At 42.3% G+C, this 117,803-nt stretch overlaps 1 protein-coding gene across 1 annotated transcript; it reads left to right on the top strand.

Moving 5' to 3' along the window:
• Nucleotides 1-8,813: 8,813 nt before the first annotated feature.
• CPS1 (carbamoyl-phosphate synthase 1) lies at nt 8,814-108,816 on the top strand. Its single transcript, XM_056350543.1, has 38 exons — nt 8,814-9,052; nt 17,454-17,563; nt 21,928-22,072; nt 23,176-23,265; nt 23,974-24,030; nt 26,462-26,554; nt 30,751-30,840; nt 31,907-32,035; nt 32,623-32,729; nt 33,124-33,265; nt 35,747-35,824; nt 37,345-37,443; nt 38,136-38,231; nt 41,787-41,976; nt 42,543-42,700; nt 43,472-43,600; nt 47,050-47,194; nt 47,574-47,784; nt 48,872-49,070; nt 51,250-51,426; nt 56,101-56,219; nt 66,523-66,664; nt 68,530-68,595; nt 69,165-69,228; nt 72,709-72,890; nt 80,992-81,186; nt 81,732-81,799; nt 83,989-84,064; nt 87,391-87,468; nt 88,515-88,622; nt 89,843-89,932; nt 91,357-91,527; nt 94,176-94,250; nt 97,248-97,346; nt 102,712-102,771; nt 103,754-103,866; nt 105,145-105,274; nt 106,547-108,816. Exons 1-38 carry the CDS (start codon nt 8,930-8,932, stop codon nt 106,643-106,645), a joined length of 4,503 nt encoding a protein of 1,500 aa, XP_056206518.1. The 5' UTR covers nt 8,814-8,929; the 3' UTR covers nt 106,646-108,816.
• Nucleotides 108,817-117,803: the final 8,987 nt, after the last annotated feature.

Here is a 117,803-nt window from a genome sequence, read left to right as displayed (position 1 = left end):
ATGTTGAATATATTGTTAATTAAGTATTTCTAGCTCAGGACAAGCTTGGTTGAATAAGGCTGGGAGATGATACTTTACCTAAATAGTTAAGGTACTGGCCCATAAGCTAATCATCAGGACTTGTCATGTGTTTCACCATTTCAGAGAGCTGCTTTTTTCCTCAAAATAAGCCCGTCTTTAGGCCTGACCCGGTAACATGCTGGCAACAATGACCCTGTTTTATTTGGGGTTTTGTGTAGACCAGAGAACAGGTGGCTGTCCTATCAGTGGCAGTTACCAGGAATCATATTTCAGAGTACCTAGCTGCGAGTACCTGTTGTTCTAGGAAATGCATATGCCTATAACGTGCTCTTCTGATCTGGTGCTTTTCTCTTCTGACAGATGCTTTCTCTCTCTACTCAGTTTCTTACTTCCCTTCTGGGTCTCTCTAGTCATAGATCTGAGATCACAGGCCACAGGGTGGTGTGTGATGGGTCTGGCCAAGATCATCTGTCAATGTCCACCAAGAAGGTTGGACCAAATGATCTGTCCACGGTGAAAATGTCCATGAAAACAATTTAGACATACAAGTTTTGTTTTTAATGTGGTTATATTTAAAAAGGACTATCAAGTCAAAGAAAAAATGACAAAACTGTCCAGCGAACACAGTATGTGCCTGTATGAATGCACATACACAGTTTTATAGTCATAAATTAGCAGCTCAGGGACAGTTTATGTTGTAACCTTCATTCTAGATAAAAGCCTATTTATTTACAGTCTGATCGAGGGCAAGTCAATTTTGTTTTCCTTTGCTACAACAAACACACTGGGGTAAGATAACCTATCAAATATTCACCCATGACAGGACTGCCACAGAAGGAAGCAAGCATAACATGAATCTTGAGCAAATGTAGTTAATCTTCCATTGTAAGGTCATGTTATTTTTAAACTGTGTAGAGGATGCGTAGCACAGGGGAGACAATGCTTGTGTAGCCCTTTTGATTTGTTTTTATTTTTGTAAAGCCAGTTTGGCCTTTTTAGTGATCCAGGGGAACAAGCCAGTGGAATGTATGAGCCTCTGGAATCACAAGGGAAAAGGGATGAATCCTAATCCTGGCCCCCATTTGTAAAAATGTCTTTTTATAAAATGTCAGGGGATGAGAAATCTTGCTGCTTCCAAGCATTTTCCAGTAAATAAAAGTTCAGCTCTGGACTGAAGTCAGACGTTGCAGACTCCTATCGCATAGCTCTAAGACTCCTGGGGCCAGTCTCCCTTGGTTGCATCAACATGAAAATAAGAGTTGTGTCTGAGGTGTGGTGCTCAGTCGTGGCACTGGGAGTAAACTGCACTTTGTATAGTCATTATTGCCCCTCAGGCAACACTCTTCTGGCGGCTCTCAGTTTTAGCTAACTAAGGGTTTTCTGAAATTGGCCTTTTGGAATAATGTCAGTGTCTTTCAGATACTGCAAGGGTTTTCTCTATTTCTTCCAAGTCAGCTGATCTAAGAGAGCTGCTAATCCCAGTGGCAATGGAATTTGACCCATTTTCAGGACATTGATTCTTTTTCTCTTGTTGAAGATAAGAGCCTTATCTTTGTCAAGTTTGGGTGAAGCTTGGGCTCTGTATCCCAGACAGCAGATGAGTGTACCCTGGGCTGCTCAAGCCTTAAAAAAAAGTTTAATCTCCTTGAAAATGGGTTTTCTCTAACCTGGGAATAAATACATAACAGTCTTGTCAAGCATTCTAGAAACTTTACTGGTCAAAAGGCAGTCTTGATACACAAAATTTGGAAAAGAAGGGAGGCACGAAGGTCGGCAATTCAGAATTAACAAGAAATTGGCCTCTCTCTCTCTCTCTCTCTTTCTCTTTCTCTCTCTCTCTCTTTCTTTTAAAGCTGTCTTTCACATAGCCTTGGTTTGAAATTTTCAATTATTTTGTTACAGTATTTTTTCCTTCTACAAAATGAAATGCATTTATTAGCTTTTAAAACTATCATATAAGATGCTAACTGAAACTGTCACAGGGTCCGTTGATTGAGTGTTAACACTTCTGTATCCTGAATCCCTTTGGTATTTGCTACCACTGCTGGATACCTTGATCGTTTCGAGACACATTTCCTCCGTTTTATAAAACTGTGCATTGGGCATGAGGGTCTGTTTCTACAGCTAAGCATTTACCTTGCAGAACTAAATTGCTATTAGCTGTCAGCTAGACTGAACTAATATTTTTGAAGAAAAGTGAAACTGCATCTTGGTTTGAATCTGATGCTTTTTGACATTTCAATTAAAATATCAAAATGAAAGTCTTAATTTATTTTTTTTAACTGAAATTTTCTTTTTGGTTTGTGTTTTGAAAACAAAAAACCAGAAGGAAAAATATTAATTTAAAAGAGGAAAAATATGTTTATCTTAAAAAAAAAAGAAGAAAAAACAGTTCTGCAGTAGTTCAGATAACTACTTGTAGTATTTTATAAAATCAAGTTTTTAACAACTCTGTTTAAAACATTTCTTTATACTTTTTTGTTTGCTTGGACTTCCAAACAAAAAGTGACATTCAATGAATTAGAAAGAAGTTTCAGGTTATAGTTACTGTGTTTTCCATCCAAAAGTATGAATGTATCCATGTTTTCTTCAGACTGGGCCTTTGTCAGCCAAAGACCCATGAGGACAGCAGGCTGACTTTTGCACTGTATCCCAAGCCCTCACCAGCCTGAGGTTTGTGCATCTTATTCACAGCATATTGTTTTCTGTTAATTTACATTGGCTCAGATCTGTGAGTTCTCCTTCACTCAGACATGCATGTTTTCTGTGAGCAAGGACTGCATGTTTGGGACTTGGGAATACAAGTTCATTGTGCTGTTAAAAACAGATTTTGTACTGGTTTTCATATTTATTGTTCCCTTCTGAAGGAAATAGTTCAGGTTTGGTAGGATTCTTGCCATTTCTAGTGCAAGGTGCTAGTTAGCAGAGGTGGCAGTCAGAATCTGTCCTTGTAGAAAAAAGAATGAAGTAGAAAACTGTATGAAAACAAAGGGAAGAGGTATAAAGACAAGAATTAATTCTGCTTTTCAGGCTGACTTCTACAGTCCAATTACAGCTATCAATAAAACCTTTATAGCTTTGTCTTTGGAAGCAGATAAAACTGCCCTTGTATTCTCTCCATATTTAACTGAGTCTTTAGCTAGTAGATACAGGGAATGAAAAAAATAAATTAATGTGAAGTTATAAAAAGGCCAAAAAAAATTAAGCGTCTGATCATGTAACTAATCTGATATGAACTTGCCACCATTATGACGGATGTGAATTTTTTCCAGATGTTCCCCCTAACAATTTTTACTCAACCATGTTATTCAGTAGGTGTTTGTTGTTTGGGGTTTTTTTTTTCAAGAGGAAGACTGTTCTCAGTGACACTTGGAACTGGAAAGAGATTTTCTGAAACTCTACAAAGTAAAATGGTCAGCATAAAGAAACAATGGAGTGCAGAGTATGCTACCCTGATACAGTTTTAATCTGGTATGTAAAACTGTGCATTTAAAATTTTATGATTGAATGCCACCATGCTTACAAATGTGCATGACTTCAGGGAATAGTTCCTGGTGAAGGCAGCAGGCCTATTTGTAAAGTAAGACATCGACTGCCCTGTCAGGCTGATGTGTTACTAGTTGACAAACCAGGAGGATCACAGAGATTTTTGAGGGAATTACAGAAGTGTCTGCCACTACCACACAGGCAAATTTAAAAAAAATAAAAATAAAAGATGCCACAATTGATTTCTTCATTCTTACTTCTTGTTGTGTTCCTGTAAGTAAGTAGTAGTGGGGGAAACAACTTCTGTAGACAGGGAGGATGACTTCTTTCCTATGAAGCACACTCAAGTTCTCAAAGGAAAGCAGCTTTCAGAACCCATGGAGTGTGGTGGGCAAGAGAGTCACATCAAGGAGATGTCACTCATGCAGAGAAACTGTGGATGGAAGCAGAAAGCAAAAAGCCAGGTCTTGGCGTAGAAAGGACTAGGGATGGAGAGGGCTGGGCAGTTTGCATCTCAGCTTGATGGGCACTTGAGCTGGATGGAAAACAAGCTGCAAGCAAGAGCACACCTATAAGGACACGGGGCAGCTAGGAGCCATCCATTTTTTGTTCCTGTTCTTCTTGCATTGTCACTTGGAATTGTTTCCATCTAAAAAAATAAATCATCTGAGTTTATTTTCAATCATTCCTGTTACAATCATGTGAGTTGGTAAGGGTGACTCAAAATGCAGCACCCGAATCTGAAGATCTGCTATGAACCTCTCCATTAAAATTTAAAATACCCTTTTCCCCAGACCTCCTCTAAAATAGAACAAACTACGTGGAAAAAACCCACTTTCTGGCTGTGGCTTAAGTAACAGAATTCAGGAAAGCCAAGGGGTAAGGCATGCACTTGATTCTTATTCCTTTCAGTTTCTCTCCATATACTCAGGTGAAGATCAGCCTTAGTTTTGCAGTTCTTGGCTTGTTGCTCTTTGCATCACAATTACTGCATTTTCTAAACATTGTGGGTTTTGCTTGAAATGCTTCATTTGATCTGAGATTGGCTCAAAGCAGCAGATCTGAAAGCGTAACTGAGCTTGCTTTCTCTCCTACAGCAATCCAAGAGGATCAGGTGACAGGGGATGCCTGGATGTTGTTAGTTCATTTGCGTGTGAACAAGATACTTCAGTTTATTCAGTTTTTCCCCCCCCGCCCCCGCAACATACAGCAAAAAAAGTAAGTTATGGCCTCTGAGGTAATGGGGCTTGATAGGGTTGTTAGCGGAATGCTGTGAACAAAAATTGTTACTTAGATCAAACTTAATGCTGTATCCACTGTGGTGATCTTGCTTGATAACTAACACCCAATTAGAAAATGTATGGCAAATCTTAATATTTTTCAGGTGCTTTCAAAATTCTTCCCAAGTTTCTTGGGAAGCAAGTGGAACTTGCCTTGAAAATGGAAAACAGGGTTTCCAAACCACTTTGAAGGCTTTCATGCTAGCTGTAGGGTTGGAGGAGAGTATTCGTCTCGTTCCTTGTGGCAGCAGAAAATTTCAGTATTGCTGGCACCTTCAACTATTCTGCTTTTCCACTCTATTTTTGAAATGTGTTTTAGCTGAGGCAAGGCAAGGTGGTCAGAAATCAGAGACAACCTGACAGATGGCAGGAGAGATTTCCAAAAGCATTTGAAGAACACTTGGGGAGAAAAAAACCCTCCTCTCTCATCTCATCTACAAGCAAAGTCCAATCCATTCACATGGGCTGCTTGTTATACTGATTCCAGTCCAGGGGAGGCTTCACTGGAGCTTCACTGAGCTGGAGGCAGTTACTTGGGACTTGCATTGACATGAATCTGGGCTGACACACCCACAAGTTGGCCCTGATCTTTTGTCTTTCAAGTAAGAATGGAAATATCTTGCAATTTTACAATGAACTTGAAAATGAAAAGTTCTACATAGCTTGGCTGCTTATAGCAGAGGTTCCCAGCTGTGATGAACGGCTTTGGGAGCTTTCATTTTGGGGTGCCAGTCCTGGGGCGCATAAGCAGAGCCTCAAGTGCTTTGAGCACTTCTCTTCTGAAAATCAAGCAGTTTGGTTTAAGCCTCTGAAAATGTAGGCACTTAGCTTACTTTCATTATCTTGGCCCTGGGGATTTACAAAGCCACAGACCACTGATTTTGTTTGATTTTTACGGTACAGTGGGACTGTGTGATGAATTTAATTTCTGGTCCCTTCACTTGTAAACAGTAAGAAAAAGCTGCTAATTTTAATGAGCACTTTGCTCTCCTTGTCCTACTCCCTATCTGTGTACGGTAGAGCATAGATGAATGTGAAACAAAAGGCAGCTTGTCTTTCTCTGAACAGCTATGCCAAGTCCAAGACCATGTTAAGGAAGCCCATGTTGTGAGTACTTCCCCCTTTCCCCCTCCAACATTTGAACTGTTCTTGTCTGAGTGAGTATTCCACCCTCATCGTTTTACATTACTGATTTCCCTGATATGTGTCCTTCCTCCAAGCTGCTGCCCAAACTTTCTTTCCTGAAGGGACAATATGATTGCAAGTCATGTACTGGCAGGCAAGTTTTAAGCTCAGGTAGTGTGGCTGCATCTCCAAAAAGACATTGGTTTCTGCTCTCCTTTTTCCAGTCTTCTATGGTTGATTTCTTTTTCCATATTGTTTCCCTGTTTCTCAGTGATTCTACCTCTTCTGGTCTTTATGTTAAGCTAAGTGCAAACTTAAGATATGTCCAAACCACAGAAGGCTTGTTTGTATGTTGACAGATTTTTCTGAACTGAGGCTTCTCTCAGGAATACCTGATATATTTTCTGGCCTTACAGTCAACAGTCCATCACCTCTTTTTAGCACATTGGTAGTGGGACAAACAGCTTGGATGTTTTTTACTGGTTTTGGCAGAGGGGAGTTCCTCTGTCATGGTGGAGGCTTTAAAAAGGAAGGTCGTTCTTACGCTGGAGGGATAACCTTCCTAATCTCAGGACGTCTGAGGTGAGCTTAATCAGTTTTGATAATATATGGTTGAAAAAAAGGGAAGACAGCAGGGTCGCATCTATAGCAGTGGTCAGAGGAGCATCCTTGCTGTGGAGGTGAGGAAGGAAGGTAGTTTTTTGCCTGTTGTTCCCCCATAGCATTTCATCCTTACTATACAGCTGCGACGTTAGATCTGTGTGTGTACCGCACATCCCTGACAAACTGAATCCAGTTCATGATGTGGTTATGCAGTTGTTTTTACCTGGGAAAAGATGCTGCTCTGCCAAAAGACATGGCCTTTTCCCGCTCGCTCATCCCCTGTGTTCATGAATGGCCTCCTGGTGAAAGAAAATTAGCTGGATCCATCTGCCTTATTGTGCAGCCACATTGAAACTTAGTGGGAGAAGGGGGTATTTAGGAATTAGCAGTTACGGTGCTGAAACTGCAAGCATGGATTGGTTCTGGTTCAGACACCTGTATAGCCAAAGTAACTTCCTGATGTTGGTAGAGAGTGAAATGGGGTGTCGAACTTGCCCTTCAGTATAGCTATAACAAAAGGTAGTGCTTGTAACCTTCCAAATGCAATATATGACATTTGTGGCAGTGTAAAGCTAACATAATATGAAATGCAACTTTGGAAGAAAGCTGGCTTCTGAATTGCATGTGTGAGTGCCCATGTATTTGTATATTAAGGTGACCTTTATAGTACAAGGTATAGTCTCTGCAATCCATTCACTTATAGGCATGCCTTTGCTTTCTGTATGTCTCCTTTTCTGTGTGTATCTCCAACCTGGATCATTACAGGCTAGAGCCAAGCAAATAGAGGAAAAGTTAACAAAAACATTTCTCAGCTCCCTGTATTTTTTTTGTCTGTTTGTTTGCAAAAAGTGAAATCTCTGTCTCTCAAGCTCCTATGAATCAGAATGATCATCAGGTATCTTCTTGTAGGAAAAATGGTTATGTCTTTCCTAAACCAAGTTACCAGGGAACACTGTTGGCTTCTCCTAGCTCTGCAAAGCTTGTGTTAAAGCAGTGAGCTCCTCTATACCTAGTCTGTCTTCCACCCTGTTTCTGTCTGCCTCTTTCTATCATCTGGATTCAGGCGCATTTCCCATGTGTTTCTCTTCCAAGTCTTCAATAAGCTTTCCACATCACAGAAGGTACCCAAACCCATTGCCCTCTCATCTCTGTCTTTTATTATGTGCATGGCGGTTCGACCTGGAGCTGTAAGAGCCATGCAGGAAATATTTTTATGTGATACTGACATCAATTTAGACTAATCTCAAACCACTGTACACAAAAAAGTCTTGATTATTGCTGTCAGTGATTATAAAAGGTCATCTAAATTCTTTGCAACAATATGTTGCCAGCTGCAAAAAAAGTTTGTATACCTTTTTTTTTTTCTTCTTTCTTTCTTGCTCTGAGCTAACTGAAGCTTTGATCCACTTGGGTTTGAAAAGATGCCTCACCATTTTAGCTCTTGAAGAATAATAAAGTGCATGTTTCTCCCACAGCTTTTGTCTTCATTAGGCATTTTCATGCCTGGCTAATGAGGAACATGATTCTGTTTGAGGACTATATGTAGGGTTATAGGAAATAAGTGATAGTCACAGAGGTGTGTAGTCAGGCGATAACATATGGAGCATTTCACCTTATTTCAGCTGCTGTCGATTGAAATTTTATCAAAAGATGTTTTTATTTTGCAGCCGTTTATTTTTGCTGGTGATATCCTTTTCATTTATTTGGGGAGGGGGAGCACTTTGGGACGTGTTCTAGGGCTTCTGGTGACTGTGTACTCTCCAAACACAGAATAAAAAGACTACAGCTTTCCACAGAAACTTGTCTTCCTGCTTACTTCTTCTAGTACAAGTATACAAGCTTGTAGCAGTCACAGGCTGTCTCACTAGCTGATGTGTGGACCCCAGATCACACATTGGAGAGCACTCAAAAGCATACTATGAAGAGACTTTTAATTTGCCTAGACCACGTGCCATTAGGAGAACAAGTGGTACTGTTCCTTGTCTCTTACTGAAATGTGAAGTGTTTGTTTCGGAGTGTGAGGACTACCTTCATTGCTGTGGGTGGGATTTCTCTGACAGGGTTTGCTGTCTTTCAGCAGGCAGAGCTAGTGTCTGGCCTGTGGTGCAACCCCTACAACAGTGCTCAGAGACCAACCTGAAGAAAAGTGTTGCAAGGGTGTCTAAGCAAGCACCCCTCTGAGGAGGGGCAGGAGGAGGTGGGGCTGCACCAGAGAGTTTTAGTGGCAGAATAAATGGGAAGGTGTAGGGCAGTGCTGTACAGTTAGTCCAGCACACCTGCTGTGTCTCTGTTCTCTTTCCCTGTGATCTGCAAGAGTATATTGTCTGCACCAAATTTCAAAGAAATACATACAAGCAGATTTTTGTTTTGTCTTGTTTTCTTTAAACTTCAGTGACTCAGCAGCAGCTTTCAAGATGACAAGAATTTTGACAGCTTGCAAAGTGCTGAAGACTTTGAAAGGCAGATTGGAGTTTTGCAATGCGTCTGCTGAAGATTGGAGTTTCTCAAGGACTGGTACCAGGTTGTTGAGCATCAAGGTAACAGTAACTGAGCTGTGGTGGTTTAACAGATATGTTTGGCATGCTGAGAGATAGCTTGCTGCCGATAACAGGGCTTACCTAGACAAATAAGATTGAACCAAAGATTTGTCTGAACTCTAAGCAAGGGGGTTGCTTGGCTAAATAGTTTTATTAGCTAAGCAAACACACTTTTTGTGTAGTCTGGAATGGAAATTATAGGATAAATTGCGCCAAAAAGTGGATGTTCGGGGTTTCAGTTAATTATTATATGGTATTTTCTTTAGAAACACCCCACTGTTCTATAGGGCTGATAGCTAACAGAGCAGATCTTTCAGTCCGTATGAGCATGAATCAGCTAGATATTTTAAAAAATGCATCACATGAAGCATGTGATTAATCCTACTGGATCCACAAAGGATCCATTTTCAATATGTTGGAAACCGTGATGACTCTGAGAGTAATTGGAGAGATAGACAACCCTTTGTGAATGCATCAGTGTACCAGCTCTTGATTTACTGGGGCTGGAACCCCTTAGCTCATTTCCCCAACTTTTGTCTGTTGTTACAAGAGCTGCATTTGACCAGCTTTGCTAGTGTAACTCATGTAGGTGTGGCAGAGTACAGTGGTGTAAATGGGACTTTCTGGGTGAATTCTGTAGCCCTGGCAGTGTTTTGTCACTATGCGCTTTGCATTGAAAAGGTGCTCTTGCATGTGTATCCTCTTGAATCAACGCTGTAATTGGCAACCAGAGGAGTGATGTTTCAACAGGTGGTGGGGAAGAGCTCTTAGACTTGGACACCCAGTGGATGCCACCTTACCTGGCAGGTTGGAGTAGAGTGCTGATCAGTATTATTTCTGTCCATGGAGGACTAGGATTTCTTTTACCTGTCCCACAGCTACTGATTTTTTCAGGAGTTCTCTCAGCTCCTGGCAACAGACCCATTAGTTTTTAAACAAAAATTGGCTGCAAAGAAAAACTGCATAAGAGTCATCCCTATTTTCATCCTTTCCTTCAGCATATGAGTTCTCAGTTCAGCATTATCTCACCTGCACTGAAAAGCAGAACCTGTGTTGTGACTAGTGTTCTTGCTAATGGACCTGTCTTCTCCTTCCTGAGAGTGCCCAGCAGGCATGAACCATTACTGTGTTCACGGTCTTAAAACACAGCACAGTAATCTTCCTCCCAGCAGATTGATCCTGACTGTGTAATCAGATCTGGTTTAGAAGGAAGTTATTCATCCTTGTGTTGACAACAGGAGTCCTACTTGTGAATTAGAAAGCCATTATGGTTACCACTTTCTGCAGCTGCACCATTTGAAGAGGAAGCAGGGGTCTGAACTGAGGAGCAAGTTCCTTGGTTGTTCCTCAGACTGGTGAAGCTATGTTGGTTTGGCACTGACTGCACGTGAAAACTATGTCAGAGCCCTCAAGTGGGGCCATGCTGTCTCACATCTTCCAGGGTGGGTGCCAGTTTTTACTGTTCCATTTTGAAATCTTGGGACTGGGCTAGAAAGTGTCTCTTGGTGTGACAAAACAAACTGTGACACAGTTTGAACAATCTTTTCTCTTTGGGATTTGTGCTTCAAGTTGAAATGGGATAGGAGAAAATGGAGATGATTTTACTGCCAGTATTGCTGGAGGAGTGGAACCTGTGAATGCACTAAGAGGTGCTGTTGACAAGTGTCACAGTGTCTAGGGGACAGGATTCATACTTGGCTACTTGGTTTATGGCTGGGGATGGCCTGTAGCATCAGTAAGCTGTTGCTATGTATTGTAGAACAGGAGTCTATGAAGGTACATTCAAGTTCACCAGGGTTTTAGAAACTGTCAAGCTGACTGAGCAGGACTGCTGGAATGGCATCCTTGCTTGTCTCTATTGCCTCTGATACCTCTCTTGCTTTTTGGAGCTGGTTCAGTTATATCTGCCATGCTCTAGAGTACAGCAGTTTAAACCTTGTGATGCTCAAAGTGAGTTAAAAGATGCTTCAGTCAGCAGTGATAAGTCTGCTGCAGTAAAAGGCATCTCCCACTGGTGAAGCTTGGTAGCCATGGTTAGGATTGCTGGTTCAGCTTTTGATGAGACATCATCTTTCTTTACACATCCCCGGATAATTCTCGTAGGCACCTGCAGTAGGCTGGATCCGTTGCATTCTTATGCTGATGGATTAGCATCTGAAGTTTGGATTTGGTATCTTAAATGACAGATTGATGGTGTTAGGTACATGTTTTGTCACTCATTCAAGGACTGCACGACGACAAACTTACAAAGTCATATCTCATAAGGTTGAGGCATCCAATTAGGAAGTTTCATGTTCATGGAAGACTGCTGTCCTACTCTGATGGAGTTACAATACCAGCTGTTCTAACATCTACCTAATTCTGTGCTTGTAAAGCTAAAAAGTGATTGCTTAAAACCAACGACACCAATGCTGAAGGCAAGGAGAATGGATACCTGTTAAGAAAGCAATGCCAAGAGAAACCATTGGGAGCTATTTTAACCTCAGTCCTAACAATTGCAAAGACACCCGAGGTGGGTCAGAATGAATTTATTTCTGTTTCAAGGTGTATGACAGGATCTATTGCAGGGCAGCCAAGAACTACTGTGCACCTGAATGCTGAGTCTGGCGGAGCATTTGTACCGGCACTGTGACTGGCTGGCTCACCACAAGGTGTGGGGCTAGCCAGCCAGCCCCAGAGAAGTGTCTTTCTGACATATATTATGTGACATCTTCTGCCTTGGCATTGACAATGTTTTTTTCCTTATTAGACTTGATTATTTGAGTTTTAGCTGTCAGAGTGGATACTTGAACTCATGGAGAGTAAGAAGGCTGATATATGGTGTATTTTAAGAGCCTGTGGTCCTGAGATCTCAGGTCAGATGTTTAATGCCACCTTTGCCAGAAGCCATGTGATTCTGTTTGAATTCAGAATCTGAGATACAAAAACTTGAACCTTTCCTGGCCTGGGGCTTTTACTTTAAGAAAGTGACAGGCTTATACACCTTTTTCCATGAGACATACAGAAGCAGAAGAGACTCTCTACTACGCATATGCAAGCAGTAAAGCAGCAGGCCTGAGGGAAAATTTAAGGATAAGTGGTCCTAAAAAAGCCAGCCTATTGCATACTTCATGTCAGCGTGTGGAAGTTAACTGTAGTTCTGGGACAAGTGACCAAGTAGTGACTTATGGCTGGGTTTGGTGTTCCAGCCATCATTAGAGGTAATAGATATTTGTAAGAAGTCCAGAGAAAGAGTGAAATGCAAAGTAATTAAGTTGTGTGGGCTAATGGCAGTATAGGTAATGATCCCATTCTCCCATTATTGCAGGCTTAAATGAGCATTTAGTTGCCTTTTATTGCTTTTTCTCAGTGGGCTATTTTAGGGACCATAACAAAATACAATGAAAACATGTTTCTAACCTATGTATAAGCTAAGTAAAGTATTAGAGAGCATGAGGGAGAGGTGGCAGTTTTAGTAGAGTGCCTAATAATTCTTCTGCCAGGTCTGCTTTGTGCTCAGTTAAACTCAGCCTGTGTCGGGAAACACCATTGTAGGTGAGCAGTGAGAAGTGTGGGGACTCAGAGGTCCATATTTCCCTAGTGCATCCCTTCCATTCTGAAAGAGAGATGGAGCATCCGCGAGTGAAAGAGGGGCACGGAGACCAGATCAGAGACTCCTGTGGGGTCTCTGTAGGGGTGCTTAGCATCACTCTTTTTGAGGTAATCAAGCTTCTTTATAATTCAGGAATGGGCAGAGAGACTGCAGCTCAAAGCTCGTATCGTTTAGTGCTCATCTGAGGCCAATGTAGTTAAATGGGGATGTAAAGAGTAGTATGAGCAATAAATAGATGGCTTGTAACAGTATAGCTGGCTCAGTAAGGAGAGGATTGGGAGAGCTACAAAAACCACTAGGAGCAAGCTAAAAATATAGGTAGAAATGAGATGGAGAGAAGGAAAATTTTTGAGCACTGGCTTTAGAAACTATTTCAGATTACTGTTAAAAGGCTTTTCAAATATATTTTGAGGCAGGTGGAAAGTAACTGAGAAAATGACTGCATGAGAAGCAGAGGGATGGGTGCGGTGAAAGATCAGTCACAAGCTACTCCGCTTCTCTCCCTCTGGAGATGAAAGTGAAGGGGAGGTAAAACGGGGCCTGTTCCCTTAGAGACGAGGGGAACTTAATGAGCTTCTGCTGTAGGGGAGAGAAGGGCTGCTCATTTCCTTGGGTGCTCAGTGACTTCTACTAGGTGCCTCACCTGCCTCAGTTCCCCCATCCCCCTTTGATTTTTGTCCCAAACAAATATTTGTGGCATTGTCAACAGCCTTAAGAAGAGTTCAGGTTGTAGGAGCTGTGACTTTTCTACTATGGTACCTGTGTTGCGTTTCTGGCTTTGCTTTGTCTTTGGCTTGGATGGTAAAAGAACTAATCCAAAGCTTCTCCCTAAAGTTAGCCTGAGTGTGAATCTTTGGTGTATCCCAAGACACTGACCTGGCTTCTGATTCATTCATTATTCTTGCCCTATCTTATCTTAATTTTAGCCAGAAGCAAATGTACCAAAATAGAATTATACATATATATATTTTATATATATATATAGGGTTGGCAAAGAAAGTCTTGACTGTTAGCCACGTCCAATAGTTTTCCAGCCTGTGATGGCATAGTACTCACAAGAAGAGACATTTTTCTATCAAAGAGAAAACTCCTCTGTTGTTGCTGGTTATTTGGTCTTGACAGAATGGATGTAGCCCATTCCTTGCACCAGCTTTCTTCTGTAGAAGTCTGGTGGCTTTTGGTTTCTTCTGCACTTCTGGTATGTTGGCTGTTACTTAGCTAGCCAGATTTGTGTGCCAAGAAATGCGGCAGAGGCTGTTGTGCTGTGTGAAATCACGATGTGCCTTAGAAAAGAGATGTTTTATCATCATCTTACTGGACGGAAATGAACTGGTCTGCACTGAAATTAAGTCCCATCCGTGTCTCTGCCATACATCAGTGCCCGTCCTGGCTTCAGTATTTGGCATACTCATAGTCCTCCAGCAGCCCAGTGTTCAGAGTTCAGCTTGGCCTTGCCAAATAAACTGAGGCATTTCTTTGGAGGGAAAAAAATTGACTTCTTTGACTAATTACTCCGTGAAGCAAGTAGAAAAGAGGAAAAATTACCTGTTCACTTGCCAGTACAGGAGTTTATATCAGACCCACTGAAAAAAGCAAATTGTGCTGCAGATCTTTACTACTTTACTACTACTCCTACTACTACTACATCCTGTAGATGGGAAGGGCTGCTAAAGTAGGGAACTAGAGTGGAACTAAATTAATCTCGGTTTTTACCTTTTTTTTTTTTTTTAACTGCTACAATGCTTTGTTTACTTCATGTGTGAAGTGCTTAGTGAAGTGGGACCTAACTAGTTAACTCTTCAAGTTGCTTTGACAAAATGCACAAAATCTAGCAGTACCACAGCAGCAGCATGACTCTTTCTGATAGCTATCTCGGTCCTCAAAGCTCTTCAAGAGCCCTGCAGCCTCTCTGGAACACAAGGAACTCTGCTAAAGGTAAAGCTACTGGCATGTAGGAGGGAGAAATCAGATTGCAAATGATGTGTTTCACATTGGAGGTCTGTTTCTAAGAAGCATTTTAGCTGAGACTACAACAGATGCTTATCCAAGACTACATGGGGATGCTTCTGAGAGGAGTGGAGACAAAAGGAGCTCATGGAAGCTCTGGGGTTTTTGTTTATTTCTTGCTTATTGTTTTTTTTTGAAAGTGAAAATCTCTCCTAACTAATCCCTGATTGAGCCAACTAGCCTTCTCTATAGCCTGTAAATCACTTTTCACATTAAAAGCAAAACTGAAAGACAAGGTAGGCTGGCAGCTTAGGGATATGGCAACACCTCCGCTGGAAATGTAAGCAAGAATAATTGCTTCTAGAATGCTCAATAAACAAACCAACCACTTAATTAAGAATAATAAATCAAGTAGGGGAAGGAAACATTTTTACATCTATGCCTTGGTATAGCTGAACTTGCAGGCAGGTTATGATTGCTCAGGGACATTCTTCTGTGTTACCTGAACACTGTATAGGGGCTCTAATAGTACAACAGGGGCTTCTGTTCAACAGAAATTATTTCTGTGCTGTTCTGGTGTATAGAAGGGCAGGTGATCAGTGGTGGAGGAAGACATGCAGATTCCTGTCAGGTACTATAGTGAGGGTGAGGATCTAAAGGTCACAGTGATTACTCTGGATTTTGGCCCTCAGGAGTCAGATGGATCTTAACTTTTCTGGTCATTCCACTGTTGCGGACTTTGCTTCCTGAAGGTTTCTTCCAGGCTATGTTTGCAGTTGGGGCTGCAATTCAGGTGATTACCCCAACTGGTACCAACCAGTGGTAGGACTGTCTTGAACTGGAGTTGATATTTGGGTGGACTCAAATACATGGCCTGCTGGTGGAAGGGGATCTATCTCTTGAAACCAAAGCTGAGAGAAACCAGTTTTTACAGTCAGTCTCCCATGTCAGCAGTGTGGGCTGGGTTTTCAGCAGGCATCACAAAGGGCAGAGGTCCTGTCCAAGGCCCAGTCTGAGGCACCCAGGCGACCTCTGTGTTTTGTAATGCTTTGACTGTGTGGCAGCTATCTGTAATGAGAGGCTTAGTAAGATTAGGGAGCTGACCAAACTAATTTTTATTTGGGCTAAATTATGGTGTTTAGCCACAAAACCTGTATTTATATCTGGGGAAGGGGGGGGGGGGGGGGGGGCGGGATTTTGGTGTTGCTGACTATCCCACCCAATGGTGTAGGAAGGTTTCAGAAATGATGGCTAAACCTTTTGAGAATGACTGGATGTTTGACATTAATGAGGAAAAAATGCAAAGCTAAAAGCATCTGAGATGCACAGAATTCAATTACTTGGCAGTGCAGTTTGATTTTTAGTGTGTTTTGCAGTACATTAGTAATTGATCTGTGCAGTATTTGTAACTGCAGAGGAGCTCTAGATGAGTGTTTGCCATGATTGTTACAAAATGTTCAATGCTGGGAATAAAATTTCTCCTTGCTGTGATTGTTCATCTGATTTATGGCTAATGGAAAGTAGCTGTCTTGCTCCTTTCTACAGCAAATCGATCTTGATTCTTCTTTGAAAAAATCCCAGTAAGAAGAATTGTTCTGTAAAAAAAAAAACCCAATATGAAGTTAAATCATGGTGAGAGCTGCTGCCTGGTGGACACACTTGGCACACCTCCTGTGGCGCAGACCGTTGGGGTTCTTGCACTGGTTGTCACTCTGACTGCAGCTCTGTGCCCAGGAGGCACTAGTGTTCCAGAAGTGGAGGATTCTCAGGGCCCAAAAGGTTCATTGTTCAAACTCTTTAAAGCCCAGAAATTCATTGGCAAATCTATTTCCAGCTCTACCTACACTGTCTTCCCCTGCGTGACATTAGAGATCCTGCTGTCTAAAGGAATCTCCCAACTCATTCTGTTATTTCTGTTGTGCTTATACTCCTTTTTTTTTGATAGAAGCTGGAGTTCCCAGGTGGTTTCCCATCCAATGCCCAGATAGGCTAAGAAAGGTTTAGTTTCCAAATGAGGCAAAAGAGGGTGGGTTTAGTCTGGTGTGTTCAATAACCCAGGCCACTGAATCTCTTAATGACTTTTGTAAAAGTCACTCTCTGTGTCCCATTTTCCTCAGCTGTAAAATAGTGATGAAGCCTGTAAGGGATCCCACAGTTAGTGTGGGACACAGTTCTGCTAAACACTCTCTGAAAAAGGTGCAGTTTTATGGGAAGTTTTCCTCTAGGCTGCTTATTCCTTATCTACCTCTTCCAGGACAATTTGTGCCTACCCCTGAGGTAACTGAGACTACAAGTGTGTCTGATCCAGAAGTTCCTCTCTTCTTGAGTACTAAAGCACAATGGACTAACATTTTGAATTTTGCTGCCTGACATCAGTCCAGCTAAGCATACATTTATTTTTAGCAGCTTAGCTGTACAGTTGCAACAGAAGTTAAGCACCTATCAAAGGTCATGGCTGGATGAGAGCCAGCATAGTCAGCAGCCAGCCTTGAGCAAACATTGAGGAGAGAGGTGATCCTTTCCCTACAGAGTTATGATATTGGTTAACTGCAAGATATAATGGGTGGAAGAAATGAACCAAGTGATATAGAAGGGTGATCCCACAGTAAGAGCAGCACATGCTCTGCTTGCGGTGGGTTTTGCCAGCTGCCTTGGCCTCATTAGGAGCACAGTGTTTCCTAACTGAAGGAAGAAGAGCATCAGGAGACTAGTAAAAGGGACAGTGTCTTGGCAGCTGGGAATGGGAGAGGAGTAGGAATACTTACGACGTGAGGCATGAAAGGCAGGTGTCCCAAGTGTTACTTGTATAAACATCAAACCTTTTCCTCCTGTGTCTGAGTTTCTTCATGTGCCTTTCTCTAGGCTCAGACAGCGAACTTGGTGCTGGAAGATGGGACGAAGATGAAGGGCTATTCTTTTGGCTATCCATCCTCCACAGCAGGGGAAGTCGTGTTCAACACTGGTCTTTCTGGGTAAGGCAAAAGCAAATGAGATATAAGCACCACAACTTCTATGGGACCCTGTTAAAGTGTGAAAGCTGCTTTTTGCAAGCTTGTAGGGGCCTGATCCAAGCATGCAGTGTTCTGTATAAGAAAACACTGTGGTCCAGGGGTACACAGAGCAAGATAGTTAATGAAGAGACTTCAGGCAGTCCTCTTGTGTCATAGCATTTGTGGTGATGAGCAGCTTTAAAGGCAGATATAAGTAACCACGGTAGTGAGGTATCCATGTAGGGACCTGATCGCTTCCCAGTGAAATGCAGCCACTGCTGAGTCAGAGCAGAGGAGCTGTCTTTGTGCTCCCTTCAGTGCCCTTATAAAATATAGAGGTTTGAAACATCTGCAGCCTTCTAGGTAATGGAACTTGGTTCCAAGTGCAAAATTTTAAAATCCCAAGGTTCACCTATATGACCCATCTCTTATGACATTTGTTGGCTCTTACCACACTTAAGGATTCATTTAAACTCTGTGCCCTTTCCAGCTAAAGGGTAGGATGAGATTTGTGCCTAACCTAGCATGACTTTCTGTCCTCTTGAGTGGTGGAAGCCAGTGGCTGACATAGGATAGCAGCCAAACACTGCTGGTGCTTTTGTTGAACTGCTTGAGCAGAGGAAATCTGCCCAGAAGAATGAGGCTTTTGGTCAGGAGAGTGACGTGCCCCTGGGGAGGTGAGACAGCTCTGAGGTCATTGGTATTTGAGCTTTTCCTGCAGTCATTCATAGCTGTCTTCACCCAGCTGCCTTGAATTCCCCAAATTCTGGTCTCCTTTGGAGAAACCAGTACTCACAGGATGAGTTTTCAAATGAACTCATTGGTGAGAATGTTAAATTGCTGCAGAGGGGAATCTGTTTGCAAAGTTTTGCATTAGGAGGCGATTATTTAAGTATTTTGACAGCACTAATTACTGGCTGTGTTAATATACCTGCCAACAAGCAACTGTTTAATATAGATCAGAATGATGGAGGGCACCAGAGTTCTCTTCTCAGTGATACATTATGGGCAATAAATCTTGTCACATCACAAAAGTCAAGGAGGACCTGATGGATTAATTTTCTCTCCACATGTTACTGTGGCAGCAGAAGCTGTGTTTGCTCATTTTCTAGTGATATGGAGAGAATGCCCCTGAAAGAGATCTCTTCTGTGCTGGGGAGCATATGGGCATGGAGGGAACATTGAAAATGTAAGCTTGTATCTTCAGAGCACTCCCCAGGAACATAACCTTGATTGATTTGGAGAAGAGGAAGTTAAGAGTTTGCAGCATTGTTGCAGATCATAAAAGTGACAGATCTGCTACTAGTCCAGGGATTGTTGTCCAGTGAAAGAAACCCTGTAGCTTTGCCTAGTGCTCCTGATCACAAAGATCAAGACCTTATGTATCCATAGGAACCCAGCTACCTCTTTTGATTGATGCAGTAAGAAGCTAGGTGCCTGCATAAAGGAGGTGCCAAGATTTGGGGTCTTTTACAGACTGTCTGGGCACATGGCAGTTTGTCAGTACAGGGAGCAAGAGGCTAGTTCAGGGGTGATTTTGCTGTGGCCACTGTTAAGCCTCAGACCACTGCTTTATGTAAACTGGGTGTTTCTAGATGGTGAGCGAGGTCAGCATGGGCTCTGTACTGGGACGATTAATATGCCGTTCTGTAGAGGACTGAAGGCAGTGGGCTGATTAGCATTGATAACGTGCAGCTGTGGCCTTGCCTCAGCGGCAGTGGGTTGATTGACATGGACGATGTGCAGCTGTAGCTCGTTCCCACAAAGTGGTTAAATAGCCCTGAGGATGGTGGGAGAGGGGGTTGGATGGAGGAGGAGCAGTGTGGTCTGGCCTCTGGAGGAAGGAGATAGAGCACAGACAGCAGAAGCTGACCAATGGTAAAGCCTTCCTACTGGTTTGTTTGTACTTTGACACTGTTCTGCGCTTCATCTCCTCATCTGGACTCCCACCTGCTGACTCATGTCATAGAACTAGGAGGCAAATCAGTTTATGTGCATACAGCTTTCAGGCTTGAAGTAGCTAAAGCTGGTTGAAGTGTTGTCATATTACCCTGGAATAGAGGGCAGAGAGCACTCTTCTAGGGATGGAATGTTGCCTTTTCATTAGAAAAGCATAAGGATGAACTTTTCAGAAACATTCACTCAAAAAAATAAAAAGAAAAAAACTTGGTGTTGCAGCCATCTGTTTCGTGTAAGAAAAAAAAGGAAGATAGATTTCCAATTAAGAAAGAAGAATTACAACCCATAAAAAGTTCCCAAGTTTGAAACAACTCAGTAAATGCATTTGCCTCTGATAAGTCTGTGTGTGTTTCCCATGATATTCCAGAAAGAGAACTGATTGACAGGAATTTACTGAAATCAGGCAGGTCTTTGGGCAGGCACAGCAAGGATTAGATCTTGCAGCATCTTTGGAACTCATGTTCCCATCTGCTCCTCTGTGCTTCATAAGGCATTGTGCCTGTTTAAAGGGCATTGAGTCTCAGTGCAGAGCTGTGCCTTCATACCCCAGCCAAACCCAATGGCTCTCTGTCCTTGTTTGCTGGTTACAAATAACATGCAAAGGTTAATTACGTTAGCTTTGTCATTAACAAAGAGTCTTTTGGAAGCATAAGTAATTGACTTGGAAGGAGACAGTAACGCCAAATGTGCACGTGCCATGCACTTACTGCAATTCTGTGATCACACTGCACTTTGTGTGGTTGTTTACCTGCAGCAGGAAGGATAGATTTGAACAACAGGGGAGGCTTACCTGAAAATATTTCATGGCCGTTGTTCATTTGACATGTCATTTCTCAGAGCTGGCTGGTGTGCTGCGTTGTCTGTATCTGCTTGCAACCATTCTAGGTCTATTGAAGGATTTCCCAATGCTTGACAATTAATCTTCTGGCAGTAAGTCCAATGTTCCATAAAAATGTCCCTTGTGACTTGCTGATATCTGGTAGATGGCTGGAGTTGCCAATTATGTATTGTTTAAACAATAATGACAATAATAAATTATATTTTTTATAGGGCAGATTCATCCTGAAGTGTCTTTATGCATTTGGCTAAACATTTTTGTGGATAACTTAATCTGTTTGTAAATTACAGCTGCTTTTGGGTTGAAAGACAGCAATTGTTTAATGGATTGCTGGAACAGTATAAGGGAGAAAGTGAATGACTGTGTTAATTTGAAGCTGAAGAATAGGAGCATGGACATGTAGTACAGGTTTACCCTGTCCCCCTCTTCAGGGTTGAAAGTGAGACTGGATCTGCTGGATGCAGAGCTGATACTTTGCAAAATCCTAGGTTTGACCCTCCATTGCAGAAGAATACTCCACCACACTTTTAGATCTGTCCTTGCTGAGAAGGGTATTCAGGCTGGTGCTTGAACAAAATTGCTGTTTCTGGGGCTTCTGCCTTGGGTAAAGATATAAGGACAGGCTTTGGGGACTTGTAGCCAGGGTGGACTGCTGAATCCCAAAACACTACCTTCAACTTGCCTTCATCAGAGGTACACAAGCTAAATTCCAAGAACTTAGGAGTCTTCTCAGGTGAAATGTATGGTGTCCCGTGGGTGGGAACCTGGAGATTGCCTAGAAGAGAGGCCAGGCCTCCGCTGGAAGAAGCTGCAGAAGTGGTACCATGGCAGGGTTTGTTGACAGAGCAAGTATGAGGGAAGAACCTGGCCAGAGTAGTTGTGAGGAATCACAAGGGTGATTCATAGCTGCTTCCCTGATCCCCAGACAAAAAGGTAGGCATAGATTTGTCTACCTGCTCCCCCACAGAAAGAGCAGTTACAGCCTTTAACATCTCAAGACCTGCAAGCTCCAGACTGGGGAAGGGACCAAGTCTGGGCACACAGCTCTGTTGTCTGTTGGCTCTTCAGTTTGAGCTGTTGCCTCTGGTAGGGGCAAGTTCTCACGCTGCATGGAGGGAAGGACACAGTGATGACAAAGTAATGCCTGCATGGTGTGCCCAAAGAATGACCAAGCCCAAGCTGTTATCTGTGGGTCAAGTGATATGCCATGCACTTACTGCAGTTCTGTGGTCACTCTGCGCTTCATGTAGTTGTTTACCTTATGTGAAATCTCAAGGAATATGAGTTTGTTAATAGCTCCTGTGCTTTTCTTAAATGAAACATGAGAAGCCAAAGACTTTCCTTGTTCTCAGTGTCAAATGTTTAATCACAGATGGCAAAGTCAGGGCAGATTCACAGATGTGTTTGCTTTTATACTGAGAATGCTTTCACATGAATACCATTTCTGTCAGTCATATGGGCATTCAGACCTGTCTTGTTTTCACTGGCTGTTTTGTTTCTCTTTCAACTCCAGACTAACATACTTTGCTTCTATTGCTTCATCATCTAGATATCCTGAGGCCTTGACAGATCCCAGCTACAAAGGACAGATTCTTACACTGGCTAACCCCATAGTTGGGAATGGTGGAGTACCTGACACGGCTGCTTTGGACAAAATGGGCCTCAGGAGGTTTCTGGAGTCTGATGGGATCAAGGTAACAGGGTGATGCAGAGCTGATCAAAGGGTAGTGCTAATAGCCTGAGAATGTGTGTCTGTGTGTGTTTGTGTGTGCACAAGAGTTTAATGGTACCCTCATAGAAGTTGGAAGGAATCAATAATACTCAGCCTTTCTTTTTCTTCTGGATATTGTCCTTTGGAGGAATGGTGGCAAAAGATTATCCATCCTGCTTTCTGTACCAGGCCATGTGTTGTCTGAAAGTGGTGTATTTCCCATCAGTGATAGACATGCTGCATTTTTTTGTGAACTGCTGTCCTGGATGACTTTTTTCCCCACATTTCCTTCATTCCTTTCTGCCTCATATGGATCTGTGTTTGCCCAGGACTGGTTGCCACAGAGAGATCAAATGCCAGGAAGAATGAGAAGTTTCTATATGCTGAGACTTTTCTCTATATGCTTGTACTACCGCAAACAGGGAGGTGACAGTTATGTGGAGAGGGCCTTATGTACTAGTGCAGGAACCAGTATTTACACTGTGGTGACAGGGGATATTGGCTAGGAGCAGGGCTGTGTCTATGCAGTGGTGGCAGTACTGAAAAATGAAACAAAACCACATACTTGCAGAACCAGTGAAATATTTATCTGTCCTGAGGTGAAATGTCTTCTTTATAAGCTATCTAACTGCACTGGAAAATGGAGCTGACTTCTGAAATGAAATGTCACTTAAAAGGGAAAAGCTTTCTTAAACAAAAAATGAATCAAGACAAAACATTTTGTCTTGTCTTAAATTTCCATTTTCTTTCTAATGAGAAGTGTTTTTTTCAGTTCAATGCAATTTGCAGCTTTGGTTACCTGGAAGTCACATTATTTTATGAATTTCCTAAATAAAAAGGCCCTGGTACAATCATGACAGTGCATGGAGTCTTTACCCCTTTGCCAAGTACCTGTTTTGTGCACTGCCCCTGTGAAAACTCAGATTTGCTATCTTTTTGTTATGTAAGAGCAGCCATATCATGTCTACCTAGCCTCGTGTCTTGTCCATGCAATGGTTTGCAGCAGATGAATAGTGAAAGCTTGGAAAGTGCAGGGCAAGTACAGAGTGATCTTTCAGTGCAAAATGCCATTTCTTCTCTCTGCAGGTTTCAGGTTTGCTGGTGCTGGATTACAGCAATGAGTACAGTCACCGGCAGGCTGCTAGGAGCCTGGGAGAGTGGTTGCAAGAAGAACAGGTGAGCGATCATTATGAGAACAGACCTGTATGTATGGGACAGGAGAAAGAGCTGGTGGCTTGAGCTGGTAACCACTTTTCTCCTCGGATGTCTTCACCAGTCTGTACTGGGCTCATTCGGTGTTCCATAGTTCTCTGATTCTTTATCCATTTCTCTTTTTCAGGGTGGAATGGTATTTCCAAGATTTCCGAGGTCCAGAAGGAATGTTAATTAAATGGGAATGTTTTGTTCTCCATAGATATGATACAGATTATATTCTATTCCCTCATCAAATGTTTCTCTAGTGCTGCTCCTAGAGGTTGCCATGGTTGTAATCTCAAGAGATGTTAGCTGCCAGAACCCCACTGATTTGAAGCTGTGGGAGTGAAGGATGTGTCAGTAGATTGCCACTGACTTGTGACAGCTGGGAAGATTGGGTGCTCATAAGTAAGGCAAAATGGGGCTCAGAAATGAGACAGATATTTGCCATGTGAGCTTTTTAATTTGTGCTTTTTAGTGCAGAAGCCAGATTTCAAGAACTAAGCTATTTATGAGTACGAATAGGGAGGAGAAGTGAAGAACTAGAAGTGAGGCAACTTTGTAGTAGTGCTGCTAAAAACCAGAGCTCCTTAAAGCAGGACATGTTCTTATCACCAAAGTGATCTGGCTGCTGTCTTCCTCTGTCTGAGCGCTTGTTCTCTAACTTTTCCTTTTCTTGTGTTTTCTTAGGTGCCTGCACTTTATGGGATTGACACTAGAGCGCTGTCCAAATTAATTCGTGACAAGGTATGATCTGCTTCCCTTGATCCAGTTGCATTAATCTTGCTGTTGCTGGGCCCTTTCTCTAACAGTGCAGCAAACTTGGGGTAGCAATGCTACTGCTGGGCTGCCTTTACATCAGATGCTGCTCAGATCCCTGTGCTTTTCCAAAGGCTCTGTGTCTTCTGTACAGCTGAGGCAATGCTCTGATCCAAGGGAGTCCCCTCTCCTTGGCTCTGCTCTGGTTCCTCTTCTACATAATTGAACCAGCACAAGCTGATGTAAATGAAAGGCCTCAGTTAGCTGTGTCAGACACAACAGGTAGTAGTGTCAACTACATGTTGCCTCAGAGAGTAACAGTCAGGCAGAGCAACAACTCTGTCAGATACTGTGGATATTAGTTCACAGGCAGCACCCCCTTTGGTCAGTCGAAGTTGTCCTGCTCCTGAGAGACAAAAGAATGCCTACAATAACCTAAACTGGATTTCTAATTCAGGCTGGTTTTCTTTGGCTGAAGCCTGTTACTATTTTTAGTAGTCATTACTTTGCTCTGCTCTCCAAGAGCTGACAATTGAAGGACATGAGTAGGTTTATTTTACCAAGTGGAGGTTAATGTTAAGGTACACTTCATGCTGGCTAAATATGTGATCAAAGCCAGTCTGAATGTAAACGTGCCTTGGAGGCTATTCCTTTGTAGTGGATTATTTGAAGCTGCTCTTTTCTTTAGGTGATCAATTTGCAGTCTGCAATCCCAGCCCATGCCCCCTTTCATTCCACAGAGCAAAATATGAACGACCCAGCTTGAATAGAAGATATTTGTAGAAATGAATTCTTATGGGAAGATAGGACATTGTCCTGTTCTTATAGATAGCAGATAACTGCAGTTTAATACAGTAGAAAATGGCAAAATGTCTTCTACTTTCTGAGATGTACTGTTTAATGGATCAGCATCCCTCTTATCCAAAGTAAATATACTTTCAATGTTTATCCTGTAACTTATCAGGGTATGGTAGTAATGCCCATTATACTGGGACTCTGAGTGGTATTGGTTTATGGCTTTTAAAATAGTGCATAATGTCACCTTTTCTCCCAGTCCTCTCAGGCTGAAACAAACAGCTTAGTATTTCACTCCATGTCTGTTTATAAATCAGGGGTGAGAACAGGGCTTCACTGTGATGAATGCAGAAATGAGCAGTGACTTGTTGAATTGTACTCAAAAAGTAAATGCAGGGACCGTTTGGCTGAATAGTCTGGGGGCAAGGTAAGACACAGGGTTCCTGTTTGAGAGCGAGGGCTTTAGAGCTTTGTCATCAGCGTTTATGGGACTTACTGCATGGTGGCACTCAGCAGTTTCTGTGGTTCCCAAGAAACTGACTTCTTTAAGATGATGCTGACCTTTCCAGCTCTGCTCCGTGCAAAGCAGCCCAGAGCAGCTTTTGGTGTAAGGTGCTACTCGAGATAGGATGTCAGCCACTGTTAAGAGCAAAATTCTGTCTTTAAAACTTACCCTTAGTAGTATGCATGGCAGTGCAAGATGCTGGCTCTTTCTTACCCCAGGAAAATGGCAAGGATACTTCAGGTATGGACAACCATGGAAGTATCTCATGGAAGCATCACTAAACCCAATGAGCTATTCTGGTGTGCATGCTAGAGTTTAACATGTTTTATTATGAAAGTGTTATGCATTAAAAGTTACAACAAAACATTTTACTTCCTCTGTTTTACGTCTGTCTTTGAAAAGTTCTGTGTTGCACACTCTGTCCCCATGCTGAGAAGAGGTTAACCCTAGCTTAATCCCACTTATTCCAGGAGTGGGCCAAAGCCAAACCAGGGATTTTTTAACCAAAAACTTTAATGAGTAGAAGGTGGAGAAGGATATGCTGCTGGCAGAGCAAGAGTGTCCTAGCTTCTGCAATGTGGTAACAGCAATAAAGAGTAGAGCTTTCTGGAGGTGATTTTTTTTTTTTTTTTTTTTAACAGCTTATTCAGAAAACAGCTGTACTGACCTGCCTCCTACACAGCTTTGCCTTGCACCAGCTCTGCTGCCTTGTGGCTATCCACAGGAGGTGGCTGAAGACCTCACAGTGGGTTTCCAAAACCAAGAAGCTTCCCACTGCTTTGTGGATTACTCCCACATCTATGTAACAGTTATTCTGGGATCTGAATTCTGATCCTCTTGGAAGGCAACCCATTTTACTGTCACTAGACACCTTGCCAAAAAACTGCCTATTGACAAATTTTATTGCTGACAATGCCTCTCCCTTGAATGAAGGATTTTAAACAGATTTTTGATACCAAGGAAAGCTCATAAACTTCTGAAGATGCTAGAAATGGTTATAACTCACCAAGAAACTATCCGTAAACATCTGTTCCAGTTGCTGTGCCTGTCAGCACCTTGTCCCAGTGTTCACAGCTTCTCCTTTGCTCATGGTTTTTGTTTACTGGTGTATTTCCACAGGGCACAGTACTTGGGAAGATTGAATTTGAAGGTCAACCCATGGAGTTTACAGACCCAAATAAGCAAAACTTAATTGCAGAAGTTTCAACAAAGGTGAGAAGTTCTTCTGTAGTCCCAGGGCTGTATACTCCAGGTTGTAACTGCTCCCCGTTTGCTTTGGGGATCATCCAGTCTTTCTAAACAAACAATCTGGGGACTTTTCCATACTTTTGCAGGACTGTCCTCTCAACATCATCCTTGTAGAGTCCCCATGGCTTCTCAGGTGCAGTGCTGAAGATGTAAAATGAGCTGTGTTGAACTGAATGTGGCCTGAACAGTGCTTTGTTCAGAGGATTATGTGTTAAAAGACAGGATTGAGAAGTATTGAGAATACAGTTAGACCTATTATATGGTGGACATTTTCAAACACAAGAAGAATTAATAACAAGAATGGTTGCTTTCCTTGTATAAATTTCAGGAAAGGTCACAATAATATTTGATAATCTGTGTTCAGGCATAATTTTGTTGAGGTGATTCCAGAAGATATTTCTAAAAGAGACCAAGTTAAGAATCCCCTGAATCTAGTATTACTAGTATTAGCTGCTTTGTCTATAGACATGTACAAAACAGCAGTTAATTTTGTACTTTGTTAGCTGGGCATGCAAACTTGCTCAACCACAAGCTGAGAAAAACATTATAAATCATGAGGTTGTAGGAAACCAGACCCATACTAAGAACAGTAACTGTTCTTGTACCAACACAGGGGCTAATGTCTTAAACTGTGGACCCTATGGGGATTTAGTTGTGGGATTAAGAATGCCTTGGGTACTCAATCCCACTGGTTGAAGTGAGAACTGAGAGAATGAGTCCCTTTTACAAATTCCGTGCTTACTGTGGTGTTTGCAGCTCCAAGATCAGTGAGGCTCTGGAATAGTTCTGCAAATAGTTCTACACATAAGCTGGTGTGCTAGTGGTGTGAGTGAGAAGCAGTCCAGAACTAACTGGTCAGTGAACAGCTGGGAATTTGAAGTGCGGTCTCCATCCAGGTGTGGATTTACCTGGGATGCCATTGAAATATATAGGCTGTCTTGCAAATCTCACCTTTGGTGACCTCACCAATTCATGCCAATACCTCCACTGTATTTTGAGTCAGGGCCTTGTTGCTACACAGAAGGATGGCAATTGCTTATTGAGGTTGTGATCTATGATTGCAAGACGCAGGTGGAGCCACTTCGAGCAATAACTCAGAAATAGGTAAGGTTGCTGATGCTAAGCTCTGCAATTACTAAGACAGAATTACTGTAAAGAGGCTGAAAATAGCTTCTAAAAGGGAGATATAATAAGATTAACGGAGCTTTGGTGGTCTCATTATGTTTATAACTTCATTTTATAGGCTTAAAAAGCAACATCGCAAATAAAGCTGAAAATGAAGTAAGCTGTTCAGTGTTGGTAATTGCTGGACATGATAGTCTATCTGTTGCCAAACAGCTATTTTCATGTAAATAGAGATATAGTATGATCCGAAATCTACTTATCAATTGTACATTAGGACTGATTGATTTTTTTATTATTATTATTTTTTACCCCACATCTTTTAGATGCTAGTGGTATAGACTTCATTTGCTAACATTGCCTATACAGGGCAGGGAATATAGAAAAGTGCCAGTATTTTGCAGAAACTTTTGTTGTTTTCTTTTGATGCATGTGATGGTCAGGGTCCCCGAGCAGAGAGGTATTTCACCACTTGAAGCTAAAAGTAATTTCTAGTCGCACATACAGCCCCACGTACTCGTTTTGTTCTCAGCACTATTGCCAGCAGGAGTTTGACTCTTCCTGACTGCTGGCTCACAGCCTTTCCACATCATCCTTTCAGACCGGGACAGTTTCTTATAGGCTGTGCAGTGAACAGATAAGGGAAATCCTCTGACTTTAGAAGCAATATATTTTAACAGTTCCCTGATCCAGTTCCCAGTTTGGTTTCTGTCTAGACATACTTTCGGCCAGATGCAAGGGTCAGTGCTCTGCAGTACAGAGGAACTGGAAGTGTGAGAAGTGGGGGAGAAGGATGTGAAGACAGCAACACCTAAAATTAGTCTCTCTGCTGAAGGACAGGTTGTAACAAATCATAGCCTAATTAACTGGACAGGGAAGAGTTTTGAGAGTGAGGTAATTAAGTTACCTCAGAGCAGTTTTGCCCCACAACTCCCTCTGACCATTAGAACAGCCAAGGAGAAAATTTGAGGGAGATGTTTGCTTCATAATGTTTTACAGCTTTTTAAGGATGGATGTTATCAAAAACTGATGGGTGTCCAAAAACCTTTTTAAAAAGGAGGGTGAATTTTTCTGAAGGGACTCTGGCACATGACACTAAGTTAGCTTCTGTGAGAACTGAACGCCTTGATTTTCTTGAGATTTTTGAAATCCATCTCCCAGAAGCCAGAAGGACAGCCAGTAGAAGACCCATACAATTCCTGTGCAGTAATACAGTTCTACCATGGACTCTGGAAGTAGAATCCACTTGCGTATTGGTGACTGTGAAGATATTGTTGTATTTGATGTCAGGCACAGATTCATATCAGAAACCTTAGGTGATCTAACAAGACCCAGTTTCAATGTGATTTCCGTTCTATTAATTATCAAAAAGGGATTGTGAGGTACTTTGCCATCTGATTATGTAGCTTGAACTACAAAGTACGTTCTGATACAAAAAATCTGCATTATACAGCAGGAGTCGCTACATCAGTGGTGACACTACTGGCTCTGTGTTATGTCCTCAGAGGTGGATTATTGGTGGTTCACATGTTGCAGCTTGAAGCCTTGTAGTGAAGGGAGGTGGCTCCTTGCACCCCATCTCTTCCATCCTTGTGCCTGACATGGCAGTAAGTCACTCCCAGTGATAATCAGAGCTGTCCTCACATAGGAAGTGCTCTTGCATCCCCAAAATCTCTTCATCACAATCTTTGGAAAGATAACATTTCAAACAAGGACAGAGTTAGGCTAACACAGAGGCAGGAGTTGTAATATTCTGCTAATAAACTTAATCTGGAGTTCCCTGTAGAGAGGATATCTTTCCTTCTGGCTGGTCATAATCTGCCTATGAAAAGATTCAGTTTGTCACCCCACACCAGGCATATTGAGCATGGATTTCAGCATATTTTCATAAAGAGGACCAGCTGTGGAATATGAATGCCAGGGAAGCTGATTAAAAGGGAGTTACTTTGTTTAAAAAACAAACAACCCAAACCAAAAAAAAAAGACCTTTTTTTCCCAGTGGTGTGTTGCACAAGAGAAAAGCCACTTTGGGTCAAGTGCACCTATCAGTATCAGCTTTCAGAAGCTGAGCATAAATGAAGGTAGGAATAGTTTGATTTTAGAAGAAAGAAGGCTGCCTTATGCACTTATTGATGAATAACATCCCAGCCTGGTGCTAACTGCGGTCATGTAACAAGCAAAAAACTATCCAGCAAGCTTCAGAAAGAAGCTGTCCACAAACAGCCTTCCATCAGTGCTACAGCTGTCTGTCAGCATGTCTGCATGTTGCAGTGTCAAGGCCCATACAGCTTATGGTGGTTTGACTTTATTCTCTTCCATGCTGGTTGTGGCCAGTGGACAAGTGGGTGCACAAAGCATAATAGTCCAGATTTGGGACTGGTGACAATTTACTTTGTGGGATGGGTGAAGGAACAGCAGCTGGAAAAAAAAAAGTGTTGTCTGATATGTAAAACTGTCAGGTCCACATGAACACAGGTCATGCTCAGTGACATGCTTGGCCTGGTCTATACTGTTGTGATGCATTGGAGGTCACTCATAGGGTATCTCCAGCTGTGCTATGCTTTGGTCTTACTGTGACTGAAGGGTCAGTCATGTTAATGTGATGGATCTGTAGCTGGTGTGAAGTAGCCTTGCACCACTGGCATCAGCAGGATGACTTAACTTCAGCTGAAAATCTCTCACCGTGTATCTCATGTTTCTCTTGGACTCAATAATCTGTGAGAACTGGCTTGCTGCTTCACTGCCAGTGAGGTGAAACACAGGAAGAAAGCTTATTAGCTATGGAAACAAGTGATTTCTTAGGAATTGCTATTACTGCTGTAATCAAAAGTATATAAAAGAGCATTATAACTTCTACTTTCACAGAAAAATGAAGGAAGCGCTAATGTCTGAAGTACTTCTGGAGATTTCCATGTAAACTGATTGTTAAGTACCGGTTGCTACATGTTGGTGAAAAGTTTTTCTGCTACCCATCTTCCCTGTGTTTTGAGGACAGAATAATTTACAAGTAATTTACAGCATGGTCTGCCTTCTTATAGGAAGTCAAGGTTTATGGAAGAGGGAATCCAATTAAAGTTGTAGCTGTTGACTGTGGGTTGAAGCACAACGTTATCCGTCTGCTAGTAAAGGTAGGTCAGTGCTTTATGTCCTTCACCTCTTGTTTTGCTTTGGTAAGAGCCTCGTCTGTACTCACTAGCCTTCCTTCTGCCTGGACACATCCATTCTAGTAGCAGTTGCCCTCCTAAAATGAGGTAGAATTTTTAGGATGATTCTGTATGGATGGGGAGGTGTTTTCTGAACTTGGTACACTGTATTGAGGGGATAAGGAAGACGATCTGTGCAGCAGCAGCCTCTCAGCCATGAGAAGAATTCCTAGAAGGCAAGTTTTAAAAAGCCAAGACACAGCTTCTGTAAAGGACAATGAAGGAAGGTCAACCCAACATTGTAAAAAAAAAATAAATTGGGTGGAAAATTTTGCAGTGAGGATGGTGAATGGATGAAACAGGCCCAAAGAAATTGTGGAATGTCTGCCCTGGAAGATATTAAAAATTCAACTGATCAATGCCTTCAGCAACCTGCCCTAAAGTTGAAATTACCCCTGCTTTGAGCAGGGATTAGACCAGATGACCTCCTGAGTTATTCTTTAACATTATGATTCTGTGAAAAATTTTTCCTGTTGTTAGTGCAGTGATGTAGCAGTCCTCACTTCTTTAGCCATGCAGGAGGAATGAAGGCGGTGTCCTCTCATTCTTTAGATGTACAGGGTTTCCCTGTTTCCCTTTTTTAGTTTATGTGGATGTTTGTGCCATTTTTGATGTGCAGGACTATTTCTGGCATGTTACAGAATGAAACTGTGAAGCTCTAATTTAGCAGTTAGGATGAATGCACCGTGTAAACGTGAACATATTTTACATGTGTGCATACACACTTATTTTACATTCCATTAGTAAGTTTTGATCTCCCTAGCAAATTTCAAACTTGAACAACACTGAGGTGACTCAAAGATACTAACTCTACCAGTTTTGTGAAAATAATCTGGTCAGATAGTGGAAAGAAGCCCCATTATTTTCCTGACAAAGTGATGACTGAAATCCAAACTCAATCTCTGAGACAGAGCATATGTACAGCCTCTTGACACAAATTCATTTGTTCCCCTCCTCCCCTCATTTCTTGTTCCCTTGGTTTTTTTCCTAGCGAGGTGCAGAAGTGCATTTGGTTCCATGGGATCATGATTTCACCAGCATGGAGTATGATGGTCTCATAATTTCTGGAGGTCCAGGGGATCCTATGAAGGCCCAGGAGGTGATTCAGAATGTCAAAAAGGTACAGTGTAATAGCCGTAGGCCGATTTATTTTTGTTTATTTGCCTTTTTTTTTTTTTTTTTTTAAAGTGCTTGGAATCTAAACAGTTGGTTGTACTAACATGTTATGGAATAAATGTCATTCTGTCATTTCAGCTGCCTGGATATTCCTCATTTTAGCCCACTGGGAGCCCTCTCCAGACTAGTAGTTACAATGAAGCTGTACAGACCTTGGTGAATGATGCATAGTAAACATGATTACCATGATTGCCTTACCAGTATCTTGGAAGTACCCTGTGCTCTTTCAGGACCTCTGTGACCTTACAAAAGAACTGATTTCACAGTGCTCTGATTTGAAATAGTGTTGCACGCTAAATGGCTGTGTGCAGAGTATCATTGCTTGTTCCCCTTGAGTGGACAGAGACATCAAGTGGTGCTCTAAGCCTTGCCTGTGAAGCAAAGGAGAGGAGGAAACTTCCCTTTATAGGCTGATGCTGCCCTTGTATTCAGCTTTTTTCTACATCTGTGTGGCTGCTGTGAGTGAACTAGCATGATTTATGGTGGAATTGCTGAACACCTCAGTATCTCTTGAATACCTATTCATTTTAGGTCCTGGAGAGCAATCGGCCAGAGCCCTTGTTTGGAATTAGCATGGGGAATCTAATCACTGGAATAGCAGCTGGAGCTACTTCCTACAAGATGCAGATGGCCAACAGGTGCGGTAGCTCTTCAGCTTCCCAGGGCCCATATAGACCAGCTCAGCATTGCCGAGCAGCAGTGCTTTGCTTCTGAACTGCCTTAATGGGAGCTAGCATGTCAGTAGCATTACTTCTTCATTTCAGCCATCCTTCTTGCCTTTAATTTAAATTGTCATGTCATGCATTACTTTTTTTGAGGGTGTTTTAAAAGTATTTGATGTAATTGAACCCATTCAAACTGAAAGATAGCAGAATTTCTCCTAGGATTTATCATTTTGAGGTTGGCTGCCAGGATTGAACAGCTACTATTGAACTGCTGTGTATAGTCCCCCAGTTATCAGCTCTTCCTAATTGTGGCATTTGGACGCATCTGGCGCTTCCATCCTCTGTTCTCTGATCCTTTCTCTTTCAGAGGACAGAACCAGCCTGTCCTGAATGCAGTGAATGGACAGGCTGTCATCACTGCTCAGAACCATGGTTATGCCATTGACAGCTCTACCCTCCCAGCTGGCTGGAAACCTCTCTTTGTGAATGCCAACGATCAAACAAATGAGGTGAGCTCATGCTTTCCAGCTACCTGCATGTAGCAGCTGCTAGTGAGTGAAGACTTTCTCACTTTATTTCACCTCCTTGAAGCTTGCTATCAGATTAAAATTAGTTATCAGAACTAAACTTGATGATCTGACCATGTGCTTTACTTGAGGTCCTGCCTTACGGGCCAAAAAGGGGTGAGCCACTACCATGATTTCCATACTAGCCCAGAGTGTAGGATTGCAACAGTGACATGATTTCCCTTGAACAGCTGTCTGTCTTCTGTGATTTCCCTACCATTAGTGGTGCTCACTCAGTTACTGTTGTCTTAGGGCTTGTGCCACAGGTGTGCTACCCTGTGTCACTGTTTTGTTGTGTTGGTTCAGCGTTGCCCAGCACAGAAAAGGAATATTATTAATTTGGTATGTTACTGTAAATAGAATTCCAGGAACTAAAGTCATGAGGGAAAGAGTCAGTTGCCTCAGGAGAGCAACTTGCAGGATCTAGGGTAGAAGTCCAATGTCAAGTGATGTCCATGTAGGGGAAAAAAAAATCAATAATGCCTGACTTGTGAAGATTCACAGCTGAACAGGGAGAAGCGTAGGAAGGAAAACAATACCCCACAGCTCAGTTTTGACAAAGTCAGGCAAATATTGAGACAGATAGCAGGCTTTGTAATTGCCTATTTCAAATCTTGTCCATTAGGCCCAGTGTTGTGCAAGTCAGTAAAGTCTTGTTATTTATTAGAAAATCATTGAAAAAAAGGTATTTTCAAATGAAATTTACTCCACGGAAATATGCTTCTCTGTTGTTTTGTATAAATGCCCCACATCAAGTCTGGCAAATTGAATAGTCCTGTTCTGGCATATCCTGACTATACTTCACGGGATCAAGGAACAATACTTTCCAGCTAATGATTTTAGAATAAGTTTTCTTTGTCAGTTGCTGTTTTCTTTATCTTTGCACACATACCTAAAAAGAGACAAATATTACCAAAGAAAATATTAATGCAAAAAAATTACAGCTGTTTTGTTCAATTTTTGAAATGACTTTGTGTTAGCTGTGTTGACAAACAGAACCCTCTCATCCCCAGGCCTTTCATGTTTGCTTTAGCTAAAGATTGGAGGCAAGAGTGATGGTGCTTTTGCATAAAGTAGGTGATAATTCTGGACACGAGCCTTCTGGATCTAGAAGCATGACATTCTTCTATGTGAACTAAAGGATCATTTCTGTGAGGCTGAAAGCAGCATCAGTCTCCTAAACCTTCACAGGCAGAGAGACAAGGAGACATGTTGTTCTAGCATGGTACGCACAAACAGGAACAGGGCTGGATGGGCTCTTGTGCAGTCTATTGCATTCCTCTGTTTGAAAAAGAAAAAACAATTTCTTTTGGCTGACCTGAGCCATCACAGCTGGACAGAGCCAACACAGGTTTCCAAATACTGACGAGCCGTGGAGTGAATATTTTTAGAAGATATATGTATGTAACTAGAAGTAACATGAGCATTCAGGGAAAATGTGACAAACTGATGACATTCTTTACTGTGAGGGGAGAAACTCATGCCATAATGGATCAACTGTGGCCAGTAGCTCATCTCTCATCCCTGTCTTATCCCAGCATCCTACGCTGGGCACTGGCAGAGATGGCACTTTTGCTCTATGTTAGCTGTTGGGACTCCTTTGTCCATTCCTAAGGGAAGCAGGTTGTATCAGAACCAGTTTTTCCTGGATTCCCTCTTGATGGAGTTCTCTACCTCCATCTGGAATTGGGGGCTGTGAGCAATGACAGCTATAGGGTAGTCTTCCATTGGACCACGCTGCTTGGTGCTATTAGGCCATGCAAATGAGAAGTCTGTTTTTCCTGGCTCCAACTGAAACTACAAGCACTGTCTCCAAACTCAGTTTAGGTCCTTCATAGCTATTGTTTGTCCAGAGCAGTGGTCCCACTTCATCACAGCCCTGAAAACAATCCACCCAGGGCAGAGATTGTGTGCAAAGCCCTGTGTCAGTATTTGAAGCAAGTTATGGAAATCAAGAGCACAACCAAAATCCATTTTTCCTGTGACAGAACCAACCAGATCAGGATGGTAAAACTATTCATGCTGTAACAGCCTTGTCCAAGGTGATCTGTTCTTGCTATGCATGTTTTTCTTCTCTGCCTGGTCCCTCCTCGGGAGGGAGACTAGCATATCTGCTCTGTGAAGTGCTTACAACTTGGTAGTGTTTGCTGTTGTAGTGAAGGTGATATCTCCACTATGCTTCTCATCCATGCACAGCTCAGTGGGTTACACAAGCGCTGGAGCATTAGCAGAAGAGGAAGAGGCTCAGTGAGTCTTTGGATAAGACATTGTTTGAAGACTGGGAATGAAATGGATGTCAGTTTGGTTGCCCAAAGAAACGTGCCAGTTCTTTGGCCTTCAGTGCTTACAGGGATAAGGCGTGGCTTTCTATTCGCTTGCTTGCTTGCAAGGAGGTGTCTAAGAAAATAATTTTCATTCCTGCAGGGAATTATGCATGAGACCAGACCGATTTTCACAGCGCAGTTCTACCCAGAGGCAAATCCTGGGCCAAGGGACACAGAGGTATTGTATGAGAGCTGATCTGGGCTTGCTTTCAAGTGGCCTAGGGAGTGTAGATACGTACCAGCTACAGTGGCAAGTCTTTATGTTGAAGATGGTCCTACGTCTTGGGTTTGGAAATGTCGGGATCCTAATAGAGGGCCCAGTCATGCGTAGGCTTGTGTCTGCTTAGCTTGATCCACAGCTAATTACAATCAGCAGCAAGGTGTCTATTGACTTCTGTATGCTCTGGATCAATGATTCCATTCATATGATGTGTATGCTTTGAGTCCTGGTGGGATTATCTGTGTGTTGGCAGTTACTGAAGTGTGTAAGCCTTTGCAGGATCAGGCTCAAATCTCTTGTACCTGGGGTGATTGCAAAAGGAAAAGGATTTATTTTAACAGAAAAAATACTAGCCAGATGCTTTGTAATAAAATAATTAACTTTCTAATACATTTTAGTTCCACTTTCAAATTTTATAATTACTGTAGAGTTATGTAAATGAATTCACACTTTCTCACTCTGGTTCTCCTAAGTGAAATGAAATTTTAATCCCCCATCTGTGACTTCACACAAATTCTGTAACAACTGGTTGCGTAGTCACAGAGTATGACTAAGCAGCAACAGGGGATATGGAAGGCAGAGGAGGCATGTCTGAACATAAATAAACTATTTAGCATTTCTTGAGAGAGGAAGATGGAAGAATACGTAGAAGTGTTTATTTAATCTTAATTTGGTGATGTTGATTAAACCTGCAAGTAAATCTCTTGATATCAAGAAGTTTCATAGCAATCTGATTGACTAGTGAATCTTGGAGAACTCAAAACATCCCTCAGCTGTGTCTTTTCCATGTCTGTGTACTCCCACTGCTGGGATGGGTTTGATAACGCGGTGCCTATCTTGATAGGCTTGCAGGACCTGTCCGTACTCCTTCTGTAGGTAATTTCCAGCAGCCAGCTTCAGGGGCTGTGTGGGCAGAAGCTCTGCAAGTGTGGTGTCAGGTGGGAAGCCTGTCCCGCTGCATGTATCTGCCTGCATGCCGATGATGGTCATGCTGCCTCCCCTGCCTGGCCTGGCTGGAGAACACTTTTCTCAAAGCTGCTCTGGCATTTCCACTGGAAGGATGACGCTGATTTAACACAACTCATATTTAGATATACCTGTTCATATCCCAGCTCTGTAGCAGGCTCTATTCCGGATGGTTCCCTTGAGCTAGTTAAGTGTATGCTCTTCTGTATTTTAGTATTTAATGCATCTTTATTAATTACACTGCCAGCTATACACAAGCAGAGCATACAGACATGATCGATATGTGTTTTCTTCCTGATATGACCTCACTTTCTTGAACGCAGCTTTGTCAGATATGTCAAAATTGTTAAATAAATTTCAAACAATAATAATCTCTTCCCTGAGTCTACCTTCTGAAGGCAGCAGAGCAGAGTTGATAGCTTGAGCCCACAAATTACCTGTTTTTCCCTTCTTTGCTTGGTATTTATTTAGTTCCAATTTGGTGATTCAATACATGTGGTTATTTTTCCTAGTTCCTGTTTGATTCATTTATTTCACTGGTTAAGAAAGGGAAAGGTGCTACCATTTCCTCAGTCCTGCCCAAGGCTGGAGAGACAACTTGCAGAGTGCAGGTCAGTGTACAAGATACTAATTATTCATGCCTGTCAGTGAGGCTGGGATTGTGTTAACTCCTACTGAACCCATGGTTCAAAATGGCACAAAAAGCAACCATGGAAGTCAAAGGAGGCTTCCCTTTTACAAAAGGCCTGTCAGCTGCCTGTCTCAGTCATCAGGCATCTCTTGTGTTATTAACTCCCTTTTCTTTGAGAAAGTTTTAAGATCAGATGTTTCATGTATTTTTCTTTGTAGTTCTTCCAAGAAAGGTATTCTCATAGCAGTATATGAAGTGCCCTGGGATAATCTGACCATGAGATTTTGTGCCAGCAGCATAATGTTGATGCTCTGTTGCTTAGCAAATAACCGAAATTCCTAGTGTGAGCTGAATTTCATACAGTTTTGCTATCTTAGAAGGCAGCTGGCCTTTGCAGGCAGCCAAAGTGAACCATGGTTGTCTGTAAGCACATGATATAATTAGCACATTTGTTGTATGCCCTTTGCACGTCATGTGTTTCTCTAACCAGAGATACGTAGAAGTCCAGTAGAAACTTTCTTAGAAGTAAACCAGTGGTTTTGGAGGTGAATTTTCTTCTCTTTTTAGAACATATATTTTGTAATTTGAGACTTCAGTGATGCACAGTCTCTGTTAATTTCAACATCCACTACAATAGGACTGACTTTTTTTCCTGCTCTTTGACACTTCTAGGTCTCCAAAGTACTCATTCTAGGATCCGGAGGCCTGTCGATCGGTCAGGCAGGGGAATTTGATTACTCTGGATCCCAGGCTGTGAAAGCCATGAAGGTGAGAGGATACTCTGAAAATATTAACTTAATGTAATTTACTTTCCCTTCTCACAGATCCTCCAGTTGTGGTATCACTGGGGCAAGGAAGCTGGTGAGAACAGATGACTGTAAGGAAACTTAGCCATTTTCTGTTTATGAACTTGTTTGTTGGGTGATGTGAGTTAACCACTCAGAATTATCTTCCAGAGACATTCTTGAGGTTTCCATTGCAGTCTTCAAGCAGTTTGTTATTTGTGATGTGTGACAGGTCACTCCAGGCTTGTCAAACTGAATGGAAATGAAGGAGAGGAATGGTCAGCTACACCTAAATTGAAATTACTGAAACTTTTGTGGTATGCCAACATACTGCAAAGTAGATAAACAACAACAGCTGAATGGTTGGTTGCTGTCAAGACTGTTATGCAAAAGATTTTTGAACCTTTTATCAAGGCAGACTTTCTAAATGGTATTTATTTTAAATGAGATGAACTTTTTAAAGGTCACGTATGCCAAGTTTTGTTTCCAGAATAGATTCGTAGTCTTGAAAGGAATGAATGAAGTCCTTCCTTTGGATGAATTTTGTCTAGCAAACTTACTAGCTGGTTTCTGGTGTTCCCTTTCTGAAGATCGGAGAGCTGTATTATTCTGCAGCAAACAAAAATGCATGTGTACTTCTGTATATGCCTGAGAAATGCTTGCGTTTGAAATGGTGCTTGTGCCTGTTTCCCTGAAGCATCCTGCATAGTCCACTCACATGGTCAGTTTTGAGATTTTATTTGCTCTGGCTGTTTTATGCTGCAAAAGTGCAAAGCATGTAGAAGGGTGCTAGGAGAAAAGCTCACGCTAGAAGATGTAGAAGGGTAGCAGTATTTGTGTGATGGGGTTATTGCTGGTACCCCTAGTTCATGTCTAACCTCATGTGAAGGAGGAGAGCTCATAGAGGTCGGTCTGACAGATTCAGAGCAGATGTAGCAGCTGCCTTCAGATGAGGTGATGAGTGATTCTGAGGCTGCTCTGACGTCAGGGCCATTCTATTCCTGTGCTAACCCTGGAGTCAAGGAAGGAAAAAAATCAATTATAGTAATCCTAAATATAGTCAGGGGCTGCTTTGGGTTGATCTCATTTTTACAACACATCTTGTATTGTACATGCTTTGTTTGTATCCTGTGTTGCTATTGCTGGCTACTAGTTCAAAGTGGCTGCGTCATCAAGAGAACAAGAACAAGTTAGGAGTGGAGGATCCCAGAGTTGATGAGTGCAGACCTGAATTGGAAAGGAGGCATCTCTCTCCTTTTCTTCTTTTTTTTTTTTTTCTTCTTCCCTTCTCTTTTGTCCTTCACTCTCAGCTCTGGTTTGTGGGAGTGGTTTTTTTTTAAATGATAAATCTCCCTAGCTTGACCTCCCACAGTGCCCTGTCCATTCCTGTAGCCACCAGCCAGCTGCTCTGATCTGCAGGCTAACCAGCCATTCCAGCGGCAGTGCTTGCACCTCCTCACCTTGCCTCTGGCAGTGATTTACAGTTGCATGTGAGAGAGAAGACAGCTGGTCAGTGGCTGCCAGGGGACAGCTGTAGAGCATGGGTGGGAGAGAACAGGAGATGAGAGATTTCTTTCCCCTTAGACTTTTCTGTTGTTGTTGTTAACCAACATTCATTCTCACTTCTGGATGTTCTGATTCATTCTGCTATGTACTGCTGTTCTTCCTAGTCTCTTGGATGTCGGATCATTTTAAGAAGGTGCTGTTAATATCCAGTCCTATACAGTTAAATGGGTGCCTCTTTTAAAGAGTAAAATTCTGTGGAGCTGGGACATCCATCCCCAGTCAGTGAACTTGTATTTGCAAGAATGTTCATCGAAGGCAGGAACATCCTCTGAAAAAAAGGCTTGGTAGCATCTGTGAAGAACAGAGACTGGCTTGTGGTCACCTGAAAAACCTTCTGGATTACTTGCTGTAGGGATTCTCCCAGCTGGTCTGAGCATATTACACATACACAAAAAGAGGAATGGAGCCCTTATGGAGTATTATTAATTCACAATTTTAATTAAGTTGTAATAAAGGTCTCTGATCAGGGTGGGTGGCCATTGTGCAGAGTACTACATGCTTACAAAAAATTAAAAAGGCAGAAGATGAAGAAAAGGGTTCCAAGGGCAAACAGCAAGTGGATTAAAATCCAGCATCCTGAACAACTGGGACAGAGGATGTGATATTAGTAAAATGTGTCTCTCTCAGCACAGTGAGCATTAATTGTCTCAATTAATTATCTTCCTCATCACTGCTAGCTGGTCCTTAAGACACCTTGCCCCAGATAAGTAGGGAAGAAAGGGCTGAGATGTACACATACTCCAGCTTGTTGGAAAGCGATATACCTCTCCCTCCTCCATTCATTACAACAGAACTATAGCCATGAATTTCTGAATACATTTATTAGAGAAGAATGTTTTGGTCAGAGATCTACCCTTTTCCCTCAGCACCACCATGAAAACTACCCAGTCTGGGGTTGTTTGTCTAAATCTGAAATATTTTCCATTAGGATTTTATCTCTTCTTTCCCTTCCCTGTTTCACATATTTCTAAGGAAAGTGTTCTTCAGTGAAAAAAAATCTAACTTTTCATGGGGGTAGAAGGTCAGCAGAAATTTACAGCCAGTCTTTAAGGCAGTATTTTAAGTTACCAAAGGAAAGAGAAGAAATGTTATCCAATACCCGAACTGAGAAGTCTGAGCTCTGATCGAGAATCCCAGCGCTCCAGGTGAGCTATGTATTTGTTCCCCAAAACCAGTGGGTCAAGCAATCACAAATTTTAAACAAACACAGGAAAACCTTATGGCATTTTCATGCTTATTGTGAACAGGGGAATAATGTCAATTTCTATACTGGTCTGTTGTGAAAGGAGTGGTTAGGTCAGGTTGCTTTGAGAATTACTACCAAAGAGTTTAAGTGACTACACAAGAATTGATGGCAAGGTTCACTCTATTACTTATTACATGGAGTAAATTCACAGAGATAAATCACGTTGAAATCAAGTCAGAACAGAACTGGAAACAGTTTTTAAAGATCAAAGGTATAAAAGGGGTAAAGGAGATTCTACTGTTGAGTCATGAGGTTCAGAGTAGACCCCCTTGCTTTCTAAACTCTCGCAGAGTTTGGTGCGACTGGTTCTATTCTGAGCCTCAGACTTGGACAATAGATTAGCTCTAAAAGGCAGAGAGAGAGAAAAAGAGAAAGTTTATTCACAGATCATAAGATTTTAACAGCAAATCAATTTGGTTTAAATCACAAAATTACATGACTCCCCCGTGTAACTCCTAAATGTGTTAAATAATTTCAACTAATTTTCTGAATCAGGTGGGAATCTCCATTCCCACAGACAGACAGAGGCCCAAAAGTAGAGAACTGGCTTTAGCTCAGCCTGGTACAAGATACCAGAAATCCCTTATGGGAGTGTACGTAAGGAACCAGGCTTTTTAAATTCTGCTGTTGGTAAATTGCTGGTTGAACCTCATCTCTCTTTGCTGCTGCTGCTGTTAGCTCTTTTCCCACATATGCCTAGTTTTGATGCAGATTTTAATTTTTCAGGAGGAAAATGTGAAAACTGTCCTCATGAATCCCAATATTGCTTCAGTGCAGACCAATGAGACTGGGTTAAAGCAGGCTGATGCTGTCTACTTCCTCCCCATCACTCCACAGTTTGTCCTAGAGGTCATCAAGGCAGAACGTCCCGATGGACTAATTCTGGGCATGGGTGGCCAGACGGCTCTCAACTGTGGTAAGTACGATACAGGTGCCTTGGCACTCCTTGCAGGCAAACCTGGTTTTTACCATGTGTTCAGCAGATTTTATTTGTGCAGACGTGCAAGACCCATGTGCCTGGTACATTGCCCAGGTTACTAAGGGATATAGGCAGAGATACAGACTGTTGGGGATTAATTGCTAAGCTGTGAACATAAGATCTAATTGCAGGGTTTAATACTTAAAAGTAATTAATATATCCTGCTTTTCAGTGTAAGTCTTAGTTACCGTAGTTGGATATTCAGACCACCTTGAGGCAAAGATCAAAAGCAAAAGTTAGCTTCATTTAGCTTCCTGCAACAGGATCCAACCGCACTGCTTTGTTTTGTATTGGAGGTGATGGCCAAGCAGTAACTTTACTAATATTTCAGTTTTCATACATTTCAGGACAGAAAGTGCCAAGTTATGGTTCTGAGTCCTAATACTGCCAAAGGATAATAAAATTAGCTGTTGATCAGGCCAGACAAGTTGTCAGATATCTTTTGAATACTTTTTTCTTCATACACCATCACCCTCAAAACTGTGGCTTTGTTTACTCTGCAGGAGTGGAACTCTTCAAGCAAGGAGTCCTGCAGGAGTATGGTGTGAAGGTCCTAGGTACATCAGTTGAATCCATCATGGCTACAGAGGATAGAAAACTTTTTTCCGATAAACTGACTGAGCTAAATGAAAAGATTGCTCCTAGCTTTGCAGTGGAATCGGTAAATCAGATAATTTTGAAGATGTGATTACTTTTACTGTTGCCCATTTGAGTTACTAAAAAAAATATATCTAGTTTTCTTGAGTAAAAGCTGAATACAACTGTGGATATTGTAGTTTGTACGCTTTCATCAGTGCTCCACAGTGATTGATGCTGTTTCCCCATGATTTAAAATGAGTGAAAATGCAATTAAGCACTTGGAAGGCCTAAACTAATTTACCCACTGACAAAAAAGGTAAATTAGGTTGGGGTGACTTCTGTGCTGCAGCACAAAAATATGACCTGTCAGTGGCTATTTTTTTTTTTTGTTTTAAATCATTTAGACCTTAAGATTTCAGGTCCTTAAAATCAGCAATACTGAAATCCTTCTTGAGGACAGGGGTGTGAAAACAAATAATTGGTTTAGTGGGAAGGCCTGTTTGAGTCTGGAGGAAACCAAAGAGGTCTTAAACTAGGATGTCTGTTGGAGGGGTTATTTCATGCTAAAATCAGTCAAGACAGGCCAGGTAAGGACATTGTCCGTGGGAAGTTAGCAAGGAAGTCCACACATAACTAAGGACAGAAGTCACCTCCTTGAGTCCACGTTCCAGTGTTCTGCTGTTTGGAACAACAAGGCAATGTTACAAAACCAACTTTTATTCTTTTCCTTTTATCTTCAGACAGCTTACTGTCTTACTGATGGGATTTCCAGTTAACTGTGTAACCAGAGTTGAAGACTTTGTTCATCTTAATTGTTATCATATCTCTGAAATGTATTCCGCTCTCCTTTAAGATTGAAGATGCTCTGAAGGCAGCTGAAAAGATTAGCTATCCAGTCATGATCCGTTCTGCTTATGCCCTTGGTGGTCTGGGGTCAGGCATATGTCCTGATAAGGAGACTTTGCTGGACCTTGGTACAAAGGTACGTCTGCAAAATAGCAAGCTCTGGGAATAGAGCTGAACATCTAATTTTCTTGGATATTCTTCTAATAGTCACAGACACTGGAACTGTACATACCCTACCTTTCATCTTATCTGTAAAATGTTACCCTGATTCCTTCTAATGCCCTCTTTTTATAATTCCTACTGACTTGGATAATGAAAATGGTTAGATGACAGTTCTATTAAATTCATGAGGAACAAGTCATATTCTGAGCAAGTGGTTCAGCAATTTTGGTCTGAAAAGAAACATAGTGGGCTATATTCACCTACTTTTAGGAGTAAATGACACATGAAAGATGTCAAGGAGGTTGAAATATTTTAAGTGCTGACTGATAATGTAGTATAAGGGACAAAAAGCAAAAGAGCTGGGAAGCTTGGGCCTCTGCTGTTTTTCTGTTTAAAGACAGTGGTTTTGCTAGGTCAAACTCATGTAGAGATTTAATTGGATGACACTTCATAATTCGACATCCATCAGCTGTCTCTGGCTATGAAGGGGCAGCTCTTTTTCTGTAGGAAATCTGGGATTTTTTTTTATAAATTTGCATTGAAAAGTAAACAGGTAATTGGGGAAAACAAAGCAAAAGTTTTTTCCTTGGCAAAAATGCAGAATTTTAGGAAATAAATCTCTATCAGTTGGCCTCTAAAATTCTTGATTCTGTCTTTTCCTGATCCTCTTAATCTTTCCCGTACCTCTAGAAAGAAACACTACTGATGCCGATAAGCGCTGTATGTGAAAATGGCATTTTTGTATTCCTCCACACTGCTGTCATGTAAATAGACTTTGGGTGTAGTGTGCTTAGTGCGGAACAAACGTCTGCTCAGGCAGTGCCAGCTGCAGGGAGGCTCAGTGGACAGGACTGACAGACGCAGGACGAGGCAGTGGGTGAAGTAACCCCATCTTACAGATGGATGGCTGAGGTTGGAAACACTTCACTTGCCTAAGCTCATGCATGGTCTGTGTATAGAGAAAACAGAAATTCACCCAGAAACCCTGGTAGTGCAGCTGTATGAAAGGTTTATAGGAAAACATTATTCAGTAGGAAAATCTGGCTTTCATCAGCATTTCTTGGTGTTTTTTTAAAAAAGTGGTTTTGAATATCTCAGTTTTCCTCTGAAATCAGTAAAACAGCTGCTTTTTATAAATATCATCTGTAACATTAGGAGTGGGACAGTTCATATTTTTAGTAAATTTTTCATGTTTCTGAAACTTTTATTTTTTTAATACCAAAAGTCTGATTCTGTTTTACTTTCCAAGTATAAATGTTTTCATTTTCTCAAAAATTACACTAGAAGAGCTTCAGCTTTCTGAATGAATATAGTAAAATAGAACAGACTGTTTCAGTTGGAAGGGACCTACAATGATCATCCAGTCCAACTGCCTAACCACTTTAGGGCCGACCAAAACATAAAGCTCAGTCTTAAGTGCATTGTCCAAATATCTCTTAAACACTGACAGGCATGGGGCATCGACCATGTCTCTAGGAAGCCTGTTCCAGCGTTTGACCACCCTCCTGAAAATGAAATGCTTCCTAATGTCCAGTCTAAACCTCCCCTGGTGCAGCTTTGAACCATTCCCATGCATCCTATCACTGGATACCGGGGAGAAGAGATCAGCACCTCCCTCTCTGCTTTCCCTCCTCAGGAAGCTGTAGAGAGCAATGAGGTCGCCCTTCAGCCTCCTCTTCTCCAAATGAGACAAGCCCAAAGTCCTTAGCCACTCCTCACAGAATGTTCCTTCCAGCCCTTTCACCAGCTTTGTAGCCCTCCTCTGGACGCATTTAAGGACCTTCGCACTCTTCTCAAATTGAGGGTCCCAGCACTGAGCACAGTACTAAAGGTGAGGCTGCACCAACGCTGAATACAGCAGGATAATCACCTCTATTGACCGGCTGGTTATGCTCTCGTGGATCCTGGCTGCATCCAACAGGATTTGCCCTCGTGGCTGCCAGGGCACCCTGCTGACTCATGCTGAGGGTGCTGTCAACCAGCACCCCGGATCCCTTTTCACAGGGCTGCTTTCCAGGCACTACTCTCCTAGCTCTTATACTTGTGCCTGGCACTATTCCATCCTTGGTGCAGGATCCAGTATTTTGACTTGTTAAATTTCATCCCATTAATTGTAGCCCAATGGTCCAATCCGTCTATATCCCACTGCAAGGTCTCCTGTCCCACGAGAGTCAACAGTGTTTCCCAGTTTGATATCAATGTTGCAAAATTTACAGTGAAACCCAGTTTGGGTCTTGTTGAATTAGCTCAGCTTTGGACACTCATTTCCACAGCCCAGCAGAAACTCCATTCTTTTCAGTGACAAAGATGATCACAGTAATTCTGTGAACTGGATTTTCAGACACTGGACTCTGAATTGTATGTAATTCAGATAAGTGAACACCTACGGAGGTTTCATAGCACAGCTAGTTCAAGTCATCTGGCCTTGGGTTCACGTCTCTTGGGTCTGCTCATTTTGAGTAAGAGAAGGCGATACAGGAGCAATGTAGGTTGTTTTACAAGTGTGGTTAGGTGTTCCTACTACATCACCACAAATTCAATGCCTCAGTGCCTGCTTAGGCCAGGTGTGAAGTATCACTCATCAAACTATATATATCTCTCTATATATTTACTATTTTTTGTGAGCGTGTGCAAGTCTGGCAACAGAGCTAAGGGCGCTATTTGAATAACAGCTTGAGCTAACTACAGAGAGAACCAGGCTGAAGACTGATTCATGGGCAGCATTAAAACAAGAAGCTTTGCTAAAGGATGCATTGATAATGTGCCCATTACTTTCTAGGATTTTAAGCTGGAATTGATGAATGTTTTTTTTATCTGCTAATATTAAGGCCATTTATTTAGTTAGATTATGCTCATTTACCAACAAACTATATTTCTCATTTTTGTCTCTTGCACTGAGGAATGCTTTCAAGATTAGTTTAAGAATAAATCATGAATCTTGCTTCAGGTTGGTGTGGCATTGATAAGCAGTGTTATTAGTACTATTAATTATGTAGTGTTTGCTGGCACCCCCACTCCCCTTCACTTAGTCATGTAGCTTTCTGCAGAGTTCTCATACATGCACAAACAAAAGCTGCCCACATACACAACCAAAAGCATGTGTCTGTTGCATGATTGAAGTTGTAGATGCTTTTATATTTCTATTTGTTATTTATATGTCATTGCAAGCTCACATGCCTTGCCTTTTTTTCCTGTCAGATCACATAAATATTTTCTGTGCCTTTCAAATGAAGCTAATGCAAATTTTTTTTTGAAAAAAGAGAAATATAAAGTGCTTGTCATCAGTGCTATGAAATTTGCTTCATCTTTCAATTTTCGTGTTGGTCTGGGATGTCTGGAGATAAGCCACAGAAGTCTTAAATATGGGCCATGTTGTAATAAAGTTTTCTTTTTTACTATTCATTTTCCCTAACGTATTCCCAGGCATTTGCAATGACTAACCAAATCCTGGTGGAAAAGTCAGTTGTTGGCTGGAAGGAGATAGAGTATGAAGTTGTGAGAGATGCTGCTGATAACTGTATTGCTGTCTGCAATATGGAAAACATTGATGCTATGGGAGTCCACACAGGTAGGCTTGGGCACAGGGTAGCTCACTGGAAATGGCTTGTTAACTTTTTTTATGCAGTGCCCTTCTCCCTGCTGTTATTGACATAGTTTTGCTCTAGAAATACTCCTTAGGTCTTGGATACAGCCAGCTAGGGTGTGAAACAGGTATTGTTACACTAAACCTACCCCTATGATCCCGTTTTCTGTAAGATTGCCTGGCCTTTCCAACTCTCAGCTTCTAGCTATCTGTTTTTTTCATCAACTGTGCACCCACAGGTTTGAATCTCTGTGGTAACTTCATTACTAGCAATGGGTTAGCAAGGAAAGTGACCTATGTGGCTAGAATTTACTGCCACTGAGCTGCTTCTCATTTTCCTTCTCTGCTACCTTGTGACAAACAGGAGATTCTGTTGTGGTGGCTCCAAGCCAGACACTCACTAATGAGGAGTTTCAGATGCTGAGGGATCGTGCGATCAAAGTTGTCCGACATTTGGGCATCGTGGGAGAGTGCAATATCCAGTTTGCTCTGCATCCAACTTCCCTGGAGTACTATGTCATTGAAGTTAATGCCAGACTCTCGAGGAGTTCAGCCTTGGCCTCCAAGGCGACAGGGTAAGAGTATTTAAAAAACTCAAAATACTAAAGAACAAACAAATGAATAAACAAAAACGGAGGGGAGAAGAACAGAAAGAGAATTACCAACAGGGACTTGGATCAGGGTATTATTTAAATACGTAAGTGACAGCTGCAAGGAAAAAGAGTTCTTGCACCTGCTTTCCATGCAGTTAAGACAAGGAAGCACAAGCTTAATTTGCAGCAAGGAAGGCTGAAATTGGCTGTTAGGGAGAACTCTGGAGCGATCAGGTCAGTAGAGGTGCAGGTTTCTGCACGGGATGCTTCTAAGAACAGTTCTTGTCAGCATCAGCTAGGATTGACCCTTGGAGAGTCTGTTCTGCTGGGAGACAGAGGAATAGGTTAGTGAGCCCTCCAGGTCCATTCCAGCCTGCTGATGCTGTTACTACAAATGAAAAATCCCCCAGGAGGTGTGTGTGTGGGAGCCTAATAGCTGTCCTTACAAAGCATATCCACTGTATCCGTATGTTGGCTGCAAATCATCTCTGGGACCCAGAGGACACAGTTATTAATGAGCTGTCTGTCAGATTGATGCAAATAGTATTGCTAGCTGCCTTTGTTTTGTTGGCTAATCATAAACTAATCAAGATAAGGATGGTCAGAGCAGGCTGTTTAAAAATTGGCTTCTTAATTGCACTTTGCAGATGCTGTTGAGAGGCACAAATTAATCTCTAGCTTGCAGTTCTCAACAGCTCTTGTGGTTGTTGCAGTGCCATAGCAGACTGGAGATAAGCCATGATGTTGGACAGTGGGCGTTTGATTGTTTTCTTTTTGGATGACAGACCTGCAACAAAACGTATCTGTTTGTGATCTCACTGTGGGTGTGAGGCATACTTACAATGGCGGCTTTGCAGATCATAAAGCAAGCCTCAGATCTAGGTAGGTAGCTCTACAACGTGTAAGAGTAGGAAGCTGGATGGGTCCTGCTGTGCTTGAGCATGGTAACATTCTGTTGTGTTGAGGAGGGGAAAAATCACCTCACATCTGTTTAATTTGATCCACTCCTGGAATTTGTAAAAGCGAAGTACTTCCCACTCTACTCTTCTCCGCGTCTCCTCTATGGCAGGTATCCATTAGCATTCATTGCTGCCAAAATTGCCCTGGGGATCCCCTTGCCAGAAATCAAGAACGTGGTGACAGGAAAAACCTCTGCCTGCTTTGAGCCCAGCCTGGATTACATTGTTACCAAAATACCCCGCTGGGATTTGGACCGTTTTCAGCATACATCCAGCCGGATTGGAAGCTCCATGAAGAGTGTGGGAGAGGTGAGTGCAAGACTCTCCCCTTCCCTTCCACCACTTGGGAAAGTAATTTCTCTTTCTTGGAAGCCCTCAAAGTATCTATCTGAAGGGACCTAATGGCTTTTGAAGATATTTATTCATCTCGAATAATCTTTATCCAGTACTATAATTAATTGAAAAGAGTTAGGACTGTGCAATCTTGGATATCACAGTCTGGATCCATAAATAGCTTGACTGCTAAGTGAAAAGACCACTTTGGATCACCTGAGGCTGATTTCATTCTTAAAACTCACTATAGGATTCTCGGTTCTTTTTTGTTTAGGGTTCTGTAGTGGAGTTAATTAGAGTATAACTTCAAAAGTTGTAGTCTGTTTTCAATAGATTTTTCAGGGATGCCAATGAGCCACAGATCTCAGTTGTTCCCATATTTATTTGTCCTCTCTCTTAAAACCACCTGCCAAATCTCAGCCTACTTCTGCTCTTGAAATCCAAAGACAGCCTGTAATCTCGGTATGAAGTTTTGACTTCTCTTAGTGATTAAGTCTCTTATATCTGCAACATGACATGTGACTCTTAAACCCTGATTTTAAGGTGTCTGGGACAATAACAGCATTTTCAGACCATGTTTTAAGAGGAGATAAATGAAGCAAAATGCGTAAATTACCCACTTAATTTGTTAATTACATATCAACTACCAAAGCAAAATAATTAATTGTGTATATTTTCAGCCTTTTTTTCCTAATGCTTTTCAAGTAGCTGTTTTATTAAATTATTTTGACACATGAGGCCTTCCTAACATCAATTCTACCTTGCTCAGACAACAAACCTTCATCACAGCCAGAAGGATTAATTAGAACTTGATTTTCCAATAGCAGATTTGGCTTTTAATGGCAATGAGTTTTCTGGGTTGTGGTTTTTTTCAGTGAGTTGGTGCTTACTCATATTAACCCTCCCTGCTTAGGGGTTTTTAGACTGTTCTGTAGAGCTGGGGCTCATAAATACAGTTGCCTTGTGCACCATCAGCTGTAAACACTTCCTGGCCACACACATTTGCAGGAGGGAGTATTGAGTCCTTCCAGTGGTCATATATTACAAAAGTAGAACTGCATGAACCTTTTTAAGGCAGGATGTTGGGTAAAGGGAGGGGGGAGATATAGGAAAGGTCAGTGCTCCAATTGTGCAGGTCTGTAACTGCGGGGGGGGGGTGAACTGAAACAGGGATGGAGAGGGTTAAGAGATGCAGTTTGCAGCTGGTGGATGTACTCTGGGAAAAGGTTAGTCTCCAGAACCTGTGAGTAGGAGAGGGTGTCTTTGAAGCAAAAAGCTTCTTCCATCACTGTGTCTCTATTAGTATGGCACAGTTGCCTCACTAGGCCTGAACTTCAAGCCAGATTGCAGCACCTACTGCATTTTTATTAATTGAACTGCCTGGCCTGTTTTTTCCTGATCTCTGTTGTGCTGGGCAGTGCACCTGGAGCTGTGAGAAAAAACAATGTTATTTTTTTCTTTTGACATTTTTCAACATTGTGTTTGAGAAGATTTTTATTCTGTTAGGGTTTTCACTGCACTGGGAAATAAAAATGTAGAAATTTGAGAAACAGTTCTGTTCCCTCGCAGATTTCCACAGAGAAAGGCTTGTTTTCCTATTAGATGATATGTCAGGATTGAACGAGGGAAACCCCAGTGCTGCTACGCCAAGGAGTAGTAATCCTTTAAGAGAGGCCTCACAGGGGACAGTCACTGTTAAATGTAATTTAAAGGAAGAAGAGCAGATTTCTTCTGAACCTTAAAATTCCCACTGTGAATTTCTATCTCTAACAAGTTGTTGAACAGAAATATCCTTCTATATTACTACATCCATACTGCTGCATAATGCTTCCCTCTACTGAAGTGCTTCCAAGCAGTTTACAGAGGAGACCAGCAGCTTCCTATATTCTACAGATAGGGAGATGAAAGCAGAAGGGAGTCACTTGTCTGAAACTCCCTGTTGATAATATTGGCAGTCAGGCCTGGAAGTGGGACTCCAAGGCTCAGTCAGCTGCACCTGTCTTAAAGTCAGCAGGACCATCTTAGAGAGGAGGTCCAAAGGCTGTGATCTTTCTGCATGTCTATGTTCATGGTTTAAATTTGCACTCCTCTGTTATTCAGGGGATAGCTTGGCAGCAGCTCACCATAGCTAATATGGAAGTGCTCTCTGTTACAGGTCATGGCTATTGGACGCACTTTTGAAGAGAGCTTCCAAAAGGCCTTGAGAATGTGCCATCCTTCTGTAGATGGCTTCACTTCACATCTGCCTATGAATAAAGCCTGGCCAGCTGTTGTAGATCTCCAGAAGGAACTCTCTGAACCATCCAGCACTCGTGTATATGCAATAGCCAAGGTAACAGAAGTGAGAAAGCCCTTGACCTATGTGCCTTGAATTATAGCTACCAGATTGGGTCAACTGAGGTGACAGAGGTTGAGTATTCTTCACCCCCTTGCTTCCATCTGTGAAGCGCACTGGGACCACCATGTATAGCATCTTTGCTGTTGAAGTGCAGATACTCTCTATCACATGTAATTTCCTCTGCAGAATATAATAGCTGGGTGAGTATATCACTTTAGTTTTTCTTGCTGACATCTGTATTTTCCTGCATCTTCTATATTCAGGTCATGTGTTTGCCTTTTGGTACAATCTTAGCCAATGTTCATTGCGTTCAGCAGCAGGTGCATTCCTGTGTCCTGGCACTTCTGTTTGGAGCTGAGCATTGGTGGAGACCTGGATCACTTACCTTTGCTTGTTCCTAAAATATGATTGTTTGCTAATGTTCAGCCCTGTTTTATGCTAGTGTAAATGTCAAAGTTGGCCAGTTTTGCAATTATCATTAATTTATAGGAAGGGAGGAAAGAAAAAATGAAGATCCTTTAGAGAACTGAAACAAAGGATGATAAACAATGCAAGCTGCAGTCTGTGGGAGTACTGTCTTTTAGCAATTGTTTCACTGGTACGAGCTTGAAACTAAAAACATTTTAAACTCTATGTTAAATTTAGCATATGGGAAATCCCCTGTTCTTTGAAAAAGGCTCAACTTTCCTTAGCTTTCTTGTAACGCCTCTCTTGTCACTGGGCAAACCACTTCCATCTTTCGAGGTGTCTGGGTAACAGGGGGTGTTATTCTAAGGGGAGGCAGCGTGTGAAATCATTTCTTTCTTCAGGTCCACAGGGTTTGCCTGTGTATATCGCATGGTAAATGTCGGATTAGTTACTTTAGAAGGCAGGTGCAATTTCATGTTTTGGTTTTACTGTAGCTAACTTGCCCATCTGTCCGTAGCCTCTGTGAAGAGGAGAGGACAGATGTCATTTATAGCTCATACTTAACTGTTGCTCTGTTGCTTGCTTTTTTTTTTTTGTTTTAAGATTGCAAACCTTCCTGGCAGGGAATGCCCAGTTACTATTTTTTGTGCCCCTAACTTTGTGTGGTGGAGTCTTTAAGCCCTTTGTGCTTATGTGTAGATTCATCTCATTACGTCCTCCACATGAGGTTGTGCTGTATTTGTTAAAAGGTTTTCACGTAGCTGTTTCTCTTATAAATGGCCTGAAAGAAAAGCACAAGATGCTCTATAGGTGTGTGGCTTGTCCAGCTGTTAACTCTTACTTTTCAAGCTGGGGAAATGCATGTCTTTCTAAGTGTAGAACACCCTTCAGCAGCTGTGATTGGTCTTTATTATAGCTTTTTCTTGTGACTGAGAGAAAAATGTTGTTTCTTGTCCAAGTGGCTCAGAGAGCTTTTATGAAAGGTTAATCTTAGCCCCATGTTAACACAGGGGATCTGGGGAGATGAATGTGAGTTTGTGTCCCACTGAACACTCTGGGTGTTCCCAGCTGGTGGCATTTTCACTGGGAGTAGTCGAAAAAACCAAGATCAAAGTCTTAATCCCTCCCTATAAAGAGCTGCCTCTGCCTGACACAGTGCACTAATTCTACCCATTAATAACTGATGCAAGCAATATCAGTAAGAGGTGCTTCTGGCAGCTGGGACTGCCTGCCTGGAAATCTCTTTCCAGATTGTTGACATTTTAAAGCCAACAGTTAGTCCCCATTAGCTGTCAGCTTCGTTTGGAACAGCACGGAGCTTTTGTTGTATGTCTTCTCCTCCCCTTGAAGCCCCACCAGTCAGCTCTCCAAGGCTTTTTGCTTTTTCTTTTTCCTTTGTATGTTGGATCATGAAAACAGTAACTGTTCAGGTGAAAGGGAAGGGAGTTCAGCTGCCATTCAGAGCTATTGTTGTAATGGAACTCCCTGTGGTAATGTCAAAAAAGGCACTAGGAGAGAGGCTGAAATAGATAAGACTTGTTCCTTGGCCAGAGTGGCCAAGTGCTGCAAGGATGTAACTGCCTGATCAGCAGGGCGGCTCAGGTTATATCAGATCTTTCCCAGGCCCTTTTAAGGCTGTAGACAAAGTGGCCTCAGGAGACTTAGGATTTGATCCACTCTGTATTTCATTACCAGAGCCTTAGTTTCCTAGTTGTCCATGCTACAAACTTGTTAGTTTGTACTTGTACTCCTGCCTACAGGCAGCTAAGTACTTCCTTTGGTGAGGAGCAAGGATGGGACTGAAGGAACAAGTGTGTAGCCCTAGAGACAGCATTGGTAGCAAAGCTACCCTCCACTGCTTGGCATGGAGACCAGGCTTGCTCCCTGACTCACAGTGTAAAGGCAGTCCTATAAACCCTTTGGCTTCCCAGTGTGGGGCCACAGTGTCTACTGGATGGGATGCTCTTGAAGGTGAGCAGGGCTCTGAAGTCATGCTGTCCTGGTGTGGCTCCCTCCCCCTTCTTCCACAGTTGGGTTTAGGCTGTACTCCTTCATATAGGTTTGAGTAAAGTCATTGGAGTGTAGTCCAGGGCCCCTGACCAAATCCTACAGGGATTTTCTGCCTGGAAACCTGATTTGCCTGTGTAGTGTGGTGATTTAGAAACACCAACTGTCTGCAAACTCGTTTTTCTCTCCCAGTCTCCAGATTTATGCCACAGGGTGAAGATGGTTTATTTCTTCAGCCCCTTCTATGATTAAGGAGAGGAAGGCATTTGTGTGGTGGGGTTTTTTTGTTTGTTTGTGGGGTTTTTTGGTGTGTGTTTGTTTTTTTGTGGTTTTTTTTATTATTATTATTATTTTATTTTTTATTTCCCTTGAAGATCCCTAGGACTTTTAAATAAAGTGCCCTAAGCACAGATTAAGTGTATGGGGTCATGCTACCTGTGTGTGTATGTGTGGCTCAGAGACCATTGACTGACGGTTGGAGATCCTCAAGACAAGCAAGTCTGCCCATGTTTTGTGAAATAAATGGGCAGAAGAAAGACCTGCTGGTGTCTCCCATGCAGTGTGACATCACCCTCCAAGCACTAAGGAATCAGGATGGGAGGGACACCTTACCAGTTGCTTCATATCACTATTGTACCCAGAAATGTGTGAGAAGCACAGCCTTGTTATTGCTGGTGCTCAGGAACTGCTGTGATGGCCCCAGGCTTCTTTTCACAGGAAGAGCAGTGGCTGTTGGGTGCCAAGTGCTAGCTGAAGGTTCCGTGTGTGACTGGTTACTCTAAAAGAGGAAAATGTGCATTAGAGATTTGTACTGCTGCTTGTGAGCAAGCAGGATATTCAAATCAGCAGCTTATTACCTCTCAGGACAAGAGAATAATTGTGAGAGGGAGACCCAGGCAAGCTGCCTGGAAATCCTTTAGAAAAGGTAAAAGGTGGTGTTAGTGTTTTGCAGTGCCTGACGAGAGCTGTCACCCATTCCTTGTCCTGGACCCTGTCTCAGGGTGGTGCCTTCTTGGAGCACAGCACTGAGGTGACCTGCGCATTTCTTTCAGCTGGCATAAAATCTCCACGTCCCAGTGCTGAAGCATGCAGTGACAGTAGACTGTTGTGTGCACAGCTTGATAACTTGGAGGGATAATGCTGGGGTGCAGCAAGCTAAGCTCATTCCCGATTAATGCTAGAGTCTTCTTCAGCGGCATTGCTCTGGCTTTGTTCCAGGGATGCTGCCCTGCAAGAAAACAATTAAGCATGGTAACAAATTAATGAGCCTGATTACTTCAGCTTAGCAAAGCTACTGTGCTGGTATTATCATTATGGTTGATTATAGTTGTTCTGTCAGGAGAGTTGTAACTGTACACCACTGGTGAGACCCAGGAGATATCACTGATAGAAGATACATTTTTGGGGGGTCTCTAGCTTATTCCTCTGAGATCATATTTTTGTCAAACTACCATGTCTTGTAATCCATTGTTTTGTGAATTACATTATGAATACCTCTGTGGGGTTCCTTTTTACCCCATGGTTGCAAATAGTTTGCTTAAAAAAAAATAAAAATAGACCCAGCAAGAGAATGCAGGGGAATTTGAATCATCCTGACGTTAACTTGAGATACAGCAAGAGAAGCTAAAGTTATGCTGTAGCTGCAAAGTATCACCCAGGACTGGACTTTCCCTTGCTTCAGACATCTTTTGAGGCCACATGCTTTGATTCAGCCTCGTATTTCAAGGGTAAATCAAGATTTATGCTCCAGAGGAAAGAGTTCCTTCACAGCTGAGAATCTGGACCGTCCTGTTTAATGTTTGCAGCTAGGAGGGTAGGCAGTAGGTCCGAGATTTAGGCAACCTGAGTGATAAGAGGTGCAGATGGAGGAGCTGGCACTGCAGGCTGTGTGTGCCTCCCTCTAGTAAGCAAAGGCACATACTCAGTTGCTGTCGAGACTTGTTGCCGTTAGTTTACGTTTGGCTGCTGGCTCAGTAAAAAGCAAATTACCTCTCGCTTAAACAGAAGCCAGCTTTTAGTACCAAAGCATGTACAGAAGTAGCTGGTGCCTCCCTACACTGCTTGAGGGGCACATTTTCTGTTCCTGCAGGAGACAGGATCCTGGGATAGATGAACCTTTGATTTGTCCAGCTTAGCCTACAGTACTTTTTATGTCTTTATGCTATGTAGTTGCTGCTACCTATTTGCAGACTAAATCTGTATTTGTGAAGCAGGTATTCAAGGGGCTGTTTTGTGCTGTCCTCTTTTTGACAGGCCTTGGATAACGAAGTCCCTGTGGATGTTATTCACAAACTCACAGCCATTGATAAGTGGTTCCTGTACAAGATGCGCAGCATTGTGAACATGGAGAAGATCCTGAATGAGGTGAACAGGTGAGAAAAACCCCAACAGCCCTGTCCAAGGATACAACAGTCCTCCTGGTGATCCTTCTACTGGGAACATGTGGCCCTTAGCCCAGGTGCAGTAAGTGCTGAGAAGTTTATTTTAGTGCTTGGAGTAAGCAGTGTTGTCTTAAAACCCAGGTCACTGCCTCACCCAGACAGAGGAAATTTCTGAGAACACTTTTTTTTTTTTTTTTTAAATAGTTTCTTTGAGTACTTAGGCATCTTGGCTGTTCTCAGGGGTTATGGAAGTTCTGGTTTATTTCAGAAAATCCCCACTGTATCTCCGAGGCTAAGGCTGAGAATGAAGATGGCCTGCAATGGATAACAGCAGTCTGCACTCATGTACCTAGGACAGAGACAGCCTTCAAACACAGGACTTGTCCTGACTTACTACACTTGAGGGTCAAATACACTGCATTTTTTTCTGGCCTGGCCATTTGATTTTTAAGCTTTTTTGCCTTGCTGTGGTCATGCAGTATGTGTTGCTTTTGTACTGCACTTTCAAACATCTATAATTCCGGACATATTTAAATATAAATCTTCTTCTTTCTTCAAGAAAAATGACCATATAAAACTAAGCAGAAAAGATAGCAGTAAATTAAAGTCCTGGGCTGTATTTCAGTTCCAGCCTCTTGCTGACTTGAGCTTTCCCTTCATGGTTTACGAGGTTGGGAGAACCTCCTTGCTGAGTTATTGGCAGTATGTTGGCTGGCTTTTCTGCTTTGGGTACCCGTTGTGTTAGCCACATTTCACCGCATGATGGCACTGGGAGCGCACCGTAGCCAGTACATCACTCGGATGCTAGCTAGTTCATCTGTTGTTGATTTCTGCTGCTTTGACCAGCTGCAAGGTTTTAATTGAGCAGCTCTTGCTCTCCCTTGTCCCCTAGAACAAGCTGGATCTGGAGCTAAACAAAAATAAATACGGAGGGAGACGCTGAAGAGAAGGAGTAGCTTGATTATTTACAGAAATCTATTGTTTGGCTGCACAAGTTTTTGCCCTCTAACATCTGTGTCATGTTGTATTTGTCTCAAGTGCCTTAAATATATGTATCTGTGCAGCTCCTGAGGAAGAAAAACAATATATCCAGAATCAGTTTGATTTCCTCGCTGTTGGAGTTGCATGCTCTGAAGGATGCACTTGGGACCCCAGAGGTTGGTCCCATTCTCAGCTGGTATAAATCCAGCATCAATCCACAGAGGCTAATCATGCTGAACTGTCCTGTATCACTGAGGTGCCTTTCCCTTTCTCTGAGGTCAGGTGCAGGTGATACTACTACTGGTAATGTGATCAGTAGCTGGTACCGTCCCACATAGTTTTTCATCTTTCTAATGACTAGGCAGCAGACTCTGTAGGTGGCCTGCTACAGAAAGCCCGTTTGCAGTATCCAACCCTGCATTTGTGTCATACACAACCAGTGACTGTTGTGTCCCTTGTAAGTGGATTCATGCGACTCAGATTGCTGGTGGTATAAATTAACGTGGTCTCATTCACATATCAGTGCAGATTTTCACTCCCCTATCCTTATTCAGACCTTCCCAAGGAAACTGTTTTACCTCACAACCTGCATTGGAAGGAGGGGATGGACTGTCCGGCTGTGTTATGTTGAATGCATGTTGGCGCAAACACAAAGAGCTAAGGAAAAAAAAACTTCTGACCTGAACTAAGAGACTAGTCCAGTGAGCCATGTCAGGAAACACATCTCTGTGATAGCTGAGGGAAAGCTAATTGAGTGATGCAAATGAGACTTGGCACACATGTGCTCTTCTTGCAGCCAGCTGTTTCCAGTCCCTGGCATGCCTGGTATGAGTTTTACCTGTGCTACAGGATTATTTCCAATTGAAAAGAATGAGCTGTGACGCTGTCATTGCTTTAAATGTTTCTGTTGTTGAAACGCAGCTACCAGAACCAGAAGCAGTTGCCCTGTTCCCAGGCAGTGCTGCTGGTTACAAGCTCGCTTGCTCTGTTCAGTCAAATCCAGCTCTTCCTTTCTGCCCTGGATTGGTTTGGGGGTCCTTTGCAGTGAGGTTTTGCATGCAGTTGGAGTAGCATCTCTGCCAAGAGCCTTGATTTGGGTCCTGCAGAGCTGTTGTAGAGACTGGTAACAAGGAGATGGTCTCTGCCAAGAGGAAATTTAGAGCTAGAGCAAGTGGGTATGACAGAGATGGGGAAGAGGAGGGTCAGAGGCAGGTGGAGGCTTTTGTGAGCAGTTCAGCAAGCAGCATTCACACACTGCCTTGCATCCTCACCATGTGGAGCAATTCAGAGTTGAGAAGAAGGCCTCACCAATTTACGCAGGGAATCTGTTTCCCTATGTGAAAGGTTGTATGGGATAATGTTATGGGGAAAAAAAATCTTTCTAACCTATAAGTGTTTGTCCATTCTCAGTGGTGTATAGGCAAGGAAAGGCCAGCAATTTGCAGAGACAGCAGAGACTGGGAAGGGTGCCCTCTGCCCCTTTTATGTTTGCCCCAGTGAACTTATTTCCCAAGAAAATTGGACCTGCTGCTGGTGAGACTGTATAGCTTTTGTCATGCACCAATGTTTCCATTTGACTCTGCCTCTGGGCCTTCTAAGATGGAGAAACCGTTGTTTCAGGTTAGGTGATTTGGCTGCAGGAAAGCGAATGGCCTGAGTTGAATTGGGAAAAGAAAGCCATATTGAGAGTATGTGCAAGAATATCCAGTAATATCACACATGTCAAACATGTGCCTCTCCTGTCTCTCTTGTGACCTACATATTTTTATTTTAAGTGGAAAATTACATTGTGCTTTTTTGTTGTTTTTTGACTGATTACCTTCATACTTTCTGTAATGTATTTAACTATAACCTTCCCACCATGCACACACACGCAAACAAAACACATACAGAAGGAGCAAGCACCATCCCATGCTGTCAGTCCATGAACAGGTGATGGTGTATGAAGCAGTGGCAGTGCAACAGGATGTGCTGTTATCAGGAAATTCTTTCCCTAGATTTGGCCTCACCTGTCCCATAAAAGAAAGTGGAAGAGAAGAGCCCTGGAGTGACCCCACTGGCTGTTCATCAGACTGACAGCTTGTGAAGGAGATGGAAATTTGAACAGACCATGTCTAGCGGTCTGAGGCAGACAGGAGTGAGATGTGACTTTAAAGCCACGATTACGGGACCCAGTCCAGAGTGAGTCAGATTTGCAGTAGGGTCCAGTAACACCATCATCCCCCAGAGCACAGCCAAAGCCCAGTCTCGGAAGTAAGATCTGGGATGTGTTCCACTCAAAACACTGGTGTCCTGGGTGCAAGGCAAAGCCTCTTCTGGTATTTGCTTCTATTCTTTGACTGTCTGCAATGGGGATTTGCTTGTGCATGGTCATGTTTATTTTTATCTGGTTTTGTGATCCCTGAAAACTGTGGCTATATGCAAGGAGAATGTATGATAAATACCACTAAAACAAGTAAAGAGGTAGGCAGCTGTAGTGAAATCATCACTTATGCGCAAGTGATGCGGGGACAAAAGCCTTGTTGAAAATCAGTAGGACTTGTGCTCCTAAGTCACTTAGGCATCTCTGTAGAAATTGGACCTGCAAGTGATTGTATTTGCCATTACTTGGGAGCTCATTAGGATGGGGGAAAAGGAGAGGTAATGGGGTCAAGTTCACTGCTGGGGAAAATCTGAGTAAGACCCAGGGAAGATTGGCCATCTTGCAACAGACAGAAGTGTGAGTATATTGCCCAAAAAGGAACACTTCAATATTGATAAAAGGCTGTAAAGTCAAATTCAAGTGAGAAAAGAGGAGAGTGATAAACCCCAATTTTGCAGTTGAGGAGCAAAGTGTAGAGATGGTAAACTTGCCTGAAGTCTCAAAAACAGTCTCGCAGAGCAGTGACCTGAACTCTGCTTTCTTAAACCTCAACTTTTAAAATTAACCTTAATGAAAATAGCAGATTTTCCTTTTGGTGGATACCCAACTAGCCAGCCTACTAGCAGCGGGCAATGATGGCATCAATCACATTTTGATAGCTATATACTTTGGAGCTTTGTTTTGGAGGAGAACGTGTCCTTGCTCTGTGGACATTGAGTGAAAACACCTCCTGGCATGTGGTTTGCTTGAAAGGGGTAAGAGCAGTCCTAAGTATCATTCTTGTCGTTCCTAAAGAGATATAGGTTAATAGAGGGGAAAGCAGAAAAAAGTGGGAAGGCGCAGACCCACCTCAGCCCAGCATTTGTTGCCAGGTGCTGTGCTTAGTGGCCCATGGAAGAAATTGTTTATTGGAAATTCCTTTTTGAAGCTCATGTCCTTGGGTCTGTGAATGGTGTGCTTTGAAAGCTGCTTGCTGGAAGCATGACTGGATTTTGAAACATGGTTGTGGTGGAGTAGCCCAGAAATACAGGTGCTGGAATTAAAACCCAGTTCCAGCAGGTGACCTGGGAAACAATGCAGGGAGGAAAGATCAGACAGACCATCAATAACCTGTGCTCTTTCACAGTTGCTCTTGCACACCCGCTCTTCTCAAAAGCAGTGTTTCCGCTGACTTGCGTGCTTTTCAGACAGGTCAGAGAGCATAAGTCAGATCTTGTGTGGGTATAAAGCAGAGCAGGTCTAGTGACACTAAATGAGGCTGCATTGATTTATACTGTTTGAGAAGCTGTCACCGACATATTTGTAGTACTCACTTTTGACTAACTGGGGAGGTTACTTTTGTCATCTTTGTGAACTGTGGGGCAGGGAAGACTCGGGAACAAGTTAGGAGTTCAGTGCATGAGAGGAATATGATATAAGCAGCTATTCAGCACTGCTGTTTGTGCTTTGCGTGGATCTGACATACGATGCTATTTGTCTTACAGAGCCACCAGTAATAAGCTCATGGATGCATTTTCTTTCAAAGCATCTGTACGATTGTAAAAACAATATGCATTTTTTTCCTAGATACAGAGGATACACAGACATTGCCCCTTAAAAACCATCGAGGAATCTCTGTAGCCAGTGTATGCGCTACCAGAAGCAGGGGGGTCTGTGCCATGGTATCCCAGCAAAGACAGGAAAGCTGTCTTCTAAGAAAATATGCTTTGAGGAAGCATCTATGACTCATTTTTTGTCTGTGTTTTGGTGTGAGCTGCTGCTTCAGTGTGTCACTTCATCCTAGGTGTGGGTCATTTAGATCTTAGGGCACAGCGTGGGGTTCATGTTACTTAAATCAAGATGTCCACAATGAGATTTATTAGCCCAGGGACCTGAATGTTGAAGATGCAGAGTGCTGGAATGATGGTTGTTGAGTGAACGAGATTTGTTGGTTTACAGCTCCTGTTTCCCTAAACACTCCTTTGACAGCTTTTTGTCAGTCATCACATGAGTTTCTCAGGAGTGGAAAAATGGTAACAATCTGTCTCCTTGAAAAGAGAAGCAGGGAGGGAATTTATACCCCAATCTCATTATTTTAATTGTAGCATGTTCAAAATCTTGTAAAACAATAGGAGCATCAAGGAAGCCTTGGAGTAGAGCAGGACAATGAGGAAAAGAGGAAGAATATGTCTTTGTACATAATCCAGCCTAAAATCAAGTAAGCTTTTGAAACCCTCCAGGTCTATGAGTACTGAGAAGGGATGAGCTCTCTTAGAACTGGGCATTAGGCTTATCGGTCCCAGTGCCTCTTGCTTTTGGTCCACTTTGCTTGCCATAGCGAAACTGTAGTCTGGGCTTAAATCCACCCCTTCCAGATTTAGGAGGAGCTGAGTTCAAGACTGATGGGCTGAGACTGAATGTGCTCATCTTTGCAGCTCCTATGTGCATGTCCAAGCCACATGAATAGCTACTGAGGTACACCAGAGGTGACCTACAGGGGTGAGCCTGTGGGCTTACAGGGCAGAAGTTAAATGAAGACTCAGTATCTTGTCCCAAATGCTCCCAGCCACAGCTTTGGCCCTCAGTTCACAAAATATTCCTGATCTTTTTGATCAAGACCCATTAACATGTCCCTAAGTTGTATGTGGATGGGCATAAACTTGACAACATACCTAAAATGAAGCAGAGCCTGATTTGGGAGACAAGAAAAAGAGTGCTTCTTCCCATATTGAGCTGGGACTTTCTACTGGCATGTTTATTTAGCGTTACTCCTAAACTGGTGGATCAGATGAAAGCCAGTCAAGTGGAAGAGAGGGCCGTGCTGAAGTGAGCAGGCTCTCCTGATAATTGCAATGCTGCTAGCGTTCCTCCAGTCAGTTAATAGATTTCCCCAGGTCCTCTGTGCCAGGTTAAAATTTCCTCATTAAGGGGAATTTATTCCATTTCCTTTTATCATTTATTATTGAAGAAGTGAGTGGATGGAGTTCCAAAGATGACAGGGTGGAATTTTAAACAAAAAGCAACAACAAATCAACACTGGAAGCTGAAACAGAGGCACAAGCAAGGTTTAGGAAAGGCTTGTATTGTTTATGAACTGCAAAATGTGCAGGGAACTTTAGTTTTCCAAGGAAGTGAACAGCCACTTAATGATCATGACAGTGTGCAAAAGTCTAATCATCTGGCTTTGAAGCTCTAAAACTTCTGCCATTTTGCAAAGGTGAAGGTTAAGGAAAAGGAGCATTATAGAAGTCTGGAATCATGGCCACTTCATCTTCCCTTGGTTTTGAATTGATTATAAACCAGTGAGGGAGTTTAATCTTTGGAAGACTTTTTGCTCTGTGTTTGAAAAGTAAGCAATGCTCCAGGGGAAAGCGGGAGGCAGTGATGTAGGACTGGGTCATGTGGTTGGGAATAGCCAGAACTGAGAATTTTTTTCTTCTCTTTTTAGTGCTGGATTTCTGGCGAGCTCTTGGAAGATTATTTGCACTCAAGTGTTCAAAGGGATCAGTCTGATTCTGCGTTGCTAGCTTTAGTGTCTCCAGCAAGTCTAAAGGGCTGTCTTTGAGCAAAGGCGGTGGGAATGCTGGATCTTAAAAGCCGTCACCCTTTAACCTCTTCGTGCCTCAGTTTAGCTATCTGTAAGATAAGCGTCACCCTACCATGCTGTTTGATTCTTTCTTTATATTATTTCCATGAAAGTTGAGACATGGATGCTAAAAATTACACTTAGTAGTAAATGGAAATTATTCAGGTATGAAGATCTATGTCCTGTACATGCAGCGGCAGCCTGATTTCCATACCAGTGCTGAGGATTTGAAGTCTTACTTTGCCTGCCCCTTCTTCTTGTTGTGCCTCCAAATCCCTGGAGCTGCCTCAGAGGCTTTTGGCAATTTCTTGTCTCGCGACATTTTCTGGTTTCAAGTGCTTTGAAAGCAGCACTTCTGGGTGTTTGACTGTTGCCAATTTTCTGTTACAATATTAAATAGCAAAATGGTTAGATCCCCAGGGTTGGGTTGTCAGTTCTAACTTCTCCTGCTTCATGGTGAGCTGAGTGCATTTCCTCCATGTTATGCTGCTTCCACAGCAGAGAGAAATGAGAAAACCCTTCCTATCTCAGTGCTGCTTGAATAGAAGTTCCCACCACATCTTTCTTATTAGCCACATTGAAAACTACATCTCTTATCTTTTCTTTATCATGCGTTGGGAGTAGCAGAGGAAAAATTGCACCGTTTCATTTCCCCTTTAGGTACTCAGCTTTCTCTTGCACACTGGTTGTCCAGTACAAAACTGGTTACCTTTTTGCATGGATTAGTAAGTGTCCTAACCTAATTTAAGCTGCTAGCCCAAGGCAAATGAATCATGTCTCCAAATAATCACTGCTTCTATTCTACCCACCCTGCTGGGGGGGGGCGTGGTGTTGGAAATGACAATGAATGATACTGTTATAATAAGATACAAAAAACTCTACTGAAACAAGCTGCAAATGAAGGCAATTTTCTTTCCCTGTCAGTAATCAAATGACAGCTAGCTGTGTGTGTTTCTGAGGCAGAAGGGAGGGAGAGCAAGGGAGTAAACTGCGCTGAAACAGGCTCATTTTCTTGGGGTCATCAGGTCTGCTCACTTGTACTTAAGAAATGCTGAAATCTAGGAGAGAAATCTAATGTGGCTGTGTTCTTCTTAATAGCTGGCATGGCTAGCATCTGTTTTGCCAGGGAATTGGCAGATTTTGCTTTGTTTCCTCCGGTAAAACACCCATCCATGCCTTCAGTTCTGGCATTCATGGTTTATGCAAGAGGTCCTGCTTCTGAGTTGCTATCAGCAAGCAGAAAGGGTTGAGGAGAAGCAGAGGAGTTTTGTGGTGGAGGCGTTGGTGCTTGGGAACCGCAGGGTTTAACATACTGCAGTGCTGCAAAATAGGGAAGTCTTGCTGCACCCAGAACTAAATCCAAAACCGGGGAGGCTCAACCTGCTGGATTAGGCAGAACTGTCTCCTTCTGACCCTAGCAAAGAGCAGGATCTGCTGGAGTAAGAAGGGTGATGTGGTGGAGGTTTGTGGAGATGAAGGGTGGACTCCTGCCTGGAGTCCCTGAGGGCAGAGCAGGCTGGCTGTGGGAGCCGGGCTGGGACACAGAGCACCGGACAGCAGTTGCAGTGTTTCCCTTCTGCAAATCCTCGCTAGCTGGCTGCTATGCTATTGTAGGCAGGTGGAGCACTCTGTTCTCATATTGCAGAGGAAGGAGACGGGGCATTGAGGAATACATAGAGGAAAACCCATCTACCCAGGGATCTGAACCCAAAAGTTTCTGGTCCCCACTTCTGCTCTCAGAACAGCTGGTTTGGCACTTGTGTGACTCTCACCTGTTTTACGCTAGCCTGACTTCACAGAGGGCAGCAGAGCTGCTTTGTGCCTAAGCCAGGGCGGAAAATCCAACCCAATGACTCTCTTTCATGCTTCAGCTTCCTGACACATTCCAATAAAGTGGCCTTACCCCTCTCCTCACACTCAAATAACATAATGCTATTTATTTAAAAATACCATCAAGCAAAGGACATCATTCAAAAGCTCTGATTTAGGAAAATTGCTTGTTTGTTAATCATTTCCTTTTTCCTGATTCAGAGCTTGCTTGCTCATAAAATATTGATTTATTGGGCAGGCAAGGATGCTCTTGGCAATGAAGATGAAAAGCAGAAGTGCTGATAAAAATACATAGGCCTTTATATGTTTTTGCAAAAGCTAAGCTTAGGAAAGGTAGCTTAGAAACAGAGACAGGCAGAAACTATAAGGGCTATAGGTGGAGTCAAAAGAAACTGGAACAAAGATAATGTGGGACAGAAGAAAGTAGAGGGAATAAAGGAGGAATGGAGAAGATTTAAAAAATCAAAAGCAAAATGGGCAAGAAAACTGCTGATCTTCAGAGATGGCTGGGTAAAGAAATGCATTTGAAATAAACAGCAAAAACTAGGAGTACTGAAAAGCAAAACCAGGAGAACAAGAACACAGGGAAGCATTGACAGACCCTAACTGCAAATATGAAATCAAAAACGGTGCCTTTGCTTTACCCTGTCTATCCCCGCCCCCTCATTTTCATAATGCAACAAGTAGCACAAATTATAGGGAAAAAAGTATACTTTATAATTGAGACTGTCAGAAAGAAAAAAACTACCTTGCCTATGAGCATCTAAAGGTCATGTCTGCTATGTACCTCTGAGGTCAGATGCTTTTTCAAAAGACTGGCCATTTTTGAAGGTAGACAGAGTATCCTTGTCAACAGAAAGAAGGGCTTGTCTGGGACAAATTGTGGTGTTTTGAGGCAAGTTTTTCCCCAGTTCAGCAGGGTCAGGGGACAGTTATGCCTCTGAATGTCTTGTCCCAGAGCTTCAGGAATTTCATGCCTTTGTGTGGAGTGGGGCAGCTGCAATGAGAGGCAGGAGATGTGAGTACATACATAATTATTGATCCAGCCCAGTCTGGTGAGGAATACATTTTGAAATTTAGACTGGGAGGAAGTATGTAAGGGAGAGACTGAGTTAAAGCTTGGACATGGAGGTGTCGGAATACTGAACCCAAGAAAGGAGTCACTTCAGGTCCTCTGTGGAGGCTGTAGTGGTAAACAACCATACAGTTGTTGTGGCTACAGTGACCTTATACTAGCGTGGTGGAGAATGCTGCCTGGGAATTGATGGACCTTATCATGAGTCACTCAGTCCTATCTCAAAAATGTAAGGAAAGAAAGTGTTTCACATCTTAGCATCAAGCAGTCTGCCTTTAGACTTGACTTATAGGTGTTTGTGTGGGGCATCCAGTACAATAAAGATCTTTTGTGTGTGAGGACTGCATAGCTTAGCTATGTCTTAGCTTAGTCTTCTTCCTTTTCTTGCCTTCATGTGCAGTATGGAAGACACAAGCACTGGTGTGCCTTCTGAGTATTCCTTAAAGCTTCATGCAGATGTGTTTTTTGTATTTAATCCTAGTGAAACAGTTCCAGAAGAGACACTGAGGAGAGCCAAACAGATTGGGTTCTCCGACAAACAGATTGGGAAGTGCCTGAAGCTGACTGAAGTCCAGTGCCGTCAGCTGAGACTGAGGAAGAATATCGTACCCTGGGTGAAACAGGTATGTGAGAAACCTCGTTGCTCATGGTGGGGGCTTCCGAGAGTGCAAGGAGCAGGAGACTTCCATGTCTTTGGAAACAGCTGAGGTAAACAAAGTGGAACGTCTGGCTCTGTTAACATAACTCCATGGGAGTTCTGACACTGACATTAGAGGAGAACAAATTTCACCCATGTAGCTGTTACTTCTGCACTGCAGGCTTCCATGTAATGACATGAATATCCCCAAAGCAAGACTCAGAATATTCTTGTTCCTATTCTGTGTGGCTGAGGGAGAAACACAGCTATCTGGCTTCAGGAAAAGGCAGAGAATGCTGGCCCACTGTGGTGTGTCTATGAAAAGTGTAATATGTCTTTTCTCTTGGTAGTAACTTTTTACGGGCTAATACTTTATTTGAAGTATGCTATTGTTATGGGTTCATTTGCTATTCATTGTGATAGCAGGAGCATAATGAGCTCATCTAGTATTCATGGCAGTGTCACTAGTGCTTTGCTAGGTGTTCTGCTGCTGCATTTAAGGTATGTTGGTATTAAACTGCCACCAGCTGGTTTTTTTGCCCTTAAAGGGGGGGGGGGGGGGGGGAGGGGGAAACAACCAACCCAAGCTACTGAATGTTTCTGAAAGAGCCCATCTGTATCCTCAGGCCCAATTCCAGGTGCCAAATCTCCGTCTGTTCCCCAGCTGCTGTTTTCCTTCTATGTCCTCACCTGGCCCACAGAAATGTGCCTGGTCTTGCACTGTGTTCTTTCAGCTGCATATGGCACTGCAGTGCCAGATTGATTTGTGTGCCAAGGTACCCTTAATAAGGTCATTCTACTTACGCCTGCATTTGTGGCTTCAAAGCATATGTTTCTTCTTGAGCCATGAAGTGTAAGTCACAGTATTAGCAACAGTAATGAGCAGCAGACGCTTACATAGTGCTAATGACGTAAGGTGACATTCTTCGTTATTCACAAGGATTTGGACATCCAGTGGGGATTCCCGAAAATACTTGAAGAAAGGACAGATTTTTAAATGGCATAGCATGTAAAACTTCATGTCAGAACTGCTTTAATATTGTTCCCTGGTCAGTAGAATACACAGAATGTGTAGGAAATGTTTCAGCTGTTCATTCAGGGAACTTCAGCAATTGCTGGTGACCTAGAAGGACTAGTTACCATGTATGACATGCAATAAGTAGTTGACACAAATAGTTTGTGAACGGCCTAGTAGGCAAATTATTCTTCTTGGCTCTCTGGTGACTAGTTACATAAGAAATTGTTGAAAACTACATATAGGGGGTGGTTGAAAATCACTCTTGCTTTGTATACCATTTAATTATCAAAGCATGAGTTATATTGTAACATAAATATGTAGTACTTACACTATTGGCTGCTACTTGGCATGACCTCAAAGCGGTATTCTGTGCATGTTTGTATTCAGTGTGGGAGGAAGATGGGGTCAAGAGTATAGTGTGAAGATCCCAGAGAGCGCAGCTAAAGAAGACAGGAGACCTGGCGGAATGGAGATCTGTGTAACTAATTCTGCCAAACTAATTGAAGAATGAGGGCCTCTGCAAGAAGGGATGAATGGGGAAAGTTCCTGGGCTGTAAAGGTGTTTGACCAAAGAGGTGTAGGCTAAAACTGTAACTTAGAAAGGGATGGTACACTGTCCCACTGAGTGAACTGTAAGGCCTGGGGGGAAGGCCAGGCACGTGCTGTGTTGCCAGTTCACATCACCTCCTTTTGAGGAAAGACATGATGGGAAATAATAGGACAGAAATATAGGTAGAAAAGGAAAGAGGGAAAAGAAAACCCCCCAAACACCTGCATCTAATAAAGATCTAGCACTGGCCAAGTCACAATGCCTCCTCTTCTTCCCTGTACAGATTGACACGCTGGCAGCAGAATACCCAGCAGTAACTAATTACCTATACATCACGTACAACGGGCAGGTAGGCACATTTGGAAACAACAGTCTCATTGCTGTCTGATTTGATCTCTTTCCCCTGTGCTGCATTATTTCTGGAGATCTTGCAGACGTCTCAGTCTCTAGCAATTATTTTGGATAGTGTTACATGTAATCCCCTTACAGCAGGCCTGGAACTTTTTCTTGCTGAAATACTGATCCAATGCACTTAGTGCTAATGCCCCTGTGCTGTTATGATCCTGTCCTATGTCACCTGTACTTGCACCCTCTGTGCACAGGTCAAGTGCTGGGAATGCAGAACTCATGCCTTACTCATCTCATCCTAGCATTTATTTTCACGTGAAACTTAGCAGCTCCTTAGGCTGCTTGAATAGCCAAATCAGAGATGCTGTGTCTCCTTTGGTTTGGGTGCAGCACTGCTAATTCTAGTAGAGTTGCACTTGATTTACACTGCAATAAACGAAATCAGACTTGAGCCCTGAAGGATGAGGCTGTTGGATATGGGCTGAGCACCAGAAACTGTTTATTCTGAAAAGCATGGAGTTAGGTGCTGTGGAGTGCAGATCCTAATGACTTTTCTCCCTCCCTTCTCAGGAACATGATGTAAAATTTGATGACTGTGGAGTGATGGTGTTGGGCTGTGGACCGTATCACATCGGTAAATCTTTCTTACAACTCCCCTGTTCTCCTTGCACCCTTGAGCCTTCTTTGGATATTCTTGTGGTTCATTTGTTCACCTTCTCATATGGTGACAAAACCCTCCAGAGCACAGTGCACAGGACATCAATTCCTAACACAAGATTTGCCTTTTACACTTCCTTGGAGACTTCATTTCACGCCCTGGAAAAAACAGGAGAACTTTATTACTTTTCACTTTTCACTTAGTTGTGATTTCCACAAAGTTTTAGGGAATTTTTAAAAATCTTACTTTTTGCATATTTTAAGGTCTTGAGAACCTGATACCTTGTATAGAAGTTTGTTGCTCCCACACCTATCTTATATGTTTACTGCCAGCTTATGACTGTGTTGTTATATACAATGTACTTTATACGTTTTATTGCAGTAGGTATAGGTGACTATGAAAATATTTTGGTATCTTCAGCTGCTTTTGTATAAGCAATTCTCTGTATGCTGTTTTTTCAGCTGACTCAGATGATTATGCAGTGTAAGAGTTTCCTCATGTCTATGAAGAATGGGTAGACAGACTGCTAAATCCTGTATATGATGACTTTCACTTTTTCTTTTCATGGATCCTTCCAAATAGCTTGCAATTATTCCCAAGGAAAAAAATTGCTTGTTATTCAGAAATATTTTTGCTCTGCATCTCACAAGTAGTGGTGACGGGTTTTGAAAGCTGAGGTTTAAAACTGCATCCATTTGTTGTGCTTGGATGGATAGGTCACGTGCTACACTCCTGTTGCTGTTTGTCTTTTTGAACTCAGTTTCCAGTATGAATATTAGGATGAGTGAAATCAGGAGGAACACTCCATGATTATGCTTATTTTTTGCGAATGCTTCTGCCAGTCAACATGCTTTGTAATGTGGTTACAAAAATGAACATAAAAAGGATGGCAGTGTTGTTTAATAATTTGATTGAATGTATGTGAATACATTTTACACTGTTCATCCAAAACTCCTGATTGCTTAGATTAGCCGTATAGGTTTGATATTAGTCTTACCTGTTCTGTAGCTTTGATTAGATCAAGACAACCTCTGGAAGAGGTTGCAACTAAATAGAAGCTGCTAAAAGAAACCGTTACTTGCAACTCTAAAAGATTTTTTTTCTAGGTGCAATAGACTGGTTGATAATTTTTTCTTTTGTTATCCTTGGAAGGCAAGTAACGAGTGTTCTTTTCCTCTGTGCTTTTAGAATTGTAATCATAATACAGTAGGATCAACTTGATGTTCCCTGTGGATTTACATTTACAAAACATGAACAGGTCAGAAAGGGCTAAAAGATTTAGATTTGGATAGAATTTAAACATGTGACGCTACTTTTTTAAAAAACAAGATTCTCATTTCCTTTGTGAAAACTGAGGTTTAGATTAAAAAAAGACCCCACCTTTGAATTTTATTTGAAAATATTTTGAAATATATTACAGGAAAATCTTGAATATGTTGACACTTTTGAGAAGAAATTAAATTATTTGGGGGAAGTGTGAGGTCATTTCAAAAGTCAGGCTATATTCTGTATTTAAAAAGAAAATTATCCAAAGAGAAGAGTCTCGTTTTGAAGTTTTCTTGTTATTGTGAACTAGTATGTACCGATTCACATCACAGTTCTATTTGGCAGCTGCACACTCTTGAACTTCAGAGCTTGCTTTGACGCACCTTGCATGCACACGTAAAGGCTCGCTGAGGGCCTGAGGTGTAGTGTGTGACCTGTGCTCTGTGGGGGTATTGCTCAGATATTCAAGGTGGCGGTTGTTCTTCGCTTGCTGCTAGGAGCGTATCTCCTATCCTGGCAGGGGGCTTTGTTTGTGTGAAAGTCGGCCCTGAAAGCAGTATAAATAAGCTATCCCACCAACTGTGTGGACCAACGGAATGCTCTGTGAATTTTAAGGTGTGCACATAGATTTAACGTGATTGAAACCTGAAAGTGAGTTCAAAAACATGACTGTATTAAGGTATTAATTATCTTCTGAGGAGCAGTGTCTGGTTATCTTACAAAAGCCATTACTAGTATTACTAATCATTTGCTGTCTTGCCTTTTCCCACTGTTTGGACATGGCTGTTACTGGAAGTGGCTTGAATATACTTACAAGTGGTCAGGTTGTATCTAAAGCAGCCAGATGGGGACTCCAGGTGACCACTGTGTCCCGAGGCTGAGGTTTTGTATTGTGTAAGAATATCTGAATAACAGAAGTGGAATACAAAAAGTGAACGGACATCTGGTGATTCTTCTGGGAAACATCCAGTTTAAGATTTGATTTCCCTCTCTTTTCTGTGGGGTTTTAGCTGAGGCCTAGGCATGTTTTGAGGTTCCTGTTTGACAGAAGTAGAGAAATAAATTGTGTGCCTGTCAGTGAGTAACCTGTGACAGCCATCTGTTTGTGACTAGGTGGTGGAGGCAGCAATTAAGCATAGCCTGAATTTCCAATGTATCTTGTCACACAATTATATACAAAAATAATGATATCAGTGGTTAATTATCATGTAATGACTGTGAATGCGTCATGATGAGGCCAAGGTTTTCTTGTAGACTGTAAGCATGACCATTTAATGATGGTTTTTAATCTGCATAATTCTCTGTTTATGGTACCCCACTTAGATGTTTGAGCATAAAAAATTATAGGACAGTAGCTGTTAGCGCGGGTCTGGACTCCAGCATCACCCGAAGCCTGCAGTGTTACCCAAGTCCCAAATCTTGTAGGTTGCCCAACACTGAGCATCAAGTCCTGGTGCTCACTGAGGCACCAAGTGACTTCCTCCGTGCCTCTTTCCTTTAGAGGTGGCCCCAGTGCTTACTCAGGGTTCAGGACGTTAGGATGTGCTTGCATCACAGTGCTGCCATAGTCACTGTGGCCTTTAAACTGAGGTAAAAGCATCACAGCGTGGCTCTAAAAGTGTTGTTCTACCTATTTGCCTTATCTGGAGTCAATGCACAGGAAAGTCAAACCCACAGAGCTGTAATTTTTCTGTTGTTAGGTTAGCCATACTCTGCTCTTCCGGAAAGTAAAATACCACTTCAGTCTTCTGTATTTTAAACCCATCTGTACAAATGCTTCATGTTTCCTGGAGTAAACAATGCTGTCTTATAATAATGGGCACTCAATTTGGTCACCTGTAAGCTTCTGTCTCTTAAGTTTATCTCAAAGCATGTTGGTTGGCAGGCAGTAGTAACTGGATGGGCAGCAAGAGCAGACACGAGCGTTTATGAGTGCAGGATGACAGACGTGTTACGGAGGCCTGTCACTCCTGAGCAGCTGAGCCAACTTACCTGTTGTGCTTGGAGGCTTACGTTTGTGGATGATTAGTTTCCGTGGGAGGACAATTAGATTTCTTGCTCTGAGCTGACAGGAGGCAATGCTGGTGGGTTTTTTGTTTTTCCTTTTTTAAGCTTGAGTGCTGGAACGTCTGTTTATGTTTTCTTCTCTGCATCCCTCCTTTCCTTGCCCACTTTTCTGTCTCCTGGCAGGCAGCAGTGTGGAGTTTGATTGGTGTGCTGTCTCCAGTATCCGCACGCTGCGTCAGCTTGGCAACAAGAGCGTCGTAGTGAATTGCAACCCAGAGACGGTGAGCACAGATTTTGATGAGTGTGACAGATTGTACTTTGAGGAGCTGTCATTGGAAAGGATCCTGGACATCTACCAGTATGAGGTAAAGAAAAGCAGAAGCACAATAAAAAGCCATGAAGCAAATGAAACTTTTCAAAATTCATGTCACTAGCTTGCTTTGGCGGAGCAGCTGGGGGTGAGGGGGGAGAGCTTGCTAGCAAAAGCTGTTTGGTTTGGATCCCGATGTTGCATTTTACACATCGTTGATGTTCCTAGCAGACTGCTCAATAATGAATGCCAAATAAATATTAAATTATTTTGCAAGATGCCATATTGTGCAATATTTACAAGCCGATTTAGTTTGCTGCACAGTCATTTATCGCACAAATTGTTCTGCCCTTGCGGTGCTGAGCTTTAGCATAAGCATATCCTTGGCTTTAAGCACAAGCATTCCCTCTGAAGCAGTAAAACAACTTATGTGCATAACGGTAACGTGTGCTCAAGAACAGGTTGCAGTCATGGCCTTGTTGGCCATGCAGTGGCAAGACAGTGGCAACGTGAAGAATGTGGTCCAGCACGCAGTCAGGAAGATCGGGAAGGGGCATTGGAATGGCCATCAGACCAAAACGTGTTCCAGCTCCCGATCCAGACATTGCAGTTGTTTGTTAGGAGGTTTCAAGTGGTCAGAAGTGCTGATACTAAGAGATGGAGATGGGTCCCAGTCAGATTTGGTGATGGGTGATACATAATCTAATCAATCGGTCCCACAATGGAAAATGTTGCTTTCTAAGTGGTGACACACTCATCTTGGATTTGTGGCTGAAGCTTTCGAAGGTGCTTACCGGAACTTCATCTCCCTTGAAATTCAGTGCAAGCTGGATGTGTAACTTGCTGAAGCGACTTTGCAGAACCCGGGCCATGTTAAACATATGATTCCTCTAGGCTCTTTTTCCCAGTACATGACAATTTCATCTCATCTCCTTTGTGATTGGGTGCCAGTTTCTAAAATGGCTTTATAACCTGGCCACACTTTGATCATTCCCAAATTTGGAGCCAAACCAAAGCACATCAGAACTCAAGTCCTAGTCTCTAGGCTCTGTTCTTAAACCATTTGTAAAATACTGTCTAGGAGCATTTTTAGATTGCATGTTGATACTTTCCTATTCGTTCATGTTGGTTTACCTCTTCAAATTTTCATAAAAACAGGGACTGTTACTGGAAAGCATAGATTTAGGATGGACCAAAAGACTGGTGGCTCTCTGGAGTCTTAAAGGCTAGTCTTTGACTGCTTTATAATTATCCATAAGACTAAGCTCTATAAGCATTGAACTCTTGTTTACTTAAGCAAAACTGAACTTCTGAACTTGGGTTGTGAAGGAAACTGGTGTGACAGTTTGTCAGATAAATAACACTAATGAAACACAGCATCTAATTACTGCAGGATCAAAGAGAAGGTAGAGATAGGTGATGAGGGAGCAACTACTCATTAAAACACGTAGTGCTAGTAATTAGCAAGTTGGGTAAGAAAAACATGTGAAAGGAATAATGCATACATACTGAAACTTGCATTATCGGGCTTGTCACAGCAGGGGTCGGTGAGTTTGATGGGAGGCATTGCAGATCTTAAGGTCTAATAGCAGCACCCTGTGGTACCCAGAGGTGAAGGGGAGGGCCGCTGTTGGCAGTTCTCTAGCTCAGCCAGCTATGCTCATCAGGTGGGCTATGCTTATGCTTCCGGGCATGTTTTTAGCCTGTCCTGCCTGTGAAGTAAACAAAAAAATGATTGTTAGAGGAGAGAGGGTAGGGAGGGGACAGCAGGAGCTGAGGTGGTGGGAATAAAAAGGGCGAGAAGAGAGTTGGGAGTCTGCAGAAAATTCTGCTACTCCGACTTGGATATGAAAACAACCAATTTGGTGTTTGCTCTGGAGCTGTTAGAGACATCAGGGCCTGAGCCTAAGCATCCAAAGCTAAGGTTGTGCAGTCTAATGAATCCCAAGATGAGTTATAAATACTCAGATGTTTTACAACACTTTTCTTAAGTGGTGACAAAAGGGAATGGTATCATTATGCCCCATTTACAAGTAGGGAAACTGAGTCGCCGAGGGGTAAAAAGACTACAGAGTCATGCAAAAAGATGTAGGCAGACCTGGGGACAACCTCCAGATCTCCAGCAGAGTGTAGTCTGAAACATAGTATTTGCTATATTTCCTTCTTTCTTTTTTTTTTTTTTAAAAAAAGAGTGAGCCAAATGCTAATAACCCGTTAACAGAATACTTCCTCAGGCAAATGCAGTTGGAAGTTGGTCCCTAAGGAAACAATCAAGTTAAAAATTCAGGATCTGATTCTGAGATCTCTCACCAAGCTTGCAGATAACTCTCTCTCCCAACTTCACATACAAACCATGAATAATGCCATGATTTCAGATTGATCTTTTAAACTCTTTAGCTCATTAACCTCCTCTAGTGTTCCAATGTACAATGAACAGTGGCAAATACTCGGAAGTCCTAAATGGTTGGCAAACCACAGGGAAAACTATCAGCAAACAATGGACACAACCCTTTGCCCTCATTAGAGATGATACATCAACTCCCTAAATGTTGTTAGGATTAGTAGAAAACCTTGGGTAACTATTAAGCTTAAATCAGTAGGTGCACTGATTGTCCCAGTTTTTCTGATTAGAAAAATTAGGCTGCATGGAGGAGCAAGATTACCAACAAGACTGGGGGGGCTGGAACTTGCCTACCAAGAGCTGCTCACAGCTTTGCACAGTCCTATCCCAGGGTCATACTCAGCTGTCCCTCCTCAGAAAAAGAAGCTCTCCCACGTGTCCCCTTTTACTTCTTCCCCTCCAGCCGACATTCACAGCTGCTCTGACTCACCGGAGACTGAGGTCTGCACATCAGTGCTGTGCTTTGGAGGGAAGTTTAATTTACTGTGAATATGTAAAGTTAGCTGGTAGTCTATGAGGACAATAATTTTTAAAAAAGTAAAATTCCTTCCCTCAGATTTATTGCCTTTTTGTTTCCAGAGAAGATGTTCCCTTTTTATTTTAATATCTATCTGCTTGAGGGCCTCTTCTGATTCTTCTTCCGTTTCTAGGATCATTCTGAACCAATTCATAAAACTAAAGGAGGCTCTTAGGTACAATTTTAATGGTCTAATTTGTTTTCAAACTCGGGTAAAAAGAAAACCCAACTCTATTACTAATGACATAAAAGCAAGATAGTAATAAAAGGAATGATTTTTGTTATAAAGGGAGGAATAATTCTCTCTATGCTTTTTCACTAGATTTTTTGTAGCATATCTTTTAAAGATATGTAATGGAAGGATGTTATTAATTTTCTTTAGAATTAAAATATGGGTGATGACAAAGTGATAGGCAGTGGAGTCCGTTTCTGTCTGCCCGCATTTCTCAGTGGAGCAGTCCTATTCACTAGCAGGTCAGTGGGCTGCTCTTTGGGCAAGAGTATGCTTTGGGAATTAAGAGCAGGATTTTAAAGGAAGAAGTGTGCAGCAGCTGAGTCTCAATTTATCATAGAATCATAGGATGGTTTGGGTTAGAAGGCACCTTACAAACATCTAGTTCCAATCCCCCTGCCATGAAGGGACCTTAAAAATCATCTACCATGGGCAGGTATGCCTTCCACTAGACCAGGTTGCTCAAAGCTCTATCCAGCCTGGCCTTGAACATTTCCAGGGACTTGGCAACCCATTCCAGTGTCTTGCCACCCTCACAGTAAAGAATTTATTCCTTATATCTAAGTCTAACCTCTTTCAGTCTAAAACCATTACCTCTTGTCCTGTCACTACATGCCCTTGTATAGAGTCCCTCTCCAGCTTTCTTGTAGGCCCCCTTTGGGTACCAGAAGGCTGTGACAAGGTGTCCCTGGAGCCTTCTCTTCTCCACGCTGAACAACCCCAACTGTCTCAGCCTGTCTTCATAGGAGCGGTCCTCCAGCCCTCTGAGCATCTTCCTGGCCCTCCTCTGGACCCGCTCCAACAGGTCCATGTCCTTCTTCTGTTGGGGGCCCCAGGGCTGAACACAGTGCTCCAGGTGGGGTCTGATGAGGGTGGAGTAGAGGGGGAGAATCACCTCCCTTGGCCGGCTGGCCACGGTTCTTTTGATGCAACCCAGGATTTTGTTGGCTTTCTGGGCTACAAGCACACATTGCTTGGCCATGTTGAGCTTCTCATGCACCAGCACCCCCAAATCTTTCTCCTCATGGCTGCTCAAAATCCATTCTCTGCCCAACTTGTATTTGTGCTTGGGATTGCCCTGACCCATGTGCAGGACCTTGCGCTTGGCCTTGTTGAACTTCATGAGGTTCACATGGGCCCACCTTTCAAGCCTGTCAAGGTCCCTCTGGATGACATCCCTTCCCTCCAGCATGTCAACTGCACCACACAGCTTGGTGTCACCAGCAAACTTGCTGAGGGTGCACCCAATTCTAGTGTCCATGTCACTGACAAAGATATTTAACAGCACTGGTCCCAGTAATGATCCCTGAGGAATGGCACTCATAACTGGTCTCCACCTGGACACTGAGCCATTGAATGCAACTCTTTGACTGCAAACATCCAGGCAGTTCCTTACCCACCGAGTAGTCTGTCCATCAAATCCATGTCTCTCCAGTTTAGAAACAAGGTTGTCATGTGGGACAATGTCAGATGCTTTGCACGAGTCCAGATAGATGACATCAGTTGTTCTTTCCTCATCCATCAACACTGTAACCTCATTGTAGAGGGCCACCAAATCAGTCAGGCACAATTTGCCCTTAGTGAAACCAGGCTGGCTGTCACCAATCATACCCTTTATTTTCATGTGCCTTAGCATAGCTTCCAGGAGGATCTGCTTGATGATCTTCCCAGGCACAGAGGTGAGACTGGCCAGCCTGTAGTTGTCTGCATCTTCCTTATTCCCTTTTTAAAAATGGGGGTTAAATTTTGCCTTTTCTAGTCAGCAGGAGCTTCACTGGATTACCACAGCTTCTCAAATATGATGGACGGTGCCTTAGCCACTTCATCCACCAGTTCTCTCAGGACCTGTGGATGCATCTCATCAGGTCCCATTGACTTATGCACCTTCGGGTTCCTTAGATGGTCTCAGACCTGATCTTCTCCTACAGCAGGTGGTTCTTCATTCTCCCAGTCCCTGCCTTTGCCTCCTGCGACTTGGGCTGTACGGCTGGAGCACTTGGTGAAGACTGAGGCAAAAAAGCCATTGAGTACCTCAGCCTCTTCCATGTTCCAGGTAGTCAGGTCTCCCGTTTCCTTCTGGAAAGTGCCCATGTTTTTTTCTAGCTTGCCTTTTAGCACTGAGATACCTGTAGGTTTTCTTGTTGCCCTTCGCATCCTTGGCCAGCTTTAACTCTATCAGGGCTTTTGTTTTCCTAACGTAGTTCCTGGCTGCTCAGGCAATTTCTGTATTCCTCCTGGGCTGCCTGTCCTTGCTTCTGCCCTCTGTAGGCTTCCTTTTTGTGTTTGGGTTTGTCCAGGAGCCCCTTGTTCATCCAAGGAGCCTCCTGGCGTTTTTGCTCAACTTCCTCTTTGTTGGGATGCATTGCTTCCTCTGTGTTGGGACACATTGCTTCTGAGCTTGGAGGAGGCGATCCTTGAATATTAACCAGCTTTCTTGGGTGCCTCTTCCCTCTGGGGTTTTATTCTATGGTACCCTATCAAGCAGATCCTTGAAGATGCCAAAGTCAGCTCTCCTGAAGTCCAGGGTAGTGTTCTTGCTACTGCATGCTCCTCACTGATCTAAGGGTCTTGAACTCCACACTTTCATGGTCACTGCAGCCATGGCTGCCCTTGAGCTTCACATTCACCACCAGCTCCTCCTTGTTGGCGCAAACAATGCCCAGCATAGCCCCTCTCCTCATCGGCTTCCCCTATCACTTGGAGAAGGAAGTTATTTTCAACACATTCCAGGAACCTCCTGGATTGCTTGTGCCCTGCTGTGTTTTCCTTCCAACAGATATCAGGATGGTTGAAGTCCCCCATGAGGACCAGGGCTTCTGAATGTAAGGTTGCTTCTGCCTGTCTATAAAGGGCCTCATCCACTTGGTCTTCCTGATTTGGCAGCCTGCAGCAGACCCCCACTGTAATGTCATCTGTCCCTGTCTTCCCTTTAATCCTGACCCATAAGCTCTTGGTCGGCTCCTCCTTCTTCCCCAGGCAGAGCTCCCTGCACTCCAGCTGGTCACTGACATAGACAGTGACACCCCCTCCGTGTCTTCCCTGCCTATTCTTCCTAAAGAGCCTGGTGAAAAGGGAAAAAAAATTATCTCCTGAACTGTATATTAGCATGTTCAGCAAATAATAATCTTGAAGACCTTGGGATAATAAATGCTGCTTAAATGTCATACGTTTTAGTGGATTTTTATTATGGTAGGAAATTAACCATATTATTGTTGAGCAGGGTTTGCAGTAGCATTTATCATCTGTTTTTTCTCGGTCACTTCTAGCCCATCCTGCCCTCAGCTTGCAAATTGTCCACTCTAAATCCCTTTAAATCCCTCATTAAGAAGTCCCTCTTCCAGAAGGCCAGTGGGGCTAACTTTCTTCAGGAAAAACACACTTGTTAATTAAAAGAACATTGATAGTCTAAAAGTTAGATCCAAACTGTGGATCTCTTTATTTATGTTTCTCGTTTGTTAGGGATGGGTAAAAGTGTGTAAACCATATTTGTTTCAAAAGAGCTCTTCACTGCAGCTGTACTGTGGGCCTGATTCTCCTTTGGGCAAAGTTTCACGAGCTTTAATTTGGAAGTAAAGTACCCTTAATTTAATTACCCTCAATTATTACATAATCTAAAAGTAACTCATATCCTCATAATTGTTGTGGATCCTCTAAGGCCTTTTTTTACTATTGAAAATTTTCAAACCAGACTACATTGTACTTGAAAGCATTAGGCATTCTTATGTAAAAAAAATGCCCATATTTGCACCTGAAGAAGGATGTGTATTTGCAAGCAAGCTCACCTGTCTCTTGTTATTTGCCATTTATTATTTCCTCACTTAAAATGTTGTTGTTGCCCAGTGAAAGACATGAAATTTGCCATTGTGGCTGGGGGATGCTGTGCCACCTGTCCTGCCTCATCCATGTCTGGAATTGAAGTGCTTGCAAATAGCCTGTGAAGAAATGAGCATGTATAACAGTTTGGCTGAAATACTTGTTACTATTTTGTGCACTACCAGAAATGAGGAGCTAGTCAGGAATAATGAGGATGAATTAAAATAAAGGGCTAAGTGTATCCAGAGTAATTGACTATCACAGGCTGTCTGATAGATTTGGCTCTGTTGAACAAAGACTCTGCTTTGCTTTGTAGAGGCCAACAAGGGGTCAGCAGTGGGCACTCCTCGAAGATAGGCTTCTGAGGCTAGGAAAGGTTATTTGCTTAGCAAATAACAGTGCTGGCAGGAAAAAAAAATCCAGTTGTTTCCCATTGCCTTTCTGCTGGAGGTTACTGCCTTGCAACTCTAGTAAAAAAGAATTTGCATGAATGTCTGCTACTCTGGAAGTCTCTGACCATGAGCATGGGAAAGGGTGTTTTCTCAGAAGAGCTAGACTGAGAAAGGGGTCTTCTTTTCCCTTACTGGGGAAAAGGGGGATTGAAACATCTTGTTTGTTCATGCTACCAAAGGCTGCAGCAGAGGACAGGAGTGGGCTCAGTTGAAGTGGTGGTCCTGTGTTCACACGTGTAGGAGAACAGGGGAGGGAGACCTGACCATGCCGAGTAGAGTTTTGAATTTCACTGCGAGGCATCGCATTTTCATAGCACAGTGCCCTTCCTCTGCAAAGCAAGGGAGCCTGTGTCAGCTCAGTGCTTATCCTCACTGGGAAAGCAGAAGCACCTAAACATGACATGCAAACAAAGCAACAGTCTGTGGTTCTAGCAGAATTTATGAAATCTTGGCTTGATGTCAAAAGGCATGTGAATGCTGCAAATTTCTTTGGTTTCCTGGGGAATTTAGCCTCAGGTTACTGGTGGGTTTTGAGTGGCATCAATAAGGATATCATTGCTTGGGAGGCTACACATAATCACAGTGCGCAGCCTGGATGCCTCTAGATCAGCACAATTATGATCTATCTTTGCTCGTAGCAACCTGAAAAATTATATAATCTAAATACTGGATTCCTAGTTTTAACAGCCCTTAACGTTAAGCTAACTGGACATGACTGTGCTCCTTTCTGTCTGCCAACAGGGATGCAGTGGTTGCATTATTTCTGTCGGTGGGCAGATTCCCAACAACTTGGCAGTGCCACTGCACCAGAGTGGAGTAAATATCCTTGGCACAAATGCTCTGCAGATTAACCAGGCAGAAGATCGCTCCATATTCTCAGCTGTTCTGGATAAGTTGCATGTGGCTCAGGCTCCCTGGAAGGCAGTCAGTACACTGGTAAGCTGGGATATGCATCTGGGAAATGATGAAGTAGATACTGGTTATTGGGAGCATCTGCTCAGAGGGACCAACTTAGTGACACATTTCAAGGTTCCAAAAAGATTTGACAGCTTTTTACTGCTGATGTTGAGGAACACTCTGATCCCTGTAAAGTGATGCTATAGGATCACTAGGAGTGGGATCGAAAATGGAAGGGAAGTAGCTTTAAATCACCTTTACATAACATGGGGTATATGCCCAGCAGAAGTTAGCATCACTGTCAGGCTACCCTAGTTTATCCTTCTGGCCTTGGAAACTATTCTAGCAGGTGACGTGTTGCCACTGCTCTTTCTTTCCTGGTGAAGCTCTATGGACAGGGAAGGTCTGAAGATGGCAACTCTGGAACCAAGGAGTCATGTATTGCATTCAGCCCAGGCTGTAGTCCCCAACTTCTCTCCATAGTCCTAATGGCTAGTGAAGTGCAAATGCTGTTAAAGCTGAAATTTTGGTATGACTTTAAAATATTTCCCTGTTCACAGCATGTTTTTCCTCCCTTTCTTTAGAGAGATGCAGTTGAATTTGCAGGCTCTGTGAGTTACCCATGTTTGCTGAGGCCTTCCTATGTTCTGAGGTAAGGCTCAGCCATCAGAGCTCGAGTCGTGGGTATGAACTGCAAAAACCTCTTGGAGACAAGGGAGAGTAATTTCATGGGACGTGTGGAAAACGCTGTGCTAGGTGCATGTGGCATAAAGCTGCCCATCTTAACAGGTGGGACAACTGCTCAAACCAATAAAGGAAGCCAATGGATCCCTTATGTCCATCAGGCACAGATCAAGGTGGAACATAATCATAAGAATTCTGTTTAGCTGCATTACCTTTTTCATATCTCAAGGCCAAAACTACAAACCATCTGGGATATTCTTTAAGGTTTGTGAGACTACTACCTGTGCAATTAAGCCAGAAAATTGTTTGCCACCAGGAAAAACAGAAGGAAACATGCTGAAGCCATTTATTGGGGTTGGCATCTGTTTTCAGAAAATGACAGTGCATCTTTTGAATTCAGCTTCTTATTTGCTAAGCTTCTCTGCTTACAGGCATGGTTTATGTTCCTGCACTGTGGCAGCTGCTTCTCTTCAAATAGACATTGTACAGGGCCACACGTTTCCAACAGCTAGAATTTTTGAAGAAGTTACACCAGTGAGTACACACAGCAAACTCACACGTTCTGAATGATCACTCTGCGAGGAGTTTCTTCATAGCCGGATGACTAGGCAGAGAGAGACAGCTTGCTGGTGAAAATAAATCAGAGACAGGATGCTTTTCGTATGAGAGAGAGACACATATCAAAATGATGAGGCACAATATATCTTTTCAGGGGAGAAAAAAACCCAAAACATTTTATTTGAAAAGAAGAAAAGTATGTTCAGCCCTCAAGGAAATATCCTTTAGAAGAGACTGCTGAATGACTTTTCTATCCAGTTTCTGAAGCTTGCAGTGGGGTTGAGAAGCAAAGTTAAAAAACAGCACTTGGATCAGGAGGATAAGCTAGAAACTGCTCCTGATGTAATTCCCCAGATTTTTAGGGAACACTTCTTTTAGCCTGTTGTTTCCATCCATATTAAATTTAGTATAGGCCCTTTCCGTGTAAGTATTTGCTAAAGGGTATTTGTGCAGATTAGGGGGACTTCAGGGAGAAAGATGAAACTGGAGGATGTAAAACTTGAGGAAACAGAAAGCAAAAAGCCCTAGCACAGCATGCTCTCTGGCCTCTATTTGCAGAACAGCAGCAAGTCCGCAGCTAGACTTCTTTGTCCTTTGAACAAATACGGCCAGTTGCCTTAGAAAACTAAATGCGTTTCCCCACCAATTACATACTGGATGCACCAGCTCACATCCTCAGTGGTGCTACTGACATAGGTCCATGGATTTAATTGAACTCTATTGATTTACATCAGCTGAAGAGGTAGTTGGATAAGTATAATTACCTAGGTACTTGTGTCTATTTATCTGAGGCTAAAGTGACTGATTTTGTGGGATAGATCCTTTCTCCACTTTTTCCCACTGCCTCTGTGAGCTTGCCCATTGAAGCAAAGGGCACACTGAGCATCAGTAGTAGAAGTGATCAATGTACCATCCTTTTTAAAAGATGCTTGTCCTTAAAAGGGACCTGAATCACTCTCAACCTCCGTTCTCCCAGATCCCTCTCTCTGGTATTACTGACAGCTCAGTTTCAAAGTAGTTTTCAGATAGAGTATCTGTATCTGCTGTGCCTCTCCCTTATAGGCTAAGACTTTAGGGGAGGAACGTAGTGAAGTGACCAGGGAGCAGCTCATTTTCATCTGCATTTACATTGTCACAACCATCACCAGTGGCCTGTGCATTCCTGGCTTCATCTGTCACTGATGAGCAATTGGGCTAAAGTGAGCAAAGCATCTGTTCTGTCCTAGGCTGGCAGCTAACCTGCCCTTATGGTGAAGGTCTGGGTCCTCAGTGGGGCCATCTGGCTGACGAGCCATCTCCTCCGGCTTAGGGGGAGCTTTAAAGACTTGGGTCAGAAAGGGGATTTGGCAGCAGTGCTAACGCTACATAACCGCAGGTCTTTATTTGATTCTTTGTTACGGTTCTGGAGGTCACCCGTCTTCCCTGGGAAGTGTAATGGAAGCATTAGGTACCATCTGCCTTTCTTTCAGTCAAGAGTCGAACAAGTGGCTGGAGTCAGGAGCTTGCTTGGCTAGTCTGTGGTGTGGTGTCTAACAGTGCTGTCTCCCTTGAAGTCAAGAGGGAAGCTGACCTGTCTTCTTTTCTTTGCCATTCTCACAGTGGGGCTGCAATGAATGTAGTCTTCAGTGAAGAGGAAATGAAGAAGTTCTTAGCAGAAGCCACCAGAGTCTCTCAGGTACCAGTCTTCGTGCTGCTACTGCTTTTTCTTCTTGTTTTTGCTGTATTTGTTTCACTGCTACTGTGTTTTCCATCTCTTTGTTTCTGCATTGTGTTTTGCTCACTCTCTCCCTTCCTTGTTTGGGGAGGACCCAGTGAAATTAGAGTTTGGACCAACATAGAACTGATAGCATCTTTCACTCATTTCTGACCTGTTTTGCCCAGCTTCTTTGAACTCAAAATTTTGTCATGGTATCTTCTCTCTTAGCAATTACATTTATGTATTTATTTAATTAATTTACTCATTTAAATGCAGGAAAAATTGCATGGTTTTTCTATGACATGTAACTCTCCAAACCATGTATCGAGTTCTATTTTCCTCTGTCACAAAAGCAGGACTGCTGCCTGCTTACTGTTAATCCAGTGAGATTATTGATCTGCAGAGTATGTAATGCAGAAGATTAAAGCTCTGATTTCTGTTCTAAATTTTTTTCAAAAGTTAAGTTTGGTGGTGTTTTTAAGTGTCTTTTTTTCTAGCAAAGAGAAAGGGATTTGGTCTAGTATGTTGAAATGTAGGGCAATTTCCCAAGTATATGAATGTTTCAGAACACAGAAAACAACTCAGCGCCTGAATTTCTTCTATTGTTACCGTCACTGTTATTGTACAAGGGATGTCTGAAGAGATGAAAATATGGAAGGAAGAAAAAATTAAATGATCGAGGCTGAATAAAGAACATAAAGAATTCACAGTCTAACCTTTCAACAGTCTCTGAATTTGGACTCACCTTCTGGTCTGTTTTCTTCTGAGGTTTTTTTCCCCTGTTTTTTTGGTGGATTTGGTTTATTTTTTTTTTTTGAATGGTCGCTATTCAGAACAGTACTATAGCACCATAAACACTACAGTCACAGGGATCTTGGAGGTAAAAATAAGTAAGTCAAAGAGGAGCTCTCTGAAAACACAACTGGCTATGGAAGCCAGACACGTTACTGCTTACTTGGATTTCTTAGGTGGTTAAAGCTTGAACGAGACCAAAACCATGTGGTTTTCAGGTATATGAGGCAAATGATGGAAGTTTAGCATTTTAGGAAGAAAAGGTGGAATGGAAGGGAGATGTCTTACAAAGTAATAATATTGTGAAGGATAGGTTAGTGTGGAAGCAATCAGACCACTTATTATCATCTTTGAACAACTTCAAAGGCATTTTTGAAAGCAGGAGAGTACCACTGTTAGTTCCATCAGAAAGAATTACGTAACTAATTCTCAAAAGACTACAGAGGCAACCTGTGGTAGAAACCAGACTCAGCAGTGCTAGGCCTCCCAAAACACTTAGCTTCTCTCTGTATTTTATTTTAAGTACTCTGCTTAGTGTTTCCCCACACACTCAGAGAAGCAGACCAGGCAGCATCTTTAAGCCACATTCAGTGGGACAGGTTACTTTCTCATGCTGGTGGATGACTTTGGATGACTTTGTGATGGCAGTGGGTACCCTACAGGAGGCTGAAGCCCAGGAAAGTGCTCCTTGGTCAGCTTAACTTGTCACAGCTTGATTGACTCGAATTGGGCAGTGTTGCTCTTTGTTGCTGAGAGGTCTTGTTTCTGGTACAGGAGGTCCTGCTGGGAGTTGAAGTCGTAGAGTCTTGGCAACACATGATGTATTCCTAGGGGAAAAAGTGGTTATTCCGTAGGATCCTTATGATGTCCAATTCTGTACACAAACAAGGCACTTACTTTTGCTGCAAATGTGACCAGTTGTGTACCATGAGTCTTTTCCTCTCTTAGTGCACCAGATCAGGGTGCTCTGGCCCTGATCCTGCAGAGACTTAGACTAATTTACATGCTAATTTTTTGCTAGTGTGGTCAGACTACTGAAGGAAGGAAGACTTCTTTCTTCCATCCGGTATTTTATATTGACAAAACCTATAGCATAGATGAAGCTAAGCTAGCAAAAATCAAACCTGAACAAAAGTACTGTATTCTGCTTTTAAGTTAGGGAGGGTTTTTTTTCAGTCTTGCCAAGGCTTTGTAGCCTGTGAGTGGTTCCTCAGAAGCTAGCAGTATTAGTTCAGAGCATACAATGAATGTGAGCATCTTTGTGGGACACAAGCTTTAGTTTTCTGGTTACAAAGCCTTACCTAGTTCTGCTTCATCCAAAAGAATGGCTCCAGATAAAGTGCCTGACCAGTGTTGTTCTGTTGTTCAACTAGTTTGCTGTTACGATGTTGTGTCATTATGGCATTTATGTTGTCAACAATGTTCAAAACTTCTCGTGCGAGTTGAGACAGATCAGAGTAAACAAGGTTCTGTGCACGTATAAAATCTTCTGGTGAAAAACTGCAGCAAGACAAAGTTATAGGACACAAGCCACTAAATTTATGAAACAGTGTAGGCTGTGGCATTGTCCTTGCCTGTGAATTTACCCTTGCACTGATAAATGTAAGGAATTGTGTCTTGTAACTTTCGGAGTTGCTTTATATTTTTTCAAGAGGAGCCTTGTGAGCATGCACTGACTGTCATTTATTCCATTTTATTCTCTAATAAATAACAGGCAGTTAATAGTGGATGGGACAAGTAAAATGTTGAGACATAAAGCTGGCCAGAAAGAATGTGGATTAGATTTTTAACTGTCTGTTGGAGCAGGCAGCTGGAAGGAGAAAGCACTAAAGGAGAAGGAAGTGTGTGCTGGCATCCCAGAGATAGGCAGGAGAGGAGAAAGGAAAACAATGTATACCAGGGAACTAATTGAGAGTCAAGGACAGGTCATTCCTGGCCAGCTATAATTGGTGGCAACCTCTTCTTGGGACACTTAGGAAACCAAGCAGAGAAATGAGAAAGGAATGATCAGTTGCCTAAAATATATGACTCTAAAACAGCAAACGGCCACTATACAAAGTCATTAAGTATGCCAAGAATCAATTACTTTGTGAAGCAGTATGTCCAGTGAGATGGCTGGGAGGCTCAGAGGGAGGAGGAATTGAAGATCTTGGAGGTACGGACTGTTTTTGGGAGACAGGATCAGAGGTCACTGGATCCATGCACATGTCCCACTGTCATCTTTTTGCTGCGATCTCACTTAAAAGCTCTTTGTGGCTTTGCCACAGATTTCCCTGTCATGGTGACATGGAGGGCTCAAATTTACGTATCAGAGACTTCGGGGAAATCATGCCAAGTTTCACCCCATTATGTCTTTGTAAAGGTCACTTATCTGTGCAAATAAGAATATTAATAGATTGGTCTTGTGAGATTCTGCTTCCAAAGGTTTTTCAGTGATGAATAGCAGAGCACTTGGATGGTCCCCAAATACTCTCAAATAAAAACTTTCTTCTTTTATCTTATCTTGATGACAGGATCATCCTGTGGTACTCACTAAATTTATTGAAGGTGCCCGTGAGGTGGAAATGGATGCTGTAGCCAAGGCAGGAAGCGTAAGAACTTTGCCTTTTTTTTTTTTTTTTTTTTTTTTTTTTTTTTTGTATTAAACTTGTTTTTCAGGATTGGAGATTTGCAAAAATGTGTGGTTTGAACGACTTGCTATACAGCCATGGATTTGTGCAGAGAACAGTAAAGAAGAAAACATGAATTCATGTTGGGTTCAAAAACATCATGCTTGAAAAGCTCAGCGTGCCTTATTGTATACATCTAAATATTTATTTTTTTAAGCATTGCTTAACCATGTTAATGAATCCTTTAGAATATAATTTTTGCTGGATTTACAGATTACTGGCTTCACAAATTACTTTCATTAGAATTGTATCAGCATGTGTTATGGTATTACCAAAGTTGTTACACCTTCACCTTGCAATTCATTACTAATCAAAGACTTCCCACAAAAAAAAAATCACAAACTTTTCATTTAACAGACATATTCTGGTTTCAGTCTTCATTTTTAACCAGCAGACAAGATCAATTTTTTTTGGTACTGAGGTAGTGCACCCTGATGCAATTCATTCAACTTGATACCTTAGGCCTGAATTTCCTCTGCTTGTTTTTCCTTATGAGTAAAACACCACAAAAGATTGTGTGTGTGTGGGAAAGCATAAAAATTGTGTTAGTTCGTACTTGTTTCTGTTGGGGAATGACAACTTTTTTGTGTTCATGGCAAACAGAACTTAAAGAGCTGGTTTAAAGCCTAATTAGCTTTTACCTTCTGACCTTCTGTCAGAACGTGTGTTAGAGGAAGAAAGCCTTAGGATGACCAGACTGTGGTAGGCTTTATCATGTGTGCAGTTTGCTTAACCATGGTATGAAAGACACTAACATGATCCTCTTGTTTGTATGCCTTGTGTCTGCCTCAGTCCTATTCTCCCCAAAACCTTGGGAAATTCACTTCCCCCACCCCCCACCCCCCATCCCCCATCTGTATCCTTGTTTGGATACAGCTCTGCTCAGGAGACTGTGCTGGGCTGGAAATGGGGGAACAGTTCATGAGAGAGGGTGAGGTGACTAACTGCTCTGGTGTTACTGTGTGCAGGTTATTTCACATGCTATTTCAGAGCATGTGGAAGATGCAGGCGTTCACTCTGGAGATGCCACCCTCATGTTACCCACACAGACTATTAGCCAGGGAGCCTTGGAGAAGGTAGGTGTTGCACTAGCAAAGAAAAGAGAAAAGAAAGGAAGAGTTTGAATCTGCTTTCCCCCTCTGCTTAGAAGAACTCAGTCACCAATGGAGAAACCAAATCACCAATGTTTTTTTTTTAAAGGCCAGTGTGATATGTGCAAGTGTAGGATGTCAGTGTGCACTCTGTGATTGGCTGTCCTGTACATAGGATCATCTGAACTGTATCCCATTGATTTAAGTAGTAGATGTGTACACTTTCAGGCCCATTGGACTTTTTTTGTTTCATTGGTTTAGAACCAGCTTCCATAGCAGTAGAAGATTGCCTAATCCATACATATATGCCATGGTTCACTTTCTGCTTTCTTTTCTTCCACAATCCTTAAATGATCAGATCAGGTGTATGACTTTCTAGCTGCCTGCTTTTCCAGAAAGGATATCAGGATGAATTAACCTCACCTAACCTTGACTTTTCCCACTTTTGAGAATAAAACTGGTAATAGAGTTAGTTGTTAAAATGCATTTTCTCAGTAAAATGTGCCATCCCTCACGATGTCATCCTTTTAAGGGTCTGCTTGGAAGCTAGCAAGAGCTGTAATGCAGTGGTCTGTGCTACAACTCTGTTTACAAGAATGTCGAAAGCCTTGTTTATGAAATAGTCATCTCCTGAAGCAGAGCCATTCAAATGGTTTTACTGAAATGGCATGTGATTTCTTGACAAACCTAGAAAATCAGACCATAGTGTTTTATCCATTTGTTCCAGAGTATATCTGGTGAGATGCATCCCACTGATTTGTGATGGGACAGGCATGTCGGTGAAATACTTTTTGGACACTTGTAAAGCGAAGTAGTTAATCTCAAAGGGCAAAACATCATTATTTATTATTTAACCAAGAAAGGTATAAAGGCTCCAGTATGCAGTGTAGGAATTGCTACAGACAGGGCAGGCTTTTATTCTCTCTCTTTCTCCTCCTTTCTCACACACACACAGATGAAGCTGATTTTTACTTCTGCCTTCAAATGGCTCTTTGAGCTCTAGGTTACCAGGCAAATTAAACATGTTTGCTTCTGAAAGATAATGCTATTATACCAAAATGAAGGTATAGAGAAAAAATATGCTAGGGCAGAGAGATACATTTCAAGGAATCCACATGTGAGGTGATTTATTACCATGACACTGTTTTGTGGGATTTATTTATTTGTTATACATACGCACATTTTTACTTTATTTATTTTTATAGGTAAAAGCTGCTACAAAAAAGATTGCAAATGCCTTTGCCATCTCTGGTCCATTCAACATTCAGTTCTTGGTGCAAGGCAACAATGTGCTGGTAAGAGCTCTTGTGACTGTTGAAGGAAACCAGGCTCTGCTATGGATAGTTAGGTGCATGTTTCCTGCACTCCCTGCCATAGCAACTCCGTAGCAATAACAGCTGTGGGTTTCTAACCTGCATTGTCTGACGATGTGAGGCTCACCTGTGCCACCCCTAGTCACACAGCTCTCCCTGTCTGTGTGGGAGAGAGCATCCTTCCCTGCCTTCACACCGAGGGTGAAGCGAGTCTGGCTGCGTTATCTGCCAGCACTAGCTATCTTTCACTGTGGGCTGCTGTCCTTCCCAAAATGTTGTTTTGAATATGATGGACGGCACTGGGACCCGTGCCTCATCCTATGAACTGAATGTCATTGCTTCTAGATGTTAGATGTCCTCTCTCATCTTTAGCTATTTTGATCATTAAAATAAGCCTTCCAAGGCACTGGAAAGAAAGCAAGACAATTTAAGTGTTTAAGCCTTTAATATAAGCCATTAAGGTGGCTATCTAAATAGCGTGGTCTTAGTAGCTAAGGGTAACAGAAGTACAGCAGATGTCTGACCCTTTACGGGTAGCGGCTGGCTTTCTGTGGCTAATGGAAGAAGGTCAGAGCAATGTGAGCAGAGTATGACTGAGGAAGCAGTGAATGGAAAGAAAAGCCCGGTGTGGTATAGAAGAGATACATTATTGGTGAAAGATCCTGTTTGGGCTATTAGTTGAGGAAAATGTACTTACCATTCTTCACTTTTCTTATATTTCACACATCGTTATTTAGCATCTCCACAGAGGGTCAGAATGGAGTTTTTCCTTTCTTGCTTTCCCTCAGCTGTGCTTGCCTTTTTTTCTGGCTAAATTCCCCTTTTCCATTCTGTCTTAATTTACCTATTTTCACCCTCATTCACTCCCCCCTCATTCTTACTTACAGCAATTCCTCTGTTGCTAATGAACTCCACGGTGCACTTCTCAGAAGGATGCAGCACTTTTTTCTTGCTTGGGTCACTGAATGACTTCTGCATGTGGATGAGGAAAGTTGGTAAGGGTAGCCCAGTCATTCATGAAGTGCCATTACCATGGGAAAAGAACAAGGTGGGCTTCTAAAGGTTGTACCTAATGCCTGTGTGTAAGTTTCCATGCCTCTTGCACATTAACTTAGGGTATGGTACAAGACGTTTTCCAAAGTGAACTCTGGATAACACCCAGTTCTAATTTTCAGACGGTAGAGATGAAACTCATTTGCAGGACGTCAGGCTCCTTGTAACTCAAGCTGGCCACTACCCTCCCTCCTTGCTGTTTGTAATATTGAACACAATTTCTGTGCCTTGTATTTGGTGATCTGAAGAGCGTCTCTTCCAAGAGGAATAAGGAGTGATTTCCAGAAATGTGAATGAATCTATTTCTTCACTGCACAGTCCCTGACCCTGGTACTTCTTTTTAATCCCATCAGGTGATAGAGTGCAACTTGCGAGCTTCACGCTCCTTCCCTTTTGTATCAAAGACTCTGGGTGTGGACTTCATCGATGTGGCCACAAAAGTGATGATTGGAAAAGAGGTTAATGAGTCATGCCTCCCCACACTGGAACATCCCATTATTCCATCCAGATATGTTGGGATTAAGGTATGGTTTCCAAAAGAACACCAAAATCCCCCCCAACAGAGCCAGCACCTAACACATTAATAGGCAATTAGTACTTTAATGTACAGAGAGAATAATTTACTCATTGGCCAAAGGTCAAATTGACCTTTTGTAGTTTCTGTCAAGATAATGTATCTTGGGAATTACAGAGAAAAATCAAAGGAAAATTATCTAGTGATTGTTAATAAAATCAATCTTCTTTTATTTCGTCTAACCTACTCTGAATCATGTTTATGGGCGGCATAATAAATATGCATTTGCAGAATTGAACACTGAGGTTCAGACTATTTCATAATACTATCTAGTATATGTGTGGACATGTACAAATTTTGTGTTCTGAGTGCCCCCTAGATTTCACTTTCAGGATTTAGGACATGGGCTGTGAATGCATGGAATCCCCTTTATATGCACCACCAGTTAAAATGGGAGTGAAAGTCTTGGATCCTTTGATTTCAGCGGGGCCAAGATTTTACTTTTCATAGTTACTAAGCTTATGTACCACCCAAGATAGCAAAGTGTACTGTAGGTATTTCTGAATGCTTAGTGGAATAAAAAAAAATAATTTAAGTTCCTAATCATAAAACTCCAGAACAGCAGTGCAGAAAATACAATGCATAAGGAGAATTGTTTATACAGAAACGTTCAAGCTTTAATAGCTTCCATATCAAGTGAAAACTGAGGAAACAGAAAACACCTAACATGTTTCTACTAATAAAATGTTCAGACCTATTAAAATACAAATAAAAAGCCAAATCTGCGGCCCAAGCGAGCTCAGCTTATTGTCAAGCCAGCCAGTCTAGAAGTAGCGTCATATTTTGTTTTGATGCTACAGGTAGGCATTATCTGAAATTCTAATCTAAGAATATTTTTCTGAGTGTTATTTATTTTTATTAATTTCAGTTATTTAGACCTGGGTCTTCTACTCTGTTGTTAGCTAAACCACCAAGTTTTCTCTCTTTCCCAGGAATGCTGGCTACAGAGCGGAAAACCCAACTACATTCTTGAAAACTTGGCTACAAAGCCTTTTATACTGGTTGTGTTCTGTGTGGATTTGTCAAATATAAAAATCTGCTAATATCTTTAGAAAGGCTAGACTGAAAAATATTCCAGTTAAATCTGGTTCTTGTTATTCATGCATCATATTTTCTGTCCTCTCACATTTTTATGATAGGAACATTTGCGTCGAAATGGGATTGTGTTTCTCCAGCAGTTCTTAAATGCTCTAAAAAGAGAATACGAAACTCTTTTCTTCTTTCTCAACATAGCTGCTCCTTTGTGGATTTGAAGTTCCACTGTTTTAGCCTTAGTGACTGGAATATTCTCTTGCCATGTTTGCTTGCAGTGTGATGCAAGTATCATGGCCTGGCCAAGATTAAATCCTGGATAAAGCATGACTGAATAAGTTTTAAATAGGATTTATTTGCAGTACCACAGCCTGCTTCTGCTGATGCATTTTCATGCTCACAGCAGACAAAAGTTAGGGAGCTGGAGGAAAGCTTTGTTGCTTGTTACCTTTCAAGACAATATATGCATAAAAAATAATCCACCTTTACTACCATATTTCAGCTTGAGACTGTAGAGTTGGCCACTGTAAATTTTTTTTCTTTATGTGTAGAAGAAGCAAAACCGATCTAAAAGTCTGGAAGACACATGATATTTTTTTAAGAAACCTTTCGCAATGAATTTCTGCTGTCACATTTTAGTTGATAATTGTTAGGTGTCATGAAACAGCAGCTGACTTGTCTGCAGTGTTACCTTCAGAGACTTCCAAGAACAGAATTATGTCTTTGAATGTAAAGCTAGATTCTTGGTTAATCAGCAATGATGGTGTCTTTATGCAAATGCCATTAGTAGTTCAAGGTGTAGAGAAGCCCTATAGAAAATTATTCCTTAGTAGAAAATTTACTCTGTTAGCCACATGTAGTCATTGGCTCTTTAACAGAGTGTTTCTTTCTCTCTCTCTTTTTTTTTTTAAGGTCAAATTAGACAAGAGAACTCACAGACTGTAGTGACCTAAGCCCTCAGATAATGATAATGATCAGGGATTTTAATATTTTCAATCAAAAGATTAAAAAAAAATATACAGGTCTGTATTTTGGGGAGGGAGAGGGAAAATACAAAAATCATAGTGTGTTCTTGTGGAATCGTTTGATTCCTGTGAGTGAAAAATTTCTGTTGGAGAACAGTTTTCTAAGAAAAACAGAGGGCCCTCAGATAGTGTATCTCCTTGTGTCATGAATTAGATGCTTCACAGCTTTTCTGTTTTAAAATGTGTCCTAAAGATGATAGTCATAGTGGACTACCACAGATTAGAAATCTGCCATCAGAATATGAGCAGAACTGCAAGAGTTAGAAGGATGATTTACTGGTGAGATACAAGTTTATTTGTTCCAGTCCATCATCAGGATGCTGGGGAGCTCACTTGCCAAGTAGTCCTTTGTTTATCAGCCTTGACCAGTGCTTTTTTTTGATTCATTCATGTCTGTCTCTTTCTGTCACTTCCAAGTGTAGCTGGATGGCTTTTGTTTTGTTTTTGTTTTGGTTTTGTGGTTGTTGTGGTTTGTTTGGTTTTTTAAACTATGCATTAGATTTTCATTCTCTTACTATCTCCTACCTCTTTCTTTCACCAGGCCCCAATGTTTTCTTGGTCCCGGCTGAGAGATGCTGACCCTGTTCTCCGATGTGAAATGGCCTCTACTGGGGAGGTATCTTCTAGATTTGCCTTTTTTCTTTGTTGTTGTTGTTGTTGTTGTTGAAACCAAGTTGACTTTAAACATCATGAATCTTTGAAACTGATCTTGTTACTGCCTGTATCGTGATGGCATCTGTAGCTTCTTCAGAAGATTTATAACATCTTTTTTAGCTGTAAAAACACACTGTCCTGGAAATCCCAGTTTATTCAGCCACTGGATGTCCCTCTTTACCTGCATGTCAGCTCCCTGAGTTGGACCTGGTTGGTGTGACAGCCTGAAATGAGTTTATCTGAGAGCTGTTGGGTTCTGGGAGGTTCTTGATGTGTCAGTCTGTTTTATGAATCACCTGCTTCTAGACAGACAAGTGCTTACAGCTTTCAACCCCCCCCCTTGACACATACCAGAATAGCAATATTGAGTCTCCAGGTCATGAGCGTTTGGTCTTGGAACATGCTGGTTTCTTGAAAGCAACAAATATGTGTGGTGATATTTTTCTTGTTGCCAGGTAACATTGAGGCATGTCCCAAGGTGTGAAAGGAAAGAAAGGGTGAATAAAATGCGATGGCTGTAGTATGGACTGTCAGTATGATGAGGGGGAAGCTGAGCTACTTCACCTACTCTTTCTACTGTGAAGTGCTTCCAAAATGTCTGTGGTGTATGCATGGCACACTCTAAAGGCAGAAAGCTGTTTCTCTTCCTTTGTAGGCTCAGCACTGACGGGAGCCCTCACTCCTCAAGGTGTACAGGTTTCTGTCAACATCATTTGAAGGGATATTAATTCATCTAGAACAAAGAGTTTTGTTTAAGAGTTATTGCTGAGCTGTCAACAGCTTCTGTAGATATACCTAAACCATCTTTAAACTTGCTTGCTCTGTTGCTTCTAGGAAAGTTGTGGTAGCAATAAACTTATTCTGGGCTAGAAAGCCCACTTGGGAAGTGATTAAATACTGAAGGTAATTAGACTGGCCTAACTCTGTTCTACCATAGCTAGGCAGGTGGCAGAGCCTGGGCTGCTCCATTTGATATGAGCTTGGGTATGTCTACATGAGCTTTTTTCATTAAGAAAGCCTTATATTTTAGTATGAAAAAGCACTATACCCAGATACAAGGTAAGAACAGCCTTAGGTCTCCTACATCTCTCCAGAATTACTTTATTTTGCTCTTCATAATGTGAGGGAAATCAATATTGCAGAAGATTTCCTTTCAGTGTAGTTAATGGGCAGAAAAAAGCCAAGTGACTTCCTTATTTTCAGAACAAAATTGATTACACAGACACCCACCCCCCACAAACACCCCCCAATGAAAAAGAGGAATAAAAATGTAACTAAGGGCAAGAATTATTTTTCTGCTCTTTATATGGAGTTAGAGATTACCTTGGTCATAAAGGAGGGATTATTAACTTTTATGAGTTGGAAAGATCCATATTCACAAATGCCATAAAATGTGACAGTTATGAAAGTCTTTCTTATGAGTGAAGTAAGGATAATAACTTGCTTTGGGTAAAATGCTCAATTATTCCTCAAAGACATTTTTCACACACATGGCTTGATTTGGGCTTGAATTTGTTGCATCTATCTGGCAGAGATGTATTTTGTGGAAGCTGTGGTTCCCACAACAGTAGAAGACACAGTGCTGGGGGATCCCTTTGAGTTCTGTGGCTATTCTGACCACGCCACAATGATAAACCTCTCCTGCAGGCTGGAAACCCCCGGTCCGAGCGTGCCTGGCAGGGAGCTGGCTGCCACCCTAGAAAGCCCAGGACATACGTAACCCCTCAGCCACTTACGCTGAAGAACAGACTGAACACTCAAGGATGAGTGTTTAGAGAAAAGCTGAGTTATTAGTTGTCATGATTTTTTTTTTTATCCCTTCCCTTGTGGGATTTTTTTGTTGTTGTTGTTTGTTCTTTTTTTTACTTCAGAAGATCTGGCAAATCATCATTTGTTCTTCTTACATAGGAAATATTGGCACCATGGTAACGGTGGGACCATGAATATGAGGGCTCCCTCTGTGATGGGAGGGACCATAGCAGGAAAATGGGAGAGCAATTCTCAATCAGCCCCTTTATCCCATCTGTGTATGTGTGCAGATTTGTTATTTCAAAGAGAAAAATCTGTGACAGTTTCTGCTTCTCACTGTTTTTCAACAAGTGTGGAGTTAGCCAGAAAAAAAAGCGAAAAGGTGAGGGGTTTGTTGTGGTTTTTTGTTTGGTTTTGTTTTTTAAAAAAAACTTTCACAAAAGCTCGTGTGTTCCTCCTTTCGTCATCAGAATTCCAAATTTTGGTAAGGAACATAGTTTAGTTCTTTCAGAAGATCATTACCGCATGACAGTCTGTGAACATCTGAGCTCCACAGGCAGTTCTGAATGATGGAGAACTGCTGAATGATTTTTATTGATTTCTTTATCAAGTCTTTGTTTACATAAAATAAATTATTATGAATTGTCGTGATTTTTTTGTTCTTTTCCTAAGTGCATACTTGAATTTTGTACATCTATGGACTTTTAATGGAAAAACAACTTTATAGTCCATGGTTTATCTTCAGAGGAAATGCCAGAAATACATGACGGCGCAAGTGCTGTCTTACCCTAGTTGGCAGCATACATGCAGAGAAACATGCCTGCATACAGAATACTCACTAATATTTAAGCATTATATAATGTTAAACAATTCGCAGTGCACTCACAAACATTGGAGCAGAGGCTGTATACAGCATTCCCATAACTCAGCAGAATCAATTGTTGTTACTCCTTGGTGTGCTGTTTGAAACTAAAGCGTTGCTTATTCCTTTGTTATTGCTTCATTAAAATGATGAGATTTTTCTGCAATGATTTTCTGATTTATTTTTTTCTACCCCTGCCTGCAGGCTCCATGCAAAAGCACTCTGATTCTGCGCAAAAAAGTCAAAAGAGCCTAATTAAAAATTTAATTCCTGTTTCTTTTTAAAACAATGATTAGGGGTTGTTTTTGGTTTTTCTCCTCATGCTTCCTTCTCTGTGCCTTTTCCCAGGTCGCATGCTTCGGGGAGGATGTATACTCTGCCTTCCAGAAGGCTATGCTTGCCACAGGGTTTAGGTTTCCTAAGGAAGGAATTTTGATTGGAATCCAGGTGAGTCCTAAGAATCAAAGCTGAGAAAGGACTGACACAGAGGAACTCAGTAACTGTTGCTTTGGTTTCATTCATGTGTCTTTTTGGCTTAAATGTGTGTCTCTGTGATGCAGCTTGAAGTGCAGTAAGACAATGAGGAATAAACACCATGGAGAGGTCTTTACTGAATTCTCTGGGGCTGGCCTATTGTTGGGTTTTTTTTTCCCTCTGGCTCCTGATGGTTTCTACTGGGAGCTGCAGAATTTTGCTGGGAGCCAACCCCCGGGATTGCTGAAAGCAGAGGTCTGGGATCAGAGTTAGAAGCCACCTTCCTGTGGGGAGCAAAGCCTATAGACAACTGGTTCAGAGAAGTGTCCCAGCTAGAACTCAGAGCCTGCTCCTTGCTCCCTCCCAGATGGGAGCCCTGGGGATGCTACTTTCCAATCCTGACATATGAACTCCATCTGTACATTGCCTCTTGCCTTTTTGCAACTAGTTCCCCTCCACCCCCGCAAAACAGTGAGAGAGTTTCCATACTGCAAAGCTGGACCTGCTAATCTTTCCCCATAGGTGCATGTATTTCATTCCAGGTAGAGCTGTCACATCATCCAACAGTGTAGGAAACATGATGTTGTTAGGTTGTTGTGGGGCTAGTTATTGGTGTAACCGTGTCAGGCAATGAGACCTCTACCAGGTCTGGCACTGTCACATTCCTCTCCTCATTGGAGTCACGATGGGAATGTACTTGAGTACAGTCTGGCAAGGGATTAAAGGACAACAGTCTTCACCCTGCTGCATGCTTTCCTGGCTGCCTTGAGGCATAGCTGCCATTATTTCTTTCCCTGTTTGATGACAGTGTGTGGCCAGTATTGTTCCCTACCATGCATCTCCTATCAGCCAGCAGTAAGTAGCTCAAAAAGGAAGAACCAACACTACATTTCTGTAGCAATGTTTTTTCTTCCTGTATCTTGTCAGAGCTCTCTCTTCTTAGGGACTGCCTCTCAGACACGTATTCTGCAGGTCCCATGATTCCACGCTAGACTGGAGCTTGGACTTTAGTTTCATCTTTTGCTGTCAGCAACCCTCAATGTTGCTGTATGTGTCAAAAAGTTTAAACAGTGTCATCATGGGAATGTCCTCCAGTGCAATGGCTTCTGCAAACAGCCTTTATGTGGAGAAGTTCCTGATGTTTTTTTCTTAGAAAGAGCCCTGCACCTCCTTTTGTAAGGAGGATGTGCATTTCAGCATGAAAAGGTTGCTAGGCAGAAAAGCAAAAAGTGTTCGTTCTTTGTCGCAGAATGGTTACCAACTGCAGGAGGTGCTGAAGTCAGAAACACTTGCAAACTTTGAGACCTGTGTATGTTCTTCAAAAATATTCAGATGTTTCCACTGCAACTAGAACATTCTTGGGCCCCATAAAGACAACTGATTGCCTCCTGCCATTTCCCCATTGTGCTTGTAATAACCTTATGCCCTACATTATTGCATAAAGCCAATAAAAAACCAAAATAGAATAGATGAATTTTCCTGTCAGACAACTGGGGTGTGAAAAATATGTTGGGCTGTCTCTGCCAGCAAAGGATGTGAAGGAAGTGTGTGAAAAATGGCCAGAAAGGAACATGACTTCTGCTAACACAGATTACTGCTTAGTCCTTAAATATACACATATATACACACGTCTATGGATTGAAACTGTTGCTCTAAGTTACCTCAAATTAGCAGAAAAGTCTTTGCTTGCTACCTAGATAAAATGTAAAAGTTCAGTATGAAACTTAGTTAGGGCAGTTAGTAGTGTGCCTACTGTATACCTAATCACTGCAGATTTTGAAACAGCATCTAAAAAAGGGGGGAAAAAAGCAGAAGAAAAAATGGGAGCCCAGTGTTTAAAATTTAAGCCTATTTTCCTGATAGCAGCTGAAGGGTAACAGGCAGCAAAGAGTAATTTTAGCTATAGAAAGCATTTATGTAGGTTCTGTGTCAATATCTGTTAAACTGAGCCAAATGTTCTATGTACACAGGTCTTAAGAAAAAAAAGGTGAAAAAAAAATAACACAACCCCAAAAGCTCAGCCCCCCCAACCTTTTAAAAGTAACAAGATTCTGTCCTTTTTAATGAGTAATTTACAGTTTATTTTCTTGCCAAAGAAACTTGAAGACAACCGATCAATCGTTTAAAGGTCTCTCTTCATCTCAGCATATTTTGATTTATAATTAAACTGCAAAAGAAGAAGTATAATGTTAATGCTGGGAACGACATATTGCTCCCTCACCACTCTGGAATTTGTCACCTACCTACTTTTTCAATGGTCCATTTTGAAACAGGGGAGATGAAGCCTTGTAGGAAGGGGAGGCTGAAATGCTGACCTAGACCTGATGTGCAGACTGTGAGTGGTCTTCCCTGAGTATTCCAGGCTGGAGGGGAGGGGAGCCCCTCACTGCAGAAACAAGATCCACAAGGAACGAGGCATAAAGCAGGCTGTGAACACCAGTAGTGGTGCTCTCATTTGAATCACAAACATGAGGTCATCTGCCTCAAACTGGCAGAAGCTGTCAGTATATCCTCAGAGGGGGAAATACAGGCTCAGAAGGACAGGTATCAGGTTGCCCCTCTCCACCGTCACTTCATGTTTAAATGTCATTGCTGTGAGGGGGTGATAGGCTGGAGGTCCCTCCCTGGGCAGAGGCCCCTGGCTTTCAAACTGCAGAGTGGTTTCTGCAAGCTGTTCTGCTGCACTCAGGGCTGATTCTTGTCAGGAGCACGTAAGTCAGCCCACTTGGGTTTCTCTGAGGAAGGTGCCGTGCTTCACCTGTAGAGGATGCTGAGTGCAAAACATATCCCGCTTTCAGAGGCTTCGTTGCTTCATGACTAATGGCTTGCTCTGATTTTTAGACTGGACTTTTAGCTCTTGCAGAGACCAAGAGGTCAAATGGTCTTGAATTCAGCTTCCCTCAAAAGTATCTAGGCTCAACATATTTAGGTTATTCAGTATACTGAATAGGTTATACAGTATACCTTTATGCCATTGCTATTAGTTATGTTGAGGTGGGAGGAGGCTGCCTTCTGGAAGGTGAAGTCAAATAGATGTAGTTAACAACAGCAGGCAGGGAGATCTTAGTTTCCTTGCATATGTTTCATTCTGGGGTATTTTGCAAATCGGGAGTCAAATGGCTGTGCTGCGACCTGCAGTCCAAACAGGTCCCCATACACCCAGGTAACGAACTCAGCCTGGCTGAGGGGCGTCCATGGTGGTGTGCTTACGGGTTGCAGTTCCAGTGGTAACCCTGCTAGGGCCATACGGAAATGCTGGTAACAAAGGAATCGTTCTCCAGATCCAACAGGCAAGCACTCCTTGACATCTGTGGGACAGCATCAGGCAGGCTGGGCAGCCAGCCGGGGCCGCAAGCCCCCTGGGTGGTCCCTGAGTTGTGAGCACGCTCTGACATTGCACTGGGTGAGGTTGCCCGGCATCTTAGGGGCCCGATGCTTTTTCAGGGTAAACGGAGTATGACTTTCTTGTTAGACAAATGAATTTCTACTACTTTATGCAAACTGATAATCTGACCTGTTTTCCTTTCACAATTTGGAGAAATCTATGATGCTGAAACCCTGAGTCTGCAATTAAATAATTTATATTTTATGCAAGCGGAGTTGAAAAGCTCATTTTATTTTCTTTCCTGATTGGGCTATTCAGTGATATCTCTGGGATGGAGTGCATCTGTCTTACATCTGTGCTGGTGACCATGAGATGCGGAAAGCATTGATGGAGTATTTTATTTTTAAATCCCAGCACTCCAAGTCTGTTGTTTCAAGGTAACCTTCTGCCTTGGTTCCTTACAAACCAGAATTTTTGCATGCTCCACAATGGGTTTTGATAGAGAATTCAAGATTAGCACAGGAGATGAGCTGGCTCCATTTTGAGCTGGATCTTAGGGAGAACTTGTGTAGCTGTATTGAATTAACTGAGGATATAGCCCTTTACAAATGGCAATGCATGCTAGCAAACATGAGAGAGAGGTTATGAGAAATAGAACTTTTCCGATAAAGGAAAAAGAATACAATTCTCCTACAATAAATATCTTCCACTAAATAAATCTTGTAACTTCTCACCTTTAGTAACTAATGGTTTCTTACACAGGTTCTTTCAGCCAGCTTGTAAATCTGAGGCTGCTCCGATGCAAGCTGACAGCTGTAATTTCTTTTCATGGAGAGGCTGTTTTATGTGTCACAAGTGTTCAGTACATGTTTGATAGAAGTTTATAATACTGTTTGAAAGCCAAACCCCCTGACCAGAAGGCAGAACGATTCTCTCTGACTGGGAAGCTGCCAGCCCTGTCACACTGTATATTTATATTTTCCAGTTAGTGTACAGAATGAGATGGCTTTCAGAATAAGGTTCTTTCCAGTGTGCTTGAAAAAAACCTGTTGATTCCTTTGCTTCATAGGAAATTGTTCACCCTTCAGAATGTTGCACTCTCACCTGTATAGGTTAACCTATTAGTAGCTCCAGCAAGGACAAGGGAGCTAGCAATAATCTCACTTGCAAATGGTCAGACCAGGCTAAAGTTAAAAGCAAGGTCTGGCCTGCCTTGGCAGTGAGAAGGGCATGTGTTGCATCTGAGCTTTGCATTGCTGTACCTTCAGCGTCCTGAAGAAAGTTATGCTGGGATCAAATTTTTACTCACCTGTTGTAAAATGGCTTGTTCAAGTGCAGATGTCTACAGAAGGTCATCTTATCTGTACTTCTATATTCTGTTGGATCTGGGTATGCATTATGAGAGTTTCTTTCAAAAACGCCCTAAGTACTTGGTCATTCAGGTCCTCCTGGGAATAGGGTGTCCCAATTTCCTGAGTGGTTTTCTATTTCCATAGACCCATGGGAGTTAGAAATGAACTCATGTGTATGCAGGCTCTTCTTCACGTGAATTTGCAAACAGAGCATCCAAAGGGAGCCCAAAGCCTGTCCATACATTATCTGCCAGATTAAAAGGCCGAATGTTTGAGCAGTGATTGAAAAGATACTCAGTTAAGAGCAGAGGAGACTTTAGTTGGTGTATTTGAGAAGACAGTTGCCCAGATATTTAACATGCAGTAGTAAATCTGTGGTTGCAGTCAAATTTGGAGTGGGAACGCTTACCCTGGTGTTGTAACAAAATACGTCTCAGCTGGGGGTGACTTGGGCTTCAGGATCCAGACAGGTTTATTGGAATGACACCGTACACACAAATTCAGGCATTTCTGTATGTGTGCATGCACGCACACACACACACACACTTAGCACAGAAAGGTGTGTTTGCCTCAGCACAGTCTGGAGGAGCTTTGTGTTGCTCAACAAAACAGTTTCTAAATCCTAGCTTTGATGCTGTATCTAACAAATTTCCTTCTTCAGAAGTCCTTCCGCTCCAGATTCCTCAGCGTAGCAGAACTACTGCATGAAGAAGGTTTTAAGGTAGGTGGTTTCAGTTATTTAAAGCTAGTGTGTTCAAAATCTGAAACGTACTCACCCCTCTACAGGAATGTAAAACGTCAGAGTTTATTTGGAGGTAGAGGAAAAAAAGGACATTTTTGATGTAAAACAGTGGTTTTTAGCTGAGGGACCCATAAAGTCAGCAGGTATCACCCAAATGAAAGTTTTTGTGATTGTTTAATTGAATATGTGGGACTGTTATAAGGCTAAAACCAACCCTGGCTCTGCTATCAGCCTGCAGCCAGGATGTCACGTTATAACTCATCTGAGTTCTCCAAGAAACAAAAATGCCAACAAGATGCCATGTATGACAGAAGGGGAGGAAGGAGAAGCCTTTTTTATGGAAAAGGTCTTTACAGTGCTTCATCTTCAGTGATGTTCACAAGCTGCAGACATGAAATCTGTGGTGTTTACATCCCTCTTGTAATTCTTCTGCATGATTTTGCATCCATATCCCTACTGAAAGGTAACTAACAACATAGCCACAGAAGATGGGCGAGAGCTTTTTAGTGTTAAGTATTATTTTCCTCAGTGGCATTAGTGTAACTACTTGATTTACAGTTCTGCCCTTCAAAACATAATGCTAGGCAAAAAGAAAAGGGGAGTGGGGGTGGGTGGGTGGGCTGCAAAAAATTTTTTTAAGTGATTGAACTTAACCCCATTGAAAGTCAGAGGGATTTAGGTTTTCCTAAGACACCTAACTCTTTCTGGATGTGTTACCACCATTCATTGACAGTCATGCATCAGCACATCACAGATAACAGAAAGTTGGGAAAGTCATGCTGTTCTCTGTGTGCCTCTCTCTGTATGGAGAAACACCTTTGTGATGAAAAATGCCCTCCAAAATCCTCTCTGACAACCAAGCTGTGTGTTGGGTCTGACCCTTGTGAGTTAAATGAAAAGTTTCGGTATTATGAAGCACATAATAAGTAACCTTTTTTTTTTTTTTTTTTTCTCTTAACAGCTTTATGCCACAGAAGGAACTTCAGACTGGCTCAATGCTAATGGCATCCCAGCAAATCCTGTGGCATGGCCATCCCAGGAAGGCCAGAATCTGATCCTCCCCTCAGTCAGGAGGTAAGAGTAATACCTTGTCAAATTTGTGTTAACATAGAATCATAGAATGGGTTGGGTTAGAAAGGACCTTACAAACATCTAGTTCCAACACCTCTGCCAAGAGCAGGGACACCTTCCACTAGACCAAAGCCCCATCCAGCCTGGCCTTGAACACTTCCAGGGACGGGGCATCCACAGATTCTCTAGGCAGCCTGTGCCAGTGCCTCACCACTCTCGTAGTAAAGAATTTCTTCATTATATCTAATCTAAGTCCACTCTTTTTCAGCTTAAAGCCATTCCCCTTGTCCTATCACTACATGCCCTTGTATAGAGTCCCTCTCCAGCTTTCTTGTAGGCCCCCTTTGGGTACCAGAAGGCTGTGACAAGGTGTCCCTGGAGCCTTCTCTTCTCCACGCTGAACAACCCCAACTGTCTCAGCCTGTCTTCATAGGAGAGGTGCTCCAGCCCTCTGAGCATCTTCCTGGCCCTCCTCTGGACCCGCTCCAACAGGTCCATGTCCTTCTTCTGTTGGGGGCCCCAGGGCTGAACGCAGTGCTCCAGGTGGGGTCTGATGAGGGTGGAGTAGAGGGGGAGAATCACCTCCCTTGGCCGGCTGGCCACAGTTCTTTTGATGCAACCCAGGATTTTGTTGGCTTTCTGGGCTACAAGCACACATTGCTTGGCCATGTTGAGCTTCTCATGCACCAGCACCCCCAAATCTTCCTCCTCATGGCTGCTTTCAGTGCATTCTCTGGCCAGTCTGTATTTGTGCTTGGGATTGCATCCCAAGCATCAAACATTGAGGACAGCAAATACAAGGGGCAAACTGCTGACCCTGTTCAGATAGATGATAGTGATTTAATGGGACTTCGGATTCAATCCAAAGGTTTTGTTTTATCTGATTCTGCCTGGAATTGCCACAGCAGGTTTTGGGTTAATTAATGAACATCTCATTGAACAGTCCTATCTAAATGGCTTGGATGTATTGCTCCATGTGACATATTCATGCAAGGCTATGTGGGATCTGAATATTTAGTTTTTAATAACAGTCAGTCATGCCTTTAACAGAGCTGTATGAACACTGAATATTGCTTTGCATCACTGAATAAAACAGAAATAAAGCCCAAACTCCTGAGTTGCAACTTAGTGCCTTAACCCTTTAACCCTTCTTTCTTGGCGTGTACAACTAAACTCAAATGAAAATCTTCAGTGTTGCTTACCTGCATGCCTCTGCTATTCATCATAGATTTTCATTAATCAAGACACACTGTGATACTGTCTTGTGCATTGTCTCTTTAGGCTGATAAGGGATGGGAAAATAGATCTGGTGATTAACCTGCCTAACAGCAACAGCAAGTTTGTTCATGATAATTACGTGATCCGGAGGATGGCTATCGACAGCGGGATTGCTCTGCTCACTAATTTCCAGGTACTTCCCATGTTGTTCTTTCTCCTCTTAGCCGTAAGAGCCTTCCAAGCTTTCAAGCACTTTTGACCTTAGATTCTACTGCGTTTGGACCCTTGTTATGTCTGACACATAATAATGTGCCAGAAAATCTTGGCAACACAATTGTTTGAATGTATTTTCTTTTTGCTACTATAGAAAATAACAATGCTCAAGGTAAAACAAAAAAAAAAAAAAAAAGAACGAGGAAAATTTTGAGTCTTGCACTGCAGCTGAAGTTGTTGCTGTTTCGTTTTCACTTCAGAGCAAACTTCTTGCACAAGATTGCCTGTAACATGTTTAAATTACACATGGGAACAGTTTTTTTAGTGGGATGTTTTTCCAGTACAGTCCTTAAACCTTAAAGCAGGATATAGCTGGGCTTTCTTGAATGATGCTTGGGGTAATCCCGTTTCAAAGTGCCATCCAAGTGGAATTGCTGCCTGTCCTGTTGTGGTCCCCAGTTGCAGGTCATTATGTGTTTGTAGCTAATGACAAACCCTTTTCACACACTGATAGGGGAAGAGGTATTTGGTAATGCAAAGTGGACTCCTGCTGCCAGCAGTACCTTGACTTCCTTTGCAAGTGGCTTCAACTGTCACAAAAGAGCCTCATCTGGCTCTCATTAAGCACAGCAACCAAATTCCTCTTGATTTCAGTGGGCACTGACACGGAACCCAGTGACTTACACTGGTGTCCAGCTGTGCAAAATCTTCTGCTGTGATTGGAGTGACTGGAGAGCAGGGAGAATGCCAAACTGTAAGTTCATAGACAGGATAATGACAAACATGATTAGTAGGAATGGGAAATTGCAGACACATCTTTTGCCTACTAACTAAACACACACTGATGACCAGAGCAGGAGTCCCCATCCAAAATTTATTACCACACCCGCTGATGCATTTCATTGAACTCTTTTGATTGCAGTGTTTTAATCTTTGAGTTTGAGAGAGGAAAAGACCCCTGCGTTCTCATAAAGGTTTGGGCTATAGGAGGAGACGGCTGTTCTCCTGGGACAGAGCTGTTTTGCCAAAGAAGCCTCTAGTGTCTCCAGCTAAATAGGCAGGCTCCAGGGGGCTGGAGCCAACCCCCATGCACAGTCACCTTGAAATTGGTATTGATTTGGATGGACTCAAGGACTGGAACTGCACAGGGTAGTTTCAGGGTGACAGTGTAGGAGTGTGGAGCCTGCTCTATTACTCAGCCTTCTCCAGAAGGCTTTGCAATGCTCAGTCCTCCTCTGCTTTATATTGACAGGTGACAAAGCTTTTTGCTGAAGCTGTCAAATACTCTGGGAAATTGGACTCCAGGAGTCTCTTCCACTACAAACAGTTTGACAACGGAAACACTGCATAGAAGACCTATCTCCAACCTGCAATGCTTCTGGCACCACAAAAGAGAGGGGGCCTCAGATCATACACCTAACCATCTTTCCATGGATTTTATAGCATCTGCACTGATTGTTTTACCAACTCCAACTAATTCCTAGCCAATACTTTCAATGGCTCATTGGAAAGCTGTCCTCTTCCCAGCCTCTACCCTCTCCCCATTTCCACAAAGGATCAAATATTAGTTACTTATTAGATAGGTAGATCCTGACACCACCATAGCAGAGGAGATGATAGGAGATACAAGTGATTATACATGGGGCTGGTTCTTTTCATAACCAAGCCTGCTCCTCCTTCGAAATGCCTTCCTTGCGTCCATATTCCCAGCTATTCTCATGCTGGATTACACAAATTCCCATAGAAAGCCATGTAGCTTTCTCTTTCCATTGCTGATTATTGAGGATTTTACAACTTTACGTAACAATTGAACATCCTCCTTCTTGATTCACCCAAAGATACCATGGATACCTGCCAAGGTGATGAGTGTAATAGGAACTCTTTAAAGACATATGAACACGAATTCCTCATGGTTTCCTGCAGCAGCTGACAGGAATGATGCAGCTACTTTTTGTCGTGTTTTTAACCTTGGCCAAGAATCTTCTTCAGCCTGTAGATTTGATGGGAGAGGAAGGCTGTATGTGTGTGTCCTGGAATTGCTTCCAAATCCTTCTCAGTCCTTCAAGCTATTATTTTTAAAATTCTGGCTCAACATTCTGAATTCAGGCTGCTGTCCCTGTGTCATAAAGGCTTTCTCTCAGCTTTGTGTCTGGCTTCAAAAGTGGAGGACTCCCCAAAGACTTCTGTGTGTTGCTGTCCAATGTTTTGTGCCATGATTGTGGGCATTAAAATTGAATCCTTTCAAAATGAGGTGGAAGTGTTGCAGTGCTTTACCCCTCCAAATTAAGTAACCCCTTCACTTTCGCTCCAGTCTTCTCTGCTGCTTTTTCATCTCTGGCAACACCCGCAAATGCTGTCCATGGAGCACACCCACTGTGCCACATGATGTGTGTTAGCACTTTCTGTCTTCACGGCTAAAGATTTCAGCAGCTCTATGGGCAATAGCACTGCATCCTACAGTATATACAGTACCTGTCTCTAAACATATAGCAGCTAAGGAACTTATGCGTCTGTCTTTTTTCCCCCCATGTTGCAGTATATACAGAGCACACCCTGGAGTCAGGATGATTCAAGATGATTCAAAGTTGGATGACTTCTCTGATGCTTGCTAATCTAAAGTGGAGCATTGTCCTCCAGCCACACTCTTGTCTGCCTGAGACACCAGCTCCAGGGCACTGCTAGTTTGTAGTGACTTACCTCTTGTGTATCTCCAATACCTGCAGACCCTGGCAAGAAATACTGCTGCCAGCTAGTGCTAGATATGTGGTGGTGGAGCTGTGTACCACCCTTTCTCGAAGCTATCAACACTGAAAGTAGTGCACTTTGGACTGTGTTGTGGAGATGAACAAACCTAGGCTGCTGCTTACATGTGCTCTCAAGTTCCCTTGGGTCCCAAAAATCTTTGAATGTAGAAAGAGAATAAGGGTGGATAAGCAGTCTGGGTTTTTTTAAATTAATACTAAAACACTTCAGGAAGAATATAAAATCTGAGGAGAGCTGTTATTGACAAGTGCAAAGGAGCGATGCCTTTGAGTACCACGGGACTCTCTGACCAGTTGGTACTAAGCACCAAGACCAAATTTTGGACCAAATGTGGACTTTATTTCTCATCTGGTTGGCATCTTAAGCTCTCTTGTAATGGACATTTCTTCAGTACTGCTGTGATAAACGCAACCCTGCCTGCTGTGCATAGGGAGAGCTTTGCACTTTTAGAGTACAGATGTTATTAAAAGAAACAACAAAACCCCACCAAAATTCCAGAAGAGCCCAAAGTCATTGAGAGCTCACCCATTTAGTTGTGAAATGGATGACTAATGGTGGTTAATGAAGTAGCAGTCTATATGCATCCTGCACTTTTGTTTTCCACTGCAAAAATCTCATTAACAACTGGTGTCATCTCACATCCTCCCACCCTGCTTTTACTTCTAGTAGTGAACAAAGCAACATCTTAAAACATCTGTATTCTCTTGTTCTTTCTCTTCTATTTTGCCACTTCTCTCATGAGCTGAAAATGAAATAAATGCCCCGTATTATGATAGCTATCCATTCTTAAATTGTGTGGCCTGGATTCTGCCCTCCTTTATTTCAAATTTATTTGGTTCAGGGGTTTTGTTTGTGTTTTTTAAAACATTGATGAGCAGTAGTCCATTATGAAGTCATCATTCTTATTGATGATGAATGCATCATTTAATGTGGAGCTGCTGTATGACTCAGAGTTGAGGAGGTGGTAGGAAAAGGGCAGCAGGACACAGCAAAAACTCTTGTCTTCAGCTGCACATATACAAGAAAAAGGAGATGCCGTGATCCCCCAGGAGGGTTGTGTGAAATGTAAGTGAGGAGCCAGATGATAGGGCAGCAGGCTCAGAAACATCAAAGAGATGGGAACTTTAAAACAGGTTGTCAGTTTTGGAAAATAGGGAAAACTTTATTGCTTTTAATTCAACTTTCTTAAACAATGCTCCTGCTAATTAGCTAACAGTGTGAGTGTATATGTATCTACGTCTACATGTGTCTACACATTCCTGGTGTACTTGTTGTAGCAGCTGCAGGTACTTAAACCACAGCTTCTTTTGTGTCCACAGACTCTCATATAATTAGAGTAGAATTTAGCAGAAAAATATACCCAAGATTAATATATTCTGAGTACTCTATAATTATTCAGTAGCGTTAAAGTTTTGCTGCTGGTACTGAACACTGGTCCCTTCCCCACTCCTCTGAAGCCGGTGACACTAATGTCCTTCCACACTTAACCAGACCCATCTATACATACACACCATCCCCTGAGCTGTCTCTTCCTCCATCTCCTTTTGTTGTCTCCTCCCCTTCCCCTGTCGGAGGAAAAAAATATATTCTTTTTGTTCTGATGGATGCAAGATGAAACAATAACTCTTATCATGGTCAGAAGGACCCAAGAAATCATCCCCCGGTTTACCTTGCGCAAACACTGAATGCTGGCTGAATTTGTTTCTTGATATGCTTTTCTTCTTTGTGTAATGAAGGTGCAGACACTATAGGAAAAGATTTTTAAGTATCTGCAGCTGTTGGGATCAATGCAGATCTAAAAAGAAAAAGTTACAGTTAGTATCCTTTGTAACAAGCTCATCTCTGCTTTCAATAGATTCTGCCTTATAAAGTCTTTTTCTTATTAATCTTGGGGAGGATGACAATGACAGATGAAAGGGGATGCCGTTCAGAGCAAGAAATTTGCTGATCTATGAACAGTCAATTTTATTCTTTTTTACTGTCTTAAAAGGAGGTTGATAAAGAGACACATGAAGGTATAAGAGACGGTACAAAGCACAACTTTTGAGATAAGCACAAGAAAAGGTGGCAAGAGCCATGATGAAATATGATGAAGGCACTTAATTTTTAGTAACAGAGATGGTTTTTTTCTCAGTGGTCAGTCTGCTGAGCTGCTCTCTGGAGCCATAGCTGTCCAAGTGTGCCAAGAGCTGGGAAGCTCTGGCAACGCTGAACATTAAGGTCAGGCTCTATACCCAGTTTTGGTCACCTTCCTGGATTTATTCTTCTCCAGTTAGCACCATTTAAATCACTTGAAGATTGCTGGGGCAGCCCCTGCAGAGGTTAGTAGTAAAGCAGTAATAGTTAGGCACTTTGAAAGCAAGAAGAAAAGAATGGAAAAGCGTGAAGACAACTTATTGCTACTACTTTCTGCTTTCCTGGTAGAGGATTTAAAACACAGTGAGATGAAAGCACATGCTTTATATAATTGAAAAGAAATAGCGAAAAGCTTTAAGATGCCTCTTTACTTCGAGACCATTTGAAACCGTCAAAATCAGGTTTCTGAAAGTCCTAAGAAACAGCTAAGTAGGAAAGACTCCATGATCTGAAAGAGCTCTCGGCAGGCAGTGAGCAGAGAAATAAGTATTATTTGCCTTGCAGGTCGCTGGGTTTTCCTGGACTGGGTGTTGCCATCAGCCTGTAAGGCGCTTTTTTTTCCTTTCTCCACATACCAAGTGTATTTTGCACTCTCCTCAAAGTTAGAAAGCCTATTTGTGCTTTGGTACTCTGTGCTTGCATCAGAGGCATCTATGAGTCTGGCTGGGAGCTTAGCAGCTCTATATCTTTATAATGAAGTGATCCATAAAAGTAGGGAGGGCGTTGGAAGTTAGCACTATACTAAACCCCACAAGTGCAATGTGTGTGCAATACCAGTGGCTCAATCCGTGCCTGCTGCCTGTATCCCAGTCAGATGCAAACAACCACTAGGCAGGGGGGTGGCTTCATGCAACGATCAGGATAGGCGGTAAAAGGAGCGAGCACCGCTGGCTTCTTCTGTTTATAATGTTTGTAATGTCAAATCATAGTCAGAGCAGCCCTGGACCTTGGAAAGCTTTCAGCAGACATAGTTAGTGCTGTTGTCATCTCTGCAAGGACAGGAGGTGCTGCCATGCCGTATGAAGCATATGAATGCCACTGCTGTAGCCATCTGCAGGACATAGAAGTCTGCTATGCTGCAACAGTAAACTGCCAAATAGTACCCAAAGCCTCTTTTTTTCTTCCTTCTGCATCTCAATCTCAAACTGTATAATGTCATTTATAGGGAATAATCTAGTTATGCTGTAACATTTGTTTCACCCTTACATTGAAGAGAATTTAAATCTGAACCTTCTAATGTGTCATAATTAAATGAAGAACACAATATTTTGTCATTAACTAGGTAGGCTGAACTCTCATTCATTGTTATAATTAAAACAAACTGAATTCTGCAAACTGATAATACCAGTTAGGATAAATTCTTTTAATTCAGAGAAGTTTGTAAAGACAAGACAGAGAGAGAAGCGTTTGTTACAAAATTTGTGCAAGCTTCACAATAATGCACTTTGGGGAAAAGATGAATAATGGCTAGGGAGTAATAGTAATGCTTTGGGATTACCATAATCTTGGATGAATGCTCTGGATTGTCTAAGATGGTATCCAAGAACAGCAAGTGCAGGGAGCTGCAAGGAGTGCAAAGAGTTTGTAGTTCTGGCACAATTCATTCTCCCAGGGAAAGTTCTGTGTTATTAAAGATCAATTTTTTAACTCCTATAGCATGAAGTTTCTTAGACTCTATGGATACAGGAGTTTTGTCAGTCTGTATAGAGTTGCTTACACCAGTGCAAAACCAGCATAATGTTGCTGTGCTGATTTGACACTGCTTTTAGCCTCTGGTGCAAATGATCACACAAGATATCCATCATAGAGAATCAGGGGCCTTTTCAGGAAAAACATTTGCTCCTCCAGCTCTAGACAATCTTGTTCTTTTTTCTGACTTCCTGAGCATCACCAAATGCTGCCAAGCTCTTGTCCTTCAAGATCTCTTGTAGTAATGAGACCTCATTATAGCTTAAAATGGCCCTCTGCTATTCACTGTCTTCGGGAGGCATTATAATCCATCCCCTTATGACAGAAGCACTTAGAATAACTCTTAGAAAAGTGGGTTATGTTCTGACTAAGCATCATGGGGCATGGGCTGAAGTGTTTGCTGCCTTTCAAGACTCATGGGAGACAGAATGGTGGAGGTAAAGAAGCGAAAATGTGACCTTTGCTGAGGGTCAGACCTGAGCCTTTCGTCAAATTTTGAATGCACTGATATGGCCAGCTGAAAGCAAATAAATAGTGTGTTCTTACTGCTAGCCAGTCTGAGTTCTTAGTATATCCTAAACTGAGCATTGAAATCTTTTGTAGTGCTCTTCCAACAGCTATAAAGGTACCAGTATTTATCTGTTTTGCAGCTTAGCCTGAGCTGTTGATCCTGAAATGAAGGTCTCAGCAATGCAGTATCATTTATATCTCATTCAGATGCCCAAGCACATGGTGCCTCAGCATTAGTCCCTTGTGGGGAGTCTCTCCTATGCAGTTTTCACATGGACAACAAAATATGCCTGTTGGAGCTTGGCACAGGTAAGTAAAGAAGTCCTGCAATGGTGTTGAGGAGGAGGAGGAGGTATATGACCATGTCATTATGAACAACAGTAAGATATAGTATAGTAACATCGTTCACCATCTGAATACTGTGCAAACCAGTCAGGGAAAATACAGACTTCTAAGGGCGCTTAGGCACAGACCCCAAAGGGCACAGTCGCAAGTACAGGGGAAGAAGGACTGACATGTAAGTCACTGGGCAAATTCTAGATTTCTCAGTTTATTTTGTTAGTAAATGCTTTTAAGTAATTTCTGGTAGATATGATAGCCTCAGAGGTTGTTATACTTTCAAAGGCCTGGAAGATATTTTGAGTGTAAGAAATGTCATGCTCTGTAGCTAGCTGGGAGAGAAACCGATGAGTGTAGCATCAAAATGAGAAATACTAGAACTTAACTGATGGTCCTTCTCTATCCTCATTCTCTCCTCATGCAGTTCAGGCTGGGTGAGATAAGCTGCTAGAGTGGAGGGGAAGCAGTTCATTTTCTGTTTGACACTGCAGCAGCATCTGGTGCAGGAAGAGAGTGAATGTGGGATGCAGCCACATCAACGCAAGAGTCGCCTGGCTGTGCTGTGGCCTGGGTTATCACTACTGTTACTCTCCAACTAGATTCTCATGCAACACCTGAATGAGTGCATGACAAAACAACCACTTGCAATTTCTGTTCTTACTAGCATGAATGAAGCAGGAGACATCCAGCTGTCCTAGATTAAAGTATCTCTGAATAGATAAAGATCTGAGACCTCAGCAGAGAGGAGAATGCCGATTGTATAAAAGCATATCCTGGAGTTCCTCAAAGACGTAGTTTCTGTCCTGTGAGATCCAAACAGTGCAATAGCACTGTTTTGTACATTAGTGTAAGCCTAGGCATCCTTAAATAAAAGCTGATTTTTTAATTTTTTTTTAAATGAACTGCAGGAAAAACAGCCTCAACAAATTATGTTCACTATCTGCCATCAAGAAAAGTCTATTAATAATAATAGTTGGGGGTTTAGTTTTCAAAAAACCCACAATTAAATTTTATTGTGTCATAAGTGATTAGAATGAATTGCTTCCACACTAGCTCTGGTGCTCATTACCTGCTTTAAATTGGGAGTGGCTTTTCTGCAGAATTCCTTCATTTACCACAATCCCTTTCTGTTATGTTCCTTGCCAGAGAAAATCCATCGCAAAGGCTGTTCACTCTAAGGAATGACTAAAAAGGGACAGGTGTTGACTTAATATATCTTCTTCAAGAGATGAGGATTAACTAAACAGAATGGCTTCTCCCAGTGTTTAAACAGAAATGTTGTGTGTGTCGGAGGAGAGAATGGAGAAAGCCACTTCCACATTGGGTAGATTTTCAATCTCATGCATTAAGATTGAGTGCTCTATATGAATTCTTTTAAAATGGTTCTCTGGTGCTAATTGAGAATTAATCCAGTGTGGAGGGGAGAATGTGTTTACTCATCTGTTACAATAAATGATGGTAGTTGTCTTTAGCTGCTGCTTTGCTGAAATAAGAACCTTTTGTCACTAATTTGCTGGGCTTGAGTCTGACCTTCCAATCATTAGAGTTGTGACTTTTATTAAGCTTGATTTGGAGACTGGGTAGGACTTTCAAGTCCTACAGACTTCCTAAAGAGCCAGAGTAGCTTGTTGGAGACCAGCCACATCTCATTCGTTGTCCATAGACATCCCTTGCCAGTTGGGATTTACCCAAGCAAAACCTCCTGGCCGTTGGGCTAGCAGTATCATACCACTTTAAGAACTGTCTTCTCCAAGGACCTTTCTAGCCAGCAGAAAGGGATCAGCGTGTAACCCCTGGTGTTCACCTGTTACAGGACCTTCCTTTCACTGCTCAGGGTTTGAGAATTTCCATTCTCACATAGTAACCATTTGCATCAGAAGCTGTTTGGAAAAGAAGCTTGCTTTAATCCTACGTTAGTTCTGTCAGATACTATCTGGCTGGGCCAAGGTCTCAAGCCTTATATCCAAATGTCTCTAAGCCATCGTAACAGCTTCCAAAAACTGCACATTAAGGGCTGTACTCAGCAGCAGTGCGCCTGGGGCTCAGCTGAAGAGTAGGGCTCTTCTACTCATGATTTTGTTGGGGGTTGCTCTTTGAAACACAAATCCTGCAGCCTTTTCGTGCCATGCACAATGGAGGTGTTCAGCCTTCCCACCTCAGATACTAACCTGTAGCAACAGATGGCTGTATAAACTCCAGTCATGCAGAGAACCTAATCCAAATCCACCCCCAATTCCACTCACGTGTTGTTCTCCACTGGCGAGGGGATGACTTAAAGGATGCCTGAATCCTTAGAGGGCACTGTGTAAGGCATCTGATGGGTGAGGTTGCATAAGATCTGTAGAAAATAGAATACTACAGTGCTTTGTACAGCATAACTTCACTCTTAGGCTGTATTTTTAGAGGGTTAGAGTGCTTCAGATGATGCATTTAGGATAAGATGTTTTCTCTCAATGCAGGATGCTACTCTTATGGAAAAATCCTATAGAATTTTCATACACTTGTCATTATAAAAATTGTATAGAGTATTAGGCCCTTTGTTACCTTGAAAATTTAGCAGAAAAAGACTTGCTCCCTCTGAATTGTGATAACTTCTGGAATTGAATGGATTTAATTTAATTATCTGTCCCATGGAAAGTTATCACTGTCTATTCAGCTCCAGGACATAGCAGAAGGTAGGAGTGATTTGCTTTGCAGAAATGGGACAATTAGAGTGTAAGTAGCGTAGTCAGAGAGAATTTATGTGGACTGTTTCCAGTCCAGCTGAATTACTTTACATATGTGAAAATATTAATAAAAAGGGTTTCATTAAAATATGTTAATGGCAGCAAGGAATGCCCTCAATTGCTCGGTTCAGCAGCTGATCTGTCTGTAGGCGCTTGGGTAAGGACGAGCCTCAGGAAGGCCAAGAGGTTATGCTCTGTAGGGAGCCTTCAAAGGTTGTATGGTGGAATACGTATTTACAGCATTTTGTAATTAGCACCACACATCACTTTGATCCCAGCTGGAGGATACTACAACACTGAGCTCCTCCTCTAGGATGCCATGATTTATATTACTCTCCTCTGAAGGGGAACACTTGGGGGAAGCTGGATGACCAGCTCATCTGGTCTGTCTTATCAGAGCTACTGCTCTGTGGTTTTCTTGTGTGCCCTCTAAGTGCTGTGGGTTGCTCTATAGCTTGAGGAAGGGTAATTATTTTTTTTTTTCCAGGTATGTAAATTGTGCCACTAATAGCGATTCACCTTCCCTGCAAACTGTGCTCTGGGCAAATGACTGCCCAGCATTATCTGAAGTTTTCTGCTGTTCCCAGGGATATACACCCAGTAGTAAGTGTAACCTAGCAGCTTGGGTGCTAATGAGGGGTAATCCCTTTGATGACTTTGCTGCCTTAAGTAGGTCAATATTCTACATTTGCACCTGGGGTTGCAAGGGGTTTTTTTTTTTGTCTGGATGACGATCCCAGACTGAAGCTGCTGAGGTTTTTAGCTGGCTGGTTCCCAGGTGCCCTGGACACATCTCTTTATCTGTGGTACCTCCTCCAGGCTGCTGTGCTGGCATGTCACATGGGGACCTGATGGGGAAAGGTATTCACACCAAGAAATCTTACACCTTTCCATGGGTTTATTTAGGTGTTATTTTTTTTTTAAAGGAAACAAGAAAAGAGGGAAAATATTTAAGTCATCTTTCAGCATCATATTTGTTTATGCTCGTGTTAAAAAGCATAAAGCAAGAAGCTCCTAAAACCAGACTCTTTTCACAGTAAAATGGGTAGCAAATAGTGCCACTTTGGTAAATGTTACCGTTCATTTTTCAATAAATTACCAATTTATAGTTCTGAATGTGGTAATAAAAAGAGATAAAAGGACAGAAGAAGGAGGAAAACTTGGGAGGTTTATGTTTACTGCCAAGCATTTGGTTTTATGTTTATCTCATGAAAAGTAACTCTATATATCATGATAATTGACTTCACCAAGTACCTTTGGGAAAAAAAAAAAGGCTTCACTACAAAACAGCATCTTGTGCTGGAAAAGACTATGCGTGTTTTTTCCACTAAATAAAACATTCCTTTTGAATTAGAGGTTTAAGCTTTTTACAGTGTGCTTATTTTGTGGTGTATATGCCCAGTTGGTGGCTGAGAACAAACAGGGTCACGGTATAAAAAAAAAGCAAAATGTTCATAGTTCTCTTAAATCCCCCCAAAATAATCACTTATCTGCCATCACTCCAGACTAATTGATTCCCGAGAACTTTACGGAGTGAAGGCTTCCCCCCACCCCAAGTAGTTCCAGCTATTTGCTTGTTACCATTTTCACTGCAATGATTCACAGGCAGCTCTTCAAACTCCTGGGAAGTGGATTTTGATTCACCATTTCTGAGGGGCCACCAGATTTTTCCTTGGCACCCTGGGACAGGAGACAAGGACTATCAAGCAGCTGTGACTGATTTTTACATCATTTAATACAACAAAAGTGAGTTTCATTGCTGATCTTGTTTGGAAACAACATTCGTTGTAGTTCCTAAGTCAGTCAGAAGAGCAGAGGATGGGATTGTGGCAGGCAATAAAAACCCCTGCTACTCCTATAAGGACTTTAATTACTCACATCGTTACAGGTGAGACCAAGGGAGGCTGGCAGCAATACCAGCTCCAGCACAGCTGTGAAGGATTTATTTTTCTCAATGATGAGTGGAAAAGGCTGTAAAAATACTGTACAAGGTTGGCTAATAAACTGTATTTTATTAGCCATACTTATTATGAGTGTTTACAAGCTAGTGTGCTGATAGGCATTTTAATGAGATAGTATTCCTTAATTGCAATCATTCCGGGATTACAAAACAAAGGATAGAAAGCCAGAAAGCTGGAAAAGATAGCATATGCATATGTCAGGTCAAGATTTATAGCCAGATAGTGAGTAGCTAGCTTGGCAGCAGGTACTCTAAATTGTTACAGTGCTGGCCTCGTCAAGTCATCTGTGGCTTGTTCAAAGCAGATTGATAGCACTGATTTGCAGATGTTTGTGATTGCGAGGAAAATGCATGTGCTTTACCCGTGGATCTCCTTGGAGCATCTC

This window comes from Falco biarmicus, chromosome 8 (genome assembly GCF_023638135.1).
Source record: "Falco biarmicus isolate bFalBia1 chromosome 8, bFalBia1.pri, whole genome shotgun sequence".
Classification (NCBI taxonomy): Eukaryota; Metazoa; Chordata; class Aves; order Falconiformes; family Falconidae; genus Falco; species Falco biarmicus.
The sequence above is the reverse complement of the archived record's forward strand: the minus strand, read 5'-3'. Positions and strand labels throughout refer to the sequence as shown.

Excerpts from the sequence above, each read along its gene's own strand:
- CPS1 (XM_056350543.1), top strand. The coding sequence starts at position 8,930 with ATGACAAGAATTTTGACAGCTTGCAAAGTGCTGAAGACTTTGAAAGGC. Across the intron at positions 32,036-32,622 it reads TGATTCAGAATGTCAAAAAG|GTCCTGGAGAGCAATCGGCC; the intron begins GTACAGTGTAAT and ends TATTCATTTTAG. Across the intron at positions 51,427-56,100 it reads GTGTATATGCAATAGCCAAG|GCCTTGGATAACGAAGTCCC; the intron begins GTAACAGAAGTG and ends TCTTTTTGACAG.